Genomic DNA, 144,179 nt, shown 5'->3' on the forward strand with positions numbered 1-144,179 from the left:
TCTTCCTGTGCTTGCTTCAGCCGGTGGATTAGGGAATCTTCTATAATGAGACAAGATAGCCTACTCAACGCCTCTACATGTCGCATTTTTGAACTGTTTCTATGTTCTATCTCGTATACCTTGATCTGCTCCTTCAAATCCTGTATAGTTTTCGCCTGGTATAGGTTAGTTTTGTTCGACCTTGAGTCCGGTATGCCTTCGATGAAATATTCTATTAGGCTTGAGTCATGTAGCTCTATCGGTTTCCCCAACTCCATTAAAACGTATAAATATTCTCGAAGATCTTCCCCATGTCGCTTCCGACGACTACGTAAAGTACGGTGTACTTCAATCGATGATAATGCTATACCAAATTCCTGCCGCAGCGCTAGTTTTAGTGAACTCCAACTGCTTATTCCTCTTTGGCTTCTTATAAGAATCTTTGCCGCACCCTTCAATAGTTGTTTTGCGTAGATTAATTTCTGCAGCTCGTTCCAATGCACTGCTGATGCATTTATTCTAAAAATCTTAGTTTCAATAATAATATTTCCTTTTAGCTTGCGTTACAATATTCGCTTTTTCCGCATACAATTCTGATAACTTTTATGTTATTCAATTCGATCGCAATATCCGCGTTTACAATTTCCGTGTACAATTTTAATAACTTGTTTGTTAAACGAATTTTATTACAATATTCGTTTTAATCTTTCGTATACAGTTTTTCAAGTAAAATATTTTCTATATCTCGGATTTTATTACAAAATCCGCATATCCGCATCTAACTTGCTTATATTTTATTTATTTTATATATTTTTTTTTTAACCTTTAACTACTGAGGTGGTGGTAAACTTTACACCTTGTGGTTTGTTTTCTCTCTTACTCTCTTCAGTTGAGCGCTATCAATTTCATTCTCCTGGTATCTTCTCATTATTCTGTTATTATTATTCAATTGTGTTTGGACAGTCGTGCGTGTTATATAAGCGGACATATACCAGTGCTGGTGTCAAAATTACCACTCGTCTGAGGTTACGTATTTTTTTATTAGAAATTATTTTACCCCACATCAGACTAAGCGTAAGTATTTCTTCTTCTTCTTCTTCACTGGCGTAGACACCGCTTACGCGATTATAGCCGAGTCAACAACAGCGCGCCAATCGTTTCTTCTCTTCGCTACGTGGCGCCAATTGGATATTCCAAGCGAGGCCAGGTCCTTCTCCACTTGGTCCTTCCAACGGAGTGGAGGTCTTCCTCTTCCTCTGCTTCCCGCGGCGGGTACTGCGTCGAATACTTTCAGAGCTGGAGTGTTTTCATCCATCCGGACAACATGACCTAGCCAGCGTAGCCGCTGTCTTTTAATTCGCTGGACTATGTCAATGTCGTCGTATATCTCGTACAGCTCATCGTTCCATCGGTTGCGGTATTCGCCGTGGCCAACGCGCAAAGGACCATAAATCTTCCGCAGAACTTTTCTCTCGAAAACTCGCAACGTCGACTCATCGGTTGTTGTCATCGTCCAAGCCTCTGCACCATATAGCAGGACGGGAATTATGAGCGACTTATAGAGTTTGGTTTTTGTTCGTCGAGAGAGGACTTTACTTTTCAATTGCCTACTCAGTCCGAAGTAGCACCTGTTGGCAAGAGTAATCCTGCGTTGGATTTCTAGGCTGACATTGTTGGTTGGTCAATGCTGGTTCCTAAATAGACGAAATTATCTACAACTTCAAAGTCATGACTGTCAACAGTGACGTGAGTGCCAAGTCGCGAGTGCGACGACTGTTTGTTTGATGACAGGAGATATTTCGTCTTGCCCTCGTTCACTGCCAGACCCATTTGCGTTGCTTCCTTGTTCAGTCTGGAGAAAGCAGAACTAACGGCGCGGGTGTTGAGACCGATGATATCAATATCATCGGCATACGCCAGCAGCTGTACACTCTTATAGAAGATTGTACCTGCTCGATTAAGTTCTGCAGCTCGAACTATTTTCTTCAGCAGCAGATTGAAAAAGTCGCACGATAGGGAGTCGCCTTGTCTGAAACCTCGTTTGGTATCGAACGGCTCGGAGAGGTTCTTCCCGATCCTGACGGAGCTTTTGGTGCCGCTCAACGTCAGTTTACACAGCCGTATCAGTTTTGCGGGGATACCAAATTCAGACATCGCGGCATAAAGTCAGCTCCTTTTCGTGCTGTCGAAAGCAGCTTTGAAATCGACGAATAGGTGGTGAGTGTCGATTCTCCTTTCACGGGTCTTTTCCAAGATTTGGCGCATGGTGAATATCTGGTCGGTTGTTGATTTACCAGGTCTGAAGCCACACTGATAAGGTCCAATCAGCTTGTTGACAGTGGGCTTTAATCTTTCACACAATACGCTCGACAGAACCTTATATGCGATGTTGAGGAGGCTAATCCCACGGTAGTTGGCGCAGATTGTGGGGTCTCCTTTTTTATGGATTGGGCATAGCACACTTAAATTCCAATCGTTGGGCATGCTCTCATCCGACCATATTTTGCAAAGAAGCTGATGCATGCTCCTTATCAGTTCTTCGCCGCCGTGTTTGAATAGCTCGCTTGTTCTTCAGGCGGGCAACTGCTATTCGAACTTCGTCATGGCCGGGCAATGGAACGTCTGCTCCATCGTCATCGATTGGGGAATCGGGTTCGCCTTCTCCTGGTGCTATGTGTTCACTGCCATTCAGCAGGCTGGAGAAGTGTTCCCTCCATAATCTAAGTATGCTCTGGGCATCGGTGGCTAGATCACCTTTGGGGGTTCTACAGGAGTATGCTCCGGTCTTGAAACCTTCTGTAAGTCGCCGCATTTTTTCGTAGAATTTTCGAGCATTACCCCTGTCGGCCAGCTTATCAAACTGTTCGTACTCACGCATTTCGGCCTCTTTCTTCTTCTGTCTGCAAATGCGTCTCGCTTCCCTCTTCAACTCTCGGTATCTATCCCATCCCGCACGTGTTGTGGTCGATCGTAACGTTGCGAGGTAGGCAGCCTGTTTTCTCTCCGCTGCGACACGGCACTCCTCGTCGTACCAGCTGTTATTTTGCACTTTCCGAAAACCAATGGTTTCGGTTGCAGCTGTACGTAAGGAGTTTGAAATGCCGTCCCACAGTTCCCTTATACCGAGTTGTTGACGAGTGCTCTCAGAGAGCAGGAGTGCAAGCCGAGTAGAAAATCGTTCGGCTGTCTGTTGTGATTGCAGCTTCTCGACGTCGAACCTTCCTTGTGTTTGTTGGCGTGCGTTTTTTGCTGCACAGAGGCGGGTGCGAATCTTGGCTGCAACAAGATAGTGGTCCGAGTCGATGTTAGGACCTCGGAGCGCACGCACATCTAAAACACTGGAGACGTGTCTTCCGTCTGTCACAACATGATCGATCTGGTTGGTGGTTTTTCGATCCGGAGACAGCCAGGTAGCTTGATGTATCTTCTTATGCTGGAATCTAGTACTACAGATAACCATATTTCGGGCCCCGGCGAAGTCGATCAGCCTCAACCCATTTGGGGATGTTTCGTCGTGGAGGCTGAATTTACCGACCGTAGTGCCAAAGATACCTTCTTTACCCACCCTGGCGTTGAAGTCGCCAAGCACGATTTTGACATCGTGGCGGGGGCATCTCTCATAAGTGCGCTCCAAGCACTCATAAAAAGCATCTTTGGTCACATCGTCCTTCTCTTCCGTCGGGGCGTGGGCGCAAATAAGCGATATGTTGAAGAACCTCGCTTTGATGCGGATTGTGGCTAGACGTTCATTCTCCGGAGTGAATGATAGTACTCGGCGACGGAGTCTCTCTCCCACCACGAATCCAACACCAAACTTGCGCTCCTTTATATGGCCACTGTAGTAAATGTCACAAGGACCTACTCGTCTCTGTCTTTGTCCCGTCCATCGCATTTCTTGAACGGCGGTGATGTCAGCCTTTATCTTTACGAGGACATCTACCAGCTGAGCAGTGGCACCTTCCCAATTAAGGGACCGGACATTCCAGGTGCATGCCCTCAAATCATAGTCCTTATTTCGTTTGCCATGGTCGTCATCAAAAGGGGGGGTCTCTCATCCGAGGCTGTGCTTGCTTTTTCATTGGGGGTGTTTTTTTACGTGGCGGGTCCCAAACCCAGCGCACAACCCTAAGTAGGGGATATTTCGCCTTCTCACTTTAGCTCGCCTTCAAACGGATGTTCTCAGGCTACCCAGAGGATACTTGGTCAAAGACCGGAAGTCGTGAGCTGCTTGAGTCATATGTAGAAGAATCGTTTCTGGCCACTCCCAAGTGAATGGCGATCAGAGAACTTTCCTCACTTGCGTGAACTTCTACACATGACTCCATCCTCCAGTGTTTTAGTGTAAATAAAAATACCACTTCCCAGGCTTGGCGTTAGTTTTTCATGGAATCATTTTGACTACTCCTACAATTTATTGCAATTCATTTTATTAGGTTATGTCAAATTCAAGCAAATTAAATGACTTAGCGATAGCCAGATTGCTGGAAGACGATGACGAATTCAGTGACGTTGATGATGAAATTGCTGATCCTGATTTTTGCCTTCGAGATAGTGATACAGATGATATAATTAGCATTGACGATCATGAAGCCAGTGAATGTGATGTTTCCGTTGAATATGTTACTCAAGAAATTGACAATAGTAATGAACAAGGAAATGGAGAAGACGCAATTGAGTCAATGACAAAATATTTTTATGGAAAAAATGGGTATAAGTGGTCAGCAAAAGAACCATCACGGTGCAGTAAAACTCCACTACATAACATCGTGCGCTTGCCAAAAGCTTTGCAGCAGAATCCTGATGATGGAATAACTGGAATTTGGTCAAGATTTTTCGATAGAAATATAGAGAACCTAATTCTTGAGCACACAAATACCAAACTAAAGGCAAAATTCGATAAGTCTCAAAGAACTGGAGCGAAATGTCTGGATGTTATTGAGTTGCGAGCATTTTTCGGTATTCTTATATATTCGTCCGTTTTCAAATCAAATCACGAAGACACTAGACTTATCTTTGCAACAGATGGAACAGGCAGACCAATTTTCAGGTCCACAATGTCGGACGAACGATTCCTATGCATCCTTAGTTGCTTAAGATTCGATGACTTCACAGACAGAAAGGAACGATTATTGAGGGATCCATTGGCTACCGTTTCAGAACTGTTCAATAAGTTTATAGAAAACTGTCAAAAAAATTATACAATTGGTACCCATGGTTGCATTGACAAAATGTTAGTGCCGTTTCGCGGTAGGTGCAGATTTAAAATGTATATGCCAAAAAAGCCTGCAAAATACGGCATTAAGATAATGGCGTTAACAGATGCTCGCATACAATACCTTGCAAATGCTTATATATACCATGGCAAAAATTCAGATGGAAATGGTCTCACAACTGAAGAAAGAAGGCTATTAGCACCAACACAAGCCGTATTAAGGCTAACTAAAATTATAGAAGGAAGTAATAGAAATATTACTGCTGATAATTGGTTTTCTTCAATACAGGTTATAGAAGAATTAAAAAAAAGACAGCTTACTTACTTGGGTACATTAAAGAAAAATAAAAGGGAAGTACCCCCCGAATTTCTGCCCAATAAAAACAGACCAGCAGGATCTTGTTTGAACGGTTTTACCAAAGAAGTTACCATTTTATCATATGTGCCTCATAAAAATAAAGCTGTTCTTTTGTTATCTTCTATGCATCACAGGGAAGAAATCGATATTCAAAGTGGAAAGCCGGCAATAATAGCAGACTATAATAACACGAAAGGGGGAGTTGATGAACTTGACAAGAAGTGCTCCATATATTCAACCAATCGACGTACTCGACGGTGGCCACTCGTAATTTTTTATAGATTATTGGCCATATTAGCATCTTAGGACCAGACTCTGTAGCTTCCCCTCTAGTAGAGCCGGCCACAACTGCGAAGAAGTTATGCTACATTTGCCCTAGTAGGTTAAAGCGGAAGACCCCACATGTTTGTTTGTTTTGCACTAAGCCTATGATGCAGTAAACGCTTATGCGTGAATTGTGCAAATAAGGAATTTGATGAGTAAAAATCCCCCAAATAGATTGATCTGCAGTTTTTTTTGTTATTAAATAATTTTTGTTTGTTTTCTTTTTTGTGATTCTAATGTCATAAATTTGGCTGTGAAAAGTGCCTTTATCTGTTTTTGATTTTTTTTTTTACAATATTTTTTAGTTATGTTAGTACAGTTTTTTTAGTTTTAAGAAAAGTGGCTATGAAATAAAATCCTTGTTTTGTTAAACTAGAAGTTCGATTTCTTAAAATTTATTATTTTATTCATTTAAAAATGTGTTTAATTATTACAATGAAAAACAAATAAATTAAAAAAAAAATTTTCGTTGACAAAAAGTATTTATAGATTAAAAAGGGGTAAAATTTACCCCCACCTCAGTAACTACGCCCAAATATTTCACCTCAGTAGTTAAAGGTTAAACATATTTTCATTAAAAAAAGTTTGTTGCGATATTCGCCATAAAGTTTCACAAAATTTGCACAAAAATATTCAATAACTTATTTTACGTTATTCAAAAACTGTACATTTGTATATTAAAATACTTAGCTGTTTCTCCAATGAAATGTAACGCCACCTCCAACGATGAACTGTACTTTACCGTACGCACTGTATATACCCGCCGTTACTGCTGCTGTTACTGACGCTGATGCTGCTGCTACTGCTACTGCTACCACTGCTGCTACAATTACGACTGCTGGTGCTGTTACTGCTACTGCGTCTTCGTCGACGCTGCGCCTTGTTGCTAGCGCTCCTCTCGCCAGCTAGGCTTTGCCACTCGTCCGTTATGTGGTTTGGATACCGCAATTTTCGCACACCACGGACCACTTGTATGAACGCGTTTAGAATATCACTCATTTTCACTTTAAATCGCACTTAAATCCCTTTTCTGACACCACTTGTAGGATTTGATTTTAAAAATAGCCGTTTTCTTTAAACAATAACAATAATTATATTACTCGTATAAAATGTACTAATGCGGAATGGTCCATGGTCGCCGGTAGGGTTGTCGAAAAAATATCGATACATCGATATATCGATATAATTTTTTCAATTGCTTACCCCATTTAAGCAAGCTACTGAAGAAATTAGCGGCGATCAGTACGTGACTTCAAGTTTGGTGATTCCCATTGCAAACTTACTTCAGAGAGGCCTTGAACAAGTAAAACCTTTCACCGAAATTGGTATTGCTGTTCAGAAGAGTTTGCTAAATTTAGTTATTGCAAAACTAGAACCACTAGAGCGACATTTACATCTGGCCAAAGCAACAATTTTAGACCCACGCTTTAAGCGTATTCATTTTAGTTCAGCGCTAGCTGTTTCCACTGCAATGACCGAACTGTCAAAAGAAATACGTTTAGAACATAGGCGTAGAGGACAACTTTCGCCTGAACTAGAGATGAGCGATATTGCGATTTTTAAATCACTGTGATTTCAGTGATTGCTATTTTTAAATCACTGTGATTTTATATTGCTATTGCGATCGCAACTAAGTCGACGTTAAAACGGAGACCTTTTGTTGTTGTTGTTGTAGCGGCAGATTCTGCCGATTTGACAGTGTTTGGCCGAATACAAGTTCGGGTCCCGTCCTGTTACGTACACCCGACTGTCGTGGGAACGACTGAACCTTTTGTCGTTATTGGCGGAAAATTCTCTTTTGGTTCCTGTAACTCGAGTCAAGTTTTTACGCCTTTCTTTTCACTACATTTTCGCAAATGTTGGAGCGGTTCGGCTACCTGAAACTTAGAGCTTTTAATATTTTCAAAGAAAAACTATAAACTCCATAATCCATCAGAATGTTTTGAATACCCGCTAATAATATTTTCAAGACCAAATTAATAACGGGAGTTTCCTAATCTTTGGGAAAATATTGAAAACCCGTAATTTTTTTCTTCCATATTTTTTCTGAAATTAATTAGTTACAATTCTTGTTTTCAAAACAAAACAACTTCAAACCGCTTTGACGTAAAATAGCATATACGATATATACAATACCCTGAAGAAAGTTGTTACTTTTCTGCTATTTGCTATTGTGATCGTAATTCACAGGTTCGAACTGCGATCACAGTTTCGAACTGCGATCGCAATTCACTGGTTCGAACTGCGATCACAGTTTCGAACTGCGATCGCAATCGCAGTTCATAGAAGCGAACTGCTATTTATAAAAAGTGGTCGCAGTTGCGATTTGCGATTTTTCAATCACAGTGAAAAAATCACCGGTAGTGAAATATCGCTTATCACTAGCCTGAACTCAGATCCACTCGCACTACCATAATTCCAAATTCCGAAAAATCTTCGCCGTCGTTGTGATCCGGACATGAAAAAATTATGATAGATATTGCTGCAGCTTCAGCAAACTCTTTACTTTCAACTTCAACCAGTGATGGTATGCCTAGCGAACTAAAGCAATATCTAGATCAGCCTATAATACCCAAAAAAGAGAATCCAACAAAATTCTGGTTTGATTGTCGTCATTTTACCCCAGTCCTTTCCGACATAGCTCTAAAGTATTTTATATCGCCTGCGTCCTCGGTTTCCTCGGAGAGAGTGGCATCTGTTGTGAATCTCGCAGTACCCAATAACAGAAGTCGGCTTACAGCCGAGCATGTAAATCAAAGAGTTTTTCTTATGTCTGTATCAGATAAATATTGGTTTGATTAATAAATAATTAATGTTTTAATTGTTGTTCTTGATTTATTAAAAATTATGTCTATTGGTTAGTATTTTTCTAGTAAGTTAAGATGATTAATTAAAGTAGATTAGGCCAAATATCCTGTAAGGCTCCGAAAGGCTAGGATGGTACTTTGCTCCCCGAAAATGAATTGATAACACTTATTTAACAAATTATTTATTTAGTGAAACAGTTAATAATGAAATTGAAAGATATATTAATATTAAGTTAGAGTTATGTCGAATATCATACTGATATATCGATATATCGATATTTTTAAATAAAAATATCAATGTCGATATTGATATTGATATATTCAAAAATTACCGATACAATATATATCGATACTTTATTCCATTTCCAACATCCCTAGTCGCCGGTGGTCTTGCGTGGTCTGTCCAATTGTCTGTCCTTAATTCGTCTTCGTACCTACTGTTTCGTTGTCATTCCAGTCCGTTCGCTGCTGTCACATCTGTTCTCTACACAGTGTTGCAATTCTGTTTCAGTCGTATTGTCCGTTTACACAGTCCTACATATATGTCGTATAAATGAAGTTATTTAAAACAAGGGATAAGTTCGGGTGCAACTGAACATTTTATACTCTTGCAAATGTTCCCTTAATTTAATGAAAATTACAGTACCTCATATACAAACTCCAATCACATGGAGCAAAGTCAGTCGGATGTTCGAAAATCCTGGTAATAGTTATATGGGGCTATGTCAAGTACTTGTATCTATTTTGGGCAAAAAGATACACTGCAACGAGTAAAACATGTTCTATAATATTCATTGAGATAACTCAAATATTGACCTGGCACCAGCATAAAAACACCTGGAAGTTCGAAAATCTTTATATTAGGTATATGGCTCAGGGAAGTATTGATCCAATTCAACGCTTTTTATACCCTGAATAGGGTATATTAAGTTTGTCACGAAGTTTGTAACACCCAGAAGGAAGCGTCGGAGGCCCTATAAAATATATGTATATATAAATGATCAGTATGTTGAGCTGAGTGAATTTAGCCATGTCCGTCTGCCTGTATATATACGAACCAGTCCCTCAGTTCTCAAGATATCGTTTTGAAATTGTGCAAGCGTCATTTTCTCTTCAAGAAACTACTCATTTGTCGGAACTGCCGAAATTGGACCACTATAACACATAGCTGTCATACAAACTGAACGATTGGAATCCCGTTCTTGTACTTTCCCATTTGACGAAATTTGGTATATATTATTATCTAAGGCAACAATGTATTCTCCGAAGAAATTGTGCAGATCGGAATACTATAGCATGTAGCTGCAATACAAACTGAATGATCGGAATGAAATGCTTGCATGGAAAACATCCTGATTTGACGATATATCTTTACGAAATTTGGTATGAGTTATAGTTCATAGAAATAATGTAATATCCATACAAACTGAACATATACATAGTTACCAAAAGAGATGCGCCGAAATGCAAATGAGGGGTATATTAGCTTCGGTGCAGCCGCAGTTAACGTTTTTTCTTGCTTGAAACACAGATTTACTGTTGACAAGAAAGTTTTCTGTCTGAATTTCAAGTGTACATCTCATACATAGACCGATATTTTCGGTCAAAAGTCAACTATAGATACTGGGGTCCACATATTCGGTGCATAGGTGAGATTTCACGAAAAAGTGGGCGGTGACACCGATCGTGCAATTTTTACACCAGCTCCAATAAAGCCCTTTCATACCATCTCCCCTGTGCCAAATTACAGTTTTATATTTTAACTTTGTGTTTAGTTATAATACTTTATAAGTAGGTTTTCGGTTAATGGCGTTTTGTGAGCGTGGCAGTGGTACGATTGCGACCATTTACGAACTCGTATTTTTTTTGTACTACGAAGCCCGCACTACTAAGTTTCATCAAGATATCTCAATTTTTACTCAAGTTACAGCTTGCACGGACGGACAGATAGTCACTAGGACCAACTTCCAACTTTTCTCGAAATCCTGATCATTTATATGTATGTATATGTATATATAACTCTATAGCTATATCTGTCTCCTTTAGTTTCAGGCGATATAACCGTCAGGTGAACAAAACTATTTACTAAGCAAGAGTATAAGAAACACGTATATGAGGTCAGGAATGAATGTGTATCTGTCACAAAAAACTGCCGTGATTGAGTCAAAATAATGATAGTATATTGTTAACAATGTTTTTATTCAACATCAACAAAAATCGTTACAAAGTTCGTGTCACAAAGTTTTAACACCGATTTTGTCACATAATGTGATTATTTTATCATTATATTTTCACTAACTTATGTCGCAGGATATTCACAATGCCAGTTTTAGCGTCCAATATTCTTATGATTCATGGCACCCTGTCATATTAATTTAAAAAAATTAATAATAATAAAATATGAGAGTAATTAAAATACTGACTGTGAAATGAATATAAAATTACTGTCAATGTTAATCAATCTGAAAGATACACATATATTTTTGTTTATTTTCAGAGACATATTAAGAGGTTATGTAATAACATAAAAACAATAAAAAGTTTTACTTTCTAATAGTGCTTTGTATCCAACTAACGAAGGCATCTACACGGGTGTAAACGCCGGGAAAACCTTCTTGTCCACACGGTGTGGGACCAAACGAAACTACACCTACCAAAAAGTATGCTTCCCTTCCATTAACCGATTGAGCAAACATTAGAGGTCCGCCAGAGTCACCGCGACATGTGTCAATACTTTTCTCACCGCCCGCACACATTTGACTGTTGCCCAACTCGATTCTAGTGTAACGACGGTATTTTGCTTTACACCTTTCCAGATTTTCACCTCTTACTAACGCTTTTAATTTCTTTTGGCTACTATTGGATGTTTCTGTTGCACCCCAACCAGCAATGTCCATAGTAACGCCTTCATAATTACTTGTTGAAGAGCTTGGCAAGCAAATAGGACTAATGAAAGCATTGAAATTGACTTTTTCTTGAAGACGCAGTAAGGCTATATCATATCTTTGGGTTCTAACATCGTACAGCGGATGGCATATTTCTTCCTCAATATTTATATTGATATGTGGATTCGAACAAAGTTTATTGCCCTTGCTATCAAATTGGCAATCGAGTTGTGTTTCTAAGTCCCATTCACCCAAACGAACTCCAGTTAGCCGCCAATGTGCAGGGAGTACACGCTTGCTAACACAATGTCCTGCCGTTAAAACGTAGCGGTCGTTAATCAGACTAGCACCGCAATGAAGACCTTCGGCACCGTTTCCTGCAAAACGAAAGAAACTAAATTAATTATGACAAGAAAACATTTTACACTCTTGCAACATGCAAGAATCAAAGTCCGAGAAATTCTTTCAGGTGCTGGCAAAATTATATCTATTTTGTGGTAATAACGCATCCTATTAACATGCCACGCACCCACTAATCACCCACTATCACCAATCTACCATACGAGGTGTAAGTAGGACTTTAAAAAAGAAAACATAACAAATGATTTTTTCGGCAAAATCAATTTATTTTATTCAAAATAGTCTCCTTCTGCTTCAATACAGCTTCTTGCACGGTCCAAAAGTATGTCGAACGAGGCCCACATGTTGATCGTCATTTATGTCCTCATGACCACTTTGAAAACGTTGAAACCACTCGCTTCGGATAGGCAATCATCGCCATAAACTTGTTTCATCACTTGAAACGTTTCGGTAAAAGATTTAACAATTTTAAAACAAATTTTAATATTGGCTCTTTGTTCGAAGCTCATTTTTGCACCGATAACATAAACATACTGACACTTAAAACACAATAATTTAACCGCCATCAGTGATCGGATTTAGTTCAAATATGCGCCGTTTCGTTCGATAACCTGTTTCCATCTAGATGGCAACTTCATAATACCCCCCTCGGAGAAGCCCCCCTCCTTATTTCCGGAGAACTTGGTCAGCCACTTTTCACAAACCTCTTTTGAGTTCAACTTTACACCAACAAGGGCGTTCGCCATGGACAGGGGGTAATTACTTAGCGCTATGTCCGGTCTATATGGGGGATGCGATAAAACCTCCCATCCGTGCTCCCGTAGCTTCTGACGCGTCATCAACGAAGGGTGTGGTCTGGCGTTGTCCTGGTGGAACACTACACCCTTCCTGTTGGCCAATTCTGGACGCTTCTGGTGTGGTAAAATTAAGCGTCTGGCCATGTGGGAGCAGCTCATAGTGAACGATTCCCTTCCAATCTGGTTGGCCATTGTTTATAACGATTCACCGGCCTTTAACCGCGACCGTTTCGCTTGATATTGTAGTATGTGATCCAGTTTTTGTTGCCAGTCACCATCCGCTTCAAAAATTGGTCGAGTACGTTCCGATTCAGTAGCATATTGCAGGCGTTGATTCAGTCCAGAAGGGTTTTTTGCGTCAATTCATGCGGCACCAAAACATCAAGCTTTTTTGTGTATCCAGCCTTCTGCAGATGGTTTAAAATGGTTTGGTGATTAACTCCCATCTTCTGGGCGATATGCCACATGCCGCTCTAACTCGATGTTTTCCATGATTTGATCGGTATTCGTCGTTACAGGTCTTCCGCCGGCTGGCTTATCCATGGTGTCGTTTTCACCCGCACTGAATCGTCGAAACCATTCCTCCGCCGTCTGAAGGGATAGAGTACCATCCCCCAAAATACCATTAATCTCACGGAACGTTTCTCTAGCGGAGTTGCCTTTAACGAAGGAAACTTTAAAATAGCGCTAATTTCGGCGATAGTGAACTCCATACTTACACGTCTGTAACCATTGAACGCAATATCCAAACTAATTATGCATAGCGTCGTTTTGTAGGTTATGTCAAGACCTTTCAAAGATGTATAGTATTGGCAGATAGGAGCTCTTTAGCGCTTTATACAATTGTACATAGCCGCGAAATTCAAATATAAAAAAGGAGGAAGGGAACTTAATAAAACGTTTCTTTCATATGTACATATCTATTTACTTGGTGATTTATTGCACTGTTAGTAGCTTTCGACATAACTATTATATGGAGGGTGAACGTGGTTACCATCCAATTTCACCCATTTTAGCACTGTAATAGGAGGAGTTAGAAAAAGCGGGTTTGGTTGATTTAGCTATAGAAATTTTTAAGATACGTTCAGTAAACTTAAGGGAGTGTGGGACTTTTTTATTAAGTTTTAAACTGTAGAAGCCCTTCCATATCTCAATACTCTGTAACAATGAATTCTGCTAACAGCACAGTGACCTATTTCCGGACATCCTTCTTAGGATGCTAAAGAATACGTGAACAAAGTTGTATCAAGATATCGCAATTTTTACAGAAGTTATCGCTTGCACGGACAATCAATTGCGGTAGAACCACATTGCGTGAGAATAAAAATACCCAACAATACATAAGTGCGTTAGTCTAAACAGTCCTTGGTAAATAGTGAAATCAAGGGAGAATTCTCCGACAATCTGATTTCCATGGTCGAATAGCTCGAAGCAAAATATTTAGTTTTTATGAAGTTAAAAAGCTAAAATTCTAAAATATAAACATAAAAAATTTGATTAAATTCTATGAAAGTTGTATGCATATTTATATACATATATTAACGTGCTGCTACAGATCTATATGTTCGTGAGCCCATCTCTACAAGCGACAACTTGAGTAAAAAATATGAAATCTTGGTAAAGCTACATACCTGCTTCTTGGTACTATAAGAAGATAGGTATTGCAGAGTAACGGATTCGAGCCATTGCCACGGTCACAAAATTCCGTGGAATCAAAAATTTATAAGTGCTAACTAATATAAAACTGTATTTCGGTACAGTGTAGCGTAATAGGAAGAAGTATTGGCAGTTTAATTTTTTTAACTGACACCGGTTATCTTTAGACGAAATCCTATATATCATATACAGTTCGCAAATTAAGTCACCAATTTTGGTGCAAGGTTTTCAAACATCAAATAACGAAGTTGATCTTATACCTCACATGTATGTATATCGGTCAATATGTGAGTTATATTAATCAAATTCAGAGAGCTTTTCTTTCTATTTAATAATAGTGGATAAATTTTTTTTTAAATATTACAATTAAGCGCTGCAAATGAATTAATTTAATCTTTTGCCAAACTTTATATCCAAATGTATAGATTTCTGATCCTCTCGCTGAAGTGGTCCTCTTAAACTCAATATATTTTTACTTCATTGTCTACAAAATCCCAAAAATCTAATTTTTAATCCAAAATTTTGTAATAAAAATTCGCAAGCATAAATGCATGCAAATCATTTGGGAATCTATAATACCATCCAATAAAACACCAATTGAAATCAATTCACAGCTTCGCCGAATAATGATTTTTACATTTCAACGTAAGTTTGAATTTTTACCCTAAATTGGCAGAACTAGCAAAAATATAATGACTGTTCTAAAAAGTGTTGATTTCGGTGCATAAAGTTTGGAATCAGTGAAATTAGGGACTATATCGGAACGGAAAGCTAAAATAAATAACCTCATATTGAAACAGTTTTCCATTCTAATGAAATATTCTTTATTTATACTTGAAATAAATTATCGTAATATATTTCATACTGGATTTAAAATCTTATTTTAAATTTTCATTTAAATGTTCTTACCTTTAGCGTATATAAGTAAAGCCGTCCATGGAAATTCATCAATATCTGTCGCAGTTCCACCAAAAATTCGTCCTGTTAACGGAATTTTTCCACAGTTCGGGGGCAAAGATAATTCTCCACGATTATTGGTCGGAGGATCGGGGCAGCATACCTAAACATAGGTAAACATTCATATATACATATATGTATTTGTAATATTAAATCGCTCATTTGCTGCAAGACCGGCATAAGTCAAAAAAATCGATTCTCCAGAAAACGCGTTTAAAGTTTTCAACTGACTACAACCTTACACGGTGACTCCAACCTTACACCTTCTCAAGCGGAGCATATAAGAGGTATTCATATGAATTTTTCACTCAATATGAAGTATGATATAACGAACAATTCTGCAGCATTAACTCAAAAATCACGTTTTTTGATTTATGCCGGTCTTGCAGCAAATGAGCGAAATGGTATACAGCAATAATACGATTAATATAGCATATTTGCTTTAATTGGATTGACTTTTTCAGTATATAACCTGTAATATTAATGCAAAATATGATTTTTAGTAAACCCTTTCCTTTAAAAGAAACGTGTACATATTTGCATATTTGACAGCTATGGTCGATTAGTTTATGAGATATAGGATTTTGAGTTAAGAAACTTGTGTTAGTTCACAAAAAATGGATCACAAGAAATTTCGTGTTAAAGCCAAGATTTGGATTGATCAATATTATTTGGACTTTGCACTAGGAAAATCAACCGTTGAAAATTTGTTTGTTATCTTTGAATGTGACAAACTGACCGACGGAGGATGATGAGGACAGTAGACGCACTAAAGAGGCTGTTACCGACGAAAACATCAAAGAAGCCCCCTAAATAATGTCGGATGCTCGTAAAGTGAAGTTGTTCGAGACAGCTGAGACCCTAAAGATACCAAAGGAACGCATTGGATATATTGTGAGTGAATATTCAGGAATCCAATAAAAACAACAAAGTATTTCTGATTGTGATTAATGTTTCAAACTCTTTAATCGTAATAAAACCGAATTTTTGGTCGATATGTGACAATGGATGAAACATGATTCCATCATTTCACACCGGAGTCCAATCGAAACGTCAGCAGAGTGAACTGCACATGATGAACCAACCCAAAGCATGAAAGACGATAAAGTCGGCTGGCAAGTTTATGACATCAGTATTTTGGCATACATGTACTTGTAATATTAATCAACTAAATTCAAAAGGTGAAACACCATTAACACTCCTTAACATTACATTGTGTTATTTGAGCGTTTGAAAGGTAAAATCGCCAAAAACGCCCCCAGTTTAAGAAGAAGAAAGTGCAGTTTCATCAAGATAATACACCGTGTCATAAATCAAGGAATACGAGGTCAAAATTGGGTTTCGATATGCTTTTACATCCAACGCGATTTAGCAATACTGAAGAGGTACATATGTGAGAAACTGAAGCTTAGGGTGAATGTATTATAAAAATGGTATTGGAAAATTTTTTGATCGCTATAATCGCCTTTGAAGATAACTACCTGGAATAGTAAATCAAATTTTACCATAGAAATAAGCTCTTATTTATGTATATCTATTAATAAAAATAAATTTTGCTGCACCCCTATTTTTGGCATTGTTTTAATAATGTAGGATGGTTTTATTTATTGTAACATATAATTTAAGCTTTGAGATGAGGATAATCCTTTTACCTGTCGATTGCCTTGTCCACACACGCTTTTGGTCAAGAAGTTTCTCTCACTTGCCGATAAATCGTCTTTGACTAATGGTAATAATGAACTACATTCTAAGATAGATTTGCAACGTCCTTTTTTGCCATTTGGAGTTTCGCATTCATCTGTGAAAAATACATACATTTTATAAAAACAATAGAGCTGTTGCTTATTTTCTTCTATGTGCTGTAGTAGTTATATTTTTTGATTATTTTTGTCCAAATCATGAAGATCCTTTATATACTTTTGACTTTTTTCTGTTCTCGATAATTCGCGACTTTCTCAAATAAATGTACTTTTTCCTTCTCAAAAATAGCAGTGTTCATTTGAAATCAGCGTAGAAAGAAATATAAATAGGCGAAATTATCTACAACTTTGAAGTTACGACTGTCAACAGTGACGCGGGTGCCTAAAGGCAGCTCCTTTTCGTGCTGTCAAAGGCAGCTTTGAAATTGACGAAGAGGTGGTGTGTGTCGATTCCCTTTTCATGGCGCATGGTGAATATCTGGTCAGTTGTTGATACATACAGTCTAAGAAAATTTATTTTTATTCAAATACATAAAAGCCTTGCAGAACGGATTCTGTTTGCAAAACTAGATATTCAGTGGTCACCATTCAGAAAAATTGCACGGTACGAGTATATTGCTGTCAGATGTATTTAAAAATACATATTTTGTTTGTTGAAAAATGTTCTCGGCTCGGTTACGAGTATGTCAAAATTACGCCAAAACCATGCTGCCCTATGCTAGCGATGAAATGTATTGATTTGGTTCTTATGGCAAGATATTTATCCAAGCAAACTGGCAAAGAAATAGTTCGCTGATAAAGCCAGAAGAGTGCTTGAATAGTCCGTCCAGTCTCCCGACTGAAAATTGATGTGCAAATATGGAATAGGACGTCGCTAATAAGGCTCCCACAAATATTAGGGAGACGATAAAAGCAGCACTCTGATGCCAAAAATTTGTGTAATCATTGTTAAAGCGCAGTGCTGCGGTTTAATGCAATATAGATCGTGCCACAAAACATTAGTTTATTCTACTTAATATTATTTTTGCTCAAAATTAGTATATCTAAAAATTCGTTTTTGCTTTTTTTTGCTAGTTTTTTCTAGGGCACTCCTATTATTTTAAGAAAGCTACATATTTTTATTATTATATAATTTCAATATTATAATTTACAAGTAAGTACATATATAACATAAATTTGGGTTTTTTGTTTATATATATTCATTATTAATTATGTAAGATAGAAACAATAGATTCGAAACCATTAAGTCACATTTACAATAGCCACTCTTATTATTTTCATAACTCTATGCAAATTTTAAAGCACACCTACAAATAAAAACATGTAAATCCAGATATGTAAAAAAGAAATTTAATAACTAAGGAAGGATTAATTTCGGGTGTAACCGAACATTTTATACTCTTGCAACTTGCAAGAATCAAAGTTTGACAAATTTCTTCAGGAAAATATGGAAGTTGGGCGTAGTATTGACCCGGTTTTATCTATTTTTGTCAGTAAGAATTACTAAAAAAAAATGTCCCTTGAATTTCATTAAGGTACCTCACATACAATCACCAATCATAAAGAATAAAGTTAACCAGCTGTTCCAAAATTCCGGGTATAAAGTCATCCGGAAGTTTAAAAATTTTTATATTAGGTATATTTCTTTGAAAATAATTCAGCTTAATACCATAGGTAGATGAAATCATTCGTTCCACTAGTAGCCATATATCCATTATATTGACTTTTGCTCCTCTGAATACGATATTTTAATTTTTAAGCTAAGTTATATATTGCGCAAATGCATAATATTTTATTCCGAAGGTTCGGCGTATGTATTTTTTGTGTTTTTTTACCTGATCCTCCACCTAATGACTTATGACAGCAAACCTGAAAGTAAAAGTAAAAAAAAACAGATATACTTGTAGTAATATATAATGCATTTTTGCAATTTTCTTAAAAAAGCATAAAGCTAACTTAAACATATATACATATATGTATGTATGTACATATGTACTCGTATGTGAATATAAAGTTTTATAAATATATGTATTTATATATCATATGAAAATAAATTTATAAAGATGGCTCTAAATCGTTGGACGTTTTATTTCCAACAATTGTCTGATATGAGAACTATGCCATCACCACGTACACCATGCACAGTTTAGCAAAGTATTTTTTTCCGACACATTTCATATATAATATACATATTATGTACTCTTTAGCTTTGACACGAGTCAAAAAGTGTTTGTTGATTAAAATTTATAAATATTGAAAATGATATCAATGTTTATAAGTAGGTATATTAATATTTTGGATGGTCTCATTAAAAAAATTCCTTCGATATTCTTATATGCCAACGTTTGTTTATCGATGCAAAATTATAACTAATACAATATATGTATTAGGAATGTAAGTAGTTGATGCAATATAATTTTAATCGCCTATAATTAACATTTTTTGAATTTGTCAATAGTTTTTATACCGGTCTAAATGAATAAATATGTTAGTACTCACCAGAATATTTTTACCAAGTGAACCACATCTGCTCTGCCTTAAAAATATTATATCATTATCTTCTAAATTTGGCTTAACGGCCATGTTATATAGTTCAGTGCATTTATTTATTAGCATACATTCGCCGGATTTACCGTTTGGCGTTTGACAAGCTCCATAACCCGTTTCTGTTTAAATGATAAATCAATTTAAAAAATTCATATGTAGATGGATTTACCTTTGTAATTAATATATATATATATATATATTGTATATATGTATACTCATCAAAAATTAAATTTATGTGGACTGCTAAAAGATCTCGATCTTTTGTCTTAAATCTAGAAATATTTTTGCCAATAGTATGTCATGATGCCAAAACTAAATAAAATTGAAACAATCGTATTCCTAGCCTACATACCTAATATAATATTTTCAAACTTCCGGTTGCCTTTATAACGTACATGTACATATGTATATCGTCTAATATGTATGAATACTGGTATATAAATACATACTATAATTTAATACAGCAAATTAACGACATTTACAGTGGTCCAATTGCTTCAGGTTTTAAGTGAGAACAATTTGATACAGATGCAAATTCTTTCTCATAATCAGGTTTGAGTTAAGAAAGTCCCAATTCTTGAGAACGGCTTGGAATCGACAAATTACGGTGTTCAGAAACATTTGCCTGAATGGCAGCAACTTATCAATACTTCTAGTGGTCCTTTGTTTTATTGTCACTTGAACATTATATAAAGAAAAAACACAGGTGGACGATTATAACGACTATAAAATGGCAAAAGTGCACAAAAAATTGTAATTGGAGAATGATTATTTCGATAACAAAATTTAAAAATTTGTAAATGTTGTTCTTGCGTATACCTTTCCATGATGAAATTGTAAGCATTACTGAAACAATGAAACAAATTAAAATGTATAACATACTCGTAATAAAAATTGCCGAAATTACACTTAGGAATCATAACTTCCTTATTGTCTTTGGACAGGATATGTCAGTCAGTGTGTGAGTTATGTTTATTAAATTTCATCTAATTTCAAATCAATGTTTTGAAGACGTTCAATTCCATTTCCATGAATTGACAATGATGATTTCGGTTAGTTTTTGATGAATTCACGCACAGTTTCGATGGAATTTCCGGTTATCACGGATTTTGATCGCCATTTATGTCCTCGCGACCACTTTAAAAACGTTGAAACCACTCGTGCACTCTGCTACTGGGTAGGCAATCAATTTTAAAACAAAATTTAATGCTGGCTCTTTGTTCTAAGCTCATTTTCGCACCGATAACACAAACATATTGACACTTAAAACGCGATAACTTCACTACCAATGAATGAAATGTCATGAAATTCTCACTGGACAATCGATAAAGATAGCAGATTCTAACGCACTAGTCGACATATAGATGGCGCCACCAGGAGTCGCTAGATTCAAAAAGTTCTGTTTACTATGGAACGCAACTTGTATGTAATCCGTAAAGACCTTATCCTAAACCCAATATACCCTATATAGTGTTTTCCTATTTTTCCGACCATGTGGACATTTTTTCTAAACATAAGCAGTTAAGCGGTGAATAAATAAGTAAGTTGCTGTAGTCCTTTCTCTAAACCTCTTATCCATAATATAATGATTCCCGATCTTCTGGGTGAAGTGTTCCCCATATACCGCATATATTATTATACCCTGAACAGGGTATATTAAGTTTGTCATGAAGTTTGTAACACCCAGAAGGAAGCGTCGGAGACCCTATAAAGTATATACATAAATGATCAGTATGTTGAGCTGAGTCGATTTAGCCATGTCCGTCTGTTTGTCTGTCTGTATATATTCGAACTAGTCCCTCAGTTTTTAAGGTATCGTTTTGATTTTTGCAAACGTCATTTTCTCTTCAAGAAGCTGTTCATTTGTCGGAACTGCCGATAACATATAGCTGCCATACAAACTGAACGATCGGAATCAAATGCTGGTATGGAAAACTTTTGCATTTGACAAGATATATTCACGAAATTTGGTACAAATTGGATTACTATCTATGCCAGTGGTTCCCAAACTTATTTTGTCTACCGCCCACTTTGAGAATAAATATTTTTTAGCGCCCCCCTTTTTCCCCTATTTAAAAACCACTATAACTTCAAATTAATTAGTGTTACCTATATACATATTTATATTAACGGAGAATTCTAAACGAAACTTTTACTATAACCAGCAACTTGAAACCCGAGCGTAGTAGGTAACATCAGGGTTCTCATTTACTACTCCGTAGCAGCAAAATTTCTAGAATTATTGCTATGCTATCGCTACCGCTATCACTTTTCCGGGAGCCACAGCATAGTCGTAGCATAACAATGTAAAAGAAGTGCTCTACTCTGCTCCGAGTTTTGTTAGGTAAAAAACTATAGCTGGAGCGGGAGCAAAAAATTAAATTCTGCGCTATGCTCTGGCGTAGCGGTAGCAAAAAATTGGGAGCGGTAGCACAGCAGAGCTGATGAAAATTTTCATGTGCTACAACTCCCGCATGTGTTTGTTGTTTTTTTCTTTTTTTGCTATTTTTTGTCATAGTATTTGAATTAATTGAATAATTCAAACAAAAAAATGTTATGCAAATCATTTTGGCACTTGTTGCGTCAAGTGACTTTATAAATCTAAAATCAAATATTTTAAGAAATATATTAATAAAGTCAATTAGATAATAATTGAATAAATTATATATATATTTTTTTTATGTAAAATATTTACCATTTTTATATTACCAAAAACATCATCTATTCCTAATGTATTACAATACTCAATTCTATGAATTTTCGAAATTAATTTTAACTACATTACTTTCCCCTTTTTTATATACATTAGGGTGTTTTTTTTTAACTATTATTTTTTTCAGTTTCCTTGAAATGTTTAGCCCTAAATATTAACATTAAAAACTGGACCAAGGCATGTAAAAATTGTCCATAGAAAATACACGACAATCCTGATTTCTTATCTTTAAATTCCTACAGATCAGAGGTATTTTAAGGCATCGCTTGACTTTAGACACATGTTTCTCAGAATTGTTCACTCTACAAAAGTGCCCACAGCAACAAAGTCGAAACTCACACCGGCGAGGTATTACGGGGCTCTAAACTTGATTTTTCCAAGAAATTCGCATTCGCACGAAATGTGAAGAAGAAGAGTGATCAATTCTGAGAAACATGCGTCTAAAGTCAAGCGATGCCTTAAAATACCTTTAAAGATAAAAAATCAGGATTGTCGTGTATTTTCTATGGACAATTTTTACATTCCTTGGTCCAGTTTTTAATGTTAATATTTAGGGCTAAATATTTCAAGGAAGTTTTTGTATGGTATTTCCAAGGTAAATAAATGGTAAATATTTTACATAATAAAAAAATATATATGTATAATTTATTCAATTATTATCTAATTGACTTTATTAATATATCACTTGACGCAACAAGTGCCAAAATGATTTGCATAACATTTTTTTGTTTGAATTATTCAATTAATTCAAATATTATGACAAAAAATAGCAAAAAAAGAAAAAAAAACAACAAACACATGCGGGTGTTGTAGCACATGAAAATTTTCATTAGCTCTGCTGTGCTACCGCTCCCAATTTTTTGCTATAGCTACAGCTATAGTTTTTTACCTAACAAAACTCGGAGCAGAGTAGAGCACTTCTTTTACATTGTTATGCTAAGGCTATGCTGTGGCTCCCGACAAAGTGAGAGCGGTAGCAAGAGTAAAATTAAATGCTATGGGAGTAGCGTAGTTTTTCAAACGCTGGGTAACATACAATGGCGCTTAGGTCTCAAGTTAACTCTTACGGGCTCCACCTGCCAATAAGAATGATTATTGAAACACAACTTTATAGTATTAAAACATAGAATCTTTTATTAAAAATAAAACTAAAATAATCGATCCATATATAAAAACTAATGTGAAGGATGAAGCTGATGCTGTTTAATAAGTTTGTTAATATCAGGTTCCAATTTACTCAAGAACAGTCGCAAGTCGCCACGTTCGGTAACAAGCAAACGATTTCTATTTTTAGTAAGCAGTGTTGTCACAGCACTAAATCCACGTTCACACAAATATGACGATGGGAATGCTATCAAGAATCGTTGAACGATTGACCACAATCCAGGGTACAATTGCGAGATCGGTTTTTGTATCCAATATTCTTGGTAACCATTTTTGAACTTGAGTTTTATTTCCTCGTTTGTTGTCAATTCTATAAGTTCTTCTTCCAGCTGAGGTGACATTGCTGTGTTGACATTTCAAAACGGATCCAACACCCAGTCTAGTATTCCCAAGTTCAAAATGTCCTGGTATCGTTCGGTGAAGTCAATGTGGAGGTTTTCCAAATGTTGGCAGTAGGCAAACAATTCGTCATTACTGCATGATACTGATAAATTCGGAAAATTGTGAAACTCACGTCTGCCCAGATTTTTTTTGTGTAGAAGCAGTTTGGCTGCGAAAGCAGCAACGACGTTTTTTGTTTTAATTAAATTTAGTTTATCGCCTTGCAGTTGGGGATTCAATTTATACAGGTCTGTCATGTAAGCTATATCATTCTTTGATGTTATGAGCTTGTCTTGAAATTCTGTATCTTTAGTTTCCAAGAACTCTATAACAGAGTCAAACAGGTTGTAGAATCGAGTCAGACAATTGCCTCTTGATAGCCAACGAACTTCAATATGAAACAGCAAACGATTGAAATCCTCGTCATTAGTAACAGAAAGCTGATGAAATAATCTATCATTCAAAGAGCTGTTGCGGATTTTATTGACTGCTTTGATGACATATTGCAGTGATTGAAATAGTTTTTCACTTAAGTTTCTGGCAACTAAATGTTGTCTATGAATAACGCAATGTACACCAAGGACATCTGGAATTTTATTTTTTAAGTGCGCTATTAAGCCTTTATGGCACCCTATCATAGCCGGAGCGCCATCCGTAGCAATTGAAATAATATTTTTCAAAGGAATCTCTTTCTCATCGCAAAACGTTTCCAATATATTGAATATGGTTTCACCTTTTGTATCGGTCTCTAAATTTCTAGCAAATAATAGTTCTTCACATATTTTCTCATATTTAATAAACCTCACGTAAGACAACAACAATGCGTCATTAGTTGGTAAAGTGGACTCATCGAGCTGAATTGAGAATTGGCCTGTCCTCAGGTATTCGAAAAATGATTCTTCAATGTTTTCAGCCATTTCATCAATTCGTCTTTGCACAGAATTATTACTCAAAGGAATTTTTCGGATAATATAGTTCAAAAGCTCAAAACGTGCGCTACATCACCTACCTACCCGACGTCATTTCGCAAGCGATAAAATAAATTTTTGAAGAGCTCTAAGCATGTGCTACATCATCTCGAACCTACCTACCCTACACCTTTGCGCAAATGATTATATTATGATAGCAAATGCTCACATACAGATTTGGCAATGGCAATAGCAATACATCTGACAGTTAGTATTCTATAAATTCTATCCTGTCGAGATGCCCCGTTATGAAACAGAGCGACCGATTGACATGATTTTCATTTTTTCTATATTCAATAAAATAGGACAGATATGTATATGAAATACGCGGAGAGAAATATAGAACCGAGTTTGAGCAATCTTTTAATTCATATTAATTGATGTTCAGAAGTTGTTGTTGAGAGTGGAGAGCTCATGTAGTCGTTGTCTAAGAGGCCTCCTAGCTAAATAAAATTACAAATAACCCCCCAGGCCTCTACACAACGCTCCCATCTTCTTTTTGGGTCTCTTACCGCCCCCCTTGACACCTGCAGCGCCCACAAGGGGGCGTTTTCGCCCACTTTGGGTAACACTGATCTATACTATACTATAATCTGAGAAAAACTTGTTCAGATCGGATTACTATAGCATATGGCTTCCATACAAACTAAACACATAGTCACTAAAGGAAAGACACCTGTGAAGAGTATATTAGCTTTGGTGCAGCCGAAGTTAGTGTTTTTTCTTGTTTTTATATATTGCACATTCGTACCACATATGTACATATGTATCTCGGGCACGAAGCATGAAGATGGAAGCTTATGGGTTTATGACCTATCATAAAGACTAGTAAGATAACAAATATGATTGTAATTCACTCACAGTTTCGTAGAATAATGAATGTTGAATTCTTACGCAAATTTGTATCCTCTTGCACATAACGGTTGTTTGTATAACCTAAAACTTTTAGGCATAGACGTGATGTTGTGTATATATAAATAATCAGGATACCGAAACTAGTTGAACTTCGAGTCAGTCCGTCTGTACAAGCGATGACTTAAGTAAAAATAAATATATATTGATGAAATGGGAAACGGTTCCACCAAGACATTTCTGCTATGGAGAAACGGTAAAGGCAAGTGAGTGCCAGTTTGCTTGCCGATTACTGCTGGACATTGTTAAGGAGTACTCCAAAAACAAAATATCGCCGAACAACATCGATACTCTTTGATTAATAAAATAATTTTATATATGAGTATTATAATATAACAATAATATAACTATCGCTGTTTTTTTTAAATCCTCATAGCAAAAAAACTATAGGTGATAGAAGAAATCTGTAAGACCTCCACTCCGTTGGTTCGCCAGGTCCTTGGCTTCGCTTGGATTAACCAATTGGCGCCACGTAGCGAAAAGAAGAATCGACTGGCGCGCTGCTGTTAACTCGGCTATAATCGCATAAGCGGTGCCTACGCCAATTAAGAAAAAGAAGAAGAAGATTCTGCCTTTGTGGCAATTTTTATATAATAAATACTTTGTTCTGTTCATATCACAAAAAACAAGTTTTTTGTTTACCAGTGTAATTTCTTTAAGGGGCTATACCAGTGTAACACTTTCTAAAAAAAAAAATTTTTATAGCTTATATTTTCACAAATATTCTGTGAAATCGGGAAGGTCGTATCTGGAATAGTTTTTAGATGACAGCGTATAAACGTATATAAGTGAAACTTTAAACGCGTTTTTCTCGAAACGATATTTTCCAAAATTGCTGGCGTCATAACTCAAAGAGAAATTAACCGATCAACTTCAATACATTTGCTATGCAATGACCTACGATCTTTTTGATTGGTTGAAAATTGTCAATCTGGCGACCATTTTTTACCTAAAAAACGATGTTTTTTTTTTTAATTACGCCATTTTGTTAATTTTTGACAATTTTCAAAGATCGTAGGTCATTATATAGGAAATATCTTTAAGTTTACTAAACTTTTCAAATTTTTTTGTTTCAGCTACTCATTCGGCCAGAATCATGCCAGCAGTTGGGGCACTTTTTTTTGGCACCTCCGAAAACAGCCCATAACTCCGTTATTTTTCAACATTTTTGTAAAAAAAATCTTAAAATATAGCTGAAAATATACTTTATTACGTTCAAAAAAGTTCGAAATATTCAATCGCGTACTTTCTCTGAGATCTGGTTTCATTGGTATAGCCCCTTAATAATAAATGTACATGTTTCAACGCTCATCTCGCAGCTTTGAAATAGACAAAGAGGTGGTGTGAGTCGATCTTCTTTTCACGGGCCTTTTTAAAGATTTGGCGCCTGGTGAATAGCAACATTGATAAGGTCCATCCAGTTTGTTGATGTTGCGCTTTAATCACAATATACTCGATAGAATCTTATATGCGATCTCATCAACATCTAATCAGTTCTTCGCCGGCCGGCAATCCATCGTGCCCAGCTGTTTTGTTGTTCTTCAGACGGGTAATTGCTATTGGAACTTATTGTAAGGCATCTTTGGTCGCAACGTCCTTCTCTTCCGTCGGGGCGTGGGCACAAATCAGTGATATATTGAAGAACTTCGCTTTGGTGCAGATTGTGGCTATACGTCTATCCTGGACTCAGCGACACCGGAATACTTAAAGCGTTTGCCATGATCGTCATCAAAAGGAGGGTGTTCCATCCGAGGCTGTTGCTTCCTCTTCATTCTCACTTTACCTCGCCATCAAAACAATGTTAGTTGGCTAACTAGAGGATACTTGGTCTAATACCAGAATTCGTGAGCCATATGTAAAACAATCGTCTCTGCCCACTCCCAAGCGAATGGCGATCAGAGAACTTACCTCACTTACGTGAACTTCTACAAATGACGCCATCCTGCACAGGAATAAATCTAAAGACGTGATATCACACGATCTTGGTGGCCAATCGACCGGCACAAAACGTGAAATTATCTGCTTGAATTTTGACTAATTTCTACAATGCAATAGTACACCCACAGATTTTAAATTTCCATTTCTGGTAAATCTTAAGATGTTGAAAAAGAAAATGTACATACATATACAGTGAGTTCAAAAAGTGTTCACGTATAGTAAAAAATTGTGCATTGCAGCTGCTCATTAGAAAAATAAACATTCAAATTAAATTTTTATTTACGAGAAGTAAAGTATATTTAATTAAAAACTTTTTAACATAAACAAGCACTTCATTCAATAATCTCTGGTTTTATGACTGCTTTAATACGGTCCGGCATATAGTTAATTAGATTATCTAAAATTTCCGAAGAGAAGCTGTTCCAAACTCGTTCAACTTGAGCCCAAAATTAATCTATGGTTTTTGGTGTTTCTCTTTGAGCAATTAACCGTTTTTAACAATCGCAAATAAATTTTCAATAGGATTCATATCGGGTGACTGAGCTGGCCACTCCATCACCCGAATTCCGTTATTTTCTAACCAAGATTTTGTAATGCGGGCGGTATGTTTAGGGTCATTGTCTTGCATGTATAACAAATCACCAGGTTCACATCCAAAAATCTCAAAACTAGGGATAAGTGAATCCTCTAGAATACTAATATAGTTCGTAGCCCTCATTATTCCGTTAATTCGACGCAATTTTCCCACCTTTCCGCCACAGAAACAACCCCACACCATGAGTAAATCACCTCCGAATTTAAGTGTGCGCAGCATATTCCTATCCGTGGGACCGCATCGCTTGTCATACCATGTCCAAATGCGTCCATCTGAATTAATACGATTAATTTTCGTTTCGTCAGACTAATTTGAACTGTTCGCTTGTCCAGTTTTTGTGTTCTTTTGCAAATTTCATCCTAGCTGCTTTGTTTTTCGCTGACATGTAAGGTTTTTTAATCATTGGTCTTGCACGCAAATTGGAACTTTTCAGCGAATTTCGAATGGTATTGTTGCATACTCTAGTGCCTAAAGATGAGAATAACACTTTGTTAGCCTCCACTGCGTTTTTAGCTGCATCAGTCATGATAAAACGCCGTAAAGTCCTTTCTGTTTCAGGAGTGAGCTTTTTAGGCCTGCCTAACTTTTTGGGTGGTGTGTTAATTTGATCTTGTTTTTTTATTTTACTGATCACACCAATTGATATTTTATGTTTTTGTGCTCTAACTGAAAGCCCCTCCTGCAAGTCCGAACATACAGCTTTTCGCAAAATGAGGTTCAGTTTTTTAGTCATGTCTGAAAATTGAGCAGACTTGATAAATGACCAATTTTTCGAACTTTAATTTTTGTGACAAACCTTAGTGAATGTGAAATCCCTCGCATAATAAAGTTATTAAAAAATGCTGACAACTATTTTGTAATAACGGAACTATTTACATACCACGTCACATCAGCTCAGAAAGTGTTCACGTGCACTAATGCCTTGAACGGTATTTATTCAAATTTAAATAAACATGGAAACCAATCGTAGTGGGCTTTGAAAACTAGAATGTCGATGCAATATAACAGTAATAAATATTTCTTGAAATGTTGCCATATTTGAATGAAATTCAATGAGAGAAGCATAATGTGCATTACGTGAACACTTTTTGAACTCACTGTATATATGTATATAAGAATTTCTGTGACTCGTACTCGTATTAATATCTTATTACCCAAAATCTCACATTATGTTAATTTCCTCCGTCTTAAGTTCGGCAAATTTGTGCGAAATTTAGATATGTATGTGTTAAAATATCTTCATAACATTCGTATCGCTTACACGATACACTTCATTCTCGTTTCTAATTTTTAAAAGTGACTTTTGTAAAATTTAAGGATGTACTACTTCAGAATTGCACTTGATTGTTTTTTTATTTTCATTCGATGAATGTTGAACAAAACACTATCAGGATGGAGGAGGATGGAGTCATGTGTAGAAGTTCACGCAAGTGAGGAAAGTTCTCTGATCGCCATTCACTTGGGAGTGGCCAGAAACGATTCTTTTACATATGACTCAAGCAGCTCACGACTTCCGGTCTTTGACCAAGTATCCTCTGGGTAGCCTAAGAACATCCGTTTGAAGGCGAGCTAATGTGAGAAGGCGAAACATCCCCTGCATAGGGTTGTGCGCTGGGTTTGGGACCCGCCAAGTAAAAAAACACCCCCAATGAAAAAGCAAACACAGCCTCGGATGAGAGACCCCCCTTTTGATGACGACCATGGCAAACGAAATAAGGACTATGATTTGAGGGCATGCACCTGGAATGTCCGGTCCCTTAATTGGGAAGGTGCCGCTGCCCAGCTGGTAGATGTCCTCGTAAAGATAAAGGCTGACATCACCGCCGTCCAAGAAATGCGATGGACGGGACAAGGACAGAGACGAGTAGGTCCTTGTGACATTTACTACAGTGGCCATATAAAGGAGCGCAAGTTTGGTGTTGGATTCGTGGTGGGAGAGAGACTCCGTCGCCGAGTACTATCATTCACTCCGGAGAATGAACGTCTAGCCACAATCCGCATCAAAGCGAGGTTCTTCAACATATCGCTGATTTGCGCCCACGCCCCGACGGAAGAGAAGGACGATGTGACCAAAGATGCTTTTTATGAGTACTTGGAGCGTACTTATGAGAGATGCCCCCGCCACGATGTCAAAATCATGCGTGGCGACTTCAACGCCAGGGCGGGCAAAGAAGGTATCTTTGGCACTACGGTCGGTAAATTCAGCCTCCACGAGGAAACATCCCCAAATGGGTTGAGGCTGATCGACTTCGCCGGGGCCCGAAATATGGTTATCTGTAGTACTAGATTCCAGCATAAGAAGATACATCAAGCTACCTGGCTGTCTCCGGATCGAAAAACCACCAACCAGATCGATCATGTTGTGATAGACGGAAGACACGTCTCCAGTGTTTTAGATGTGCGTGCGCTCCGAGGTCCTAACATCGACTCGGACCACTATCTTGTTGCAGCTAAGATTCGCACCCGCCTCTGTGCAGCAAAAAACGCACGCCAACAAACACAAGGAAGGTTCGACGTCGAGAAGCTGCAATCACAACATACAGCCGAACGATTCGCTACTCGGCTTGCACTCCTGCTCTCTGAGAGCACTCGTCAACAACTCGGTATAAGGGAACTGTGGGACGGCATTTCAAACTCCTTACGTACAGCTGCAACCGAAACCATTGGTTTTCGGAAAGTGCAAAGGAACAGCTGGTACGACGAGGAGTGCCGTGTCGCAGCGGAGAGAAAACAGGCTGCCTACCTCGCAACGTTACGATCGACCACAACACGTGCGGGATGGGATAGATACCGAGAGTTGAAGAGGGAAGCGAGACGCATTTGCAGACAGAAGAAGAAAGAGGCCGAAATGCGTGAGTACGAACAGCTTGATAAGCTGGCCGACAGGGGTAATGCTCGAAAATTCTACGAAAAAATGCGGCGACTTACAGAAGGTTTCAAGACCGGAGCATACTCCTGTAGAACCCCCAAAGGTGATCTAGCCACCGATGCCCAGAACATACTTAGATTATGGAGGGAACACCACTCCAGCCTGCTGAATGGCAGTGAAATCATAGTACCAGGAGAAAGTGAACCCGCTTACCCAATCGATGATGACGGAGCGGACGTTCCATTGCCCGACCATGAAGAGGTTCGAATAGCAGTTGCCCGCCTGAAGAACAACAAAGCGGCAGGGGCAGACGGATTGCCGGCCGAGCTATTCAAACACGGCGGCGAAGAACTGATAAGGAGCATGCATCAGCTTCTTTGCAAAATATGGTCGGATGAGAGCATGCCCAACGATTGGAATTTAAGTGTGCTATGCCCAATCCATAAAAAAGGAGACCCCACAATCTGCGCCAACTACCGTGGGATTAGCCTCCTCAACATCGCGTACAAGGTTCTATCGAGCGTATTGTGTGAAAGATTAAAGCCCACCGTCAACAAACTGATTGGACCTTATCAGTGTGGCTTCAGACCTGGAAAATCAACAACCGACCAGATATTCACCATGCGCCAAATCTTGGAAAAGACCCGTGAAAGGAGAATCGACACTCACCACCTATTCGTCGATTTCAAAGCTGCTTTCGATAGCACGAAAAGGAGCTGCCTTTATGCCGCAATGTCTGAATTTGGTATCCCCGCAAAACTAATACGGCTGTGTAAACTGACGTTGAGCGGGACCAAAAGCTCCGTCAGGATCGGGAAGGACCTCTCCGAGCCGTTCGATACCAAACGAGGTTTCAGACAAGGCGACTCCCTATCGTGCGACTTTTTCAATCTGCTGCTGGAGAAAATTATTAGAGCTGCAGAACTGAACCGAGCAGGTACAATCTTTTATAAGAGTGTACAGCTGCTGGCGTATGCCGATGATATTGATATCATCGGTCTCAACACCCGCGCCGTTAGTTCTGCTTTCTCCAGACTGAACAAGGAAGCAACGCAAATGGGTCTGGCAGTGAACGAGGGCAAGACGAAATATCTCCTGTCATCAAACAAACAGTCGTCACACTCGCGACTTGGCACTCACGTCACTGTTGACAGTCATAACTTTGAAGTTGTAGATAATTTCGTCTATTTAGGAACCAGCATTAACACCACCAACAATGTCAGCCTAGAAATCCAACGCAGGATTACTCTTGCCAACAGGTGCTACTTCGGACTGAGTAGGCAATTGAAAAGTAAAGTCCTCTCTCGACGAACAAAAACCAAACTCTATAAGTCGCTCATAATTCCCGTCCTGCTATATGGTGCAGAGGCTTGGACGATGACAACAACCGATGAGTCGACGTTGCGAGTTTTCGAGAGAAAAGTTCTGCGGAAGATTTATGGTCCTTTGCGCGTTGGCCACGGCGAATACCGCATCCGATGGAACGATGAGCTGTACGAGATATACGACGACATCGACATAGTTCAGCGAATTAAAAGACAGCGGCTACGCTGGCTAGGTCATGTTGTCCGGATGGATGAAAACACTCCAGCTCTGAAAGTATTCGACGCAGTACCCGCCGCGGGAAGCAGAGGAAGAGGAAGACCTCCACTCCGGTGGAAGGACCAAGTGGAGAAGGACCTGGCCTCGCTTGGAATATCCAATTGGCGCCACGTAGTGAAGAGAAGAAACGATTGGCGCGCTGTTGTTGACTCGGCTATAATCGCGTAAGCGGTGTCTACGCCAGTAAAGAAGAAGAAGAAGGATGTACTACTTCAGAATTGCACTTGATTGTTTTTTTATTTTCATTCGATGAATGTTGAACAAAACACTATCATATGATTAGATATAGGGCGTGAGGCCATCGCTCTTCTGCTTACTCCTGCACTGTTTCACTATAACAAGAAGTACATATATACAAGTACACATATGTAGTATGTGTAACGATATAGGATGCAGACGCAGAGACTGTGAAGATGTTATTACATCATACGTAACTTTGTATGTATGTATATTCCTTAAGTGATATACGAAGTCAATAAAAATGTACATTTCAATTTAACTCTGCCATTATATTGTTTTCAGGATAAATGATATTCTTGAACGAGCAGAGTTAGAGTTGCTATGTGCATAATTTTTTTGTAAAAAATTTAAAAAATTTTGTAAATCGAAATAATTTTGAAGACTAAACTAAGTCTTTTAAATACAAAAGTACTTCATAACATCTCTGATACAAACTATTATTAATTGCTTACAGGTAAATCAGTATATTTCTTTTTAGGTTTAATGTTTTAAACTGTTTCAAAATACCATGACCATTTTGAACCAACTTTGTCACCAAACATATGATTCCAAGTTGGCGTAAGCTTGTATGTTGCAAGTGTATAAGAAAATATTACTGTGATCAAATTGAATGGCGAATTTTGTCCATTTCATCTCCTTCAAAGTAATCTCTTTCCGCTGCAATACACTTATGCCAACGAATTTTCCAGTCATCATAGCACTTGGAAAAATCCTCCGTCGTGTTGGCTATCACAGCCTTAATCGATTCAGCATTTATATCCTTAATTGAGTTAAAACGGTGTCCTCGGAGTTGGCAAATGAACTTGCTGAATACTTGTAGCTAGAAGTTACATGAAAGTAAATCAGGCGAATGCGGTGGATGCGGCACGATATTAGTTGAAAATGTGGCGAAATAATCACGAATAATCAACGCAGTATGAGATGGAGCATTATCGCACTTTTTTGTTCAATAAATTCACACATAGTAAAGATCGAATTCACTTTTAGAGCCTCACAAAATGACGCGTATCTCAAATACTCGTACTAATGAATATGTTGATGTGAAAGTTAGCATAGATGTCACTAACAGTACTACCAACTTTCAGAAAAAAATACGGCAATAAAAACCGTCAAACAGAGATGAACTAAAAATAAAATGAAAGTTGGTATTTCTTATATTCGTGAAAGAGTTAAACTTGAAAATAATCAAATATCTTCTTCTTCTTATTTAACGAAATATCAGTGAATCAAATAGTATGTATAATCCGGATGGTCTAAAAGAAGGGCAGATGTGCTTTGCAAAATCAAAATCGCTTTATTAAGTTTCTCTTCAAAAAGTAGTTATGAGGAGTCAGATCTGGTGATCTGGATGGTCATTTAATTTCACTAGTGTTCCTATCAGTTATGAAGTAAGGGAAACAATTAAGGAAGGACTTAGTTTGATTGTACAGCTGAACGTTTTATGCTTCAAGGATTAACATATTTTTTCAAGGATTAAGTGGCACACCTAGTGTAATGGCCTAAAAAAAGGTGATTTTTGGGAATTTTTATTATAAAAAATACTTTATCAATAATTTTAAAATTTTAAGAATATATTTACTTATATATGTGTCAAGAATATACAGTGAAATTTTTGAAGAAAAAAATTAAATATTTTTTAAGTTATAGTCGATCTCTTAAAGGTCCTTCACTGCTGCAGTGATTCCGGCCTTCTCCGTGGATGAAATCTAAAAAAAAATTCTCGTTAAACTAGATAATATTGTCTGTACAATGACCTACGATAAAAAAAAATCAAAAATTGACAATATGGCGGCGTTTTAAAAAAAATCGTCGAATTTTACCCAAAATTTTGGTCGTTTTTGGCCTGCCAAAATTCGATTTTTTGATCAGATCAAATATCGATAGGCCATTGTACGGAGAACTATATATAGAACATGTAAAAGAAATTCGATAGTGATCGGATCGTTTGTTTTTGAGTAATCACTGCAGCAAGTTCGAAAAATGCTGTTTCGAGAAAAACGCGTTTAAAGTTCCAATACAACTATCTAACTGCCGAGCGGCTACTCTTTTAAATGGCTGTAACTCAAAAACTGTTTCAGATATCGGTTTGAAATTTTAGAATGTTATTTTTAAAGATATAGCCTATCGAAATATGAAAAATTTTGATTTTTTGAAAATTTCACTCTAGGTGTGCCCCTTAAAACCAGGGAAATATTATTGGAACTATTCGACAAATTTATGAATGGATCACAAACAATTATATTTGGCAGAGGACTTGAGTACACAGCTATTTATAGATGTTTACGATCGTTTCATAAGTCGACGGGGTATCTGTACCACTTTATACAGTGATAATGGGACTCAACTTGTAGGCACCAGTCGTCAAATGTAGGAAGATTTAAAGGCTTGGATAGCAGCACATGCTCAACAGCATCTGGTAGCTGAAGGTACATGTTGGAAGTTCATACCACCTTCCGCTCCTCATCACGGTGGTCTATGGGAGGCAGCAGTTCGTTCAGCTAAAAAGCATCTGCTGAGGGTCATGGGCGGTGAGACGATGCATTACACTGAATTGTCTACTCTCCTGACTCGCATCGAGCCGTGTCTAAATTCGAGACCACTGATAGCTTTCTGCGATGATCCAGAAGGAGGGGTAGCTCTAACACCGGGTGATTTTCTGATCGGACGACCACTCAATAGTCGTCCAGATCTTCCATTGCCTCAAGCTCCAGAAAATCGTCTTCGATATTGGCAACGCTTCCAGAAAATGTTGGAGCATTTTTGGCGCCGCTGGCAATCCGAATAAAAGGGAACAAATGAACCAAATCGGAACCCAATGTTCAGCGTGGAGATGTACATAGTTCTTATACGTGGTGAAAATTGGCCACCATCGGTTTGGCGTATGGGATGGGCGATTGACGTTCACCCGGGCAGTGATGGCCTGATACGTACCGTGACCATAGAGTACAACACCAATCAGATGGACATCCTATTAAGCAGCGGTGTCAGCGACCGGTGCAGAAGTTATGCCGCCTAACAGGTCTTACAGAAGAATTACTGAACCGCGAGGGTTCAGCCGGGTAGGATGTTCAAGATTTAAGTTCTATAGAATGCAGTCCTGCGTATAATTAGTAAGGTCACATACCAATACCAGTCAGCTGATTGCTGAATGATTGAGGACACAAGCCTTTAGCCTTGTATTCGTAGACTAGTAGTTTCACTCTAACTTAGTGAATTTAAATATGTAAACTAAAGACATGCATATAAGTATGTACATATGTATTATCCAGACGTGCTTTTTTTAATTGACAAATTCAATACAACTTTTGTACACTATATTAGCGGGATTCTGTAACCAGTCTCTAGTCTCTATTTGAGACATTTTGAGGCAAAGTCTCAATTTGAGACTAGTTACTATTCGCTAAACAGTCTCTAGCGTTAGTCTCAAAATATTGAGACCTGGTAGTTAGCCGGTCACAAAACTAAAAAGAGCTCTTGTCTGCCATTTTGAATATACTGAATAGAGATCATCATAGATATTAATCGATTGTCGTATTTTTATAAGTTGTAAGCAGCTCAAACACGAAAAGGTTAAAAATAAATCAATTTTACATAAATTTCGTAAATATTATGAAACAAAGTCAACATATATTCTTATTTTTATTGATAACTATGTTTTTTGACGATGTTATAGAAAATTTAATATTTGTTATCGGCATATTTATTTCCATTGAAGTGTAAAAACATCTCTGAATGATGAAATGTAATAGATTTTGTGACTGTCACTTACAGAATAGCAAAATCGTCTCAAGTCTCAAAAATTGTCTCTAACTCAAAATCTCAAATTTAGAGACTTGAGACTGTCTCACATTACAGAATCGCACGGTATATTAGTGCTGTGTTAAGACCGATACCAAAGATACGAAATTGAAGAGATTGGTGATAAAAGTGAAGAGTAATTACAAAGAAAAGGTCAGTCATAAGCCCACTTATTCGCTGGCTTCAAAATGTATGGTCCGCTTTCGGCTGACTTCGAAAACGTACTACTGGAAAATATCGATGCGGTATGAATGCAGTATTTATACATCGTCGGTATGCAATGTTAAAATAAAATAATTTCATTACAATTTTTTATTTCAGCTTCACGAAAATGGAAGTACAAATATTTATTTGCAGAACGTTACACTTTGTACATACATACGTACTTATGTATGCATTGCAATTGACGTTTTCGAAGTCAGCCTTATGTCAAATTACAGAAACTAATGGAATTTCGTCGAAATTGGAAATAAATTTGATAACTGTGGTTATTACTTTACTTCGAGAATTCTAAGAAAGTTTAAATACATTATATGGAAATGCAAATCAAAGAAATGGCAAATAGCGATAATTTCCCAATACAAAGCAAACAAAATACCGAAATATACACTTGTTTGGCCTACCTAAACCTATGTACATACATATACTCGTATGTACAGTTATGGACAATAAAATAGAATCAAAAGTGTTGCTTTGAAACAATATCATAATTTTTTTGAAATTTTTCATCTATGTAGTAACTTTTCGGCATAATAACAAAGGCAATAATATGTACTTTTAAAAAAGAGGAAAAGATAGCATTGTCGAGTTTTACAGTTAACTGTAATTTAAAAAGTGTAAATAGCATGCCTCGTGCTTAGTGACAAAATAATAGAATCAATAGCGAAATAGTTTCATAAATGAAAAATGTTCAATTTAATAAGCGTAAAAAGTAGTTATATTGACTGCGCTGTATATGTACTTATATGTACATATAAATATGTATACACTAGCCACTCGAAAATTGTAGCTAAACAAGTAAGAAGAGGCTAAGTACGGGTGTAACCGAACATTTTATACTCTCTCATTTCACAAAGATCAAAGATGAGACATGGTGCCATCACAAAAATACACTCCCTGAATTTCTATACTTATCATTATTGACCGATATCTTAGGTAAGAAATCACTGTGGTCCACATGTTTGGTGTCTCGGTCCTTAAAAAGTTATTGTCCGCTTTCATAATTTTTCTAGACTAATAAATAGATTATAAACTTTTGTTTTTCTCATTTTCGTACACAATACACAATAAATAATTGAATAATTGAACATTCTTTACTAACCGTATACCACAATTTCAGACTGGGGTATGTACTATATATAATTGTAGACATAAACAAACTCACATATGTATTACTAATGTCAGTGAATGCCTTCTGGTTATTATAGGTCAAATGCATATAATTTTGTGATAAGACATTGCTAGCTGTGAGAGCTCATAGCTTATTGTTTATACAATACACAAATCTTACCTCCAGAAACTGCACCGTAAACACTAAAAGTTAAACCAAATAGAACTGCTATATTTCTTAAGGAGTCCATTTTTTAAAATCCAATAATTATTACGTAGATGTATATGGTTTTATTTTTAAAGGGGGAAAAAAATATTGGGAGCACTGTTTTTAAAAACCGACTTCTATCGGCGGTTTGTAATTGTAAACTGATTGATGTCACTTCAAGTAAATATGAATTAAATCAACTTGATCGTAATAACATGAATCTTGTATGTGGATGTAGAGAATATACATATTAGATCGGGTCGATTTTTATATTCTTGCAACATGTTGCTATAGAGTATAATAGCTTTTTTCAGTAAACGGTTGTTTGTTTCATCTAAATCGACTTGAGGTAGATATAGGGTTATACAGAAATGATCAGAATGATGAGATAATTTGAAATCTGCGTGATTGTCTGTCTGTCCGTCCATCTGTGCAAGCTGTAGCTTGAGTAAAAAATTAAAAATTTTAATGAAACTTGGTATACATGAGGAGATTGGTATTGTAAATGGACAGAATCGGACAAATCGCGCATAAACCGTCCTTAATCGAAAACATATAAAAGGTCATAACTAAGCTCCACATTAAGGTACAAAAATGTTATGTGGTTCAACGAATTGCACTAAGTTAGTAGGGACTCGTCCTCCTGGTGGAAGTCATAGCGTCCGTAAATATAATTTGAAAGAAAACGTAAAAACGAAGAAGAAATATGACAAATGCAGTAATTACAAGCTTTTAAAAAACAATGTTGGCTCCTTTTTGTTATTAAATATTTTTTGCGAAAATTGTAAAATATTTGTTGGCACCGCTCCAACAACGGCATATAACTTTCGTAATTTATCAGATTTCAACCCGAAATATTGCGAGCGTAATCGTAAAACATGTATGTATCTGAATATGCAAAAAAAAAATTAGAAACGGTTTTTTTGGTCTCACAATTTAGAAACATCCGTAAACTGTGGTATATCTAATATTATACGTTCCATTAATTTTGCTAAGTATCTTACATACATATCTGTGCCGTTTTACCATAACATCTTAAGTCTTAAAATTGAGTTTTGAGATATTGGCGATTTCCTCTAAAATCTATTGTGTTGAAATTTAATGAGTTATTTTTAATCAAGGAAAAAGTAAAACTATTTCTTAAAACATTATGTGCCGATTTTGAAAAAAATTTTAGTAAGAAGTATGTTTTATTCGTTGTTTTGTACATAAGATATTTTAAAAAACGAAAAGTTAAGAAAAATCAAATCTTAATTTGACTTAAGATATTTTGTCAAAATGAATACTTCAGTTGGATAATACTTAAGTTGACATAAGAGCTTTTGCTAAAACTGAAACAAATAACTCATTGGATATAAGACTTTTATATTTGTTTATTTTTAAAACAAAAAATTTATTCATAACAAAAATATACAGCTTCATGTATTGTTTCTTAAATCATATTAATAAGTTCAACTCATAGTATAAAAAATCTGGTTTCAAAGCAAATTAAAGCATTAATTATTCATTAGTTTCATCAGATTCTGTAAGATCTGGATGACAATCTAAGTGCTCTTCTGTTGCTAAGTTTATATAAAATGGCTTATACACTTCATCCACAATAGGTAACATATCTAAAAGATCTTGTTTCTTTTTTGTGCCAATTTTTATTGGTGCGTCGTAGCATATTTTTAAATCTGTCATTCTCACGCAGTTTATTCCTCGTTTAGATATGTTTATCAATTTAAAAGGTTCTTCTTCATTTAAGGATTTTTTAAAATAAACATTTCCAGTTTCTTTGGTATATCTTAGCCATTTAATGTCGATCAAGCTATACTTTTCACCACTGTCATCTACTTTTCTCCATGTAAATAAATTCTTTGATGCATGTGCAAAGTCATATATGTTCGACTGTGCCATTTCATTAACAACAAATTTTTTTGTTACGCCAATTGTTCTGATAAACTGGTACCAATCACGGGGATGGTGAATTTTGGTTGAAGTTAGTTTTTTCCTTTTTTCTATCAAAGCATGGTCGCTATCACACTCCATGTGAGTATGACCAGGGACCAAGAATTTATGATCTATAATGTCTACATTATTTTTAAATTGCATAAAAATTGCAAACATAGTTGCAATGAATGAATTTTTATTTTGTCCTGGACATGAATCACTGTATAAAACAACGTGCTTTGCATTCGTATTTAATGTTAATAAATAATCAAACACGCACGATGCTATTTCATTACCCCCTCTTTTTGCTATTGCTTCATGCCACATGTAGCATGAGGCCTGATTACTCGCACAATCATGCATAGTAAGATTAAAAGTCCACAAAGGCCTTTTGTAAAAAGAAAGTGAGGTTCTTAATAATGGTGTAGGAAGACACTGCTGTAGGTCAAAACACAACACTTTAAGTGTAGCATCAGCTAAAGCTCTCTGCTTATCATTTTGTTTAGCATCGTAAGCTTTTTCTGCTAAATTTACATGTTTAGATTGCTCTAGTTGTAAAGAGTCCAATTCTTCGGGCTTAGCAACTTGTATTTTGCATTGGAGCAAATCACACTTATGACAAGTGTCAATTTTAGGTTTTTTAAATTTCAAGTTGAGTGTGCTAAACAATTGCGAAAATTTTGAAATTGAAACGGAATAAGCGTATTTTTCACAATAGAGACGATGCATTTCATTCACAGATAAATCACTTGGCAAATAACGTTTTGATGTGTCCCTTCGAGTATAATGCGACTCATACGATGGGAAGCTTTTAATAAAATCTAAAATTTCATTCTCTTTTGCGATAGAAAGTTTTTTAGTGCATTTATGTTTTCCACGTCCATCGCCGATTACACGCCCATCAAGTTTTGCACTCACAACCGTTTTTATAGATTGTTCTGTCTCTGATAATGTGAATGTAAAGCATTTTTTGCATACTGCGATTTTATTACTACCAACTTCCAGGAAATAATTGTTTGTATAAGGTCTTATCTTTGGTTTTAAGTCATGTTTAGCTTTTTTTACTGTTTTTGTTTCTTCAACTTCAATTAAGCCACCAAGAAATGTTTTGCGTAAATTGTATGAGCCTAGTTCCCAGTACTGTGTGTGTATATATTGCTGTTCTTCAAAAGTGATTCTATCTGCGCATTTCTTTCTGCACGGTTCCAACCTGCGCACTGCACGTGCCTGAACAACCTTACCAGCGCTTGAGGTGTAACTGTGCCCTTTATTCCTGGAATCTTTTGCCTCTTTCTTTGAATATTTTTTTTGTTTCCACTTTATTTGCAACACTTATAGAGTTTTCCTAATATTAAGTTTTTATTAAAATCACTTTATAAATGCAATCACTATAAAACTTACATCATTATTTTCGGAACTGGAACTTGCTGCAGTACATCCACTTATATTAAAATTTGGATCAATAATGGAATCATCACTATCGAAATCTACATTGCTTATATTATTCAATAAATCACTTTCCATTTTTGAAGTTATTAGCACAACGACTTCTTTTCAACTGATCGCTTATGTGCGCAATAATGCGTTGTGAGCACGCATCCAAACAAACTTATGTTGAGTTAAAATGCCGTTATGTTCGAACCGAATTATTGCATAACATTTTAAGTAGACTTAAGATGTTTTGCAAAATGTAAAAAGTTCTCTCTTTGAATATTCGAGTTTTTTCAAAACAACTTATGTCCATTTAAGTGAAGAAATTATAAGAATATAAGTTTAACATATTAGCGTAAGAGGACATAAGATGTTTTATAGAATACATATTTTAAATTTTTTTTTAATATTAATAGAGCTTAAGTTGACATAAGTTTAAATGAAGAAACCTTTAACAACCAATAAAGCATCTCATAAAATTTAAGTTTACTTAAGATGTTTTAATGTATGTAATATTTTCAAAAATAAAGATAAGAAAAATACAAAAGGCGATAACTTTCTTTAAAATTGGAATTTTTTAAATCGGATTGGACACAAATATGAACTATGAATAGGAGAACTAGAATATGACCTTTACTCGATTTTGACTTAAGTCGACTTAAGATGTTATGGTAAAACGACACAGATATACATATGTATGTATTATTTATGCCGTATAGAGCCAACTGGACGTTTGCAAATCTCTTATTAGGTATATGGGAGACAGTGGTAGTATAGAACCGATTTTACCAATTTTACCAATCTTTTGGATTACCACATATTATTCATAGAATAAGTTGCTTGATTTTCACCGAGATATGGGCAGTGCCACGCCCATTGTCCAATTTTGATATCAGCTCCTACAAGTATAAAGCTTTTATACTAAAAAAGTGTTTATTATTAAATTCTATAAGGTCAGGTCTCAGAAATCTTAATTTTTGGGAGAGATAAATAAATATATATTTGAACCTAATAATGTTCATATAAATATATGTACATATGTATTCGTCATATATACATACATATGTATGTATGTATATGTATATTGAAACAAAATAAATAATTAAGCTTTTAGGTAGAATTGCACTTTGCGAAAGTAGAAGAACATATGCAAATATATAAATATATAAATACATAAATACAAGAACAAAAAATACAAAATTAATATTTTCATATCTCTCACACGAATTTTATCCACATTCCGGGTTTCGAATTTTTAAACGCGATTTTTGAAAAATTTAAGTTCTATGAACGTCGTTGAACATTGTTGCGTTAAATTTTTTCAGAAAATGTTAAAAAAGACCCCACTAAACGTTTAAAACTGATTTTTGATTGATTGATAATAAAGCGACCAGATAAAACTGCCAATGCGAATGACAAATCAGAATACGTAGAGAAATGGAAAAAGTTACGCCTGGCAGCCATCAGATTAACTCCATTCAGAATTCACCTCGAGTAAAATATTTTCCGTTCATGTTTATAGGCTTTAGCTTTGTAGAAACACATCTACATATATAAAAATATAATTTTAGGTTTCTCACTATATTTTCATATACTCCCAGTGTGAAAGTTTGCAAACTATAGAACCATTGGTGGAAAAATACAGGAGTCCTCCAATCATTTGTTGGTAACAGTTTGTTCATGTTATTTCGTAAAAGCAGCAGTAAAAATACTGTTTTTTATCGTTTGATTGATAATTATATTATATAAAATACTAAATGATTTAAATTATAAAATATACAGTAAATTTCGAACACATGAAGGTAAGTTCCATCAAATTTCGTTAAAAAAATATTATAGAACAGGAAAAAAAAACAAAAACGGCACGCTCCTCGCCTTCCTTTTCCTGATACAGAACGCCATACATTTTTCCCTTAATGTTTGTTGTTTTATCTTTTGTTTCTCGTTGTTTGTCCGCGAAGGACTCCTAAAGTACTGAGCCGATTTTAGCCAAATTTAGCACACTGTGTCCAGTTTGAAGTAATTTAGAAGATATGACAATCAAAATAATTCAGAAATAAGAAATACAGTGAGAGCTGCTTTAAATGGAAGCTCTATTAAATGGACGTTCTAATTAGCGGGCATATCCATTTACATATTGACCGGTCTCACAATTTGTTGATATTTATTAGTACAATCTAACACTAATTCCTGGACAGAAAGGCTGGCTCGGCAGTGTCTGTCTATGGGAGATATCACTTTATATATTTCTAAACATACGCATGTATTCACAATCCCTAAAAATATGTATATAATACAGGTGAACTTCCATTACTGAAACTTCTATAACTCGAAGTTCTCCATAATTCGAACTCTTGAATTAGCAATAGAATTCAAATTGCATACAAATTTCGTGCCATAACTCGAAGTTTTTTTGTAGTTTGTGTTAGAAAATTTCAACTGTAATTATAATTTTCAGTAAAATTACAAATCTTAGGGGCCATTTTCCCAATGTCTGTTTAGCAGCTATTTGTCAGTTAAGTTCTAGTACTCTTAAGGGGCCATCCATAAATTACGTCACACGAATTTAAGGACTTTTTAATCCCCCCCCTCCTTGTCACAAGTTGTCACATTTTAATTTCCTAAGACTAGAACGTCTTACATCGCAACATGCAATAGTTTCACATTTAACTATTTATAAAAAAATATTGTGACTCGCATACTTGATTAGCATACCCAGTAGCATTATTTTTCAACATCATAGCCTGTTCAATATCCAGTCCAGTAACAGTTGGTGCAACACATTCAGCAACTACTGGAAAATTATCAATGACTAACTTGCTCCAAATGTCAGCCAACACATTGCCCGCACTTTCGAAGTTTCGTTTTTCTAGATCTAAGTCAGTAGTTCGATTACTTGAATCAAGATGTGGCCCAAAATCATCATCGACTGAGAGGTGCCACGCGTCGTTCAACTCTGTTAAATGCACTCCTTCCTTGGGCATTTGTAGCTATATAAATTGCATATAAATGAAAATCTTTAAAATGTTGTAAAGCTGAAACTATAACGCGGGAGACAATTTTGTAACTTTGATTAAAATTATAATATAAAATAAAAAAGTACGATTCGCAGAAGAGCCCCAATGTTTACAAATTTATTGTAACGAACGGACACGTCGAGTATACCTCAGCAAGTTATACTTGTAAGAAGCAGGGGCAGTAAAAAGCTTCGTTACAACTTAAGTATTAAAAAACAAAGATTGTGTTTATAAAAGTTTAATATTTTTTGTTTACCTATAAATTTCACGTTTATACAACACAAATTTTGAAATGTGATGTCACAAAACTTTTGACCCCTCCTGCCCCGTGTCACACAATGTCACTTCTGAATGATACCCTCCCTCCCCTTCAAGGTGTGACGTAATTTATGGATGGCCCCTAACCAAGACTCCTCCTTTCGGTAAAGAACGTTTTTTTTTTAATAGAACCGACAGATGTTGTTAACCTAACTGAGAAAACAGCCTTAAATTCGTTATTTTTTCCGACGACATTTATTTGTGTGAATATACATACATATTCAAAATTAGCCTCAAGTACAGTCGCCTGTATTTTTATATACCGGCAAAATCGGTTTCGCCTTTATTCGTAAATGTAAATGAAAATTTCTCTACAAGTATATTGAATAGTTTTTTATACGAATAATAGTATAAAATTCCACAGCAACGCGTGGCCGGATCCACTAGTCTTATATGTATGTACATACATATATGTATAAAAATGAATCAAAAATGTGTTGCTAAGCGCATAACTCAACAACGCCTAGACCAATTTTGTCAATTCTTTTTTCAAAATGTTCGTTGAGGCTCTTTTTCCCATACAAACGAATGGATGTTTGTTTGTTAGTAACGCTAAGAGAACGGGTGCACCAATCTTGATGAAATTTTCACAGGTTGTTTCATGTGGATCGGGGAAGGTTTAGAAATAAAAATACCTTATACTTTTCATGAGGAAATGTCGGAAAATTGGATAATTCCAAAAAGTAACTTTTTCCATACACATTTTTTTCAATTTTTGTTTGTTTTGATTTTCAATATTTTGATTTGTAAATTATTTGAATCATTCAATTTCAGTCGCTTGCTTTTTTATTCCGTCTATTCAAAGGAAAATTATTGAAAATTATTCAGTGGAAACTTTACGTGTGTTGCACACAAAATGATCAATTGCGAAGTAGTCGCGCTAATTTAGGCCGGCGTTCTATTTGCCATCAACGTATGGCAGCCCAAGGCAAGACAATGCAAGAAGTACTCCAAGTTATGGATCGCAGTCAATCAGCAAGCGATCGTCACAATGCCACAGCAGGACTTTTCAAACAAAAGTTACGATGTTTGATGGACTTTATCTTGAAGCAATGTATATGTTGTTGAGTGGCAAAGGAGAGGTTTGTCGCACGCACACATTCCTTTTTGGATGGTGGTTACACCAGATCAAATTGATAAAATCACTTCTGCTGAAATTCCTGATGCAGAGAAAGATTCAGTATTATACGAGTACGGAGTGATGAAAATCAATATGGTTCATGGGCCTTACGGACACCACGATCCCACTTCGGTTTGTATGTCTGGCAATAAATGCACCAAACACTATCTATTTTCTTTCGGAAACACAAACTAGAAATGATGGATATCCACTCTATCGGCGTCGCTCAGCAGATGACAATGGCAAAACATTCAGCATTCAATTTAGAATAGTGAATATCGAAGTTGACAACACACGGATCATACTATATTCTCCATTATTATCTTATTCACATTTAAAACTCATATCAATGTTGAGTATTGTAGTTTAGTGTAATCGATAAAATACGTTTGTAATTACGTCACCACAGGAAGCAACATGTCGGTTATTGGTCTTGAACGGTACGGTCGATACGTGAACTGCAATAAAGCCTTTTGTAATATATTTATTTTTGCAATTCATCTGAATGTTGTGCGTCACGCAGTTAATTTGGAGAATGGCCAAAGAGTGCATTTCAACCCAGAGAATACAGTACAGCCAGTGGAAACACCGCCAGCAACAAAATTAACATTTACGAGTTATTTCTCAGCTTTCGCCAGTGATCTGTTTGCGAGAACATTGCTCTATTCGGAAATACCTTGATATTATACCTGGAATGCATCGTCAAAGAAATAGTTGCGCAGAAAGCAAGGCCAACCATTAGATGGGCATCCAGGTGAGTTATCAACTAATGCATTAGGAAGAATTTACACAATCCACCCGAAACACGAGGATTGTTTCTACCTTCGGTTGTTCTTCTTCTTAATTGGAGTAGACACTGCTTACACGATTATAGCCGACTTGACAACAGCGCCCCAGTCGTTTCTTTTTTTCGCTAGGTGGCGCCAATTAGATATTCCAAGCGTAGCCAGGTTCTTCTCCACCTGGTCCTTCCAACGGAGTGGTAGTCTTCCTCTTGCACTGCTTCCCCCTGCGGATACAGCGTCGAATACTTTCAAAGCTGGAGTGTTTTCGCCCATTCGGACAACATGACCTATCCAGCGTTACCGCTGGATTGACTATGTCAATGTCGTCATATATCTCATACAACTCATCGTTCTATCGAATGCGATATTCGCCGTGGCCAACGCGCAAAGGGCCGCAAATCTTTCGCAGAACTTTTCTCTCGAAAACTCGCAACGTCAACTCATCGGTTGTTGTCATCGTTCAAGCCTCTGCACCATATAGCAGGACGGGAATTATGAGTGACTTATAGAGTTTAGTTCTTGGAATCACTGGAATGAAAATGAAGTTCGCACACTTTTCGCGATAATCATTTCGACATATCAGTCTTCAAATCCGCGTCAATTATGGGATACGAACAAAAATGACATTGCCGAAGACATTTTACATCGTCTTCGCTAAAAATTGTAAATGGGTAAATTCCGATTGATACTTCTGGTGGTTTGATATCAATTCCATCTGCCGTTTACTAATTTATGAAAGATAAACTCACAAATGTTCGTAGTAACGGGTGATTTTTTTGAGGTTAGGATTTTCATGCATTAGTATTTGACAGATCACGTGGGATTTCAGACATGGTGTCAAAGAGAAAGATGCTCAGTATGCTTTGACATTTCATCATGAATAGACTTACTAACGAGCAACGCTTGCAAATCATTGAATTTTATTACCAAAATCAGTGTTCGGTTTTTTTTTTTTCGGACAAATTTTGTTCAGCGATGAGGCTCATTTCTGGTTGAATGGCTACGTAAATAAGCAAAATTGCCGCATTTGGGGTGAAGAGCAACCAGAAGCCGTTCAAGAACTGCCCATGCATCCCGAAAAATGCACTGTTTGGTGTGGTTTGTACGCTGGTGGAATCATTGGACCGTATTTTTTCAAAGATGCTGTTGGACGCAACGTTACGGTGAATGGCGATCGCTATCGTTCGATGCTAACAAACTTTTTGTTGCCAAAAATGGAAGAACTGAACTTGGTTGACATGTGGTTTCAACAAGATGGCGCTACATGCCACACAGCTCGCGATTCTATGGCCATTTTGAGGGAAAACTTCGGACAACAATTCATCTCAAGAAATGGACCCGTAAGTTGGCCACCAAGATCATGCGATTTAACGCCTTTAGACTATTTTTTGTGGGGCTACGTCAAGTCTAAAGTCTACAGAAATAAGCCAGCAACTATTCCAGCTTTGGAAGACAACATTTCCGAAGAAATTCGGGCTATTCCGGCCGAAATGCTCGAAAAAGTTGCCCAAAATTGGACTTTCCGAATGGACCACCTAAGACGCAGCCGCGGTCAACATTTAAATGAAATTATCTTCAAAAAGTAAATGTCATGAACCAATCTAACGTTTCAAATAAAGAACCGATGAGATTTTGCAAATTTTATGCGTTTTTATTTTAAAAAAAGTTATCAAGCTCTTAAAAAATCACCCTTTAGTTAGTATACTACGATAGCTGCCAAAAATACCGATGTTGTTGACATAAACTGGAAGATTCAAAGCCAAATTCCGGGAGACTTGCGCTCATAAAAATCGATCGATCGTTTTGACAATGAAGACGACGCCGTGAATTATCCAGTGGAATTTTCAAATTCTTTGGACAGGCTTGAATGCCACCGCATCATTTGCGTCTCAAAGTTGGATCTGTCGTTATAATATTCTGCAATCTGTTCTACCGAATACGAGGGGCAGAATGCTTGATTCTAAAGTATCCTTTGAGTTCTAACGATGTGCCATTTCAGTTCAAACGTATTCCGTTTCTAGTGAAAATTGCATTTGAGATGACAATCAACAGGACACAAGGACACGGTCAGACATACGTGGCGTGCTCATGAGTTAGAAAACAATCTTTTCTGTGCACCGGAACAAAAACCAAAAAATTTTGTTTATCAAGCTGCGTTACATTGAAAAAAAATTTAAATAAATAATAAATTCAACTTTCTTTTCATTTCAAAACACATAATTTCACGCACGACAATGGCTGCGGGGTCAGCTAGTAGTAAATAAAAATAAAACTTTATGAATGGGTATAAATTGTAAATTATTTGTATTATTTTTTAGTACATACATACACACTAATGTGATCAAATTGACTTACTTCGTGGGTTTTTCAAATTGGTAATTTTTTTTTCTGTGAGTTGAACAGTTGATCATAGGTAGTCCTGTTAGTGACATCTATGCTAAATTTCACGTCGTTTTGTGTGACTTTAAAAGTGAAGAAATGCGATAATGCTCCATCCCATACTGCATTCGTTTTTCGTGATCATTTGGCCATATTTCCAAGTAATATCGTTTCGCAACCACCGCGTTCGCCTGATTTACCTTCATTTAACTTCTAGCTATTCAGCAAATTCTTATGACCACTCCGGGGACACCGTTTTGACTCAATTGAGGATATAAAAGTTGAATCGTAGAAAGCTCTGATGGCCATCACGACGGAGGATTTTTCCAAGTGCTATGATGACTGGAAAATTCATTGGCATAAGTGTATTGCAGCGGGAGGAGTTTACTTTGAAGGAGATGAAAGGGACACAGTAGTACGTGTTTGCAGAGATACACTCGTGGCAACGCAAACCTTACCACTCAAAATTGTGCATATTTGACTACACTTTATAGCGAAATTGGATAATATAATTTAGTTTACTTATGCTTGAACATAAATATAAAAAAAAAAACAAAATTGAAGAAAATTGAAGAAAATCCCGAACGAACGAAAAAATCGGAAAAACAATTTAAGAAAGTACAAGTATAGTGGTAAGGTTTGCGTGGATAGAGTGATTGAAGAGGAAGGTTTATATGTATAATAATATCCATTAAATTGTGGAGAAATACTGTTGTGATGTCGTAAATACTTAATAAATTTTTTTCAGCTTACATTAAAAACTCAGGCTGAACCATACGAAATTTATCAAATTGATTGTACACATTGAAAAGGTCTACAGAAAACTCTGCGATGGCATATGTCTATCTCTTATGGAGATCCCCCAATAACATTTTTTGTAATTTAGTTTTTACGACAAATAAAGGCTAATTTTCGAAGCGATTTTAACCAATACAGCATTAACCCTTATCAAATTAAATACCTTAATTACGTTGTTGATTTAATATAGATCTATATGGCATATGATTTAAGTGATTATTTTCGAAGATATTACAGATTTAAAAATTGCGGGACGGGCGGGAGCATGCTTATAAATAGCGCGTCGGAGGCCGCTGTTCGCCTTATAGTAGTTTTAATTAAACAGAGATCGGATGCGTTTATTATCGGATCTCTCAAGCGAGGAATATTTAAACCGGAACAATGAAGTATATGCGTACAATTTCAAACTGATCCTTCCTCAAAAATAATACAATTGCTAAATATTTGTTATATGTAGTAGAAAAGAACCGAAACCAAGTACATAGTGTAGTAGATTATAACTGGCTCAGTAATCAGTCGATGAATATTACACCACGTGCATTCCAAAATACTGCTGCAATAACCTTGTCAGCTGACTTTCCACGTGCAGTTCACTAGAATGGCTGTCGATTGGACTCCAGTGGCTGTCGATTGGACTCCAGTGTGAAATGATGGAGCTATAATATGTTTCTATTGTCACATACCAACGCAAATATTCTGTTTTATTACCATTAAAGAGCACTCAAACACTCCTCAATTTCTTGTTTTTGTTAGATTATGAACTTGCGAGGCACCCACTTTGAACAGAGCTTTCGCCTCTTTAGGACGTCATTGTCCTAGTATATTACGTGAAATGCTTTAGGTTAAATAACACAAGTTGCTTCACAAAAATGCTGCATCTCATTAACGAATAGTTATAATTTAATTAATAGAAATCATATATGTATGTAGATGGTAGTACTAGTATTATTTATGTGTCAACCACAGTAGAGCGGTAGAGGGTCTTCTAGTTTGAGAATAAATGAAATGTACGTTGGATAGATGTTAAATGTATAATACATTTTCTACAAACGTGTCTTTAAAATTGAAAAACTATACGTTAGTAATAAAATTTATTACTTTTAAGTAGAAAATGTTTAAGTACATTTCTTTTGCATTCCTCATTTCTTACTTGGTTCTATATTTATATTTCATATTAAAGATATCCTTGTAAGTAATTACTGTTACTTATGTAGGTAAACAAAATTTCTATACTCCTACAAAGGCACTGATCAATAAAACAATATACATATGTACAGATATTTAAAGGGCATTTTGATTTATTACTAATTATCTTTTAAAATTGAAATTTTCACTCTCTTTGTGACAAATCGACTAAAAGTTGAGCAGCACAACGATAATATTAAAAGCGCCTAAAAGTATGGAATATAAAAGCATTAACTTTCATGTCGTCATAACAAACCGTGAATTGATCATATTTGCCATCTTATTTATTCGTAATAATATACATAACAAAGAACTGCAACGAGTAATACATTTTTGTTTATACTTAAGTACTGATCCGTTACACTGTCTAATTCTGTCAGTTCGGTTCATGTACACGAAGTGCACCGTTTATCTTCAAATCAGCGATAGAGAACAACTTTGAATCACTATCGATCAGCTTATACCTGATTTGTTTATGAATGTTCGCATCAGCAGAAAATACCCAAAGTGTCGTGTATGGCGTTGTGTGCGCACAAAACCTCATTTCTCTCGTGTCGCCGAAGAGTGAAGATCGCGGACGAACAATGGCAAGTGTTAAGGGGGTAGCCTGCTTTAGAGGCTTCAAAAATCGATTTTTTTGGGAGGGAAAAAAATAATTGATTCAAGCGAAATTTCTAGGCTTTACAGTTACATATGTATATATTTGAACATCTTTTACAAATTTTTTGGATACGAAATCTTTGCTATTCTGCTTTTGGGAAGCAATTGCCCGATGCATCTCGCATATGGATTTTTCGGACGGCGGGCAGGATGCAGGTCGCAATTTCTATCGAAAACAAAAAATTTAAAGAGATTCATATTTTTAAATAATTTATCTTCTAGTTAAACTAAGAAAATTTAAAAAAAAATGTAAAATTTTACAAATCTTTTAAAAATTAAAAAAAGTGGTCTTTGACAAAAAAAATTTTACTTTATGTTGTTTAAAAATATGTTAAAACTTCACTTTTCTTAATTTTATTAGTTTAAATAGAAGATAATTTTATGCCAATGATAATAAACTTTGCCTCCATACGATTAGATAATTGTTGAAGAGAAATAAGCAAAAAAAAAATCGATTCTTTGAAGCTTCTAAAGCAGACTACCCCATTAATAAAGATTTCGTATCAGAATTTATTGATCTTATAAAAAATGAATTAGCAATTTGGCAAACGAAGAGTGATAAATATAAAAATTGAGAAAAATAAAAGTTGAAATAACTTATTAACGAAATACAAAGAAATAGATAAAAGTGCTGCAATTAGAAATAAATTCCAAGAAATGTTCCGCTTGCCTGTCGCACATGTTCACTGTGTGAAGAACGAACGCAATGGATGGAATGAATGGATTTGTGTGTCGTGTATGGGCGAAACGAATTCACACAGATCGAACGCACATGTGTGTGGTGTATGGGCCCTATTAGTCGGGCACTTCTGTTCTTTTACATACATATGTTTGTATGTACATGAATGTATGTATATACATATGTTATATATAATGGAAATTCGTTCGAGTACATAGATACAAGAAATGTATGTACTTGTAAATATATACAATATGTATGTACATACGTACTCGATGGAATTTCCATTGTTTACGCATCGAAAATTTGTAACATGCGCACATTTTCAAAGCTGATACATTTTTTGCCATACAAGTTAATACCACCAGTTCATATTACATGAACATATTGTATTTCTGTTATAAATATGTAACCCATATGGTACTTTCCTAATACTGTCCGCCTTAGGTGGTCCAAAAATATAACTCATAGATTGTAAGATGAATCTTTCCACTTGTAACATATGTCCTACATATGTCCTATCTCAAGTGGATTGTAGATATACTTCCTAGAATGTAAGATTAATATTTGTATCTAGACTTAAGCAAAATATTGTATTTAAGAAAAAGATAATAAAGAAAATGGCAGTCGACCACAGGCAGTTGCCCGTAGTTGCCCGTGGTTACTCGAAAACCAAACAATTTATTAATTGGCGATCCTGCCAGGAGAATCGTAAAACTCCTGTCGGACCAAAAACAAAACGCAAACAAGTATCGCGAACTCGCGAGAAAAGAAATACAAAAATACTAGTGTGTTACTCGAAACGCACTAAGCAATTAACGGCAAAATAAAAATCGCTAAGAGACATAAGAAAAAATCTCAGCGCCACAATTAAAAAAAATAAAAAAAATTCGAGTGTTTGCCAACTGCCTATCGAACGCGCCACGTCTATACGGATTACGAGCGAAAAACAAGCTAACGTACGCGTTACAATTGAAAAAAAATAAAATTGAGAAACAAAAAACTACAAAAATACAAAGTGATTTCAAAATCTGAATTTAAAATCCAAAAACTGAAAGTGAAAATTTTTGAAAATTACAAACAAAGAAAATTAAGTGCGTGGATTTATAAACTATCCACATAGAAAAACCTTTCATAAAAACAAATAAATAAAAAAATTTCTGTAAATCAAAAATTTCACCAAAAAAAAAAAAAACTTCTTTAATCTAAACCTCGCACACGGCCGCCAACGACGACCATTGCACAACCAACCGCCAAAATTGGACTTAAAAAGCAACAGCAGCAGCAAAGTCAACAATAGCCGCAACAGTAGTAACAGCAGCAACAGCAGCAATAGCAACAGTAACAACAGCAGCAGTAGAAGCAGCAACATAAAATTAGTTGTAAGTAAGGCTTATACATATGTATTTATTAATTAAATTAAGTATAAAAATTGTTTATTGTGAGTATTAATTTGCTTCATGAAACTCACAAATACATATAGTATATAAAAAAGGGCAAACCCGAAAAATAACGATTATAAAAAAGAGGCGATAGGAATAAAGAATTTTTAAGAGATCAAGATAATTTTATAATTTTTCAAAATGGCAGTGAATAATTTTACTGTAGACGATATAGCTAGATTAATAGCTACACAAACCGCAAACTTAAGAACTGAGATAGCTCAGTTGAGTAATAGAATTAAAATTCTAACAGATGCGTCACACGTAACTGAGTATGAAACCCAAGGAATTAATGATTCCATAACATGTGACGAAAATTTATACATAATAAAGTCTTTGCCAGAATTTTCCGGTAAATCTTATGTCAGCTGGAGAGAAGCTGCAAAGAATTCGATGAGCCTATATATTGAAGGTAGCAGAAGGTATTTTGGAGCACTAACTATCCTCCGAAATAAGATTGTAGGTAATGCCAATGATATGTTAACTAATCATGGCACAGTTTTGAATTTAGAAGCAATATTTGCAAGATTAGATTTTGCTTACGCCGACAGACGACCAATTCACGTAATTGATCAAGAGATGAGCGTTATGAGACAAGGATCGACATCCTTAATTGATTATTATAATGAAGTCAATCAGAAATTGACATTACTAGTAAATAAAACTATAATGACGCACGGCACCAATTCAGATATTACAAAACATTTAAATATCAAGAATCGAAAAACCGCGTTAAGAACTTTTATAACTGGTTTAAATTACCCTCTAAACCAAATATTATTTGCATTAACACCTACCGATTTGCCAAATGCCCTTGCTAAAGCACAAGAACTTCATTCAAATCAAATACGATCGCAATTTGCTTTGCAATTTTCTAAAAACAATCATGAAATTGGTTTACGAAACCAGCCTCAAGCTAACCGAAGATATTCGAATTTTCAGAATAACTTAAGGTACCCCCAAACAAATAATAATTCATACCAAATGTATGCCAATCACCCAGAACCTATGGAAGGGGATCAATCAATCCAATTAACAAATAAACCCAATAATGTGCAAAGAAACCAACCACATGTGAGGAGTAACAGAAATAATTGGCAGACAAATTATCAGCCAACAAATATACCAAAAAGGTCATTTGAAAGTGCACAAATAAGCACACAACCTCAACAAAAAATTGAAAGAATCAATAATATTGGTGAGAACCATTTTTTAAGGGTAAATTCCGATTTGCCGTATGTTATTAAAACCGATACAAAAACTGGGCAAATCTTTAGAATTCTCATAGATACGGGAGCAACCAGCTCATATATACGGGCCGGAATTTATAATAATAAAAACCTTTTAGTAATTAAGAAGAAGGTTAGAACCATTCATGGTTCGACCATAATAAAATATTTTCATAATATCAATCTGTTTGGTATACAGGAACGTTTTTATGAAATTAACAATTTAGAGAGCGATCTTTTAATTGGAATTAATTTCCTAAATAAAATCGGAGCGACAATTGATATTCCGAATAGAAAATTGATATATGGGAATAATAAAACAGAGAAAATAAATTTTCCCAATGATTCAATTATACTAAACCCCTTGGGACAAAAAAGTCCGGAGGCACCCGTCAATGATAATATTAGCAAAAATGATACTAAGGATAGAAAAATTAATGAAGCAAATGCTCACAACACTTTAAAAATAAATAATGTGGAAATTTCTAATGAAGTTGCTGACGCATTATCAAGACAAGTATTAAATAATTTAACTAGTTCATGTGAGTCGAGTGACTCAAGTGAATCACTAAAAGAAACCCAAAATTCCGCAGAAAGTAGCGATGAGTACCAAATTCATGAAACAAAAAAACCTTTGAATCATTTTAAGCAGCAGATAGTAATCGATAATGGAGCAAGAATTACTGTCTCAGAGACTATTTCTTCTTTTAATAATAAACGTTTTTTAATTGAATATGACAGACCAGAAAATATAATTGGTATTTTAAAAGAATATATGAATCCAAAAGTAGTTACAGGAATATTTTGCATATTTCCTATATACTAAACTATTCCCTAATGATATATGCAATAAAGAAGATCAAGGATCGATAATCGAGCAAACACATAATAGAGCACATAGAAATTATAGGGAAAATTTGGCACAAATTAGGCAGCAATATTATTGGCCTTTAATGATAAAACAATTTAAACAGTACGCAAAAAATTGTAGCATATGTAATAGTAATAAATATGAAAGGCATCCGAAACTAATTCCAATAGGAGAAGCACCAATACCAAACAAAGAGGGAGAACAACTCCATATAGATATTTTTTTCGCACAAAAGCTTAAATTTCTTACATGTATAGATTCATATTCCAAATTTCTAATCGTAAAATATATAGAAGACAAATCAAATTTAGAAGAAAAAGTTTTGGAACTGTTACAAACATTTCCAAATGTTAAAAGTATAGTTATTGATAATGAACCAGGCTTAAGTACGATACAGTTCAAGTCTTTAATGGAAAGGATTAATGTGCAAATTTATTATTGTACACCACGCCACAGCACAAGTAATGGCCAAATAGAAAGAGTTCATTCAACACTGATTGAAATCTCCAGATGTTTAAAGCAAGAACACAACTTAATTAGTAATTTTGAATCAATTATGAGAGCAGTTCAACAGTATAATAAAACAATTCATTCTGTAACAGGTAAACAACCTTGCAACATTTTATTTAATAAAGAGCCTCATGATAATATGAAAAATGTGTTACAAAATGCTCAAGAGAAAATGCTAGAGCATCATAACAAGAAAGGGCTTCAGAAAAGTTATAAAAAAGGAGATATAATTTATGAAAAAATTTATGGGGAAAGAAATAAATTGAACCCCAAGTACAAAAGACAAGTAGTATTAGAAGATTTAGGAAATACAATTAAAATACAAAACAGAAACAGAATAATACATAAAGATAATATCAAATCTTAAATTAATATGCAAGAAAAAGAAAATTTTGTCTAAAAGTTGTCACATTTAAAAAGACTTCAATCAAAAAAATAATTATAAGTCAAAGATAATATAAAATGTATCTAGGAGTCAAATTTAAATAAATTGTACATATAAATTAAGATTTTAAAATGGTACTGTTTAAATTGATAAAATAGTCTATAGCCTCACGTACTATATCCCTTTGAATCGGGACGCTTCAATTTAGAGGTGGGGGAGTTAATACCACCAGTTCATATTACATGAACATATTGTATTTCTGTTATAAATATGTAACCCATATGGTACTTTCCTAATACTGTCCGCCTTAGATGGTCCAAAAATATAACTCATAGATTGTAAGATGAATCTTTCCACTTGTAACATATGTCCTACATATGTCCTATCTCAAGTGGATTGTAGATATACTTCCTAGAATGTTAGATTAATATTTGTATCTAGACTTAAGCAAAATATTGTATTTAAGAAAAAGATAATAAAGAAAATGGCAGTCGACCACAGGCAGTTGCCCGTAGTTGCCCGTGGTTACTCGAAAACCAAACAATTTATTAATTTACATGACTCAAATCAGTCCAGCAAAAAATTGTTGTTGTTTGCTGTAGTTATAGATTTATCCAAAGATTTACTTATAGTTTACCCAAAGTTTCACAACAATCCTCGCAACGCTATGAACTGACATGATACGATTGAAACCGAAGCCACCCATACCGTTTACTCGATCGTGATTGCCGAAGAACAGATTGTTCGTGTTGCATCAGATCAGTTGACGCTGGCAGCCATTCGAATTGATTAACAATGTTGTCTGTGCTGAACTGAATTGATTTGATTGTGTTTTTGGCACGACTGTTTGTTCTGATTTTATCATACTCGTTGCAGTTCTCTGATACATAATATACTCACTTATTTCATTACTATATTTTTTGCCTTTGAAAATGATAAAAAAGAAAGAAATTAATAGTTGGTTGAAAGCAATTAGAAACAAAAGATAAAACAACAAACATTAAGGATAAAATAAAAAAACGATTTTTCTCGATTTCTGGCGAAACTACGAATCCTATAGGAGAAGGTTATATGGCATTATTGTAGGTTTTGAAAAGATCTATAACTTATAACGGGTGATTTTTTTGAGGTTAGGATTTTCATGCATTAGTATTTGACAGATCACGTGGGATTTCAGACATGGTGTCAAAGAGAAAGATGCTCAGTATGCTTTGACATTTCATCATGAATAGACTTACTAACGAGCAACGCTTGCAAATCATTGAATTTTATTACCAAAATCAGTGTTCGGTTCGAAATGTGTTTCGCGCTTTACGTCCGATTTATGGTCTACATAATCGACCAAGTGAGCAAACAATTAATGCGATTGTGACCAAGTTTCGCACTCAGTTTACTTTATTGGACATTAAACCAACCACACGAATGCGTACAGTGCGTACAGAAGAGAATATTGCGTCTGTTTCTGAGAGTGTGGCTGAAGACCGTGAAATGTCGATTCGTCGCCGTTCGCAGCAATTGGGTTTGTGTTATTGACGCAGCTGCGGTCAACATTTAAATGAAATTATCTTCAAAAAGTAAATGTCATGAACCAATCTAACGTTTCAAATAAAGAACCGATGAGATTTTGCAAATTTTATGCGTTTTTTGCGTTAAAAAAAAGTTATCAAGCTCTTAAAAAATCACCCTTTACATATGTATATACAAAGTTTTTTCACATAACCTCAAAATTATACAGTGTAGGTATTTGATGACAAAAAAAATTGATATAACCACAAAAATTTGGTTTTTCGAATTTTTCACATAAAGAAGATCTTACAGGCATGGGTGGAATATCGGAAGGATCAGTGAAAACAATTTTGAAACATCATTTGGACTTAAGAAAAGTGAAATAACTATTTGTTCCAAAATCCCTCAACAGCTTCGCGTTAACGTCTTTGAAACAATGCTTTCCGACTACCAGAATGTCATGAAATGTATTATTACTGGCGAAGAGTCTTGGATCTATGCTTACGAATCGGAAACAGACGATCAGTCGGTCGGAATATCATGGCAAAGGTAAGCCGAAGCCGAAAAAACACGTCAAAGCAGGTCAAAAATCAAGGTTATGTTCACAAAAATCAAGGTTAAGGTTTCGTCTATTACCGAAGTATGATGCAAAGTGCGTGTGAGTGTTATGTGTCGTTTGCGCGAAGCTATTCGTAAAAAGAGGTTGGAATTATGAGCCCACAACTATTGGTTTTTGCACCACAATAATGCACAGTCGCATACTACATTTATTTTTCTTGAGTTTTTCGCCAAATTTCCTACAAATATTGTGACGCAACCACCGTATTCCTGATATTTAGCTTCTGGCTACTCAGCAAACTCAAACCACACTCTATTGTTGATGGTATGTGAGGACCAGAGAGCTGCAACGATTACAATTTTTTCAATCATACCCGATCATTGACTCAGATTTTTTGTGACGGAAAACTTTGCTTCAACAAAAATGAATGATCGTAAGCGAGCGTGCTCAAAGCGAACAATCAGTTTCAATCACTGTTGCTTGTTTCGGCATGATTTTTCTCGATCGAAAGCCTTGTGTGAGCAGCAAAGAATGTTCGAGAATGCTGCTTGCATTCCGATCGATCACAATCATACCGTTTGGTCATACCGGTTGGTTCCTGCCAGCAGCGCAGTCGCTGAGCGTTCTTTTTCTTTAGCTGGAAATATTATAACTTAAAAAAGAAATAGGCTCGGACCATGTTCAGTTGATAATTTATTGTTTTTAAATTCATTTTTTTAAAGCTTTAGCGATTAAGAAACCAAGTTTATTACCTTCTTTTAATTTTAAGTTTTTGTTGATCTCAATGAAGAAGTGATAAAAATTTGAAATTTGTGTTCCCTAATATTTTAAGCATTACCTTTGTTTATTAATTTTAAGCATTCATTGAATTTTAGTTTTAAGCGTTAAAAATGAAGAAATATATGCAGTAATGTTTTGGTTAATTTTATGCATCGCAACTTGTTTCCGTTAAAACACAAAAATATGTACATACAAACTATGTATATACATATTTGCAGGGCAATTCTCGATCTGATTGGTCTAATCACAATCAATTCAAACGCAACTTGATCGATGTCTGAGTTTTCGTGCATCGTTGGACTTGATCGTCTTTTTCTGTACAATCACTTCCAATCATCATACCGGAACCAACCAATCAGTTTCAATCAGTAAGCAGAGCAATCCAATCAACTGATCGAACTCCTTCGTTTTGAGCACGAAACTCGATCGAACAATTTTGTTGCGAACCGCTGTGCTGAGTTGTGACCGTTTTGAGCGTGGCTGATCAAACCGGATCGATCATACCCAATGCAGGTCTCTGGTGAGGACCGTAATTTAACTCAAAAAGCATCTGTTTCTGACAAAAATATGTATGTAAAAACGAATAAACACTACTCTATCTATGGCCAATATCATTAATTCCGATCTTCTGACGTTGTGCACATGAATTCAATATATCAAATTTGATATTCGTTTAAGTTTGTCTGAAATTTCTCATTTGAGGATCATTTCAATATAATGGTCACTGACGGGAAGTAAAATATAGTTACTAAAGTAAATGAATAATGAATGTTGCATTCCTTCTCGACATTTTTTGGTATAAAGTTGTGCCTGAAGGTATTTCCCCAGCAAGAGTATAAATTGTTCGGTTACATTCGAACTTAGTCCTTCCTTGCTTTTTGCTTACAATAATAATATACCCTGGTCAATTTGCTTTATGTCCGAGATATTTACAGTAAGGGACAAAAGTGTATATGAAATTTGAATTCGCTTGCTATTTCATAAATTTGAAACCAGTCTGGCAATATTCTTCTATTGTAAATTCCCAAGCGTTACGTTAATTACCAGCCGGTAGCACCTTTTTAAACTAATGGGACTTTTACTGTTTCTATGAGTCGAAGAAAACAGAAATAGTGTGTGAACAGTTTTGACCACAATAAGATTTTGTGCACAATTGAGTTCCAAGTTTAATTTTAATACGGAAAAGGTAAAGTTTACTTATTTATTTAATTAATTTACATTTAATGTTTAAATATTTAAATCCTAAAAAATAACTTTTTAGTTGCTTTATGATGGGAAAAGCCGTAAATCCTGTTTTGAAGAAAAATGTGCTGGAAGGCATTAAAAATTGTGTTTCTTACCGAGAAATCGCAAAAAAATATAAAATTTCTCTGGGATTTCATACTAAAGGAACATCTAAGAGCACATAAGAATGCGACTGAAAATAAAACAGAAATTCTCGAAGGAAAATATTTTCCCGGTATTTGAAATAAAATAAAACGAATAATAGCAAACTGCACCTGCAAATAAGTGCGAAAGACATCCCAACCAACCGAAATTTGCAGAAACTCCATTACCAACATATCCAGGACACACAGTTCATATCGATACATTTTTAACAGAAGAAAAAGTAGTTATGACAGCTTTAGATAAATTTACAAAGTACGCAGTAACAAAAATCATAAATAGCAGAGCATTAGAAAACATCAGACGACCCGTAAGAGATATTACGAGGGCTGCTATATATATTTCTGGACTAGGCAACACTAAGTGTTGCCAGGTGCAATCTGACATTTCCATTGGAAAGTTTGACATTTTTTAGCATAACATCACTCAGAACGTCTTGTCATTTAACCGTGAATTGTTTTATTTACAGGGAATTAAAAAAATCATCTCGGCCAAAAAATGGAATTAACTCGGGAACATTTTCGTGCGATCATTTTTCACAACTTTCGACGTAGATTATCACGACAAGAGTGCATCGATGAACTAAAATCTTTGTATGGCTATGAAGCACCATCCTATAGCTCTGTGAAAAACAACGTTACAACGAATTCAATCGTGGCCGACGCGCGCTCAAAGACGAATTCCGTGAAGGTCGTCCAAAAACAGCCGTTGTGCCAGAAAACATCGATGCCGTACGTGAACTGATAATGCAAGACCGTCATGTAACATACCTTCAGATAGAGGCATGCCTATGCATTTCTCCCACCAGCATACATTCGATATTGCATGAACACCTGGCCGTAAAAAAGGTTTGTTCTCGTTGGATCCCGCACAATTTGACAATCGCTCAAAAAAAGGCTCGTGTGGATTGGTGTAAGGAAATGCTGAAAAAATACGATCGCGGTGCTTCAAAAGGCGTTTATAAGGTCGTCACAGGTGACGAATCATGGATCTATGCGTATGAGCCCGAAACAAAACAGCAATCGACCGTGTGGGTCTTCCAAGACGAGCCAAATCCAACGAAAGTTGTTCGTGGAAGAAGCACTTCGAAGCAAATGGTCGCCGGTTTCTTCGACAAAACTGGTCATGTGGCGATTGTTCCGCTTGAGCAACGTAGGACGTTCAATTCTGAGTGGTACACCACTATTTGTTTGCCTGAAGTCTTCGGAGAAATTCGAAAAACGAATAAGAGAAGACGAATCATTGTGCACCATGACAATGCGAGCTCTCACACATCGGCTGAAACCAGCGCCTTTTTGACCGACCAAAACATCGAATTGATGGGTCATCCGCCGTACAGCCCTGACTTGGCACCCAATGACTTCTTTTTATTCCCACACATCAAGAAAATAATGCGTGGTCAACGATTTTCGTCGCCACAAGATGCTGTTAAAGCATTCAAAAACCATGTTTTGGAGGTGTCTCAATCGGAGTGGAAAAAGTGCTTCGAAAATTGGTTTGAGCGCATGCAAAAGTGCATAAATCTTGATGGCGAATATTTTGAAAAACAATAAAACCATTTTCGTTGATAAATATTCCTATTTTCATTATTAGGCCAGAAATATACATAACAGCCCTCGTATTGTATATTTTTCTTCATAGTAACAAAATTAATAGTTATTGACTATGAGCCATCTTTAAAATTTAAGATGATAGGCGAATTAGGAATAGAAGTTTACATTACTCCTCCTTACAAAAGTCAAGTTAACGGACAAGTGGAAATATTCCAAAGTAATAAAGAGAGATATCCCATATATAAATATAGTTGAAGTTCTCGAATTTTCAGAAATAAAAATTGCAACTAATGGCAAAATTATAATTTATATTGTAAATATTCCAACTGCAGGTAACCAAATTTGTAAAACAATAGACATTAGAGCTGCAAAAAATAATGGAAGAATTAATAAAATCAATTTCAATCCACTTCTAAATTGCGAAAAAATAATCTGTGGAATAAAAAACTATTGTAAAAAATATAATTCCTTACAAATATGTTTAAGTAATAATGTAGTAAACTTAAGCAATGACACATGTATAAATAATCTAAAAGTAGTTTGCCAAACTGCACGGAGGTCAGCAACCAACATTTCCCAACTATACCTGTAGAAGAAATGGGATCTGGAATAACTGTTAAACAAATTCAATAGCGAAATTTCAATAAACAACGAATCTACATCTACATTGTACTCCAACGTAACCATTAATATAAACGGTAAAAATTTCTACAACGATAAATAACTTCAAATAAACCATTACCAGCCATCATATAACCGTCATTCGCACTAATCAAAAAAAAATCCTCTCGCTGGAGATGCTGAAAACGCTAATCAACAATACAAAAGGAGAAAGGAAAAGGCTTGTTAGAAACAGCAAATAGATCAAAACATGCAATGCAGCATAACCTTAATTGCCATTCTAATAGTGATCGCCTTAATTTTCGGGAAAAAATTAAAAAAAAATACGAAGAGGATAAACCAATTAAACTATCGCAACCGCCAATAGACAGACTCAACCAAATTTTCAATACACCCAAAGATCCAAACGAGGACGTTTGAATTTCAGGGGGGGACTAGTTAGCACTCCACACATGTAAAAAGTATCATATGATTCCTAACATCCATACGATGCAATGTAAAAAGTTTTTTAATTTATGCAGTTTGTCATTTCATTAGACGTTCAGAGTTTACAGACTTTACTACTCTTTAAAGTCGTAAGGAGATGGGGTTTAGGTATATGAATGTTAACCGATTATGTTTTTCTAAACTGATTTCCTTGATATGTCTCGCAATATTATATTATTTTTAGATGAGAATTACCCCGTCTTAAAAGACTAAAAATATTTTCCGACTTTAATAAAGTACAAGTTACGAGAGTACAAAATGTTAAACTTAATCTTTCATGACTTGTTATCTCATTGTTATTGCCTTAAGCTTCTCATTTGTAAATATTGCTTCGGATACCACCAAACAACCTTCATAAAGGCATCACAATTACTTAACACCTTTCGGAGCCTTGTATATATCGGTTTTATACGTATATAAATGTGAGAACGGCGAGAAAATACTAACTTATGAAATATAAAACAAATTTATAAGATTCAAGCTAGTTGAAAATCTGATCTCCATCTAAATAAAAAATGTCAAAAAGCTAATGGTAGAACACAATTTGATATTTCAAATTAAAATTAAAAGAAACGCATTTGTATTAGGAGTACTTGTCAATAATAACAAACGGTAATACGAAAAATTCGTAAGAAGTATGTTTCAAGTTTTTTATTTTAATTTATTTATAGATTATTGGTACAATCTGTATGTTACATATGTATGAAAGTATGTAGATTATTATGTGGCTGGAAATATAAACACATATAAAAAGTTCTTGTAAAAAGTTTTCGTTTGTTTAGATACCTTTTATTGATGGATACACATTTGTAATTTTTAGCCTTCCTACAAATACTTTGCAAAGTATCTTTATTTGTATTAAAAAATGTATTTGATATCTTTCTTGCGTTAAAAAAGTATGAATGGTTGTAAATATACATATGCATAATATCCAACACATTTGCATCTGCGCGAATCGGGTTTTCTTATATTTGCTATATTACTTCATGTACATACATAAGTATATGGAAATGGTACAATCGTGAAAGTTCGCATATTTATTTATTTCGTAATTATTTTGGCATAAGCCAATCTACTTTCATATATGTTATGCTATATTGCATACATACATATGTATGTAATTTCCATTTTCCAACCAATATGGTCTTCAATTATTATTTTGTGGATTTGACAATTATTTATTTCAATTGATAGATAGTAATTTTTTACTTAATATTTTTGAATAAAATACCACCTATTGGTTTAAAAACGTAACTTGTTAACATAACAAAACATAAACTATGCAAAATTGCTCCCATTCAATAAATATTGCATCCATGTGAGTTTAATGCATATTTAGAATTACATATATAATTTACTAGTAGTCTTGCATGTCGACTAAGGTTATGGCATTCTGGTATCATAACTTACTTCATTGAGATGTCTACTCATTTATAAGTCGGAAAACAAATATAATACCTTATATGTATGCTTGCAAATAAAATTATTTTTTAGTTCATTTACTTTTAAAAAATCCCATGCATATTTCATTATAGCCATCTTCGATGCGAGATTGTAACAAACAACTGGCAGAAAAAGAAAGCTCAAGCAAAGCGAGTTGAGCAGGTAAGTGAGTTGTAAACAGAACTATAAACACAAACCAAGGAATAAAGTACTTAGTAATTTCGTACAAATGTATGCAACCGAATGTCCTTTGCCATTAATTACTCATTGCCAAAAAACAAGTTTTGTTTTTCACACAAAAACAAAATAATAAATTTACAATTGTCATAAAATAATTTAAAAATCAATACCTACATATATGTATTCAAAAGTTAAAGTTATATTTTTACTTATATGCATATGTGTGAATGTGTATACTATACTTTGAATGTTCTTAATTTTTAACATAAATTAAACTAAGTATTTATGATAATAATTACAAGTATAATGCCACTTCTGTTCAATCGCGAGCTCGTCCTTGTTCATAAAGAATTTGCAGGTTTTATCTCTAGTTAAAAATTACTTCGATATACATACATACGTTTAAGTCTGTATGTAGGCATTCATATTCACACACACAGTCCAATGTTATAAATCATTAACTAATATATCAGTATCTAAAATAATACTTTTGGCAAAATCAATGCTAACAAATATTCCGAACTAAGTATTAACACCTACATACATATATGTATAGTATATGTATATTGTATGTAGGCTGTATTAATGCATATACTCGTAAGATTGTTTGTCTATGAAGGTCCGATGTGTACGGATCACTTATTGTACAGTGCAGCTTATTCCATTTATTTATTTCCGCTACATTATGTAAATATAAAATTTGCTTAACAGTCTTTAATTGTTTTCTCAAATGAAACAGTTCTTTTTTGCGTAATCATTTGAAGTCACTTGCTATTATTTGAAGTTATGAAGCTTTGGCGAATTGTATAACTGAACTCATACGCATCACCTTTGCGCCGGATTCATGGTTAGCATTGTCTACCGCGTCGATGTTGACATGGTTTGGTTCAACACTGCCCGAGGCTAGACCAATATGGCCAAGTGTCTTTTCCATTTCAAGTGTGGGCACATTTATAGCTGTCGATTCGATTGGTGATCCTTCGTGCATGTAAAGTTTACGTTTGCGCAACGGTAGTGTCATTACATCACGATCGGCCATCATCATGGAGTCGCTCTCGGGTGATGATGAACGTTCTGGCGATTCAGTCGAGGAACGTAATGGCGCTATTGCAGCTTCCACTTGACGCACAATCTCGTTGTTGAGTAGCGAAGGCCTATCCAAAGAAAACGAAAAAGTTATTTTGAGTTTGGCAATAGAGAGATATCGCACACTAACTACAAAAGACCAATAACTGAAAAAATCACCGTTAGCTAAACTTTTGCCTTAATTGAGTCCTATGCCTCCTGAACATTTGCAAATATTTCAAGTTGTGACTCTTCTGTAGTTAGTGTGCCATTTGTGTAAGTAATCGAAAAATGTATTGCTTCTGATACGAGTACAGCTTAATACCAATGGCTTAGCGCTATCTTAGGTGGCATCGTATCTGCTACTGCGAGTTAAAAAAATTATAGCTATCTATAAAATAGACATATATATATGTACATATAATTCACCATATGAGAAGGATCTTACGAAACAAAAAACAAACAAGTCGGTTCGGGAGTAACTGAACGTTCTAAACTCTTGCAACTTGCAATAATAAAATCAGAAAAAATACCTTATGGAGTGACATAAACTTAATATTAACAAGTAAGAAAGGGCTAAGGTGGGGTGCACCCGAACATTTTATACCCTTGAAACTTGCAGGTACCAAAGCCAGAGGAATACCTTAAGGTGTAAAACGTCAACCAGAAGATCGGAATCCAAGTTATTTTATATATACTTATGCACTATATAATTCATACACTGGCCGACAAATATAAGTCTTGTTAGTATCGATCCGATTTTATCTCATGCACAAATTAAAAACATGTTCTCTGGGTTTCATCTATCTATTTCTCATGTGGAGCAAAGTCTGCCGGATGTCCAAAAATCCTAGAAATAATTATATTGGGGCGAAGTCAAGTTTTCACCCAATTATGTCTATTTTAGAAGATATATTGAGATAATTAAAATACTGGCCGATATATGCAATAAAAGTGACCTGGAAGCTCGAAAATCTTTATATTAGATATATGTAGGTGGCAATGGATTCTTATGATTCCAAGAAACATGTGTACGAAGTTTCTTCGAGCTATCTTAATTTTTACACAAGCTACAGCTTGCACGGACGGACAGACAGCCACCCGAATCCATCATCTCGTCATCCTAATCATTTATATGTATGTATATATGTACATACATACATTATCCCACATCTTTTTCGAATAGTTTTAGGTGAGGTATACACACGTTAGGTGAACAAAACTGTTATACTCTGTTGCAACATGTTGAAAGAGTGCAAAGAATGCTAAGAAGAATTTTTTTTTGTGGAAAACTATGAGCGGTCGAAATCCGCAATCATCTCCACTGGATCCAAAACATGTAGAGACACGAAAAGCTCGAGTTTTTCAAACACAATATTTCTCACTGCTATTGGTTGTAACGGGTGATTTTTTTGAGGTTAGGATTTTCATGCATTAGTATTTGACAGATCACGTGGGATTTCAGACATGGTGTCAAAGAGAAAGATGCTCAGTATGCTTTAACATTTCATCATGAATAGACTTACTAACAAGCAACGCTTGCAAATCATTGAATTTTATTACCAAAATCAGTGTTCGGTTCGAAATGTGTTTCGCGCGCGTGTTTTGTTCAGCGATGAGGCTCATTTCTGGTTGAATGGCTACGTAAATAAGCAAAATTGCCGCATTTGGGGTGAAGAGCAACCAGAAGCCGTTCAAGAACTGCCCATGCATCCCGAAAAATGCACTGTTTGGTGTGGTTTGTACGCTGGTGGAATCATTGGACCGTATTTTTTCAAAGATGCTGTTGGACGCAACGTTACGGTGAATGGCGATCGCTATCGTTCGATGCTAACAAACTTTTTGTTGCCAAAAATGGAAGAACTGAACTTGGTTGACATGTGGTTTCAACAAGATGGCGCTACATGCCACACAGCTCGCGATTCTATGGCCATTTTGAGGGAAAACTTCGGACAACAATTCATCTCAAGAAATGGACCCGTAAGTTGGCCACCAAGATCATGCGATTTAACGCCTTTAGACTATTTTTTGTGGGGCTACGTCAAGTCTAAAGTCTACAGAAATAAGCCAGCAACTATTCCAGCTTTGGAAGACAACATTTCCGAAGAAATTCGGGCTATTCCGGCCGAAATGCTCGAAAAAGTTGCCCAAAATTGGACTTTCCGAATGGACCACCTAAGACGCAGCCGCGGTCAACATTTAAATGAAATTATCTTCAAAAAGTAAATGTCATGAACCAATCTAACGTTTCAAATAAAGAACCGATGAGATTTTGCAAATTTTATGCGTTTTTTTTTTTTAAAGTTATCAAGCTCTTAAAAAATCACCCTTTACTTACTCATACTTAGGCACTGGTGCGTATCCCTTGTGCAGACCATGCCGCGCAAGCTCTCCTCGTTTGTAATGCTCAATTAACTCGTTGGCCTCTCGTGTATCATCGTATTGCGATAAATCATGACTAATGGAATGATGTGATGAGAATGATGACGTTGGCATGGGAGACGCTATTAAGTTAGAGCGCTCAATATCGTAAACGGGTTCATTCATTTGCTCTTGATATTTATGATCATGGCTTCTATGTTGTGGTTGAAATTGGTTTTGGTTTTCCGTGTGTCGTGTCTGCTTAAACGGTATTCCCCCAAACGTAACTTCGTCTTCACGTGGAGAATCTAACATATCACGTCGCCTCACAATAGATGCAGCTTCCAGTAATGCTGGATTGATAGTCGGCGGTTCGAGTTCAGACTGATCGAAATCTATGCTCTGTTGCTGTAGATGGTGATAACTGTAGTTTGGCGGAACTGTTTGCTGATGATAGTTTAATGAATTTTGTGTTGGATACAATTTCGTAGTTGTTGTTTGTTGTTCTGGTTGTGTAGGTTGTTTACTTAGATCTGTTGGTAGATCTTCAATTATATAAGTAAAGGTATGTTGTGCGTTGTTGTCAGTCGAATTAATAGCGGCTAAAGAGATGGATAATTGACGATTATTGCTGGCACTATCTACTCCACTATCGCGGCTCTGATGGTCGATTTCCAGTGTTTGTGGTGTTTGTGGCGATGTGGGCATGGATTCGAGCATACCATCTGAAAGACGAGATGTAGATGCAAGCGATGAGCTTGGCGATAATGTGGATCGTGGCGATGATTGGTTAGGCGTGTTAGAAGTAGATTTTTTTATGGATTGAACGCGACAACGCTTTGTTTTGCGCGGTTTAACAGGCGCCACATCGGACGGAGTAGCTGATGAAGGTGAAGCCGGTGTTGATGATACTTCGCCACTCGAACTGCTAGATCCTGAGTTGCTGGTGTTGTCGGCAATAATTGCACCAGCTGCAAGTCCATCCTCGTTATCTGGTAACTCTTTGGCATGACCCTTAATATGCGCTTCCATTTCTTTTTTGCTCCCAAAAGTCCTATCACAAATTGTACATTTATAGCATTTGGATCCATAGTGCTGTACGCGATGTAGTTTGAGTACATGATTGTAGCCAAAATCGCGGTAGCATATATCGCAATGATAAGGTTTTTCACCCGTGTGAGTACGTGAATGCACTTTCAGTTGTTTGGAGCAGGTAAAGCCCTTACCGCAACCCTCAACAGGGCATTTGTAGGGTTTCTCGCCGGTATGTGTACGCATATGTATAACTAGTTGCCCAGATTGTATAAATGTTTTCTCGCAGACAGAGCATTTATGCGGCCGTTCGCCGGTGTGGATGCGCTTGTGGCGATGCAATTTACCCGAGTGTTCGAAAGCTCGGTCGCAGACATCACACTTATATGGCCGTTCTTTGGTGTGTATGCGGCGATGAACTTGTAGATTCTCCTTCACACTGAATAGTTTATGGCAAAACTCACATTCGAAGGGCCGTTCGCCGGTATGCGTCCGATAATGACGGATCTAAAGTTTTGTAGAAAGGCGTACATGTATAGTATATTCGTATGTTAGCTGAAATTAAATTCAAAGTTTTTATTCAACTGAACTTACCAGCCTAGCGGGCACCGCAAATGTTTTTTGACAAACATTACATTGATATGGATCACCTGTCATATTTGGCATCTTTGGTATACCCGCTGGTGTAATAGTTTCGCTGATTTCTGCCCGTCTGGTAGACTCTGCCGCGGAAACACCAACTAAATCTTTGCTTTTCGCATGAGATTTGGTGTGTGAGGTGTGTGCAGATTTACTACCGAAGGTCATTCCACATTGTTCGCATTTAAATTTTGGCTTATTTATCGTTTGTTTGCGGTTTATGTTGCCGCTGCCATTTACTTGCAACGTCGTAGCGGGGGCATTTGTGTTTCTGCCAGGTGCGGCAGTTCCATATATGCCGATATTCGGTTCTGCTTTGATGTTGGCAGGTATACTTATATTCGCTGTAGTCATTTGTGTCACATTGATTGGTATAATACTTGTATGAGGTAATGACGTTGCCGTTAATTGCTGTTGCTGCTGCATTGTTGTAACATTGCTGTTGTTGCTATATAGAACCGGAGCGCCGTGTTGCAGTTGATGTGCTTCTAAGATTCTTTTTGTTGTAACAGAACTTAATTCTGTTCTTGTCTGTAGAGGGGTGCAGAATTGGGCTTGATTAAGCTTCTCTGTCTTAATAACCAGTGGTGAAGATTGGTGATATACCATTTTAATTGGTGTCTCTGCAAGAGAAGAGCAAACAAAATAAGTAGATGTCAGATATAATTAAAGGATAATTTTAAATATTAGCATACACATTTTTAGAGTATAACTGTTGACTGAATAAATCAGAAGGAAACCATGTCCGATTTCACAAAAGCTTCGGACTGTATATTTGGAGTTGGAAAATGGAGTCAGGTGTAGAAGTTCCCGGAAGTGAGGAAAATTCTCTGATTGGCATTCACTTGGGAGTGGCGATAAACCATTCTTTTACATATGGCTCAAGCAGCTCACGACTTCCGGTCTTTGACCAAGTATCCTTTGGGTAGCCAGAAAACATACGTTTGAAGGCGAGCTAAACTGAGAAGGCGAAACATTCCCTCCACAGGTTTGTGTGCTGGATTTGGGATCCGCCACGTAAAAACGCCCCAAATGAAAAGGAACAAACAGCCTAGGAAGAGAAACCCCCTTTTTGATGACGACCATGACATACGCATTAAGGATAACGATTTAAGGGCATGCCCTTGGAAGATCCGGTTCCTTAATTGCGAAGGTGCTGCTGCCCAGCTGGTTGATGTTCTAACGAAAATAAAGGCTGATATCACCGCCGTCTAAGAAATGCGATGGACGGGACAAGGACTGAGACGAGTAGATCCTTGTGGCATTTACTACAGTGGCCACATAAATTAGCGAAAATTCGGTGTGGGATTCGTGGTGGGAGAGAGGCTCTGTCGCCGAGTACTGTCATTCACCCCGGTGGATGAACATCTAGCCACAATCCGTAATCCGTTATCTGTAATACAGATTCCAGCATAAAAAAATTCATCAAGCTACCTGGCTCCAACCAGATCGATCATGTTGAGATAGAAGGAAGACGTCTCCAGTGTTTTAGATGTGCGTACGCTCCGAGATCCTAACATCGACTCGGACCACTATCTTGTTGCTGCCAAGATTCGTACCCTTCTCTGTGCGGCAAAAAGCGCATGTCAACAAACAAAAGGACGGTTCGGCGTTGAGAAGTTGCAAATACAATAGACAGCCGAACGTTTTCCTATTCGACTTGCACTTCTGCTCTCTGAGAAAACTCGTCAACAACTCGGTATAAGGGAACTGTGGGACAGCATTTCAAGCTCCTTACGTACTGCTGCAAACGAAATCATAGGTTTTCGGAAAAACATAAAGAACAGCTGGTGCGATGAGGTGTGCCGTGTCGCAGCCTACCCCAACACGTTACGATCGACCACAACACGTGCGAGATGGGATAGATACCGAGATTTGATGAGGGAAGCGAGACGCATTTTCTGATAGAAAAAGAGAGAGGCCGAAATGTATGAGTTTGGAGAGCTTGACAAGCTGTTCGACAGGGGAATACCTCGAAAATTCTACGAAAAAATGCGGCCACCAACAGAAGGTTTTTAGACCGGATCATACTCTTGTAGAACCCGTAGAGGTGATTATTATGAAGGCAACGCTTCTCCAGCCTGCTGAATGGCAGTGAAGGCATAACACCAGGAGAAGTCGAACCTGATTCCCCAATCGAAGACGATGGAGCAGATGTTGGCCGAGAAGTTCGAATAGCAATTGTCCATCTGAAGAACAACAAATCGGCGAGGGCCGATAGATTGCCGGTAGAGCTATTCAAACACAGCGGCGAAGAATTGATAAGGATCATGCATCAGCTTCTTTGTAAAATGTGGTCGAACGAAAGCATACCCAACTATTGGAATTTAAGTGTGCTCTGCCCAATCCCCAAAAAGGGAGACCCCACAGTCTGCGCCAACTACCGTGGAATAAGCCTCCTCAACATCGCGTATAAGGTTCTATCGAGCGTATTGTGTGAAAGATTAAAGCCCACAGTCAACAAACTGATTGGACCGTATAGTGTGGCTTTAGACCTGAAAAATCAAAAACCGACCAGATATTTACCATGCGCCAAATCTTGAAAAACCCCGTGAGAAGAGAATCGACACACACCACCTCTTCATCGATTTCAAAGCTGCTTTTGACAGCACAAAAAAGAGATGCCTTTATGCAGCGATATCTGAATTTGGTATCCTCGCAAAACTGACGTTGAGCAATACCAAAAGCCCCGTCAGAATCGGGAAGAAGCTCTTCGAGCCGTTCGACTCCCTTTCGTGCGACTCCTTCAATCCGCTCTTGGAACAAATAAAACAAGCTGCAGAACTTAATCGAGTAGGTACAATTTTCTATAAGAGTGTACAGCTGCTGGCGTATTCCGATGATATTGATATCATTGGCTTCCAAGCCCGCGCCGTTAGTTCTGCTTTCTCCAGACTGGATAAAGAAGCGAAGCAAATGGGTCTGACAGTGAACGACGGCAAGACGAAATATCTCCTCTCATCAAACAAATAGTCGTCGCACTCGCGACTTGGCTCCCACGTCACTGTTGACAGCCAGAACATCGAAGTTGTAGATTATTGCGTCCATCTTGAAATCAGCATTAACAGATTAGCCAACAGGTGCTACTTTGGACTGAGTAGGCAATTAAGAAGGTAAGTCCTCTCTCGACGAACAAAAACCAAATTCTATAAGTCACATAAGGGCATCACTTGGCTTTTCCAATTGGCGGAATTGGAAGAAGAAGTTACGACCTTCCCAAATTCCGAGCTATGGCGCGATTGGTCAAACACTCACCATTAAAACGTCTATAACTCCTTTTTCTTATATCGTAAAGTATTCTTTTGCGCAGCATTTTTCGATTAGGTAGCACAATTTAATAAAATTAATTCTCATTTAAGCATCCTGGGCCCCCTAGGCGAATATTTTGCCTAGTTTTATACATATATATAATCTGAGACATATAATTCGGCTTACTGTTGGTGGAGTAGCGGAGGCCGCAGAATATTAGCTGTAAGAAGCGATTTTGATTTAAATAGAAAATTGTATTTTGTGTAAGTATTGGTGCTTGAGGTAGAAATTGAGTTTGCGTGTTTTGACGACTTATTATCTTATTATACCAAAAAAGTTGTTTGCTATTAAACGTCTCCACGTCTGGCTCAGATATGACCAGAATGGGTACTCCATAGCCCTTGAGTTAGGACTGTGACAATAGAGGGAACTTGCGAAGGAGTGGCCGTGAATAGAGAATGGCTCCGATTCGTGGAGTAGATAATTCTTTATTCTTAATTTGAAGCTTTGTGCAGCTGATTCCCATAACCCACCCATATGAGGAGCGCTTGGATAGATGCGATAAAAGCGACCATAACTTTGTAAACGTAGGTGCGTCAATGTATCGCATTGGGAATATTATTATCCCTTAACTTCCTTTTTGATTTTATTTATTTTTGAAAGTTTAAACCTCTATCTGGCAATATAGTATAAAATGTGTCGATTTTTCGACTTTTGGAGACAATTTTGTGATATTTTATTTTTAGGTGCATATGCACTAATTTGGCCTTTAGTAGCGCGCCACATATGTAACTTCAGATTTTTTAAGCAAGATTTTTGTATCATTATTATCGAAAGCCATTCTGCGGGGTCGAAAAGTTGCATATATTTGTGTAATGTACCATAGAGCTTTAAAGTAACATCTTTCGTTTTTGAAATGGGAACACATTATTTCAGTATTTCGCAAAAATATAATGTCTTTTTAGCAACGAAACAAAGTGCATAAAACTTCAACTGCACCCGTACTTATCTTTTCCTTACCTTAAGAGAGATATTTATCTTCACTTTGATCGGTTAGTTTATATAGTACAGTTTTTTATGCTATAGTTGAATTTTTTTTTTGGATATAGTAGCAAAGCATTGAATAATAGTGTATGCCAAATTTGGTGAAGGTACTTTGCAGCAATATGCTATATTGGGCCAAACTAAACGCTTTCCTCGTAGATTGCATTATTGCCTTAGCCAATAATCCATGCAAAATTTCGAGGAGATACCTCGTCAAATGAAACAATTTTCCATGTAACCGCTTGATTCCGAACATAAATAAGACTTTTAGTTAGCCCTAACCTTTAAAAGTCGCGGGTATAAATTTTACAGCTGTCGGATCATTAGATTGTGAATTATATTATTGTAAAAAAAAAAATGGACAAAAAGGAATATCGCATGTTGATAAAATATTGTTTTTGAAGGAAAAAAATACAGTTAAAGCAAAAACTTTGTACCCACGAAAACACCAAAAAAAGAACATAGCGGGATTGGACCGTTTGAAAGGCGGAATTGCCGATTATTTCCTGTTTTCAGTTCTAACCCGACCCGACCTGACCCGTTATTTGGATTGCGGCAGCGCAATATACTGATGAAAGTAATAAACTTCTTGAGAACTAAAGGCATACGCAATGCAGTAAGCACTACCTTCGGTTTACTCACATAAATATATGTACAAACATACATATCTCAACGCATCATAAATTCAAACAACAGCTATGCACTTGAAACGCATTCACATAGAAGCACTTTTGCTTTCATACCCACCCTGGCATCGTTAATGCATACACTATGCCACAATGGCACTGCCACCATCAACAATATCCAAATGAAACCATGGCCCTCAACGCCATAGCAAAATAAACCAAAAACAAAGTGCAAATTCAATAACCTACATACATATGTATGTATGTTTGTACGCTTGCGTGTGTACGACGACAATCAACGCTGGTGAGGTTGGAAAATGTGCCGATTGAAGCAATCGGAAAAGCCACCCTTATGCACTGTGAGGAGACAAAGCACCCTCTCCCAACCTGCTGACGAGTGCCCCGGCGGCATGAGTACCTTTCACTTTCAAAAAGCTCCGTAATGTCTACATCTGCACCTACATACTTATGTATACAAGCGTTAAGTTAAAATAGACATAAGACCGTATGTACATATCGTCACCTGAAATGCAAAATAACGTAACAACATTTTCGGAAATTTACAGTGGCATGAATGAAACACGAAATAAAATGGAACATAAGTGAAACAAAGATTTAATATTGGTTAAAACTGGTTTATATCTGACCGCGGAACCTAAAATGTTGAACATATGTAATATTATGTATGTAATTTGAAGTAATGAAGCGTAATCAATAAGACACTCAATTTCGAATTTTTTTTTTCAGGTCACGACATGTTTTATTGATATGCTGAATACAATGCTAACGACACGACACGACAGCACGACAGTGAACTGAAAATGGCGTTGTGCATCTTACTACATGAACATTCGTAAGAATGCAGCAACATAACAATGGCCGGCATGTACACAAGACAACGCAGTTGTCCATTTTGCATGTACACAATTTCGTTGTGGCCATACTAATACCTTGCACTTCAATGAAATTTTAATATTTTGTTCAAAGTGAAATTTTTTATGCAAAAAATAAGTAAATAAGTAATTTATTTGTTTTAAATTATCAAGTGTTAGTACAAATGGTAAAATAGAGCTATTATAGAGCTATTTTATGCTTTTATTTGTAAAATAACGTCAAGTTTGTAAGAGCTGTGAATAATTTTACATTTTACATATTAGTGGCATCACCACTCTTCCTCATCTCTCTATCTTCTATTCTACTGTCAACTCTACTGTCGTCCTACTGTCGTTGGCAAATATAGGAGAATATTGAAGTTAGCGAGAACGACAACCGTCGGCCTACAGTCGTGTAGTCGTGCAGCTGTCAAAATAACAGTGTCCATAAGAACGTGTGTATTTTAATATTTGACAGTTTTTGATTCGTTTGTCGTCGGCATTGTATTCAGTACTTGAGTTTGGCGTTCAAATTATTTCTTTTTTCTTCTTTTCTTTGGCGACGGCAATTAATAGAAAATGATTCGTTAATGAAAAATGAAATACATATTTCTAATAGTTAATAGGTTTAGGAGTGCACGTACATACATATGGGCATATGTATCTGTGTAATGACTTAGCGAAACAACCCCGCTTAACCAGTGATGCTTTTGCTATGAGGCGTTGTGGGGGTTTTCCGATTACCGGTTGTTCATGGCAAAAGCTCAGTTAACAAATAAAGAGAGCTTTTCCATGCACACATATATAAATATATGAACACATGTACATATTGTATGTACATACATACATAAGTATGTATATGGTTTTAAATTTTTTCTCTTCAACTTAATACAGGCGCAAATATGTAAATGTGTGTGTCAGAGAGTATTCTAGCTCGCGTATACCGGTAAAAAATGTTGAAGCTTTTAACAACTTTGACGGAAGGAAAGCGAAAACAATTTACACACATACAGGTAGATTTGTATGTACATATGTTTTATGCTGTTCGTAAAAATGTATGTTGGGAAACGCACCTTTTTTAGCAACGTCGGCTGAGGATTCTCCAGTGTTCTTTTTATTCCTTACTCGTCTGCTCATGATCTTTTGGCTGACATTTGGTGTTTTCTTCATTGGCGTTGTTGTTGTCGTTATCTCCATTAACTCTGTGCCCGACTTGGAGAGCGCATCTTTAATCCAGTTTTGCTTTGAACGCCAATTGTTGCTGTTGTTGGCGCTTTTGCCATTGTTGTCGTTGCGTTGTGCCATTATGTGATTAACGCGTAGTTCGATGATCTGAACAATTTATGTTTATGTATGGATGTATAGAAAGCTGATGCTTTATTATCTAAATAATCGTTATAGTAAATGTTTATTCGCCTCGCTAGCAATTGCAGTCTTCATATCAGTCATTGGTTTCACGAATTATTTCATAAATCAGTCATTCATATTTTCCGTTTCAGTCTTAGGACAGTAGCAAGGTAGTTGGTTGGAGTTGGAATTGGGGTTTAAAATCTATCTATCTTTATAGTTTCCAAACGTGCTGATTTTCTAATATATCGCCTGTGCATTACGTACATATAGTACCATTTCTTTTTTAATAATTTTATTTGTACTTCATTTTTATAGGTTTTCGCTTAGTTAAGTTATATTTTTCTAAGCTCATAAGGTTAAGATTGATTTTTTTGGCATTTTTACCCACTATTTTGAGGCAATGTAGTTTTTACCATTTTTTATATTTGGCTCTATTTTATGCTTGAAATTTTGTACATTTGGTTTCGCTCAATTATTTGTATACGATTAATTAATTTTATTGTTGTTTCTTTTCTCTTAATTTTAATGCTATCCTATCCATTTCTATTATATATTTTACTATTCAAAATAATTTAGTTTATTATTATTATTGTGTTATGCCATCCTATTCCCTTTTACTTGCATTTTATTTACCGTCATTATTAAAAACTTTAAACCACCAACTTCATTCTCTTTCCGCTGTTTGTTTTCAACGCTTGTTTCTTGAATATTTTCAAAACTTTTTTTAAACCTTTAAAGTCACTTTTAGAATAGCTGCAAAAACTGTCATTCTGCGTATTTTTTTGCATTCTTTTAAGCACCTTTAATATATATTTCATGTGTATATTAGATTTACGATTGTTTACATCGGCCATTTTTAAAACATTTTAATAAAATTTATCCATATAACATCCGATTTAGAAGAATCATTGCTTCAGTCACGATTTATGTTTTTTCTCTATTTTTTCTTTCTGTTTCTTTTCTTATTTCAGAGTATTCACTGTAGCTTTCCACATGGCCGTTGCGTTTGCTGCGAATGCCAAGTTCAACGTTAGATAGTGCGCCGCAGACTGGTGGGTGAGCAGCCGAAAATTATGCTTTCTACCACCATGCCTCACCAAACAAGAACTTCCACCACCACCGTCTACAGAATACATTGATACAAACATGCATATATGTACGTCAAATATTTAAATGTATAGGTATGGGTGCACATAATACGCAATAAAAACAACGGGACTTACTAAAACGCAATGTACAAGAAGAATTTCCCCCGAATCATAAGCTGAGGAGAAAATCCCAACAACTTTGAAATTAGATAAAGCTACGCAGTTTTCTTTTTCCAATGAACGCATGTATAGTAAGTCTACATGTCTGATACACTCAGTTCTATGTGATGCTTACACTTTATGTGTGGTAATGGAAGGCATAGCATAACACGGCGCGTGAGTGACATTCTTACAGACTATTTTTGTGCGTGAGGTAATTTTAGTAGAAAACGCTCAAACACAAAGCTTTCTCAATTGGGACTGGCATTTTAATTCGTAAGGAAATGAATGACACGACGTTCGTAGCGTATTTACAGAGTTGTAATGTTTGATAAGCGTTTTTCTTTGGCGCATTTAGGGGGAATCACAACCGCCAGCATAATAATACGAGTGTTAGACACAAAATGTAAATACTAATATAAAAGTATACTTATATTAGCTGCATCGCTTTGCGTAAGACATTTGTTTTGACAGAAAAGTTCGATTGTAAGTTTTGTATGAGTATGTTCACATCGAAGCGAAGCGCACCAAGGTGAAGCAAGATGTTGGGCAACTATCATCTTTTTACGCTTTGCCAAGCGAAGCAAAGCGTTTATTCTGACATAACCATTGCTTTCTTTGCTTCGCCGTTGAAGTATTTTTCATATCACATTATTAGCAAATCTGTCCAATACTTAAATAAAAAATAATAATATTTTTTTAATTATAGCTGATATGAATATGTTTCTGATACGAAGAAACCTTTTTGCCAATTAGCCTTGACATGTATGGATAACGGGTGCTATTGACATAAAATTCTGGCAACATCTCAATTATTTGTGCATAAATGTGAAATACAACTTATATTTGTTAACATAAATTAAGAGCTTTTTCGTAAAGTTCACATTGGTATGAAAAACTGAAAGTTTTTGAATGTAGAGTTTTTATTTTAAAATTCGCCTTCGAAAAGATGGATCTAAATATACAAGGCTGGGTGAGCCGTTTGTACCGTTACTATGCTTCGAACTGAAAATGGTAATAAACAGGTAATCAAATTGCAAGGAAGATATCGAGATAAAACTTGATACAAAGAAAATTATCGAAATCTGTCCACAATCTTCCCAACCCCATATACGGAATATTTCATACGAAATTGAATTCTTTTAATTTTTGTATACATTATATTTACATATACACATACATATGTATGTATGTATGTATGTATATATTTATCGGTCCATATGTAATATACATACATACATACATACATATCTTAATGAAATTAAATGTATCATTTATTTGAGCATATTTTAGTTTGATCCCACAATGGGGGAAATAAGTCGTTACCTTAAATCCAATATTTTATTTCGTACACATCAGTATAAAATAGTTGTATGGTTCTTACTGGGTTGTGTCCGATCAGGACGAAGTTTTATAAACACAATTATTTCTCCACTAAAATATTATAAAAAGCTCAATAAACCCTATGCAAAGATACTATGTTTGTGCATGATTATGTTCAACTGTGAATATTGCTCGCTCTTTTTTCTTAATTTTTCAACACACATGTACATATGTACATACTTACATATGTATGCAGTACACTCATGCATACATACATACATATGTACATACAACATTATTTTTCGGTCGCTATGTACATAGTATATTTCTTTAGCTTTGTTTAATAATAAAAAAGTAGCACAAAAGTTCATTAACATTGCCGCGTACGAAAAAAAATTAAAAAGGCAGATCTAAAGCAAAGAAAACGGAAACATTGTGTGTTCATGCAGTGTTCATGAAATCGTGATTGGGGGACAACTAAAAGTTTGGTGGTCGGCCGGCATTCGTACTTCTTATTATATTTTTGTTACGAATATACACATACTTACATTTACCGTAAGCATACATACATATGTATGTACATATGTATATGTATACTGACTAATGTATACATACTTAATTATATATGTATGTATATACCATCTATACATATGTACATATGGCACATATGGATATACGAAGTTGTTGTCGATTACAAATTGGAGCTTGGCAAGTTCATTAGTCCGTTAACACGAATGTTTTTTCTTGTATGCATACATACATACATATATGTATGTATGTAAGTAAGTATATATGTACATATACATATGGAAATTTGAATGTATATATGTATGTTTAAATTATTGTTGTCTTATAGATGTGTAGTGATCGTGTTCATTTGCCGCATATAATATCTACCTGTCCACCAAGAGTAAAAGCGTTACATTGCCGTTACTTTGTTAGGATAGCACTAAAACCGGCTTCTACTTATACATACATATGTATGTAAATATGTGTACATATGTGTCTACATATTATCAACGTATAGTGTTTTTGTATTTGAATGTAGTACATATGAATGAATATGAACAGTGTAAGTACATAATAACAGGTGATGATATTTTCGATGGCTGTTGTTCCTAATTTCGATAATACGAGTAATGGATTAGCCGACAGACTGTCGGGGTAATATTAGTGAGTTCGACAAACTGGTTGCAACGAAAGTGATACATATGTATGTACTTATATAAATGATAGTATTATTGGGCCAAAGATAGAAATGGTTAGGAACGCTTAAATTTGCTGTTTGAAATGCATACAAACAAACACTCATACACGTGCATTTGCGCATGCACATGTAGCTTTATAAGTGCTTACATATGCACAGTTATATTTAAGTATGCATTGGCTATGTGGCGTCACCCTCTAACAATGGGTGTGTTGACTGGCAGACTTTTGGACGTGCATACATACATACATATACATATATTTATATGCGGAGATACAGCTAGACATTATTATCATCGCGTTCAACTTTGTTCTTCAGCAAGAGGTCAATGAACACTTGTGTAATTTGTACACGGATCCATATACTTACATAGATACATACATATGTACATGTACACATATGTATGTGTATACTTAGATGCGGATATAAAAATTAAGAAAAACGTACCTATGAATTTGGAAGCTCTTTTTCTATTTTTGGAGTTGAGTACGGTGCACCCACACTAAATATAAATTCATGCGCATACTTCAATATAAAACCCTGAAAGCTTCTTATCTAATTTACATTATTTACTTTAGTTTCTGCTTGTGACCATAGTCTATTCACACTTTATTGAATGCAGACGCATGACGTTTGCGATCATTTACCGCTACGATCGTATTTTCATTTAATTGAAGTTAAATCATTTCAAATTCACATCAAACAAACACTTTTTGGGGGTTCTGAACTCGAGCTAAACTCAGCTGAAGTTTCATTTAAGGGGCTATACCAGTGTGACACTTTCAAAAAAATTTTTTTATTTGCTTTTTCGATAGTTTATATTTCCAAAAATATCCTGTGAAATCGGCAAGGTCGTATCTTGAATAGTTTTTGGATGGCAGCGTTCTAAAGAGCGACCACTCGCAGGTACAAATATACATATATGTATATTACATATGTACTTACTTATAGGTATGTAAGTAACTGAAACTTTAAACGCGTTTTTCTTGAAACAACATTTTTCAAAATTGCTGGCATCATAACTCTACGAGAAATTAACCGATCGACTTCAAATTGAAACTGAGTATTGTTGAATACATTTACTATACAATGACCTACGATCCTTTTGATTGTTTGAAAATTGTCAATTTGGCATTAAAAAACGACTATTTTTTACCTAAAAAACAATTTTTTTTTCAAAATTGCGCCATTTTGTTAATTTTTGATATTTTTCAAAGATCATAGGTCATTGTAGAGGAAATATCCTTATGTTTAATCAACTTTTTGAATTTTTTGGTTTCAGCTACTCATTCGGCCGGAATAATGCCAGCAGTTGCGACACTTTTTTTTGGCCCCTCTGAAGGCAGCCCATAACTCCGTTATTTTTCAATATTTTTATAAAAAAAAAATCTTAAAATATAGCTGAAAATATACATTATTACGTTTAAAGAAGTTCTAAATATTCAATTGCGCACTTTCTCTTAAAAAAATTCTTGAAAATCGCATAATTTTTCATGCGTTATACTGGTATAGCCCCTCAAGTTTTCACTCTAAAAAAGTAAATGTTTCACAGATAAATAACCAGCGATTCAAATCAGTCATTGCTCACAAAACGGTGATGTGCTGATGTGCCGCTCATACGAAAAAGCTTTCGTGATCACTCAAATCCTTTGGAACTTTCTAAAACCAGTTAAGATATACTTTTATTGACAATTAAAAGGTTTTCAACCAATATTTTTTAAAGATTAATAAGTTTTCCGTTTAAATAATAAATCATTAAGTATTTTGCTAATGAGACAAAGGAACGGAGCGCCAGCAGTAGGAAAGCCATGCGCAATTTATTTCATTCCTGACATTAATTACACTGTCCAACAGCATTTTTGGAACAGAATAGCGACCCTATAATTCTGAAAGGGTATGTTGAGTAGATCATTTCTGTAGAACAAACTTATGGTCCAGCCCGTCTGAGTTTTTTTTTACAGTGGGTCAAAGTTTTCATTTTTTGGTTGAAGGGAGCATTATACTATATGAAAAAAATGTTGTAAGTTAATGTCTGAGAGAATTCTTATGGTCAGAGTTGTATTGTGGAATTGTATGAGGATTATTTTTGTGGAACTGGTTTCTTTATGGGTCAATTTGACCCTTTTTTCGAGAAAATCAAAAAATATCCTTTAAAAAAGGACATTTAAGGATTAAAATATTCTACGAAAATGTTTGGCGGAAAATTTCAGTGGGGGTCACCAAAGACACCATTTTTGTAAATAAAGCCCTTTCTTCTTCTTCTTTACTGGCGTAGACACCGCTTACGCGATGATAGCCGAGTCAACAATAGCGCGCCAGTCGTTTCTTCTCTTCGCTACGTGGCGCCAATTGGATATTCCAAGCGAAGCCAGGTCCTTTTCCACTTGGTCCTTCCAACGGAGTGGAGGTCTTCCTCTTCCTCTGCTTCCCGCGGCGGGTACTGCGTCGAATACTTTCAGAGCCGGAGTGTTTTCATCCATCCGGACAACATGACCTAGCCAGCGTAGCCGCTGTCTCTTAATTCGCTGAACTATGTCAATGTCGTCGTATATCTCGTACAGCTCATCGTTCCATCGAATGCGATATTCGCCGTGGCCAACGCGCAAAGGACCAGAACTTTTTTTTTTTCGCAGAACTTTTCTCTCGAAAACTCGCAACGTCGACTCATCGGTTGTTGTCATCGTCCAAGCCTCTGCACCATATAGCAGGACGGGAATTATGAGCGACTTATAGAGTTTGGCTTTTGTTCGTCGAGAGAGGACTTTACTTTTCAATTGCCTACTCAGTCCGAAGTAGCACCTGTTGGCAAGAGTAAATAAAGCCCTTTACGATTGATAAAAAAATTATAATTTTGTTTTAATAGTGGTTTATTATAGTATGTACATATTTATTTTTTTACTTCAGCAGTAGTAGGACAATGGATTAAAGATTAAACTTAATATGCTTTCCTGTATTTAGCTTGACGTGAATGTTCCGATGTGTCAAGGTTTCTGTACAAGCCCCATACGTATTCAGCAAGCATTACACTTTGGGATTTCCCTTTGAATCTTTCTTCCAATACCTGATGAAACCTTTCACCGTGTTCATCTGAAACCGCTCCAAGGTTTTCTTTAAAAAAATTGAGATGAGAGTGCAGAAAATGCAGCTTTAGTGACATCTTAACGCCAATATTGTTAAAACCGATTAGCATGCTTTCAATATTTTCTGCATAGTTTTGTGCTTTTGAGTTTCCAAGGAATTCTGATATAACCAGCTGCATAAAGTCAAATGCTGTCTTTTGCATATCCGACAGATGACCATAAAATTCTTCATCTTGTAATAATTTTCTTATATCGGGTCCAACGAGCATTCCTAGAAAAGGTAGTTTACATTAAATGAAATAAATTATTTCTTGAAACCGTATTTTACCTTCTTTTAATTTTGCTGCAGATAATCTGGGGAAAATTGTTTGAATGCGTTTGAAAGCATATCCTTGTGTATTTAAGCTTTTAATAAAATTTTTCACCACGCCCAACTTAATATGCAGCGGTGGAAGTATGACCTTATCTTTTGGGACAAGAGATTCATGAATTACATTTACATAAGTCACCAATAATATTTTCCTTACGTTCTTCGAAATATTTAATATGATAATGGCTGCTGGTAGCACGTGAATCCCATTTACAAAGAAAGCACATATATTTTGTGTATCCTGTTTGCATTCCAGTCAATATTGCAATCATTTTGAAGTCTGCGCATACTTCCCATTTATATTTATAGTATTCAATTTTATTTAAGAGACTTGAAATATTTGCGTATGTTTCCTCCTTTTTTGTAGAATACGCCACCGGTATTGATGGATGCTGATTTCCATTGTGCAGTAAAACTGCTTTTAAGCTGTGTTTTGAACTATCTATAAATAGTCGCCAAGCGGAAGAGTCCAGTGGAAGCTTTAGATATTTTAGAACCTCTTCAATACTGCAACAGTATACAAGTTCAACTGATTTTTTTAAATAACTTTCCAAATCGGCGTGCCTTTTTCTTGGCGATGTAACTTTTACATCGCTTTTATCAAATTCCTGTTTTTCAATCTGGAACATAATATTTCAGCTTTCTCTTTTGTTAGTCCTAAATCTCTTACGAGATCTTCAAAATAAGCTTGGTCTATCAAATTAGGACATATGTTTAAACCACCAGGAGGCAAGTAACTTATATCTGATATGTTTTCAACCGCCGCTGTTATTTCTGTATTGGCGTATGTCATATTGGCCGAAAATGTATGTGTAGTAGAGATGAGCGATATGGTGATTTTTCGATATCTGTGATTTCAGTGATTGCTATTTTTAAAGCACTGTGATTTTATATTGCTATTGCGATCGCAACTAAGTCGACGTTAAAATATCGTTGTTGTTGTTGTAGCGGCAGATTCTGCCAATTTGACACTGTTTGGCCGAATAAAAGTCCTGATCTGTTCCACTTACGTAGACCCGACTGTCGTGGGAACGACGAAAACATTTTGTCGTTATTGGCGGCAAATTCTCTTTTGGCTCCTGTAACTCGAGTGAAGTTTTTCCGCCTTTCTTTTCACTACATTTTCGCAAATGTTGGAGCGGTACGGCTACCTGACACTTAGACCGTATAGCATAGTTCATTTGTATGTTGGTATGATGGTTTCACACATTTCTTAGAAGGAATTACTATTAGTGTGGTGATAATTTGTTTGTTTAGAATACCCGCTTTTAATATTTTCAAGATCTAATAATTAACGGGAGTTTCCTAATCTTTGGGAAAATATTAGGGTTGGGTTTAGTATCGCGCCGGTTAATTTTCGCTTACTGTACCTAAACGACAGAACCAAATTGAAAATTTTAAACACGCATGTATGCGTAAATTATCGAACTTTATTTTAAATCATATTTTATAAAAATCGGTTCACAAATTTTTCCAAAAATTCACTTTAAAAAATGATATTTTTTGCAAATTTCTCAATATATGCTAGTGTATTTTCACCTAATGTGCATTGTACCAAACCAATTATGGATACATTTTCACGCACATATATTACTTATGAATTATAAAAACCACTAGTAATGTTTTTAATTACTTTTGATTGTTAATTTCTTTGTAAATCTTTAAATATAATACACCTTTTTCTGCATTGAGTTCAATAATGCGAAAAACCAAAAATTTAAAAGTTCGATCCTTCCTCTTTCCAATAAGGGGGCGTGAGGGGGGGTAGCCCTCCCCTGTTTTTCTCCATAAACGATACTAAACCGGCGCGATACTAAACATTTCCCAAATATTAAAACCCCGTAATTTTTTTATTCCATAATTTCTTCTGAAATTAATTAGTTACAATTCTTGTTTTCATCACAAACAATAAGTAAAATTAAAACTTTAATTAAAACAAATTAAAATATTCCATAATTCCATTTTGCTTACATTTCATCTACCACTTCAAACATCTGCTATACTTCACTTCTTTTCCTTGATACATTTCCTGCCATTATTAAAAATTATAAGAGCGTTACACTCAAAACTTCAAACCGCTATGACGAAAAATAGCATATACGATATATATTTATGTACAATACCCTGAAGAAAGTTGTTACTTTTCTGCTATTTGCTATTGTGATCGTAATTCACAGGTTTGAACTGCTATCGTAAATCACAGGTTTCGAACTGCGATCGCTATTCACAGGTTCGAACTGCGATCACAGTTTAGAACTGCGATCGCTGTTCACAGGTTCAAACTGCGATCACAGTTTCGAACTGCGATCGCAATCGCAGTTCACAGAAGAGAACTGCTATTTATAAATTGTGATCGCAGTTCCGATTTGCGATTTTTCAATCACAGTGAAAAAATCACCGGTAGTGAAATATCGCTCATCACTAATGTGTAGGCGGTTGAGGCACCGGAACACCTTCACAGCACACTTCTGGTAAAATGACATTATTTGTTGTTTCGTATGTCATTATCGCGTAGTGCCTTTGGCTTCTACCAAATTTGTAATTTACGCAGAAATAGCATGTATCTGATTTGTGATTTTCAGGTTCAATCCATGTAATAGGCGCAGAAAATGGCAGCGCCTTAGTGTTGCCTTTGTACCAGGTCAAAAGACCACTTTCGCAAGTAGTACATACAGTTTTTGGTATCCAAGCTTCACATAAAAATCGTATTCCAAAGAAAAGAAAATATGGTTCTTCAATTGTAGGGAATATCTTTCTTCTGCTTTGAAGGTGCGTAAAATGTCCACAAATAAAACAAAACCAATCTCTTAATTTGCAAACAGAATCCGCCATGCTTATTTAAGCTTTAATTGTTTTTTTTTTTATATTAATTTTAGTAAAAGGTCACAGTCACAGTGTTTGGCCCGGAGTCAGTCTGTTTGTTCGTCCGTCTGTTTGTATATATGTACATATGTATGTGAAATAGCCCTTTAGTTTTTGAGATATCTTCTCACCAAGAAGCTGGGCGAAATATCATACTGGAATCAAAATCGGAAATTTGGCATGTGTTAATGTCTAAAGCAATGATGTAATATTGAAATAAATTGTTCTGATCGAGTCTCTGTAGTAATGTACATATGTATAGCTGCCATACAAACTGACTGATTAAAGTTCTTGTAATGCTTTTTTTGTATTTGTATTTTCGGTACAACCGAAGTTAACTTTTTGTTATTTTTTTAATCGCATATTTGACATTCGGAATAAAATAAAATTAATTCAAAAGTAAACTAAATTATTTTTTTAATGAATAATTGCAACCATGTCTGTGATAATCTGTGACACAGATCTTATCTGAGAAGGGAATATGTACACACATATGTATGTACATATGTATGTATATCAATTTCGAAATATGTAGTCTCATTATGAACCACTCAGCGATTTCAGGCTGCTAAACTTCTGGTATTAATTTGGTCTTAAACGCGTACCCATCATCCATACTAATATAATAACAAAACCTTATTTGTTCATATTGAAACTTATCACATCTTGAATCACTAGAGATAGTAGAGATATTCTTCAGACGGCTGATTTCTAAATCCAGTTTCAAGTGTTTGAAGATGAAGATTGACCAATGCCATCTCCCCAGATTAAAAATTGTGTGTATGTATGTATGTGTCTATAGCGAGATAGGCCATTATGTGTGCTTGATGAGAAGTTGAAAAAAAATACATACATATGTTATATGGGAATTTTCGCAAAAAATGTAATACTCTGTTGTAAGTACACATACAGGCAAATTTTCATATACATACATCATACATATACATATGTACATATGCCTATGCATTTATATCTGAAATTACTCTCCGTTCTGTGCGTTCCTGCGCCGTAGTTATTCATTGTTTGCATACTTCGTTTTGCTTCGTATGCATTTGGCGTAGTTCGTCTGTTGAAAACTCGTGCAATGCCTCCCAGACAAAACTGCACGGACCTAAGCACACATGCACTTTGAGCAGTATGCAGTTGAAAACCGTTGCACTGCCTCCACGTGTAGTTCAAGTTCAAAGCTGTTATATTCGCCAACGTTGTAGTAGCCGCAGCCAAGTTTTGCACTTTTTTGCTCAACTTACATTTTATTCAACGACGCTTTGTTAAATCGGTTGACGTCGGCGTAGTCTGCGGAGAACTTTCTCAGCAGCGATGTCGTCAGCTGTAGACATAATTTTTTGTGTGTGTTTTCAATGCAAACGCAATGTAAAACGAATGTGCATAAGTTTGCAGATTTGTATAAGTATGAGTACTCACAGGCACGCATTTTCTCACAAAATCTGTTAATTTATCCTGAATAGGAATGGAAATTGTAGCGCTGCACTGGATAAAAATATATCCTAAATTTTGGGAAGGTATCTTGTCATATAGGAAATGATTCTATATAAGGATTCGATTTGTATAATTTTGCAACATGTTGCTACATAGTTTAATAGTTTCGTTCACCTAATGATTGTTTTAAAGTTCCAATTGCAATCGAAAATATCGGTCAATCTGTGCGATATATTATAAAAATTCCGAAGGAGTCGTTTATGCATCTTTGTGCCTAAAATGTATAAAATCGGGGAAAATTGCCCTAGACCCTTATAGCCCTTGCTTAGCCTTTCTAACTTGTTCAATATTAAATTTTGCCAGCGCCTGATGGAATTTCTTAAGCTTAATCTTTCGGTTACACCTGAACTTAGCCCTTTCCTACTTGTTATGGAAATTATTTTGATATATTTATGATTTCTTTAGATTATTGAAAAAAACCGTTAAATTGTTAAATATACATATGTATGTAGATATGTATATAGATATAACATTGAGAGAAATAAGCAGCACTCATGCTCAAAAGTTGAGTTTCACGTTATGCTATTTGTTTTCGCGCTGTGTGGTTGTATGCTACAGCAACGGCAGAAGAGCTACCGCAACCTCTTTTTTAGTAAGGGTCAATGAACGACAAAACGAAAATTCGGCAAATAAAGAATGGAGGAATAAAAAGATGTTAAGGTATGTATGTATACGGCGTTTGCGTAGATGTATGTATGCACTATATATAATTGAGCTATGCCCAACGTCAACATTACAATTTTGGGTACTATTGGGCCCGCCGAATCAAACTTCGGCAGAGAGTTTCTTATAAAAGTCTAATATTTTATAATTTTTATGACAGTATGTACATATGTATATACATATATGTATACGAGCCAAATGTTGTGGGATAATCACAAAGATTCAATGACTGATGATATATTGTATCGACAACGTACAAGGTGCAACGATCTAACGATATCATTCAGTGATGCAATGTGCAATGAAGCATTGATTGCTATCGAGAATCTTTGCATTGCTATTGCGAATTGAGCTCACCGAATCGAAGTGCATCTGATTTATTCAACACAGATATCAATCGTGAACTACAGTACGATACTGTAGAAATGGCAGGCATTGTTAGTCGCAATGTTCCACTACTAAATGATGAACAAAAAATTATTTACGACCGCATCATGCTGGCAGTTTCGGCAGGACAAGGAGGATTCTTTTTTTTTGGATGCACCAGGTGGAACTGGCAAAACATTCCTTATTTCGTTACTTCTGGCCGAGATACGATCAAAAAATGACATCGCATTGGCCGTTGCATCTTCTGGCATTGCAGCAACTTTATTAGATGGAGGCAGAACAGCTCATTCAGCATTTAAGCTGCCGTTGAACATTCAAAATAATCCAAATGCAGTGTGCAACATAAAAAAACCATCGCCTATGGCCATAGTGCTGAAACAATGTAAAATTATTATTTGGGATGAATGCACTATGGCACACAAACATTCGCTTGAGGCATTAGATAGGACATTAAAGGATATAAAAAACAATAATAAACTATTTGGCGGCACTTTGTTACTTCTTTCTGGTGATTTTAGACAAACTCTTCCCGTTATTCCACATTCAACGTACGCTGATGAAATTAATGCTTGCTTAAAATCATCGCGACTATGGCGTAATGTTGAAAAAGTACAGCTGACGGTGAACATGCGCGTTCAAATGCTTCAGGATCCATCCGCCGAAAATTTCTATAAACAACTGTTAGATATTGGTGATGGGAAAGTTGATGTACATGAAAATACTGGATGCATTAAATTACAGACGGACTTCTGCACAATCATCGACTCGCAAAATACTCTCATCGATCCCATATTTCCCGACGTACACACACAATATGCAAATCGTAAGTGGCTGGCAGAAAGAACGATTTTGGCAGCTAAAAATGTAGACGTGAATGGGTTAAATTTAAAGATTCAACAGTTGTTGCCTGGGGACTTGGTGTCATACAAATCTATCGATGCAGTTTGCGATACCAACCAGACTGTGAATTATCCAATTGAGTTTTTAAATTCATTGGATTTGCCAGGCATGCCACCACATTATTTACAATTGAAGGTTGGATCTCCGATTATTCTGCTTCGCAATTTAAACCCACCACGGCTGTGTAATGGCACAAAATTAATGAAAAACGTCATTGAAGCCATCATCTTGAATGACAAGTTTCAAGGCGAAAATGTGTTGCTGCCACGAATCCCTATGATTACTACAGATGTGCCAATTGAATTCAAACGCACTCAATTCCCCATTAGATTGGCATTCGCTATGACGATCAATAAGTCACAAGGCCAGACATTGTCTGTATGTGGCTTAGATTTGGAAACACCATGCTTATCCAACGGACAACTATGTATGTATATGTGGCATGTTATCGCGTGGGAAAACCCTCCAGTTTGTTTGTGTTGGCTAAAGACGGACTAACCAAGAATATTGTACACTCTATTGCACTGAGAGATAAATTTTTTTTTTCAATTGCCATAATTGATAGGATAATATGAATAATTATTTTTTTATTTAGAAAGCTATCAAAAATTGTAATTTAAAATATATGTATTCGTTACTTTAATAAGGATTAATTTATTAACTTAAATAAAGCATACTTTCATTGTTTATAATGCTTTCGATTATAAGTACATCCCCGCATACTTAGTAGTAGATAGTTATTTTTATTGAACTAAAAGAATGTTTCCTAGAAATAATATGCATGGCAAAACAACGTTTGCCGGGTCAGCTAGTATATGTACATATATTAATGTAAGTTTAGGTTTCGAATATGAAAATACAGGGTTTCGATTTTGAAAAAAAAAAAACACGGAAATAAACATAATTTTGGTGATATAATACGTTCAATTTATTTGCATGACTGACTTTTACTCTTAACAAAACATACACTTAAATTTAGTTTGTACTTTTTCACATTATACGCACATACATATGTACATATTAATTTGTAAGGGCTGGTTTAAAGAAGCGGTCGAGACTTGTTTGTTTCTTTTCTTTTGTGTAATAGCTCCTGACAATTTTCGTACGCATATTAATAAGATGTGATATCTGATTTGCATCATTATTGTTTTCATACCACTTTATCAAGGTATTGATGCAATCAACTGCTTCGGAAAAACTGACTTTCTGTTGTTGCATATCTTCCTCGACAACTGGTTCTTCATCTTCATTGTCAGACACTTCGAAATCTTCATCATCTTCCGTATTTTGGTCGTCGTTCCAATTTTCGATGTCTTCACTGCTGACGTCAACACCACCCACCTTGGACAATAACGATTGTACCTCTCGAAGTGTATCATCGTGAGACCTATTTGATCTAATCAATGTAAGCAATGGAATTTCGTCTTCGCTGTCGTATTGATCATCATCCCACTGTTTTATATTTTTCCAAGCTTTTATAAGCACAGCTCTTGGCAATTCATCCCATGTTAATTTAAGCAGCAAGATGGCATCACGAATTGAATGTCCTTTCAAAATATTCTCAACCGGAATGTTTTCTTGTGCTACAATGTTCCATAACAGTTTAGCCCGGTATTCTAACTTGACCAGTCTTATGGGATTTTGATCCATGGGCTGCAAAACAGCTGTCACGTTAGGTGGTAAAAGCATTGCCGCAATGTTTCCATCATCTGACTGTAACTTGTCAATTGGCTTATGTGCAGCACAGTTGTCAATCAGCAATAGTGCCCTTGGTGGTAAATTATTTTCAGCAGAAAATTTGCGAACCTGACAAATGTTTTAGCACACTTAAAAATTTTAAAGGATAGAAAAAATAAATTTACCTGCTTAATAAAGGAATGATGGAACCAGCGGAAGAATAGCTCTGAATTCATCCAAGACTTTTGCGAGTTATCATATTCCAATGGGTTTTCAAACCCCTTGAAGCAACGGGGGTTTGCGGATTTACCAATTATCAATGGTTTCAACTTATGCGAACCATCTGCGTTCGCACACAACATATATGTGATTCTATCCTTTGCTATTTTTCGGCCAGGTGCCGTCTTTTCGTTTGCCGCGACAAATGTTTTATCGGGCAGGAAACGATAAAATAATCCAGATTCATCTGTGTTATAAAGCTGCATGTCCGAAATTTCCATTTCATCCATTTTTGCCCGCAAATTATGAATGAGCGGTGTTATTCCTGACTTGTCGCTTGAGAGGATTTCCCCACAAATTTTTAAGTGGCGAATACCGAATCTTTTCTTGAAATTTGCAAGCCATCCATCACTTGCATGAAATTGTTTTCCTGTGTGCAATTTGGCAAATTCGAGCTTGGCTCTTGCCTTTAAAATTGGACCACTCATTGCACAATTACGCTGTCTTTGGCTTAAGAACCATTTATACAACCTTGCCTCAAGAACGGGATATTCCGATTTATGTAAAGTTTTCTTGGTTGCAACTTCATGTGTGTTTGCCACTGCCTCCAAAATTTCATGACGTTTTTTCTTTATTTTTGAGATGGCCGCCTTAGATACATTATAATCCAACGCCAATCGATTTCCATGAATACCTTCATCGAGTTTTCTTAAAATCTCAGCTTTTTGATGCAAATTTAATCTGATTTGCAATGATTTTCTCTGCTTTGTTGGCATTTTTTAACACACTAACCATAAACAACTCGCAAGTTTAAACGCTCATGACACACTATGTATGTATGTATGTACCTCGCGACACCGACTATAATTTTTTACATAGAAATTCGGGGAATACATAGCAATGAGGGGAATACCCGAGCTTGTTTTTCTTGCAAAACAAACGGTTGGGTTTGAAAAAAAAGAAAAGCTCAAAAAAGTTAACCCAAAGTTTTGCTTTCTATAGCAAATAGCAATTGCTTATCAGCCATGTATTATTATATTATTGGAACATGATGCAGTATAATACAGTATCTTCAGGATAATTGCATTTCAAAAACAGCAACATTTTTTATTCAAATAACCGTGGAGTCAATTAACTAAAACTCGTATAATTAAGCAATTCGTTATATTATAGGAATCCCGCTTAATTGGGCAAACTAATTAATTAAATATTTATTCAGTTTTTAGTAATAATATTTTTTAAATTTAAACGGAAAAAATATAAGCAACAAAAACTACACGTTTTTAGAGATTATTATTATAAAATAAACAAATAAGGAAGGGCTAAGTTCCGGTGCAACCGAACATTTTATAATCTTGCAGCTTGCAGGAATCAAAGACAAGGAAATACTCTAAGGTAATATAGAGATAAAGTCAGATATATAGGGGCAAGGCCAAGATTTCGGTCAAATTTATCTATTTTAGCCACAAAGACACACTGTTATGAGTAAAACACGCCCTCTTATTTTCATTGGGATAACTCACATATTGGCCGATACATGCGGTACAAAGTCACCCGGAAATTCGAAAATCTTTATATTAAGTACAAGTATATTGAGGCAAAGGGAATTGGTTCGGTTCAACCCATTTTTGACAAATAAATAATAATCTCTTAATTTCAGTTATATATACCACACATTTACCGACATTATCGATCAAAAGTCAACTATAGGTACCGCAGTCTAAATATTCGGTATCTACGAGCTTCAACAGTTTTTAATGGATTTAAACAAATTTTGGTCATAAGGTGAAACACACTAAAGACTTTATTCATGCTAAGTTTAATCCCGTTTTTTAATATCAATTGCTTCTTAATATGTATCTGCACTAGAAACTGAACGAATCAAGTGGAATTTAAAAATGTTTTATTTGGGAGGTAGGCGTGGTTTTTGTCCGATTTCGTCCATTTTCTTAAAGTTACATAAGAATGTAAGAAGAATGCCATGTATTGAATCTGGTCGAAATCGTTTGGTCGAGTCCCGAGATATGTGATTTCACTAAAAAGTGGGCGGTGCCACACCCATCGTCCAATTTTCATACCGGCTCCCATCAGCTCACGACTTCCGGTCCTTGACCAAGTATCCTCTGGGTAGCAAAAGAACATACGTTTAAAGGCGAGATAAATCGAAAAGGCGAAACATCCCCTCCACAAGGTTGTGCGCTGGGTTTGGGACCCGCCATGTAAAAAACACGACCAATGAAAACTAGTCGACAGCCTCGGATGAGAGCCACCCTGGAATGTCCGGTGCCTTAATTGGGAAAGTGCCAATGCCCAGCTTGGTAATGTCCCCGTTAGAGTGAAGGCTGACATCACCGCCGTCCAAGAAATGCGATGTACGGGACAAGGACTGAGGCGGTTAGTATGTATTAAGACTTGCACTCCTATTCCCAGAGAGCACTCGTCAACAACTCGGTATAAGGGAACTGTGTTCAGGCTCCTTACGTACAGCTGCGACCGAACCCATTGCTTTTCGGAAAAAGTGTTTCGAAAGCTTCGCAGCGTAGAGAAAAAAGACTGCCTACCTCGCAACGTTACGATCGACCCAAACACGTGCGAGATGGGATATATACCGAGAGTTGAAGAAGGAAGCTACATGCATTCGCAATCGACGACAATGGATCAGATGTTCCATTGACCGACCATGAAGAAGTTCGAATAGTAATTGCCCGTCCGAAAAACAAAAAAGGGGCGGGGGCTGATGGATTGCCGGCCGAGATATTCAACCACAGCGGCGAGAATCTGATAAAAAGCATGTATCAGCTTCTTTGTAAAATATGGTCGGACGAAAGCATACCCAAATATTGGAATTTAATTGTGCTCTGCCCAATCCACAAAAAAGGAGACCCCACAATCTGCGGCAAATACCGTGGGATAAATCTCCTAAACATCGCATATAAAGTTCTATCGCTCGTATTCTGTGAAAGATTAAAGCCCACCGTCAACAATCTGATTGGACCTAATCAGTGTGGCTTTGGACCTGAAAATCAACTACTGACCAGATGTTCAATACACCCCAAATTTTGGAGAAGACCCGTGAAAATAGAATCGACACACAGCACGTTTTCGACGATATCAACGCTGCTTCTGAAAGCACGAAAAGGTGCTGCTTTATGCCACGATGTCTGAATTTGGTATCCCCGCGAAACTAATACGGCTGTGTAAACAGACGTTGAGCAATACCAAAAGTTCCGTCATGATCGAGAAGAACCTCTCCAAGCCGCTCGTTAGCAAACGAGGTTTCACACAAGGCGACTCCCTATCGCATGACTTCTTCAACCTGCTCTTGGAGAAAATAATTCGAGCTGCGCCGTTAGTTTTCCTTTCTCCAGAATGGATAAAAAAGCGAAGCAGGTGGGTCAGACAGTGAACGAGGGCAATGGGAAATATCTACTGTCATCAAACAAACTGTCGTCACTGTTAACAGTCAGAACTTCGAAGTTGTAGATAATTTCGTCTATCATTAACACCACAAACAGTGTCAGCCTCGAAATCCTACGCAGAATAACTCTTGCCAACAGTCCTCTCTCGATGAACAAAAACAAAACTCTATAAATCACTCATTATTCCCATCCTGCTATATGGTGAAGAGGCATGGACGATGACAACAACTGATGACGTTATGAGTTTTCGAGAGAAAGGTTCTGCGAAAGATTTATGGTCCTTTGCGCGTTGGATACGGCGAATATCGCATTCGATGGAACGATGATCTGATCGATCTTTTGAGTGCTCAAAAATGCTGTTCTTTCAGTCGATGTGCGAGAGTTTGCATTGTTGTGGTGAAGAGTGATCCAATTTCAGTGATTGGTTTTCATAATTTCTTGAAAGAGAACTGACAATCAAGGGGTTGTTTCGCACACATGCTCTATTAGTTTGCGCACATCATCAATAGTTTCATCTTGGAATGAACTACGACCTCGATTGAATTCACCATACCATCGATAAAAACTGATCTTAATGGAGCTTCATCAACAAAAATCTAATTAAGTCCATCAATCCACTGTTGCTGACTTAATTCAAGTCGAAAGTTGTACAACATAATCGGGCGAAAATGTTCGCGTTTTAACACCATCTTTTGACTGAGATGAATATTTTAAGTAACTGTAAACAACACAAATAGCGCTCATATGTCAAAACGTTCTGATTTTTTATACCAAAATGTTATAGTTTACGATAAAGTTGTGAGTTGCCAGATTGCAGCACTAGGGTTGCCAAATCCCGAAATATAAAAGGCAACCTACATACAAAGTGAAAGAACCATAATGGAATTTAAAATTACGATATGTGGGGGCGTGGTTTTTTCGGTATCGCCATTTTTCACAAATACAAATTTATACAAATATCAAAATAATGCTAAGAACCAAATTATGTTGCAATAGGTCAAGTAGGTCTTAACAAATGGGATTACACTAAAATTTGATGTTTATTATCAGACAGTTTTCCATATTAGAGTTTTATAACTTAATTTGAAGCTTAGTTTTAAAACTTTGTAGGCTTTCGTTTAACGGCCAAAGGCCATATGCAAACAATTTTATCACGATATCTCAAATTTTAGTCAAGGCATTGCTTGCAGAGATAGACGAACAGACAGACGGTTAGATAGTCATGAGGTTCTCATCTCATCGTCCTGATCATTTATATATGCATACATAACTCTATAACGGTGTGGATTAGTTGTCGGTGATACAAACAATCGTTAGGTGAATAAAACTATTATCCTCTGTAGAAACATGTTGAGAGAGTATACGATAACAACAACGGTTATTCAAACTGATTTACAAAACAAACAAAGAAAAAAATACATATGTATATATTTTGTTTTTATATCAATATAGAAAACCTCAAATGTTAAAGGTCAGACAGATCTTCGTTGTGAAATCTATATCTAAATCTGAAATACTATTGAATATTCCGTCGATATTAATAAATCCAGCAGTATTATTTCACAATTATTCTTATCTTAAACTTATATGTGCTTGTACATACATATGTACATATATATAAATATATATATGCACAGTGTAAATGTCGTACACATTTTATTGGACTTTACCAAAGCAGCTCTTGATTGATATTCCCTACGTGCGCCGTCACACATGAGATTTATCAAATAATCTGTGGGTCACGCAAGAGATATGGTGGAATGTTATTTATAATACAAGTTAGCACAGCGTAACGAAGTACGATTAGTCTGACAGTTTTGGGCCAAAATTCCTACGAAAACTTCAGGAGCATTGTCCCCTCTGTAAACCAAAATCGGAAAGGGTGAAGTGTGTCCACAATCTCAATTTCCGATTGCGAATTATTGCAAAGCTGAAAAGTTCGGCTGAAATAGTATGTACATACATGCATACATATATAATATGTATATTTTTAAGTTAAACAATTCGAAAAGTTTGTTTCGATCGAACCATGGTGTTATCAGTTTAGGTGATAATGGCAAAAACACTTTCGAACAGGGGCAGCTCTTTGATTGGAAAAATTTAATTATTAAACTTCGCTAGTGCTACTATGACGAAATTATTATTTTTATGGGGCCTATAATACGAATAATTTGAAATTTTTGGGAGAAACTGGTTAAGTTCTTTCTTGAAGGTGACAACAATTGCTTTGTTATTAGAAAATGATAATAGAATAATTATTACGTGCACCATAATACAATTAGTAATTCTTGAAGTATAATTAGTAATTATTGAAGTGTAAGAATTTTTTTTTTCAAAGATCAATTGTTGTACACACACTTTATTCCACACAAAAAGGAGTTCTACGCGAAGAAGTAGAAATGTCATAGAGGGTATGTTAGTTAGGTTAGGTTAGTATCGTATGGTAACACTAAAACATGCTTATATGTACATAGTACATATATACATACATTAATGATTTGCAAATTCAGTAAGCTTGTGCGAACACATATTTATACACACGTACGTTTGCCTGCTACCACAAAGAAAACATACAGAATTAGTATGTACCTACTTTATGTCAAAAATATACATATGGCTTTGTATAATTTCGTTATTTCTCGTTTAAGTGGCCTTGAAGCGACAAATGCGAGCTTTTCTGATAAAAAATGTACACAAAGAACGTAAAAACCAGAACGTGAGTAAAATAGATAACCAAAAACAAAATCTGATGTGCAGCGCCTATTTTTGTCTGGAAACCATTTTAAATTATGTTGAATAGCTTTAAAAAATGTATCTATAGTACGTTCTTTGTCGATCTAGTAAATATTGTATAGCTTTTCCTTCATACCCTATTTTTCATCCGTTCCAAGAAATGTTAAAGTAAAAAAATTCTTGCATAAAAGCAAACAGCAAATATTAAATTAATATTTCGTTGGTGACCATTCCTGATTATAAGGTGTTATAGTTTGTTATGAAATTAAAAAATGTCAAATTCTGCACTTTGAGGTTCTCGAAGTTGTCGAAAAATTTCTTCACACGGTAGACTAATCTTGAAGAATATTTTTTTTCATATTGGAACACTACCGAGAAGAAGTAATTAACAACAAGTAAGAAAGGGCTAAGTTCGGGTGTCACCGAACATTTTATACTCTCGCATGATAAAGTGATAATCGAGATTTCATTATCCGTCATTTACATATTTTTTTATTTTGGTTCCTAATGTATATATTGTATTATACAGAGAAGGCATCAGATGGAAATCAAAATAGCGTTATATTGGAAGAAGGCGTGATTGTGAACCGATTTCACCGGTATTTCGTACATGTCATCAGGGTGCTAAGAAAATATTATGTACCGAATTTAATTGAAATCGGTCTAGTAGTTTCTGAGATATGGTTTTTGGTCCATAAGTGCGCGACGCCACGCCTGTTTTAGAAAACCTGTTTTAGAAAAATAATTTTAATAAAATTTAACAATGAATTTTTATGGATTTATGAACTGTACATTGTTTCGTCCACATCGAAAGGGTTAATCCTGTCCCTCAGTGATTTTCGGTGAATTTTTATATCACGCCGACTTCTCTCACGTTCTTCCTCAAGCAACATAAGTGAAAACGTTAGCGAATACATATTTTTTGTTCGTAAAATCAATTTGAATATAAACGTTTCCACTTTTATTAATCCTAAATTTTATTTTTTCTTCTACACAGCTGATTTCGAAATGTCAAAATTAAAAATTAAGTCTGGCAACAAAAGTTTCGAATTCACATGAATTCAATGATAGCAAATTGTTCGTATTCGTAGCGGACATTCGTATTCGTAGCTTTGCTACGATGGATTGCGTGATAGGGTTGATTATATGTATTTATCCTGGTTATTACCTCTACTACTGCTCAAGGATCGGTGCAATTTGTAAATTTTCTTTGCCAAATTTTTCCTTTGACTTCATTCCACAAGTTTTCAATCGGGTTTATATTTGGATCTTGCGCTGGCCAATCAACAAATGGAACTTATTCTTGCGTAAGCTAGTTTTTCCAATATGCTGGGGATCGTTATCGTGCATAAAGGTCCAATCTGCTGGCATAACATCATAGGTGTAGGCTCCGTTGTATTTCTTAGTATATTAAGATATGCACATTTATCCATATTCTCTTCTATTTTTAGTAGTGGTCCAAACCCAAGCTAGGAAAACGAGCAAAACAAACTTTTAAATTTCCTCCACCGTGCTTTGTGGTGTTTTTGGTATATTTTGGATGGACTTGTTGGATTTTCTCTTGATGTACAAATGAATAATTTTCCAAAAATTTAAATCTTTTGATCTGTAACTATAAGCGAATGCCAAACGTACTTTATTCTTTTTCGCCAGTAGTAGTATTTTTATGCTCACACGCCCAAACAAAATATTTTCATTAAAACGTGTCCGCATTTGACATGTTCAAGCCCAATTCTGCATTGACTTCGACCATAATTTCCTTTCCATTTTCTAACAATTATTTTATCCTCGCGGCACGTTGTTTTGCGAGGCGGTGCCTTACGAATTATGTTTTGAGATAACAAATTGGAGTCACATTTCACTATATTCACTATTTTTACTTGGTTTATACCGTTTTTGTAAATCTCCCAAATAATTCCTCTTTTTTTCAAATTATCAGTATTATTCTTTTGGCATTTTATTACAATTTGTAATAAAATTAACTATTAATTACAACTTCGCAATTGAGAGCGGTTATTTGTTAAATCAAACACAACTAATGACCGAAAACTATAAGTACGTTAAATCATTGTACAATGGCTTTATGACGAAATTTAACAGAAACATATTAGCAACATCTGAATAAAAGATAAGGGTTATTTTCCTACTCAATTTAAAGAGGCGCGAGAAGCGGTATTGATCTCCTAATTATAGAAATATCACTCGCTTACAAGTAACAGCAATATTTGTAATTATGAATTCAAGTGCGCTAAATATTTGTCCATAGGTATATACATACATATGTACATATTTAAAAATTAGTATACTTTCTTTTGCTTTACTTACCATAAAAGGCGTTTTTTAGTGCAATTTCGATTCTTTGTCCTGTTGAAAAGTTTGTGCTCCTTATTTAAATCACATATGCACGAAGTAAAAACTCGTCAGCTTATAGCTTTTGTAGATTGTTTACTTATTAAAATATATATTATATATGTTTGGTGGTTATAAATTTACACCAAAAGTTTTTTTTTACTTGTTTGGTTCTGAACTTTTTAGTAACAGAAACGTCAATGACACTGAAATACACAAATCGTAGATATACTTATTAGTACTAGACACGTTAAATTACATATTCTAAAATAAAATATTAACAAAAGTTGTTCGCTCGTTTCACTTCAAGTTCTGTTAGCACTAAATTGAAGTCGCGCGGGCGTTATGCACCATTTCGGATATTGCGAGCTTTCAGCGGTACAATTTAAGCGAGTGTGTGCTTGGAATTGTTTTGGAATGAGCAACGATCCGATTAGAACCTAAATTGTAGCTTATAATGTGTAAAAGGTGTACATGTGTGTGTGTACTTTTTACTGCGTATGGTTAAACTTGTCAAGGCACTCAATACGTTAAGCATTAAGTTAGCAGCATTCACGTTTTTCCAAATACATTAACAATATGTGCATACATACGTATATACGAGTATATGTGAGAGTATTTAAACAGTGCGTTGAGATATTTCCGACGCTTTTGTTTGTGTTTAACACAAATTGTTGGTAGATGTTTCATCGGCACACGCGCTGTGCCCCGCAGATCTACGAGTAAGGGGTTTTAGGGAAAAACAAAGAACGAAAGCAGCAGTTAGACTGTTTGTAGTAGTCAGACACACTAATGGTATTTTAGGAACAAGTAATTTTAGTTTATTACATTAGCGTCATTCTCAAAAATAATTAATTTTGCATTGTCAATTTACTGCTTTCGCTCTTTTTCTCGATATACATACTAGTGTAAATAAGAGTGAAAGCGTTTGAGAGCCTATAGGCTCGGCAGCTTTTTCCTTTCGTCAAACATTTTATATTATTTGTTGTACAGAGGGTATCGTGGCTCCCTTAACTCCCACCAAAAGCTCAATTATGTATGTATGTATGTAGATGAATATCTAGCTATTGCTGCAAGTTGACTGGTAATAATTTCTCTCGTCGCACTAGAAACAATATTGACCTAGGTTCCATTCGGCGCGCACGCACACCAGCAAACAGCGGCAGCTACTAAAATTCGCACTGTTTTTAGCTATGGCAGCGTTACGTGTGTACACCTACAAATATGTACATTGAGTCGATATCATGCGTAAATGTTTTTTTTAGGTACATTGTTTTATACATACATGCATATGTATAGTATACATATATGTAAGTATGTACACACTCCAGAGAGAATGTTTTTTTGCACGCTGTCTGTTTTTATTTTTACATGACATTCTGTTTTTTTGGCATTTTTTCGGATTATCAAGCATATGTATTTCATTTCAAATTTCCCCTTCGAATGATTTTTAGTTTACATAAGTATTTGTTCATGTCAACTTTGAAGTTGTATATTCTCACATACTTATTGACTTTCATGTATTCATACAATTGTTTGATTTTAATATCTGTATTTTTTCTAGGTTTTAGAATTGTTTAAATGTTCTCGTGTACATAGATATGCATGCATATGTATGCTCAAAATGCTTTTCACTGGTTGCCAAAAATGTTTCTGTTCAAATAAATTTGTTCATTCACTTCGTTTTGGATCACTTTTTAGCGTCATATTTTTATAATTTCCGTTTAAATTTAATTCAAACTACGCTTCACCTTTCTCATTCTATTATAATGCATTACGTATGTACATACATATGGATATATGTAGGTAAATATATACAATTATAAGGAAAGTTCGTGTTTAGCTTTGAGCACGTCTACTCGGCGGATACGTTGTGGACCGCTTGCAAGTTGATTCAGTAATACCAACGACGCTAGCAAAATGTTACAGTTGTTCTGTGTCTAACCGCTGCCACTGCTGTTGTCGCTGCGCTGCTTCTGTCACTGCCGCTGTCGATGTCGCTGCTTGCGGCGGCTTAGTCGGTTACCTCAGTTGTCGACGAATCCAAGTTTATTCTGATGATGGCGATGGTGGAGGCGACGGCGAATGCGCTGGTATATTGACATCCCAGTTGCAAGGGTCATGGTGTCCACGCCGATTTTGTCCATACAATTGGGGGTTCTTCACAAGCTGTTGGCGTCGCAAATGTGAAAAAAGTGTCTTTCAACCGTCTCTCACCCCTTCGTATACGACCCTGTTGCTTTTTACGAAGGTCTCTTTGGATACACACATTCATATATACATATGCACATACATACATACACATTCGTAATGCTTAGGACAAGAGTAGAAAAGCTCACATGCATTTGCTTCACTGAAACAAGCGTAGCGTACGTAAAATAAGTATTTAAATAAGCATTTATTTATTAGTATGTACCTGAATCACTCATACATAAACATATATGTACATATGTACATGTTTACACACACATATACTCGTATCTGTATTTTAATAAATGAATCTCACCTTATTCTCGTGCGTCAAAGTGGCATCTACATATATATGTATGTACATACATATGTATGTATTTAGGCGAAGTTCTTTCAGCTGAACCGGCCCCACACGCAAACAGAGTGTCCCTACGAGACCGTTCACCGACAAAATACAATACAAAAATCAACGTCATCACCAACCCTAATACACACCCAAAAGTAAAATATCGTCTGGTTGCTGAAGCTTCTGTTGTGGTCGTTGGCGCTGTTCTTCTTTACTTACTCAATAAAATTTTTATTATGATATCGCGTTATAAGTAAGCTGACGAATACGACAGCGTCGCTACACACACATGTGGTATGTACATATGGATGTATGTACATCCATACATATATACACGCATGCACAATACACTATAAATGTGTATGAAAACGGCACACACGATCTTTTTGCAAGCGAGTTTTTCGTCTTAATTTTGTTTATTTGTTATATTGGTCAACGAATATTAAATATTTAGATTCTTAGACAAAATGGAGCTATTTCAGTTTCAAATATAAATGGGAGTGATGGTTCAAACCTTGTTAAAAACACACGCTCGGGATATATTTGGTATTCTGTCATAGCTATTCTTGAGATACTTTTCAGAGATTGGTAATCCTAATAATTACCATCAATATACTAAGGTTCGCAAGGAATTGGTGTTGACTCTATGAGAGTATACATATACCCCTTACATACCTACTTTGTTATGAGAAATTGTCCCAAATTTACGTGATTTTCATAATTTTTTAGCATAAATAGCTTTCTGACTAATATTTTTATACCCTGAACAAGATATGTACATATGTACATACATAACAGAGGTCTTTTAATTTGTTTGAATTTTCTTCAGATTATAAATATAACAAAATTCTCAAATCCTTCGTTGAGTATTTAGACTCAACAATAGACAGCAAATTTAGTTTAGTCTACCGATTTTCTAAAAAAACAAGTTTGCTTCAGGAAATTATGCCAGAGGTCATATAGTAATATCTAATTGAAAAGTTTTAAAATGTGAAGCATTATCTGATTACAGAGTATTTATGTATGTATGTTTGTATCTGTAATCTCAGGGCGTTTAGTGGTACTATCACAACTCTGGTATCAGCGCCATGGTGGCTGTATTAAATTAAATGTTGCGTCGCTTGAACGCCGCTGTCTGTATAGTCGCCATTATCATTGCTGCTTGTTTGCCAAAATCTATTGTTTGTCACAGCCGAGCAAAGAACTCTGTATTACCGCCACAGTGAAAGCGAAATTAGCAAAGTGTCTTAGACAAACACACACACATAAGTGATGTAAACACTAGTTTGTACACAAGTGATATGCCAAGTGGTTGCAACAAAACAAAACAATACAACATACAGCAACTGCTTTGCGTAGAAGAAGCAGCATTTGTCGTCGTCACATGTCGGTTTTGAAAACGAACTGCACACACTCATAAGCAAACATCAACTCCACCGCCAAAGTAAATGCAACAGCAGTGGCAACAAACAACGAAAAAATACCAATGACCGGTGCGGCAGCGCTGCACCTATGCAGCTTGGCCAGCTAAGCAGCGTGGAACTCGGGCACGTGGAGGCTGTGTCGAGTTTTCAACACAATATTATGCTGAGGCAGTGTGACGGTTTTCGACAAGTGATTTCATATTCTAAAAATACTCATCCGACACCATGGTCGCATTAAACGAACTATAGGAAGAACTCACACTCGTACGCGCTCGTGGCTGGTAGAGTATCTAGATACAGACTCAACACACGTGTATGTAGATACTTATTCCTTTACATTTTAACATTACTGCAGCCAGCAAACATTTACATTTGGCGGCATAAAAGTGGACATTGAAAGAGGGTGTGATCAATGTCGGGGTTTATGAGTACTTTATAACTGCTTATACGTATATATGTATATGTATGTATGTACATATGTTTGCACATATTTTAAAAGTTGTGGGTAAGTTTCTATGTATGTACATATATAGGCTCGTAATTTAGAATTTGTTTTTTGCACGAATATTTTACTGTTTATTATGCCCTTGTAACATGTTGATACAAAGTATAATAGTTTTGTTCGCCTAAAGGGTGATCCAGATCGAAGTTCCCTACTTTCTTCAGGAGAAAACACAGAAACTTAAAATTTAATTTGGAATGTTTATTATCATTCGAAAGAACATTCTTTAGTATTTATTTTTTGAAGATTATCTCTTGTTAGCCGCGGCTATATCTTAGATGGTATATCCGTTGAGCCCAACTTTCGATGACTTGTTTGAGCATTTGGACAGGTAACTTGCAATCGAAGCGGGTTTGTCAACATGGACTTTAGGCTTTACATATCCTAACAGGAAAAAATCTAATGGTGTGATATCACACGATCTTGGTAACCAATAGATCAACATAAAATTATCTGCTCACCGAAGTGTTCTCTCTATAAATCCATTGATTGATGCGATATGTTAAAACTAAATATTGCCGAAATCACGAGCATTAATTTCAGGCATCAAATAGTAAACGTTTGTCTCTCATGATGAAATGCCAAACAATACTGAATCACGCGTGATATGTCAAGAATCTGTGAAAGTCTTTACGTGCAGCCATATTATGTTAGTACATTAAGATTATTATTGAGAAACCAGTTTTTGTCTTTCACACAGCTGGCTCGATTAACTATCAGCTGTTATACTATTCTTCATTTTCTATTTTTTCTAATGCTTAAAATTCATCAGGTAATTGCTATGTTACGACCTGGACAACAATCAGCAGAGTTAAACACAGCCAAATTTATAGTGTGGACAACAAACTGGGGCGTTGCCTTCTAGTTTTAACTCGATTTCAAATCGATCTAAATTAGCGTTTTAATAGAGAAAACGCCGGTTAATTGATCAATTAACTCCTGTGCGAAAAGGTTATAAAGGTTGTTTGTATCGCATAAAACTAATACAGGTATATACCGTGGCAGTGTTTTTGTCCGGATATAGGAACTATCCACATATAGGGGCGTAGCTAAAACGTTTGTTTAAGATATATTCTTCGAGTCAGAAGCTACAACTCAGAACTATATTTCAATTGAGCAAATATGTATGTAAATGCGAGCAAACCTCAGCTAGGAGTGAATGAGTATTGTATTTATACATTTTATGAAACCTTGTCCGGTTATCATAGATAAATTGAACGAAATGTTATTGTTTTTGTATAAAAATAATAATGAGAACGTTGTGTTCATGAAATTTGTCCGGTTATGAAAATCGTCCGGCTATCAGGACTGTTCGACTGTTTCTGTGAAAGCTGTAACTTGGGTAAGAATTGAAATATCGTAAAAAACGTAGTACATGTATTCTTCTTAGCAAATAATGTTTGAGTGAGTTCATAGATGGGCGTAATTATGCCTCTGCCACTTTCACAGAACATCATTAATCGAAAACCTGTAAAGTGCCTTCAAATGTACCAGCCTATTACGAATATAAAGGCTAAGTTCTGGTATAACCATATACTCTCGCATCTAGGATTAAAGCCGGGGTAATACCTTCAGGTATTATGTATATGTGTATATTAAAAAATAACAATCAAATTTAATATTTTATAAAGTTATATTATTAGAACTATATTTTTATTTTGGTTGATTTTTTAAAGGTTAAAAACTCTTTGTTTTGAGAAAACTACGCGTCCTATTGAAAAAAATTATATTGCCAAGTTGTGTATTATGAAAAGATCTACACCATTTACATACATACATATGTATAACCTGAAAACGTCTGTGAAAAACTCAAATAATGCAGTTTTTTGAGTTTTATTTTTATCTTTTATAAAAAAATATCCTTTTATTTCGTAGTAAGCTAACCTTTTCATGACCTAAATATGATGTAATTCTCTTGGTTTATTTTTTCGACATATTTTGCCTTAATAGTGCAAAAAACACTAATTTTCAACAAAAAATTGTCACGTCAAAACGTCTCGTTTGTTTATTGAAATATAACTATATTTTTTGTATACATTAAGTAAGTTTAGCCTGGTAGCTTTGTGAGCCACCTATAGACCAGTTTTGGTTCTTAAAAATAACGTTACGTTGTTCATGTGATGTAGCCAGCCTTTAGGATTCCAGCACTTGACGCGAATTTCAACAGACATCTTCCAGTATTTTATACCGTGGAGTACCCAAAGTTTGAAATGCAAAATAGATGCTCCTTTCTTTCCCCGGTGCCTTGTGCTAGACACTTCCTGCAATTATCTTGATATGTCAACCCGATTCTACGGGCGCGTCCTAGATTGTGACCAATGAATATTGCAATTCTGTGATTCGACAGTTGAAAGGGCCCATAAAAATTTTAATGTTTTGCACGCAACTAACATCTGTTTACACCAACCATATTTTTCTGTGTTCTTCTTTCTCAATTGAAAAGCGGGATCATGTAGTCAGTGATGCCAAACCGCCATTACCAACGAAATTATGTTCTATATGTAAATTCTCTTCCAATTTTGCCGCGCAGTTTTCAGCGACGAGGTCAAGCACGAGTTCAAGGGTCGCCATTGGAGTGCTTTTTCACCGTTTTGAGTCAATTGAAGCTATTAAAGGTGAATCGCTACGCGTATTGAAGGCTATTCCAAAAACTGACTTTAACACATGTATTGGGGCCAAGGTATTACTTCGATGAGAAAGACATAGATTTTGAAGAGTAAGCTAATAATTCTCAAATTATGAAATTATATTTGGGAGAATTTTCTTACTATTTCTTGCTCATAGAATAGGACCAAACTTCTACCTACCTTCGCTATGAAAACTACCGTAGCCTCTCTCCATGAGTACGACACATAACTGACCTTCAGGCATCCTACGAAAATCACACACGAACAAACAAAAAGCCACAACCCGAATAGACACAGCGTATTTTGTAGCTCTGCTGAAATGATGCCATCCATACCGACCCATACATATATGTAGCTCTTAAAGTTGAGGCCACTGACTTCGAATTTCGGTAATAAATATTGATAATTTGACCCGTTGTTGGATCGTATATTTTTCTATGACGAAATGGCAAACTTTACTGAAGAGAAAGGTCAAAAAAGCGGAAAAAATTTGGCGTCGTTTGCTGTCCCTATCGGTCTACTTTTGTAGTGCCCTATTGAAAACCCTTATATTTGTGAAAGTTTTCGGCATACTTACATATACATACATATGTACATACATTACTATAGTCAGTTTTTTCAGAGAATGAAAAAAGACTCTTAGTGAAGACTATTAAAATGAAAATGTCTAGATTAAACAATTTTGTAACAAAAACTATAGAAATCTTTATGATTATAATGCCGTGGATTAGATTTAAATGACTTAGAAATCTTCCTATTGTAGTTCACTTTTAAAAGAGAAAGTAAATAATTTGCTAAGTTTACTTAAAAATTATGACAATCAATACTTATGATACTGGATTATTTTTAATTATTTGTTGTCAAACACATCCACTTTTAAAATTCAAAAATGTTTTTATGTAAAAAATAAAAGCAAGTAAGGTGAGGTAGATAGAAGAAAGATATTAAAACTACTTATTATAGGGAAACATAAAAACCCACACTTATTCCAACAGCTTGTATTGAATTATTAAGGTAATAAAAACCCAAATCACCAGTGAAATCCACAAAAAGTGCCTTATGTAACTACATATTAGATTTGCTTATAAAATATCTTACTATTTATTTACATATGCCCTGAACAGGGTTTGGCAGGATGGTAATAGCACTGATTTTATTCCGTCGCGACTGGATTCCTAGCTAATAAACGGGCGGTTGGTCAGTTGTGTCCGAGCACCTGGAGAGTCAGGACAAACATTTTCGCGGGACGTGTTTCTGTGAGTGCGAAAATGCAGCGTTCGTTAAAGTAGAGGTACGCGATTAAATTCTGTGTGAAACTCGGTAAATCTGCGACAGAGACGTTTGATATTATCAAGCAGGCTTACTCAGATATCGCTGAATGAAATCTCAAGTGAAACGAAAAGGCATCGTCCACCATGAATTTGTTCCTCCTGGAAAAACCGTCAACGTCAAGTTTTACGTGGAATCCTCAAGATGGATTTTCGGACAAACCCTGTACATCCAAAACGCACCCAAACCAAATTTCAAAAAGACAGGATTGAATATGACATAGTCAATGGACAAGCACGATTTAATTTTAAACAAAAGTTTAGATTAGAAATTCAATATGTAAATAAACACTTCTTGAAAAGACGTGATAACTGAAACACGTGATAACAGAAGGAGACCTGGAAGTAGACTTTTATCACGGAGAATGTAATATTACATTAAATAGCCTCGTCAAATTGTATTTGTCTATAAAAGAATTATTTTTTAAACTCACTGTTGATATAACCGAGCTTAATTTACATCCCTATGGCGACTATATCAAGTATACGATCACAAGCAACGGAGTAGCTTTGTGAGTAAGCGTACGCATTTTTTATACTTATAAACTTTTTAAAATGAATTATCTTGAAGCTTATGTTATTCAGCAATGAGAGATTGACTTATTATTGCAAAACTAGAGGACCTGGCGAACTCTGTTTCGCCTTATAGGAATCAAATAAGCAGGTTTTGGATTTTCTGCAGCTTACGCGGCTACAGCCGAGTTAACAACAGACCGCCAGTGGATTCTACTTTTGGCAAGGTGGCGCCAATTGTAGATACCAAGCGGAGCTGGGTCTTCTCCACCTGGTCTTTCCAACGGGTATTGTGTCGAATACTTTGAGAGCTGGAGTGTTTTCGTTCATTTTGTCTTTTAATTCGCTGAACTGTGTTAATGTTGTCGTATATCTCGTAACATCGTTTCATCGAATGCGATATTCGCCAACGCGCAAAGGGCCACAAATCTTTCACACAACTTTTCTCTCGAAAACTCGTAACGTCGACTCGTCAGATGTTGTCATTGTCCATGCCTCTTCACCATATAGCAGGGCAGGAAAAATGGGTGACTTATAGAGTTTAGTTTTTGTTCGTCGAAAGAGGACTTTACTTCTCAATTTCCTACTTAGTCCAAAGTAGCATATTTTATCAAGAGTTATTCTGGGTTGGATTTCGAGGCTGAAATTGCTGTTGCTGTTAATATTGGTTCCAAGATAGAGGAAATCATCTACGACTTCGAAGTAACAGTGACGTTTGGTATCGAACGGCTCGGAGCGGTCCTTCCCGATCCTGACAGATTTTTTGGAGTTGTAAAGTCTTACTACATATTGGTCACTATTGACATGTTAATAGTATGGGGTATTGTCAAAAATAGTTAAAACGTGGCAATACATTCCTTAGGCGCCATAAATCTCGAACTTCCGTTTGGCCATATATTATATAATAAATGCCTATTATCCCCGACTCCCATGTACTTCATTTATCTAACAAATATGTTTTCAAGTATACTTGAGCAATGCCCAAATTAATGCAATCAGCCCATCCCTTTCGCTGCTCCAAATATAGGATATACATATAAAGAATTCCGACTTGAGTAACAATTTACATATCTGATGAAACTTGATAAAAAGGTAAGTTCGTAGATGGGCATAATCGGACCACTGCCGCCTAATTCACACACAACACAATTTTAAATTCTATTTGAAACTTTCACTTACCAGTATACAAATCAACAAATATGTCAGGAAGAAATTTGCACGAGTATTTATTTTGTTTAAAATGAATAAAATCCGGTAAAAAATCGCCCTAGCCCCATATAGCTAAAAAGCCTGAAGGTACTTCACTGGCTTTAATCCTTGCAAGTTACACCCAAACTTAGCCCTTCCTTACTGGTTTAAAATATTTTGCCAACACTTATACGAATACATAAGTATTTCGTCGGCTTTGTTCCTTGCAATTTGCAAAAGTAAAAGTTCGGTTACACCCGAACTTAGCTCGTTTAACCTAATCTCGGCCTCCGCAGTTTATGAATTTCGGTCACTTATCCATGTCACAATACCAAATCGATAGTATGAAAGCAAGAGCGAACAAAATTCTCAGAACTCGAAAGTAGAGGAATAAAATTAGCAAAATCTAATTAAAGAAAAAATAGATTTTTATCAAGTATAAAAACGAAATTCGGGAACTATTCTCTATACATACATATATATTTTCCTAGAAATTCAGTACTAAAAGAAGATTTAGACATATTACATCTTATTTTGTTTAAAATGGCGTTGTTTACGTTAAATTATTTTGACGAAAATTGGTTTCCAACTAACGAGGTGCGGTTTAATTTAGCATAATTACATACTCAAATCAGAAACTAAAATAGTCGGCCATAGTTTTATAAATAAATGTAAGGAACCAGCTGTGGTGAGCGAAAAATCTCGAGTTGAGCTCTTTTTGACTGGTAATCGATAACATAGTTGTTACGACTATGACAGGGCGAACAGTTTCGAGAAAATGGCAGCGTTATCAATGAGTTCGCAGCCAGTCAGCAATAAAACAGGAGCTAAGCTTAGTCTGCAAAGGTCAGCGCTAGGACTGGAACTGCAGCTGAACTTATCTCCAGGAGCACCACAATATCCACAGCAGCCGTAACCAAGTTTAGTAACCAGAGTCTGGTTACAAAGAAGAAGGAGAAAGGAGATACCAATAGTGAAGTTGCTGGTACTGCACACAAGTATCTTTAATGTCGATTGTCTAACCAAAGTAAAATACGTTGAGAAGCGCCATCTTGTCTACCTGATCAGAGAGTTAAAACTGCAACCGCCAACCAATGAGGAGACTAGCCAATTTTAAATTAGAACCACCAGTAGCGGTAGCTAAAAGACAGAGGTTAGCTGAAAAGTCTTAGTCGTCAGCTAAAAGTCTGTAAACAAGGACCCAATAAATAATTTGCTGATATGGTCCGGAATCGCAGAGCCCAATGAAATTATTCTAAGTAGGGAGGACTGGGACAGGACAGGCCAGGCAAAGAAAGCTGTTATACATGTAGTACTTTAAACTTGTAAAAGGATGGTGGGACCGAAATGGGAACTAACGCATCGTGTAACTCATGTTTTCTACACGGCAGTTGTAAGGCCGATTATAACATATAGTATAGTATATTTATATGGTGGTAAATATTGGTAAAGAAATACGCGGAGAGGCGTATGGAGCGCTCACAAAGAACAGCTAGTAAATGTGTTAGTGGGGCTCTTGAAGCAACGGCAAATCAATTACTGGACGTTATTTAATATTTAATACCCACAGCCCACAACTTTCAGCGAAGTCGGTATGAAAATGAAAAAAATTTTTAAATATGTAAATAAAAAAAAATATTAAAAAAAGTCGACCCACTTCAAGATTAGCAAGGATAGTTGCCAAATTACTTGAAGTTTTTTTTGAGGAAAAAAAATTAAAAAAAAAGTGGCGAACTTCCAAAAAAAAAATTACGATTTTACTTAAAAAAACCGATTATTTTATATAATTGATCGTGTTAAATTTTTTTCGAGTATTTTTTCGAAAAGTTCATTCAAAAATAAAAATCAAAAAAAAATGGTCCCCAAAAGTCAATTTTTACAAAAGTTATGGTTATTTGAATAAAAAAAGCCATTTTTTTAGCAAAAAATAGCAAAATTCATAACTTTTTTGAAGTTAGACAAAAAATTTTGAGAAAATTCTCAAAAATGTTTTTCAAAGGATAGAAAAGGATGGATAAGTTTCAGCAAAATCTAAAGGGGTCGGGTTCAAAAGTGGTCGATTTGGTATGGAATACCCCATATCTTCTTCTTTACTGGCGTAGACACCGCTTACGCGATTATAGCCGAGTCAACAACAGCGCGCCAGTCGTTTCTTCTCTTCGCTACGTGGCGCCAATTGGATATTCCAAGCGAAGCCAGGTCCTTCTCCACTTGGTCCTTCCAACGGAGTGAAGGTCTTCCTCTTCCTCTGCTTCCCGCGGCGGGTACTGCGTCGAATACTTTCAGAGCTGGAGTGTTTTCATCCATCCGGACAACATGACCTAGCCAGTGTAGCCGCTGTCTTTTAATTCGCTGAACTATGTCAATGTCGTCGTATATCTCGTACAGCTCATCGTTCCATCGAATGCGATATTCGCCGTGGCCAACGCGCAAAGGACCAGAACTTTTTTTTTTTCGCAGAACTTTTCTCTCGAAAACTCGCAACGTCGACTCATCGGTTGTTGTCATCGTCCAAGCCTCTGCACCATATAGCAGGACGGGAATTATGAGCGACTTATAGAGTTTGGCTTTTGTTCGTCGAGAGAGGACTTTACTTTTCAATTGCCTACTCAGTCCGAAGTAGCACCTGTTGGCAAGAGTAATCCTGCGTTGGATTTCCAGGCTGACATTGTTGGTGGTGTTAATGCTGGTTCCTAAATAGACGAAATTATCTACAACTTCAAAGTTATGACTGTCAACAGTGACGTGGGGGCCAAGTCGCGAGTGCGACGACTGTTTGTTTGATGACAGGAGATATTTCGTCTTGCCCTCGTTCCCATTTGCGTTGCTTCCTTGCTCTGGAGAAAGCAGAACTAACGGCGCGGGTGTTGAGACCGATGATATCAATATCATCGGCATACGCCAGCAGCTGTACACTCTTATAAAAGATTGTACCTGCTCGATTCAGTTCTGCAGCTCGAATAATTTTCTCCAGCAGCAGATTGAAAAAGTCGCACGATAGGGAGTCGTCTTGTCTGAAACCTCGTTTGGTATCGAACGGCTCGGAGAGGTCCTCCCCGATCCTGACGGAGCTTTTCGTGTTGCTCAACGTCAGTTTACACAGCCGTATTAGTTTTTCGGGGATACCAAATTCAGACATCGCGGCATAGAGGCAGCTCCTTTTCGTGCTGTCGAAAGCAGCTTTGAAATCGACGAATAGGTGGTGAGTGTCGATTCTCCTTTCACGGGTCTTTTCCATGATTTGGCGCATGGTGAATATCTGGTCGGTTGTTGATTTACCAGGTCTGAAGCCACACTGATAAGGTCCAATCAGTTTGTTGACGGTGGGCTTTAATCTTTCACACAATATGCTCGATAGAACCTTGTACGCGATGTTGAGGAGGCTTATTCCACGGTAGTTGGCGCAGATTGTGGGGTCTCCTTTTTTATGGATTGGGCATAGCACACTTAAATTCCAATCGTTGGGCATGCTTTCATCCGACCATATTTTACAAAGAAGCTGATGCATGCTCCTTATCAGTTCTTCGCCGCCGTGTTTGAATAGCTCGGCCGACAATTCATCGGCCCCTGCCGCTTTGTTGTTTTTCAGGCGGGTAATTGCTATTCGAACTTCTTCATGGTCGGGCAATGGAACGTCTGCTCCATCGTCATCGATTGGGGTATCGGGTTCGTCTTCTCCTGGTGTTGTGCGTTCACTGCCATTCAGCAGGTTGGAGAAGTGTTCCCTCCATAATTTAAGTATGCTCTGGGCATCGGTGGCTAGATCACCTTGAGGGGTTCTACAAGAGTATACCCCCATATATACATACTTGTATATAAGAGAAAGTCATGTGAGTAACACTATTTATAGTTAAATCAAGAACGGCTGACCCGATTTGGCTGAAAATACTTATATAAATACTTTTTATCATTTTATGTTAAAAGTTAGTACAATTCATAAATACAGAGATTATAATTCAAATCGTAAACATTTGCTCAAAATTCATGTTTGTAAAAATCATTTGAATATTTTATTAATTCAAAAAATAAAATACCAAGACATAGTGCAAATCAATTCAATTTTATGATCCCGTATGACTTGACATAATTATCATAGCAATGACGCGACTAAGATTATCGAATCTTTCCCGACAATGACGTAATGCAAGAAGGATATGAAAATTTGTAAATGAAAGAACTGTGGAATAACAAGAAATTGCACGTTAAAAGCATTGCGCTCGACCGAACAACAGAGATCAACATGTGGATGATCTACGCCGCACAAGAAGAGCTTTATCAAGTGCTCATTTCAATCGAGCAGCGTTTAGTCACTAAACAACACTAATTATCGCTCGCATCCTAGCAATGAAGCTTTCCGTAGCATCGCCGGATTAAGCTGCATTATTATTTATTATCAAAATGATATTTTAATATCAAAATGATTAATCCATTATAAGTATCAATATCATAGTTTAACATGAGTGTTTAAAGCATCCACCCACTTTACCCGGGAAAACTGGCGCACCCTAGCAGGACGTAGCTTATATATCACAGCCGATGACACCATACCAACACAACTCCCTACATCAGTAACCAACCCACTTAACAAAAAGGATGGGCAACGGGAAAGCAGAGACAATTCGTTCTAAGCAATTCGTTGGACACACTGCGCACATCAACTTTCGTTTTCGCTTGTGCACTGCGCCGCTTCAACACTCTACCGCGATTATCCAATTCGACCTCGATTCGAGGAACCTCGATCGCCAGCTCCGGCAAATCAGTATCTTTATAAAATCTTTATATAATACAAATTTAATTTATAAATAAAACTGTTAAAAACCACAGTATATAAAGTGTTTTTTTTTTTATTTTAATTGGAGCAGTGGTGTGTGCTTCATAATGTATTGGATACAATACAATGCAACATGCACACAAAATATACATACATAAATGCTAAATGACTGGCAACCGAATTAAAATCATTTATCTTTACCCCTTCTAAAATTTTAGGTACGAGATAATAAAATTTAAATTTTTTAATTTCGGGTGAAGAAACTACTAAAAAAACTAGAATTAAAATTATTACAATTATATGTTACGGTTTCGTCGATTGTTTCATCAGTATTGCGTCGGAACGGATGTTTAACTTTTATTAGGCTGAATCATGCCAAATTGCGTTCTGAGGAGTATATCCATCTACCATCTAACTCTACTAACTAGCACTGTATCGGCGTGGATCACCAGATGATAATGGTCGAACTACCACAACAAAATTGGAAAGATTGGATTTTGTTGTCGAGAACAGTTGGATTGTTTTTATTTCCAAAACATTCAAGACACATTGTGATCGGTTCTTGGCATCGAATGTTACTAAAGTGCGATCTGCCAAATGATCCGTTAGTACAAACTTTGCTTTACTCGGAGATGCAACGTTATTACATTTTGAATGCTTCATCGAAGAAGTTTCAACGACGGAAGCAAGGTGAAGCGGTTCCAGGTTATCCGGATGTGCGTTCTGCGGGTGCTCTTGGTAGTAAATATACAGTTTATCCTATTAATAATGAATGCTTCTATTTGCGGTTAGTTAGGACTGTTAGTGGTATAATATTCCCAACATATCGTATACATGTGAAGAGCTCGGTATTTTCATGTGTCGCCATTTTGAACTTCGGTATTTTCAATGCATAACAATTGATGGACATTGCAATTTTTCTTTGTTTTTATTGTGCAACTAAAGTGAAGACGCACATGATGTGTGGTGAACATGTTAACCAATCAAGCTTGTACCTTATACTTAGGTGTAGCGTTGTATAGTATATACATATGTACATACATAATGTTTATTTTATTTGCTACTTTTCTTTAACTTACAGCTGCGAACTTTAAAATGTATATACATGTATACCACTATATACTTTATAAATGCAATTGTCATAAATTGGGATTATTTTGCAGACGGCATTTGGCATTGACAATGAAAGTTTTATAAACGTGACATTTCCATTGACAGCATACTTAAACGTATAGATGTACGTAAGTATATATACATATCTACGTTGCAATAAACCATCACAGTAGTATGAAAATATACCGCTTTAGACTATACTAGTATCTTACCAGAAAATTACCAAACCAATACCGGGTATAGACCTTTTTTGTAAAAAGTTTGCTTATAAGACTTGCGGTTTTGATCCATAATGCAACTCAACTTATACATATACATATTATTACATACATATGTATGTACATATATTATACATGAAGTTCCAGTCACTCATTGCTGCGGCTATGGTTTATATAGAGCAGGAGAGAGGAGGGATGATCGGGCACAATTATTACTGAACCCGGAATTCTTATTCCATTTACTCCAGCACGTGTAGTATCAACAAAAAAATATACATATTATAAAATTAAGCAAATTTTTTCTGAAAATAAATAAAATGCCATAACAATAAATTAAGGGATCACCCTATATTCACCGAGTCCCGGTTTTACCGATTCCACACAATGTGTCTAAGAAAAACGGCCGCCTTGTAAATCGTTTCATATGAAGTATTACTTACATACATACATTGTGTGTTCCAAGGAGTGGGAATTCCAGTTTCGGGAACAAGAAAAACTCACACGGAATCAAATCTGGTGAATACGGTGATTGATCGATAGAACACATTACATTTTTGCTTTAAATTCGGTCACAATCGTGGCACGATGCGATGATGCATTGTCATTGTTCTTCCACAATTCCGGCCGTTTTCGACAGATGTTCTCACACAAACGCCTCAATATGGCCAAAAAGAACTCTTTATTGATCGTCTGAACCTCCGGAATAAATTCAGGATGCACGTAGCTACGAATATCGAAAAAACAAAGAGCATCACCTAGATTTTTGAGCGGATTTGGAGAGGTTTTTTTTCGTTTCGGCTCGTTTTTCCCCTCTATTCCGATGATTGCATTTTTCAACCTTCGAAACGAAGACAAATTTTTTGATCGATATTTTTATCCATTGTGAAAATCGCAACTCACTACTAGGTGTACCAACTTAAGCAGCTACTGAAAACAAACTGGTTGACAGATCGCGCTCATATTTGACACATTAATTAAAAACAATCCTACCAATTTAGCAAAATACATTTTTTATCAGTTATACGGGGAATTTAATAACGATTTCTGACGTTAACGATGAAAAATTTTAATTATTATTTATTTTTTTTTCCAGAGCCTTTAAGGTATTCCTTCACACATGTGAAAATTGTAATCTGACCATAACTTTTCAAGGCTTTTGTCCATTTATGATCATAATAACCGTCCTTCTGTGCTCGCTATTCGTCGAATTTCGAGCGTACATTTTCTTTATATAATGTTCCAGTGCCAATATGACATGAACCGCTCGAAATAATGAACACATTGCTGCCGTTCAGGCAAGTGTTGCTGAAGGCCGCAATTTATCGCTTCCATGACGTAGACGTTCTCAAGAATTGAGACTGTCTCAAGCCACAACCTGGCGAATTTTGAGGAAGGATTTGGCTTGTCTTCGTATAAAAGAGCTGAACTGGATCACAATAAACGTCTTGAATTTGCTGATTTTGCCTTGGAACAACTTAACAACGATAACGATTTTTTAAGAAAAGCGTCTTCTCCGATTAAGCTCACTTTCATAAATAAGCAAAGCTGTCGATTCTGGTGCGAAAAAAAATCCACAAATTATTCTTGAATAACCATTACATTCACCTAAATTGGGTGTGGTTTTGTCATTGGAAAGCGGTATAGATCGGTGGTAGTTACTTTTTATTTCCGCAATTGAAGGAAGTTGATCTTGGCAACAACTGGTTCCAACAAGACGTGCAGCACGTGCAACAATCGAATTATTGCGAAAAAAGTTTAGAGATTCGATTATTTTAACAAATTGTGACATTGAATGGCCTTAAAGAAAATGCGATTTAACAGCATTGTAATACTTCTTTTGTGGGTTATTTGAAGTCGTTGGTCTTTAGAAATGAACCAAACAGAATTAGGTTCATCGAATTCGTTCCTGCAAAAGAAATGGCGGAGGCCATTTGAATGATGTTATATTCAGAACTTAATTGTATCGACTGTACTTCACACTAAATAAAAAGCATTTCAATTTCCTTGACAATTAGGGAAGTTAATACGCTCTTATTGGAAAACCCTGAAAATATTTATGACCGAAATTGGAAATTTGGTAAAAAATACTATTCGCTTATAGTTGGATGACTAGTTTGGCTTGCGGTTGCAAAGTTGTCTATTTGCAGAGTCGATACATATATATACATACATATATATGTTTACAAAAAGCAGGAGTAAAATATAGGTATTTACCATAGTTAAGTGTATGTTAATCAACTATCAACGGTATTATCAGCCACAAATAACAATAACGGACAAAGTTCACCATCCAAAGTACCTAAGAATACACAGTTATGTATGTACCTATGTATATATAACTCATAAAAAACTACTGACTACAACGAAATGAAACGAAACCGTCAATAATTTCACAACTTGAGTTTTATCGAAATTAGGTCCGATCGGTGTATGGTATTTTGTTCTCTAAAATCCTACGAAGTGGCGAAACAATATGCATATTTTATATATATGTATGTACGTAAAGCAAACCAATAGAATTACGTAGACTTGTAGCCACTGTTCCACTGATTCCGATTAAAGTTCAACATACTTGTAGTTTTGGAACTTGATCATTATAGAATATGTATTACTAAAAACATATTTATAATCAGATTTCGGAATAGTCGATATATATATTTGCAAAGGAAAGAAACTACACTTCCATAAAAATGTATGCTTTGTCTGGTTAGAATGGTGTTATGGAGGATCGGAGTCCAAGCAATTTGAGATATACATACACATACTCAATATAACTCATACACTGTATATAGTCATGCCCCATACTACAAAAATGTTCCCTGGGTTTAATTAAGCACCTTACATACACATATGTACATAGGCATGTTTGTATTCCAATTACATGGTGTGAAATCAGGCTGATGTGATCCTGATATTAGTTATAAGGGGGTAAGTCAAATTTTTGCCCAATCTATTTTAAGCGTAAAGATAAACTGTAATAAGTAAAACACGCTCTGTAATTTTCATTGATATATCTAAATATTTTCCAGAAGTTCGAAAATCTTTATATTAGTTATATAGGGACTCAGGGAACAATTGATCCGATTGAAGCCATTTTAAATAACCAGAGTTACTATTGTCAGGAAGGGATACTCTCTGAATTTTAATTGTATATCTCACACATTGGCCGATATTTTCGGTCAAAAGTCAACTATAATTCTGGGGTTCACCTAGGGGTTTGAACGCCTTTGGCTGGATTTTAACAATTTTTGACCATAAATTATTAGTTTAAATAAATTATTAGTGCAAAATTGTATCACATTATATTAATTGTTTCTAGGTTTATGTACTGGAAAGTGAAAGAATCAAGTGGTATTTAAAGTTTTATTATTTGGGAAGTAGGCATGTTTGTATTCCGATTACGCCAATTTTTTCACTATGACAAAGAAATATTAAAAGAATGCTCCGCACCAAATTTCCTCCAAATCGGTCAGTCGGGTCACGAGATATTCGATTTCACCAAAAAGTGGACGATGGGTGTAGCACCGTTCTCACACCAGCTCCCAAAAAGCCCTTTCACACCATCTTGGTGGCAAATTTTAATGTCCTTGACGTACTCGTATTTAGTTATTGACTTATTGCTATTTTAATAGATTTTAACAGTACCGTTATATGGGGTGGGGCTATCATTCGACTTCATCCATTTTCTTAAAATATTTGCGCTGAGCGAATTTAGTTGTTGTAGCTTTAGTAGTTAAGGAGATATGTACATTGAACTTATTAGAAGTCGTGGCTACTTCCACTTTTTCAAAAAATTTTGTCTGCAGGTGCCTTGCTATTGCGATCTTCTGCGCCATATTAGAGTTTTATATCTTAACTTAGTGCCTAGTTACGGGATTTGATATGTTTTTGATTAATGGCGATTTGTGGGCGTGGCAGTGGTCCAGTCACGCCCAATTTGCATGCATTAAGCACGATCGTTTCCCTCATACGTTTGAGAAAACGTTCCTTCAATTAATACATGTATGAATCTGCAACAAATCCAGTACTACCAATCACATTGTGTCATACCGTATAGTGTTGGAAAGGTGAGATTTTAAGTTTTAATTAACCAAAAAAAATTGAATTCAAGGATGTTGAAAAAAAGTTACAGCTGTTCAAAAATGAGTGAAAATAATGAAGAAATTTGCTACATTTTAATTTTTTTTTATAAAAAAGGGAAAAATGCCACGCATGCCACCAATGAAATTTGTGAAGTTTACGGATACGATGCAGTGTCTGTTCGTATAGCACAACAATGGTTAGCTCGCTTCCGTTCTGGAAATTTTTAAATTTTGATTTACACTAATGGAATAAAATCTCTAGTGAAAAAATGGCAAAAAGTGGTTGACCAAAATGGTACATATTTGTTTATTTATGGTGTTTCAATAGATTTAAGTGACCGCAAAGGCTTTTTCTTATGCGCAGCACTTCTGTTTTGCCCAACATACTTGGAATTAATGGTAATATAAGTTAAAATTAATGTTCATTTTATTTATTTTTTTTTTTTTTATTTTATTTTAATATGACTTGCAAATAAATTTACAAACATACTAGAAAAAAAAGGAAACTGGCTGCCTAGGCCTTCGTCCCATTTTGCATAGATACATATAAATTTACTTATATGAACATTTCAATACTACATTAATTTTAACAGTATAGGAGGTAGATGTTTTCTTATATTTACATAGTCCAGTGTTGCTATAGCGGTATGCAAATCAATATTTTGCGATGTGTCATTGTAACAGTTTATTAGGTGTTGCATGGTCAGGGTATCATTACAGTTCATGCAAAGTGGTGGTGATTCTTTTGAAAGCAAATATCCATGCGTTAGTTTTGTATGGCCGAGTTTAAGTCTCATCCAAACAAGTTGCTGGTGTTTTGTCTTAAAATTCGATTTGCTGCCATGTTGTTGCGATAACTGATGCATAGTTTTATAACGAGCATTAATTTTGTTTTCATAATTAGAGACACGTTAATTTTTAATGAAGTTTCCGAGGCACCTTTTAATATCTTTTTCAGTGTAGTTGTTTATTAAAAAAGTAGGATGAGTATGTGCGTCTTTTGCTAATTGATCGGCATTTTCATTACCCGTAATATTTACATGCGCTGGCGTATATAAAACTTTTATATTTTTGCCACGTATGAGAGTCTCTTTAACCCTACGCGTGAGAATATCGCTAATTTTTGCCGATTTTAAAGCATTTATTGATGAGAGACTATCGGTACATATTATTAGTTTACAGCCTTTGGGTTTTAATTTTGCAGCTTCTTCAATTGCTGTAATTTCCGATGTGAATATAGCGGTGTAGCTAGGCAAAAGTCCATTTTTGATTAATTCCTTAGATTCTGTTGTAATAGCAAAAGTGTTTTCAACTTTTTTTGAACCATCACAGTACCAAATTAGCCAGTTCTTTTGCTTCCATTTTTGCACTTCCTCAGCATGTAGTTGCCTTAAAGTAAGTGGGTTCGTGCTATTTTTGGTAAAACCACTGGAGATGAAAATATATTCTGCAGAATCCCAGGGAGGACTGAATACCTTGTAAGTTTTTAGTTTCGAAAAATCTATATCCATCTTCTTAGCCATTTTGAAGATTTCCGTGATTGTCGAATTAATTTTTGGGTATCTTTTCGAGTGAGCTAGAGCCTTAAAGTCTGAGTACAGGATGTTATCTGAGTTTTGTATACAGTTATATATTTTATTTCCAGTTAATTTAAAAATGCAGTCTTCAATAGAAGGGAGTTTCAGTTCAAAGAGTATGTTTGCAATTGGAGTTGTTCGAAACGCGAGACTAATTATGCGCGCTGGCATGTGGTAATATTTTTTGATTTTCTGCAGACAGCGTTTGGATGTTTTGCCATATATAATAAGGCCATAGTAGATTTTCCCCAATATCAAAGCTTTCATAATATTTAATAGAGACTTTGTATGTGCACCACTTTTCATGCTGCATATGATTTTGAATAGATTTATTCGTTTTGAAAGGTCTTGACATAGGTCTTCAATTTGGTATTTCCAAGTCAGTTTTTGATCGAAGGTTATTCCAAGGATTTTAAGATAGCGCACGTGACGTGAGGAGACATGTTATTAATTGAATTCAGAGTGAGGCTTGAAGGTTTGCATGGCGATCTATTGTGCCCCCCCTTTTGACAATGACTGACATAGGCCCAGCACACTGATAAATTCCAATATACTGCTGGGTGCTATTGAAGCGATGTAATCCCTATTCTGCTAAGTGTGTGTGTAAAGTGCGACAAATAACTATAATTTATCTTTCGGGAAGTTGATTGTATTTTTAAACCTAGTAAGGTCATAATCACCCATCTTTCTTCCTTGCGGAGCACCTCTTTTGTGATACCTCCTACCATTTTTGTCGCAGTTGCGAAGCGAGAAAGTTTGTCAGTCAATTCATTTCCGGCTATTCCTTATGTTATGTGAGTAGAGGGACGCCTCAAGGGGGGGTCCTCTCTCCGCTTCTATGGGTTGTAGCGTTGAAATACTTCTCCAACTAAACGGTGGAGGAGTGAAAGCAGTAGCGTATGCAGACGATATAGTGTTGTTGGTATCAGGTTTGTTTCCTTCAACAGTCAGCGAGATTATGGAAAGAACACTTCGTAGGTTAAACCTATGGGCTAAAAGCAATGGTCTAGGAGTTAACCCGAACAAAACAGAGCTAATGCTATTCACAGGCAGAACTAAAATACCTCAGCTTCAACTTCCGGTACTAAACGGCACAACACTCACTCTATCCCCAACAGCTAAATACTTGGGGGTGGAGATTGACACCAAATTGTCCTGGAAAATAAATATAGAAAAAAGAATAAACAAAGCATACATGGCCTACTATACTTGTAAAAAATCGTCAACAAGGATTGGGGCCTCAAACCAAGTATAATCATGTGGATGTACACGGCGGTCATAAGACCCATACTTACATATGGAGCTCTGGTATGGTGGCCAGCGCTAAACAAACAATACAACATTAGAAAATTAAATGGAATACAAAGAGCAGCATGTGCGGGTGTTACGGGCGCAATCAGGTCATGTCCGACTGATGCGCTCAATGTGATCCTGCATCAACAACCAATGGACATTTTTATTCAAAAAACAGCAGCTATTGCGGCGATAAGAATAAAAGAATTGGGAGGTTGGAATCAGCATAACTACGGACATCGTGTAATCCTAAACAAGATCACTATTAATAAATCAGACTACATTCTCCCAAAGCTGGATTTTAATAGACACTTCCAGGTGAGGATACCATCTAGACGAGAATGGAGAAGGGGTTCAATAGCAGAGGAGGATACCACCTCAATCTATACCAAGTGGGCACAGGGCAGAAGTACTAGGCATAGAAAAAGTCTGCGAAGTTCTATTAGAAAACCACGGGAATATACATAAAGCAACTATATTTACTGATAGCCAGGCGGCCCTCCTGGCACTGTCTTCACCCATGACAAATTCCAGTATAGTTCACAACTGCAAGAGAGCACTAAGCTCAATAAAAGACAAGCTCCAACTAAACTTGATCTGGGTTCCCGGCCACAGGAACATTTTCGGTAACGAAAAAGCAGATGAGTTGGCAAAGGCAGGAGCTTTCCTCAACGAATCCGAGGCGGAGCTAATACCAAGCCCGCTAGGATCGATCAAAGGAGAGATCAATAGACAATTTCAACAAGTTGCAAATAACAGATGGAAAAACATTACAAAATGCGTCATAACTAAACAATTATGGCCAACATATGACAGGAAAAGAACCAACGACTTATTAAATAGGTCAAGAAAAAGTATTTACAGAATAACAGCTACCACAACGGGGCACTGGCCATTTGGGGAACATGCGTCCAAAATGGGTATGCCCTACAACGACATCTGCCGTGACTGCGGAGTAGCAGGGAACAAGGAAACAATCTTCCACTTTCTCTGCGAATGCCCAGCTCTAGCACAGATCCGACACAAAGCACTCGGAATTCACCAAGCACCAAACCTTGAATGGATTTCCACCAAAAGCATATCGGACATAAGTAGTTTCATCGAAACCTCAAAATGGTTTGAGAGAGAAGGTGAAACGTAATAGCAGACACAGGAGGTTTTTACGAATAGTGTATCAAAATGGCACATCAATGCTAATTGAGCCCGATAGGGCTGCACTCCTACCTAGCTACCTACCTGTTCCTCTTTGTAGTTACAATGGTTATAACCGGGCCAATCCTTCGATTTTGCAGTTGACTTTGAACAGTTTATTTACATTAATTTGTACAATATTTTGATAATTTTTTTTTAACACTATCTAAATGTAAATGAAATGAGATGCTTCCTTAGAGGTGTCTAGGAACCTATTTTTCAAAGTACCAAACAAAAAAAAAATTTTTTTCTTGAATCACCCTAATATATAATATATAAATGAACAGTATCACGAGACGAATTGATATCTGTCCGTCCGTGTAAGCGATAACTGGAATAAAAATTAAAATATTTTAATGAAACTTGTACACGTGTTAAGTTAGGTTAATGTGAGACCTTAGTAAAGTTGATTCGGAAACATGTTTTCAAGCAATTTTATGAGTATTAAAAAAAAATTGAAAATTTTAATCGCAAGTATACATATGTAATTCAAAATTAAAACAAGTAAGGAAAGGCTAAGTTCGGGTGTTAGCTCAACAAGCGCTGGTCAACTAGCGCCAGCCGTGCAGTCGCAAGGTCTTTCTGGCCCGGCGTAAATTGGAAGAGGTCTAGGGAGCTCTTGGCAAGGATTACCATTCAATGGTTATAGGAGTTTTAACTGCACACTGTCCCACCGGGATTCATGCGGTAAGATTGATCATCGAATTTGCCAAGACAAGGCAAAAACTCCAACAGTCTAAATGTGATTCCTCCGCCGAGTAGAGGGATCAGCCATCTAACATAACTTAAGGCAATCAGTCCAGATCTTCTCCTAACCCAAATACATCCGCTACAATAATTTTCGACTTTCTTGCTTACTTTAAACCGTTTATTTAGGTAAATTTATGTGTAATTTCAATATTTTCTGAAACATAATGTGGTATAGCACTGACTACGATGAAATCGGTCTAAACCGAGCTCCAAGTTCTACTATCTCGGATATGAAATAAAATATATTAATGAGCTTATTTGAAGGTATTTCCCCTGCAAAAATATAAAATGTTCGGTTACAGCCGACTTAGCTCTTCTTTACTTGTTTGATTTGACCTGAAAGTAATAGGTTGTCAAAAGAGTCTTGCGGTATTTTCGCTAGTTGGCGCTGAAAGCGCGTAGTTCTAGTTTTATTCGTCGCATCGGGTCATGCTATACCTTTTTGGAAGGCTCATTTCACGCGCTAACATGTGTTTGATTGATTGTCGTTTCTTATAAGTCGTTCGTGAGTTATAGCGTCGCAAACATGGAGCAAAATAAAGAGAAAATACGGCATATTTTACAGTACTACTACGATAAATGCAAAAATGCATCTCAAGCCGCCAATAAAATTTGTGCAGTTTATGGACCCGATACAGTTTCCATTTCTACCGCACAACGATGGTTTCAACGTTTTCGCTCTGGTGTAGATGTGGTCGAAGATGCGCCACGCTCCGGAAGGCCTGTCGTCGAAGATTGCGATGAAATCGCTGAATTGGTCGAAAGAGACCGGCATAGTAGCAGCCGTAGCATCGATCAAGAGCTGGGCATGAGTCATCAAAAGTTCATTTCAATTTCAATAAAAAAAATAAAAAAATTTCAATAAAAATACCGCAAGACTTTTTTGACAACCCAATATTTCCTTGCCTTTGATCTTTAAATAGAGCAAGAGTAAAAAATATTCGGTTACCTTAACTTAGTCCTTCTTTTCTTTTTCCCTTTATGTTTAATTCGAAACAACTTATTACTTAAAGAACTTACTATAAGAAGACGTTAACCGTTAGTTGAACTGTAAAAGGAAAAAAGTAATATGTATAATAGTTGAATGAAATAAAGTGGACGAATTTTCTGGACCAGAATATGATTTTGTGGTAAATGCGTTTGAATACAGTCCGATAATGAATTTCGCACATGTGGTAAACTTTATCTTATGTACTCATATATGATAGTTCGATCTATTAGTTTTTATTAATCGCATATATCGATATTAGCATAAATTAACTAAGTTAATTAATAGGGTATATTTCAGTTGCCAGTGATTTGAGTTTCTGGTTCATAAGAATATAAGGTAATTCCTCAGCTTATGATCAATATTTTAAGTTGATGAGTTACCAATAATTATTGAAACCCACTCACGTTCTCCTGACTAAGGAATAATAAGTTCATAATCAACAAACAATGTTATATAAAGTTTTGTCAAAACATACAACAAATAATTGTCCACCTTTGAAACTTGCAAATTGTGAGGGTATAAAACTTTGGATGGCACCGAACTTAGTGCTTCTATACTCTTGTTTTCACTATTTTTGTTAGTTAGAAGTTTACCTACTGGGAATTAATAAACGAGATTGTATGCGTTCAATTCTCGTTTATCAATTTATTGCACTTTGTCTGGACACAGTGTCATATTTATTATCTCAACACTTTAGGAGAATTAAGTCAGTGTCGGCGTGGAAATATACAGTATGTACGACACTTAAATGCATGCATGTACATAGTGTGCTACTTAATATGTGCACGTGAGAGTATGACAAAGTTATTGTTAGATAAAATGTAATTCATTGATAAATGCATTCATTAAACTCATTGATCATGTAGCTTTTATTGACCATATTCTCGTTGAAAATTGTGAGCTTTTTATGCAAATATTTTAATTAATTATAAATATTTCATGTTCTAAAATCGGTATCAAATAAAAATGGGAAAATTCCTACAAATTTGCAGGATACAATTTTTTGATCTATGCAATTTCCCGATCTTCCGAAGTAGTGTTCACTAGTATCAAAATAAACGGACATTTCCGAAAAATACCACTCTCATATTCATTTGAAGTCATCACTTCGGCGGCGAAAAAAAGTTCTCTCGTACGAACAATAAAACAAGAAAATGAAATATTAACTTCGAATGCACCAAAGCTAGAATACCCTACACAAATGAAAAAGTTTTTATACAAGAACTTAATTTTGATGATTTAGTTTATATTGCAGCTATTTTCTAGGATCTGCGATATTCACATCTGGGTATTACAAACTTCGTCGAAAACTTAATATAGCATGTTCAGGATATAATGCTATTTAGATCCCCTCCATTGGATTGTGCACTGGGTTTGATACCCACCACGTAAAAAGCACTACCAAGGAAAAGAAGAAAACAGCCTCGGATGAGAGACCTCAACTTTTGATGACGATCCCTGCAAATGTGTTAAGGATTACAATTTAAAGGCATTCACCTGGAATGTCTGGTCCCTTAATTGGGAAGGTGCCGCTTCTAGCTGGTTGATGTCCTCGTTAGAGTGAAGCTGACAGCACTGACGATGTGACCAAAGATGCCTGCTATGACGCCTTGAGCGTACCCATGAAAGTCTCCGATCATGTTGGGATAAACGAAGACACGTCTTCAGTGTTTTAGATGTGCGTGCGCTCAGAGGTCCTAACATCGAGTCGGACCACTATCTCGTTGCAGTTAAGATTCGTACCGGCCTCCGTGCAACAAAAAACGAACGTCAACAAACACAAGGAGGGTTCGACTCCGAGAAGCTGCTGTCACAAGAGAGCCGAACTATTTTCTCCACGACTTGCACTCTTGCAATCTGAGAGCACTCATCAACAACTCGGTAAAAGGGAACTGTGGGACGGCAATTCAAACTCCTTTGCTTTTCGGAAAATGCAAAAGAATAGCTGGTACGACGAGGAGTACCGTGTAGCAGCGTAGAGAAAACAGACCACCTACCTCTAATGTTACGATCGACCACAACACTTGCGGGATGGTATAGATACCGAGAGTTGAAGAGGGATGCGAGACGCATTTGCAGACAGAAAAAGAGAGGAGCCGAAATGCGTGAGAATGAAAAGGTTGACAAGCTGGCCGATTTGGGTAGTGCTCAAAAATTCTACGAAAAAATGCGGCGGCTTATAGAAGGTTTCTAGACCGGAGCATACTCTTGTAGAACCTCCATAGGTGTTCTGATGACTGGATAAGCATTGGATAAATCTCCTAAACATCGCATATAAGGTTCTATCGAGCGTATTGTGTGAAAGATTAAAGCTCACCGTCAATAAACTGATTGGACCTTATCAGTGTGACTTTAGGCCTGGCAAATCAACAAATGACCAGATATTCACCATGCTTCAAATTTTGGAAAAGACCCGTGAAAAGAGAATCGACACGCATCTTCTCTTTGCCTATTTCAAAGCTGCTTTTGACAGCACGATCTGAATTTGGTATCCCTGCAAAACTAATACGGCTGTGTAAACTGACGTTGAGCAACACCAAAAGCTCCGTCCGAATCGAGAAGAACCTCTTCGAGCCGTTCGATACCAAACGAGGTTTCAGACAAGGCGACTCCCTTTCGTGCGACTTCTTCAATCTGCTGCTGGAGAAACTAATTCGACCTGCAGACCTTAATCGAGCAGGTACAATCTTTTATAAGAGATGATATTGATATCATCGGCCTCAAACCCGCGCCGTTAGTTCTGCTTTCTCCTGACTGGCAAAGCAAATGGGTCTGGCAATGAAAGAGGGCAACACGAAATATCCCCGGTCATCAAACAAACAGTCGCCGCACTCGCGTCACCCCACGTCACTATTGACAGTCATAACTTCAAAGTTAATAACTTCGCTTATCTTGGAACTAGCATTAACACCAACAACAATGTTAGCCTGAAAATCCAACACAGAATAACTCTTGCTAACAAGTGCTACTTCGGACTGAGTATGCAAATGAAAAGTAAAGTCCTCTCTCGACGAACAAAAACCAAACTCTATAAGTCACTCATTATTCCGGTGCTGCTATATGGTGAAGAGGCATGGAGGATGGCAACATCTGATGAGTCGACGTTATGAGCTTTCGATAGAAAGGTTTTGCGAAAGACTTATGGTCCTTTGCGCGTTGGCCATGGCGAATATAGCATTCGATGGAACGATGAGCTGTATGAGATATATGACGACATTGACATAGTTCAGCGAATTATGAGCCAGCACTACTCTGGCTAGGTCATGTTGTCTGAGTGGACCAAAGCACTCCAGCTCTAAAAGTATTCGACGTAGTACCCGTCGATGCAGCAGAGTAAGAGTTGGAAGGATCAGGTGGAGAAGGACCTGGCTTCACTTGGAATCTCCAATTGGCGCCACGTAGCAAAAAGGAGAAACGATTGGGAACTTGTAAAGTAATGATCCGATTCAGATAATTTTTCACACCATAAAAACGTCGGGATAATGTTATGTACAATGTGATTTAAATTAGTCAAGTAGTCGATGTTATATAATTTCGCCTAAAGGTAGGCGGCACCACGCTCTTTGTTCAATTTTGTCACCAGCTTCTGTAAGGTCCTTCTTTTTCATATATAATGAAATTTATATACGTGTGTCGCTTTTAACCAGTGTGTTATCGGTCTTTTATTCTAGGTATTACAAACTTAGTTGCAAACTTAATAAATCCTGTTCAGAGTATAAATGTAGTTCTATGTATTTGATCGCATTGTCCCTCTTTATTATCGCCTTCAAAATAGGGCCCTGAGCCAATGCACTAATTCTAATTTTCCATTAAAAATTTTCAAGTAATCAGTTGGTACATATTAAGAAATTTTAAATACTTCAATATGTAAAGTAGTAGAAAATGATATCGAAGTAAAGTAGCCACATTATAAATTCACATTCTGTTCAACAAATTTCGAAAAAACCAGAAGTGTACAGTGCCAACGACAACAACAATGATATTAATGCACATTATATAAATGTTATTCGTTTAATTGACTCCTATGATAAACAAGTAAGAAAGGGATAAGTTCGGGTGCAACCGAACACTTTATACTCGTACAACTTGCAGGAATCAAATCCAGCGAAATACCTTAGGATGTAAAACGTCAACCAGAGGATGGGAATCCAAGCAATTTTGTATATGCCTAGACTACTATACATACATACATACATACATACATATATAACTCATTTACTGATCGACATATTCACCATAAGGTTTACTAGAAAACGAAAAAAATTATATTTAGTACATTGGATTTGGGGTAGTATCTATCCGTTTTTTTCATACATATATGCGGTACCCTAATTTTCATTAATTTAAGGCAACATTTTTTTAGTATGTGGCGTGATACCTTATATACAAACTCCATTCACATGAAGCAAAGTCAGTCGGATGTTCGAAAATTCTGGTAGTAGTTATATGGGACTAGGTCAAGTTTTCGCCCACTTGTATCTATTTTGGGCACAAAGATGCACTGTTATGAGTAAAATACGTTCTGAAATATTCATTGAGATAACTCAAATATTGGCCCACCCGGAAATTCTAAAATCTTTATATTAGTTATATGGGGGCTTAGGAAAGTACTCACCCATTTTGGATACACAGAATTACTACCGCAGGAAGAGGATACTGTCTGAATTTCTACTGCCTATCTCACACATTGACTAATATTTTCGATCAAAAGTCAACTATATGACCTTTAGTAGGGTCTTGAACAGTTTTGGTTGGATTTGAACAATTTTTTGTTGTAAAGTGGCATACACTAAAGCATTTTTTGCAAAGTTTAAACCCATTATATTTACCGCTTCTTGATTTGTGTACTGGAAACCGAACGAATCAAGTGGCATTTAGAATTGCGCTATACGAGAAGTAGGCGTGATTGTTTTCCGATTTCGTCCATATTCACAGCGTGATATAAGAATGTAAAAAAATACCACCTATCAAATTTTGTCGCAATCGGTTAGTCGGGTCCTGAGATATGGAATTTCACCAAAAAGTGAGCGGTGCCACGCACATTGTCCAATTTCTACCACGGTTCCTATAAAGCCTTGTTATACTATCCCAGCGGCAAATTTTTACATTTCTTGCGCATTTAGTTATTAATTTAACGCGCTTGTAGTAGTTTTGAACAGTACCATTATATGGGGAGTGAGTGGGGTTTTCATCCGGTTTCATTTGTTTTCACACTATCGGTAGTAGTTCTTGTAGCTTTAGTGGTTTAGAATGTGCTATTAGGGGACGGGGCCTAGCCCACTTTTTCAAAATTTTCTACCCACAGGTGCCCCTTGCTACTGTCATCCCCTGTGCCAAATAACAGTTGTTTATCTTAATTTATCCTTAGCTATGGCACATACATATGTTTTCAGTTTGTGGGTGGAACCTGTTTACTAAGTTTCATCAAAATATGTAAATTTTTACTCAAGTTACAGCTTGCACAGACGGACAGACAGACAGTCAACCGGATTTCAACTTTTCTCGTCATCCTGATCATTTATATGTATGTATATGTTTATGTACATATATAATCTATATCTATCTCGATTACTTTTAGGTGATCCGTCCAACCGTTAAGTGAACAAAACTAAGTATAATACTCTGTAGCAACTGGTTGCAAGAGTTTAAAAATAACACTAGCAAACGCCAGAAAAATAAATATGTCTGTATGTACTATACTTAGGCATGCCTGTGCTTAACCCTCCATTACTAACCTTAGGGTCGAATCGACCCAGACACGCAAACTTTTTAAATTAACAAAAAATAAAGAATATTTTTTAACGCAAGATATATATGTAATCTAAATTTGTACATATTTAAACGTTTATAAACAATAGGAATAAGAAACATGTAAAATATTATGCATAAAAAATTGTTTTAAAAAATAGCCTGGGCCGATAAGATTACATAATTGAAAAATTTTTGCATTAGTCATTCCAATTTTTCTTTTTAACATTTTACTTTTATATTTCAGGTTTCAAATGCACTTTATTTGAAGTCAATATCTTTAAAACTTATCATTTTATGCGGAATCTGGCTGGATAACTTTTTTTTTCACTTTATTAGCTATGTTGTAATGAATACAAACTTAATTTCAATTTAAGTATATAAACTAATTTTTTAACACATCATTTTATAAATTTAACAATAAAATACTACAATATACTAAAAGACGTATAAGTTTTAGCGATTTGTAAGTTTAAACGATTTTAATAGATAATACAAATGAGGGTCAATAAGACCCATGGTTGAAGTTAGTAATGCAGGGTTAATAATAAATGCAGCCACGTTATCTACCAAGCCACATTAACGGCAACCAATACACGCAGAAGTAAGAGCATGCATACATACATATGTATGTACTTATACATACACTTACATATATTTGTAGGTACTAGCAAAAGCAACGGTCATTGTAACAATAAAGTGCATGCGCCACCGCAATTTCAACTCCAACATCCCCACGCTCTAACCAACGGTCACTACATTGTTGATATTTTCCATGCGCCCGTCTCTCCTTTCCTGAGTATGCAATCAGTCAGCTTTTCTTTTCTTTGTTCTAAAGATGCAGTCAGCGTGGTTGAGAAATTTTTTGTTGCAGCTGTGGCTGCATTTTTAGTGTTTAGCTGTGTGTTTGTTTGCTTGTGAGGGTTCTTCTCTATAGATTGAGTTCAACGACCGTGGCCCGCGGCTGTTCGGCTAAACGTGCCGTTTCCATTTTGTTGAAAATCGTTGCACTGCCTCGCTCACAGTGCTACGAAAAAGCGGTTTCGTGCGCCAATGGAACGGGAGACAACTAGTTGAAAGTGTTGAAAACTAGAGCACTGCCTCCGAGTTTACATTGTTGGTGTATCGACTGCACATGCACATCTGAATATGTGTATGTATTACATATGTATGTATGTAAAAGGGGAAATGTGGATAAGTCTTACACACTCGCATTTCGTTTCCGTCAGAAACTGTGTTGACGGCTACAGTCTACATGTTTGTATGTACATTTTTATATCGAGTTTATGTTTGTTCCTACATACATACATATGTACATATGTGTATGTACATTCAAACAATTGCGCATGGGAAAGACTTTTCATTTTAAACTGCCTCTTTCTCAATTTGTATAAAATTGAGCTTTAAACAATAATGTGAGAGAAATGGAGAAGTAAGCTTCGATCGGTAGATACTCTTGGGATTTAAAAGTAATTACATAGTATAACTTGTTACATAAGCATTGGAACACGTTTGCGTAATAAATAAAGGCAACATGTGGCCTCAGAATATAATAGTTTTGTTCACCTAACGGTTGTATGTATCAACTAAAACTAACCGAGATATATATAGGGTTATATGTACATACATATGTACGAGATGAGTTCAAATCTGTGTTATTGTCGGTCTTAGTATATATGTATGTATGTATGTAGGTTCCTTGGAAAAAAGGTAAGGACAAGTTCCAAGATGGGCATAATCGGACTACTGCCACGCACACAAAACACCATTAAAAGAAGACATATAAAGTGATCAAAATTAATCTTATAATAACCTACCGACAGTGAGAAAATGAATGAAATCGGATCGGATCATAATCCCGATGTAACGGTATTCTTAAAAATTACTAAAAGTGCAATAAATCAATAAGTAAATACTTTTTTAGATGAAACCACTTCGGACCTGTTCTGCCAATTTCAACCAAATTCGGTACATGACACATATTTAACATTTTCACATAATGAAAATGGCAAAATCCGACTACAACAAAGTAGATATTCCCGATAATAAAATATTTAATTCTTTCACTTTCCGGTATACATTCATATAACGAGATAACGAACAGTACCTTTGAAGCATGCCACTCTATGATTGTTCAAATTGAACCGAAACTGTTCAAAGTCCTAGATATAGAATAAGCGGACCCCAGTAACCATTGTTGACTTTTTTCTGAAAATACCGTTCAATGTGTAGATACAATTTTGAAAATCAGAGAAAATCTTTCAAGTTAATAACATGTCTATGTGTCGAAAATAGGTTGAATCGAACCAATGCCCCTATATCTAATATTAAGATTTTCGAACCTAAAATTCTGAGTGACTTTATACCGCATATAACGCCCACATAAGTATGTTAATTCTCTTAATGATATTGACAGAGCATGTTTTACTCATAACAGTGTATATTTGTGCTTTAAATGAGTGAAATCGGGCGAAATCTTGACCTAACCCCCATATAACAAATTTAAAATTTGTTTGATAATAACATTTAATTAAATAAATAAATAAATCGGCTTGCTGGCAGAATAGGTAGGGATCGCAAAAGAGATGCTTGACAACTTTGTTGGAAACTCTACATTCATCAAACGTTTAGATAGTATGTGAACGTGAAATATTTTTATAAGTATGTACATGTGTAGAAGTTCACGCAAGTGAGGAAAGTTCTTTGATCGCTATTCATTTGGGAGTGGCTAGAAACGATTCTTTTACATATGTCTCAAGGTCCTCGACCAAGTATCTTTTGGATAGCCAAGGAACACCCGTTTGAAGGCGAACTAAGTGAGAAGGCGAAACATCCCTCCACAGGGTTGTCCGCTCGGTTTGCGACCCGCTACGTACAAAACGACCCCAATGAAAAAAGAAAACAGCCTAGGATGAGAGATCTCCCTTTTGATAACGACCATGTCAAACGAATTAAAGATTACGACGGAAGAGAAGGACGATGTGACCAAAGATGGCTTCTATGAGCGCTTGGAGCACACCTATCAGAGCTGTCCCCGCCACGATGTCAAAATCGTGCTTGGGGACTTTAACACCAGGGTGGGCAAAGAAGATATCTTTGGCACTACGGTCGGTAAATTCAGCCTCCACGACGAAACATCCCCAAATGGGTTGAGGCTGATCGACTTCGCCGGGACTCGAAATATGGTTATTTGTACTAGACTAGATTGAAAACCGGCGGATGGAGTCATGTGTATAAGTTCACGCAAGTGAGGAAAGTTCTCTGATCGCCATTCACCTGGGAGTGGAAACGATTCTTTTACATATGACTCAAGCAGCTCACGACTTCCGGTCTTTGACCAAATATCCTCTGGGTAGCCTAAGAACATCCGTTTGAAGGCGAGCTAAAGTGAGAAAGCGAAAAATCACCTACATATCGTTGTGCGCTGGATTTGGGACCCGGCACGTAAAAAAACACTCCCAATGAAAAGTAACAATCAGCCTTGGATGAGAGACCCCTCTTTTGATGACGACCATGGCAAACGAAATAAGGACTACGAATTGAGGGCATGCACCTGGAATGTTCCTTAATTGGGAAGGTGCCGCTGCCCAGCTGATTGATGTGCTGGGTCTTACCAATATCACTTGATATAGAAGCGGGTAAAATTAATTTCAAAGCGATGCAAATATTTGAGAAAAGTCTTCCCAATTAATGGACTTTGATGGCATTGATGTCCTCGCGAAAATAAAGGCTGACATCACCGCCGCCCAAGAAATGCGATGGACGGGACAAGGACAGAGACGAGTAGGTCCTTGTGGCATTTACTAGAGTGGCTATATAAAGGAGCGCAAGTTTGGTGTGGGATTCGTGGTGGAAGAGAGACTCCGTCGCCGGGTACTATCATTCACTCCGGTGAATGAACGTCTAGCCACAATCAGCCCCAAAGCCAGCTTCTTCAACATATCGCTGATTTGCGCCCACTCCCCGACGGAAGAGAAGGACGATGTGACCAAAGATGCCTTCTATGAGCGCTTAGAGCACACCTATGAGAGCTGCCCCCGCCACGATGTCAAAATCGATAGATACCGAGGGATTAAAAGGGAAGCGAGACGCATTTGAAGTCCAAAAAGAAAGGAGCCGAAATGCGTGAGTAAGAAGAGGTTGATAAGCCGGCCAACAGTGGAAATTCCCGAAAATTCTACGAAAAGATGCGGCGGCTAACAGAAGGATTCAAGACCGGAGCATTCTCTTGTAGAACCCCCAAAGGTGACCTAGTGATTGATGCCCAGAGTATACTAAAATTGTGGGTGAAAGTATAACGCGAGCAGAAGGTGAACCCGATTCCCCAATCGATGACAATGGGACAGACGTTCCATCGCATATAATGTTCTATCGAGCGTATTGTGTGAAAGATTAAAGCCCACCGTCAATAAACTGATTGGACCTTATCAGGGTGAACTTAAGCCTTGCAAATCATCAACTGACCAGATATTCACCATGCACCCATGAAAAGAGAATCGACACACACCGTACCAATTTTCTTTCTCAGCGATTGTACTTCGGAGCGTGCGCGCACCAACTGGATTCGGTAGAGAGCGTTCCTAGCTAACGAAAGAGCAGCTGGTCACTTGCATCTGGAGAGTCAGGACAACCATTTTCGCGCGACGTGTTTCTGTAAGTGGTGCAAGCCGAAAATGCATCGTGCGTTAGAGCAAAGGTACGCGATTAAATTCTGTGTGAAACTCGGTAAATCTGCGACAGAGACGTTTGATATGATCAAACAAGCTTACCCATATGTTGCTTTAGCAAGAAATGGTCAGTTTCGGTGTACCAAACCTTTTTGGATGGCCGGGAAGAGGTCATTGATGAAAAACGTGGGAGACCGGCGACTTCAACAAACACCGACAATGTGACTCATGTACGCAAAGTTTTGAACTCAGTTTTGATTTTGTTGCACCACGACAGTGCCCCGGCTCACACCGCCTTTCTTGTGACCAGTTACCTAACTAAGGCCGGCATCCCAAAGTTTCCGCAGCCGCCTCACAGCCCAGATGTGACACCGCCCCCCGAGACGTTTTTTTGTTTCCTTGCTTGAAAAGGTCGATGACAGGCAGGCATTTTGAGACGGCGGAGGGAATCCAAGCAGCATACACTTCGGCTCTCAAGACTATTCCGGATAATGCCTCCCGTGCTTGGAAATTGCACTGACAGCGCTGCACCGACGCAGAAGGAGCATATTTTTAAAGTTCTTAAAGAACTGTAACGATTGATTCAATAATTTTAAATCGACTCAGTCCTATTACTTTCCGGACATAGCCTGTTTGTTTATAAAACGACGTTTTTGCCACCACTACATATTATCCTAAAAAAATATTATCTCTGACTTTTATAAATACAACACAGAACGATGTCTTTATGTACATAGTTAACGAAGGTTTGCAGATCTAGGTATATGGGGAGCAAACAGACCCGCTAAGAAAAAAAACCGGGTCCAGGGGTAAAAAGGGTGGGAGTCATTAACATTCTTCCCATAGAGTACTTCAATGGTTTTGACAAATATGTCAAATACGAGCTCTCATCACATCTGAATTAAATTTGCTTTCTTGTTAATGTTGGGCAGAATAAATTTGCTATGTATGATTTTTAAAGTCAATAGCGTGGTATAAACTAGTACATAAATATACTTTCAGTCAAAAATATTTTTTCAGATTAAATCGGAATATATGAATATACGGAGAGTAAGACTTAGCCGTTAAAAGAAGCAGGAAAAACGGTTGTTTTGAAATCTGTCGATATTAAGTTTTTGAACATGCAGTTTAAAATCATGCAATCTTCAATTATTTGAAACTTAGAAGTCAGCTTTTCGAGCTTTAGCGACAGCAAAAACATCGATAGTAGTCTTACCAATATCACTTGATATAGAAGCGGGTAAAATTAATTTCAAAGCGATGCAAATATTTGAGAAAAGTCTTCCCAATTAATGGACTTTGATGGCATTCAACTAGTTGTATGGAGTAAGACTGACTTCAACATTTGCATCGTAAACCTGTCAGTGATGAATAGCTTCATTGGACAACTCATCAGATACATTGACGGAATAGTTGTTCGCAAAATTTTTTGAGTTCATCTTCTTTCATAAAATGGTACTCCATAGAAATGAGGAAGATTTATTTTGAACTCTTTATTTCAATTTTCGCACACTGCGTCTTACGTAAAGGCCGTTTCCGTGCTTTTTTGCTGATGCTTAAACTATCTACAGTAATATTCCGTTCATTATAATTTGCTTTCCACTAGTTTCGTAGAAATTACAAAAATCCACGAGAAGGCTTAAAAAAATGTTGTAATTTTGCAATATTTTGCGAACTAAATCGGCATTAGTTTTGAAGGTTTTTTCGTGACAATCTATAAGAGCGAGTAAACGTTCCTTTATCGTTAATCACGACGTTTAGATATGTAGTTGGTAAAATTAATCACCTATCAAAAACATTCTAATTTTTAATTATTCACTATTTATATGGCACAGAAAATACGGGCCCTTTGTTAGCTCCAGGCTAGGGAGATCACCCACGACCCCCAACCTCTCGTCGGGCCTGAATATTATCACTAGTCGCTTGCAGTATTCGTTCGAGCGGGCATACTTAACACGTACATACAAATTTCAAATGAGTGGTTGTTGACATTTGCAATTGAATGCACTTATTTGCACACACTATGTATATAAAATGTATTTCAGTCGTACATTGCACTTGCGGTGTAGTGGAATCTATTGAGTTATTGCACGCGCACACGCTTCTTACTGTGCTTGCCCCACGACGCTAACAGAATTATGGTGCTCGTAAGCGAGAGGGGGTTGGCGCTAGTTGCATTGCGTCCTTGGCCTTGAGAAACTAAATGCAATTCACTTGTTGAGTTCATTGGACTTGCCTTTGCGACGCCTAATGACGCCATCGACCTTGATGCATAGCGGCAAATCGAAATCATTACGTGATCATAAAATGTGCAAATGCTCGGCGCATGTTTGTTTGTGGCTTAATAATAGAAGCAACATTGTAAACTTTTCCTAAGTGATGAAGTGCAATAAATTTATTACTCAAAAATGCGCATACGGAAGTATGTCTGCTTGCAAATAAATAGTCCAGGGAAAATGGTACCGACTGAAAAGCCAGTAATATATGTAAATGAGTACGAACACATATGTAAGTATATTCAGTACAATACTTATATGACTAACTTTCACACAAGACGAAATAATTAAAGTACATTTCATGAATTCTGGATTCTATTTTGAACTAGTTGAAATTGGAAAATTCTGCCAGCATTTTATAGACTCGAAATATGTTACGTTGAGATATGTAGATATAAGGAGATTTCCATAGTAAACAGGACCTTTTGAATCTAACGCCCCCTGGTGGCGCCATCTAGTGCGTTAGAATCTGCTATCTTTATCGATTGTCCAGTGAGAATTTCATGACATTTCATAGATTGGAAGTGAAGTTATTGCGTTTTAAGTGTCTGTATGTTTGTGTTATCGGTGCGAAAATGAGCTTCGAACAAAGAAAATTAAATTTTTTTTTTTAAATTGGTAAAACTTTACCGACACGTTTCAATTGATGAAACAAGTTTATGGCGATGATTGCTTATTACGTAGAAGAGTGCACGGGTGGTTTCAACATTTTCAAAGTGGTCGTGAGGACATAAATGACGATTAACATGTGGGTCAATCAAAATCCGTGATCACCGGAAATTCCATCGAAACTGTGCGTGAATTCATCAAAAATCAGCCGAAATCATCATTGAAAGTCATGGAAATGGAATTGAATATCTCTGAAACATCGATTTATCGCATTTTGACCGAACATTTGGGCTTACGAAAAGTATGTGCACGGTTTGTTTCGCACAAATTGACTGGCGACCAAAAATTGCTCAGAATCCAACATTCGAAAGACATCATTAAAGAAGTCAAAAAGAACAAAAGCTTCCTTTACAATATTGTGACTGGTGACGAAAAGTGGTGTTGACAATATTACCCGCCCGAAACGAAACGCCAGAGTGCTGAAGGGAAGGCACCGGACGAGCCGAAACCCAAAAAATCACGCATGGAGAAGTCAAAAGTGAAGACAACGCTGATTTGTTTTTATGATGTCCATATAGAATTTGTCCCACCCGGATAAAACGTTAATGTGATATTTTACCTTGGTTTTGAAGCGTTTGGTGCGCTCGTGTTCGGCCCGAATATAGCGAAGATGAAAGTTGGCGATTATTGAACGATAATGCGCCGTCTCATCAATCGACGCTTATGACCGATTATTTGACCAAAAGTCACATTTTAACCATTAACCACTCCCCGTATTCACCTGATATGGCACCGTGCGACTTCTTCCTTTTTGGAAAAATGCATTTGCCCATGAAAGGAAAGCATTACGCAGACGTAGGGGTATTTCAAAAGGCTTGCACCGGCATACTGGCGGCCATACCGGAAAACGAGCTAAAACACTCGTTCTACATGCTTTTGTACCATGCAAAAAGTTGTATTGAAGCAGAAGGAGACTATTTTGAATAAAATAAATTCATTTTGCCGAAAAAACCATTTGTTCTATTTTTTTTAATGTCCTTTTTACTTTGGAACACACCTCGTATACACCTATGCAGAAAGAAATAGCACACTTACAGTATTTCTTTAAACATCCAATTTCCGGATTATTCGAATTTTTAATTTTTTTTTGTCCGATGTTAAACTTTACATCAGTCTAAAGGTTTTCAATCGAGTTAAGATCGCGACTTTGCGCTTGTCATTCTAATTACTCAATATTTCCGGTATACTCGTATAACCAATATTTTACTACACTATATGCAAAAATTTGTCTCACTTCCTCCAAGAGTCTTAGCGAAAGTAATCCGCTGGATATGTTTAAGCCAAATTCTCTATTAAGTACATTTATCCGCTTTAACGGCACGGGAGGACTTAAATGAATCAACCTTGCACTTCACAATTATTCGATACATTTTGAAAATGGTTTTACGTGAAAGAGCCTTCCGGTTTACTCATTATGGGCGTCTGATTGGGCGATCGGGGTATCCTCGGTACACGTTTGAACCGATCTACTTCCGTATTTAGGGTCTTCACAGTCAGATCTGCCTCTGATCCAGCGTTTTCAGCACGGCTACTTATTAAAATTTCGTATATGTTGCTTCCCTGAGGCCAGTCCTTCGCTTTGCCGGTCCCGGAAAACACGTACGGACCGACGCTCACCCGGGCCAACATAGGCTACTACTCCTATGCCCAATGCACACTTCCTGACCAAGGACCGAAGTGGCTGTTTACTGACACACGCTGCAGCCGATACCTCGGCAGAGTCAAGCTCACATCACCTTCTCCCTTTCGTCAGCGGAGAAGTAGCTGGCGAAGAGTTCAAGGGACTCCTAGTATGCTGCGTCGTGTACCGGTCAGGTACCCCCACCGGGGTGTGTCGTGTATGGCGCTGTGTGCACATAAAACCTCATTTCTCTCGTATCGCCGAACAGTAAAGATCGCGGACGAACAATGACAAAGTGTTAAGGGGGGAGCCTGCTTCAGAGGCTTCAAAAAAACTATTTTTTGAGGATTTTTTGTGAGGGAAAGAAATAATTAATTCAAGGGAAATTTCTAGGCTTTATAGTCGTATATTTGAACATCTTTCACAAATTTTTGAAAACGAAATCTTTGATATTCTACCTTTGGGAAGCAATTGCCCGATGCATCTCGCATGTGCATTTTTCGGACGGCGGGCAGGATGCAGGTCGCAATTTCTATCGAAAACAAAATAATTCATATTTTTTAATAATTTCTAGTTAAACTTAGAAAATTTCACAAAAAAGGGTAAAATTTTAGAAATTTTTTAAAAATTGAAAAAAAATGGTTTTTGACCAAAAAAATTTTACTTTATGTTGTTTAAAAATATGTTCAAACTTTACTTTTCTCAGTTTTTTTTTAGTTTAAATAGAAGATAATTTAATGCCAAGGATAATAAACTTTGCCCCAATTCTATACGTTGTTTAGTTTTATTTTCTATCCTGCCCGCCAATTAAAAAAAATCGTAAAAATGAAAAACCGAAAAATCGCGCGTCAAAGTTTTCGCTTTCTGCCCAATCGCTCATATATCTGCTTGACGCTCGGTCACTATTTCCTTTCTAGCTTTGATAATATTTCGAATTCCCATCTATAACTTTGTAGACATATTTTTAGACATTTTTTAAAGAGATTTAAGCAAAAAAATCGATTGTTTGAAACTTCTAAAGCAGGCTGGAAGTGAGAGAACAATTGCTGAACGTCAAAACCACCTAAACTTTGACAGTTGACTGGATTGGGGAGGTTTTGACGTTTTGTAATTGGAATAACTGGAACGGCCAGATTGAAATTATACCAAAAATACATGTGAACGGAGGAATTTGTTGCCGCCGTTCAAGATCGCTAATAAAATTTTAAAACAAAGAAAATCAAAGAAAATGCGAAATTTAAATATATTTCATGAAACGTTTTGTAATTTGATGCACATTAGAATTAATTTTCAATTACAAATGATTAAAAACAGGCTTAATTCACCTAATTAAGTACTGAAAGATCGAAAGTCAGTTGTGTTAATA

General features: G+C 36.3%; 7 protein-coding genes across 8 annotated transcripts in view; all 7 read right to left on the reverse strand.

The window, feature by feature from the left end:
- LOC125780373 (uncharacterized) overlaps positions 1-4,086 on the reverse strand; it is a 10,801-nt gene extending 6,715 nt beyond the window's left edge. Inside the window, exon 1 of the mRNA XM_049462669.1 lies at positions 1-4,086. This exon is cut by the window's left edge and continues 523 nt beyond it. Coding sequence (XP_049318626.1) covers positions 2,468-3,871 — 1,404 coding nt within the window. The 5' untranslated portion in view covers positions 3,872-4,086 and the 3' untranslated portion in view covers positions 1-2,467.
- Positions 4,087-11,105: 7,019 nt separating this feature from the next.
- LOC105232915 (serine protease easter) lies at positions 11,106-38,465 on the reverse strand. Its single transcript, XM_049445854.1, has 6 exons — positions 38,273-38,465; positions 19,535-19,701; positions 18,871-18,904; positions 16,988-17,133; positions 15,288-15,438; positions 11,106-11,942 (listed from the first exon to the last, which is right to left on the reverse strand). The coding sequence occupies exons 1-6, from the start codon at positions 38,340-38,342 to the stop codon at positions 11,224-11,226; spliced, it is 1,287 nt and encodes a 428-aa protein (XP_049301811.1). The 5' UTR covers positions 38,343-38,465; the 3' UTR covers positions 11,106-11,223.
- Positions 38,466-39,306: 841 nt separating this feature from the next.
- Positions 39,307-42,361, reverse strand: LOC125775381 (uncharacterized). The gene is made up of 2 exons (XM_049445914.1): positions 41,633-42,361; positions 39,307-41,576 (listed from the first exon to the last, which is right to left on the reverse strand). Exon 2 carries the CDS (start codon positions 40,958-40,960, stop codon positions 39,800-39,802), a length of 1,161 nt encoding a protein of 386 aa, XP_049301871.1. The 5' UTR covers positions 40,961-41,576; positions 41,633-42,361; the 3' UTR covers positions 39,307-39,799.
- Positions 42,362-65,731: 23,370 nt separating this feature from the next.
- On the reverse strand, positions 65,732-103,638 carry LOC105232916 (Krueppel homolog 1). 2 transcript variants are annotated; one of them, XM_049462427.1, is made up of 4 exons: positions 101,705-103,638; positions 70,607-71,274; positions 68,958-70,519; positions 65,732-66,708 (listed from the first exon to the last, which is right to left on the reverse strand). In XM_049462427.1, exons 2-4 carry the CDS (start codon positions 71,258-71,260, stop codon positions 66,339-66,341), a joined length of 2,586 nt encoding a protein of 861 aa, XP_049318384.1. In that variant the 5' UTR covers positions 71,261-71,274; positions 101,705-103,638; the 3' UTR covers positions 65,732-66,338. The 2 variants fall into 2 exon arrangements, with proteins under 2 accessions (XP_049318384.1, XP_011213115.2); XM_011214813.4 differs by lacking the exon at positions 101,705-103,638 and adding an exon at positions 77,516-77,774.
- Positions 82,942-92,187, reverse strand: LOC125775422 (uncharacterized). Its single transcript, XM_049446009.1, has 3 exons — positions 85,177-92,187; positions 84,978-85,115; positions 82,942-84,920 (listed from the first exon to the last, which is right to left on the reverse strand). The coding sequence occupies exons 1-3, from the start codon at positions 85,646-85,648 to the stop codon at positions 84,505-84,507; spliced, it is 1,026 nt and encodes a 341-aa protein (XP_049301966.1). The 5' UTR covers positions 85,649-92,187; the 3' UTR covers positions 82,942-84,504.
- On the reverse strand, positions 92,196-93,149 carry LOC125775523 (jerky protein homolog-like). Its single transcript, XM_049446180.1, has one exon. The coding sequence runs from the start codon at positions 93,018-93,020 to the stop codon at positions 92,352-92,354; it is 669 nt and encodes a 222-aa protein (XP_049302137.1). The 5' UTR covers positions 93,021-93,149; the 3' UTR covers positions 92,196-92,351.
- On the reverse strand, positions 93,086-94,210 carry LOC125775452 (jerky protein homolog-like). Its single transcript, XM_049446096.1, has one exon. It carries the CDS (start codon positions 94,001-94,003, stop codon positions 93,086-93,088), a length of 918 nt encoding a protein of 305 aa, XP_049302053.1. The 5' UTR covers positions 94,004-94,210.
- Positions 103,639-144,179: the final 40,541 nt, after the last annotated feature.

The sequence above is a fragment of the Bactrocera dorsalis genome, chromosome 1 (genome assembly GCF_023373825.1).
Source record: "Bactrocera dorsalis isolate Fly_Bdor chromosome 1, ASM2337382v1, whole genome shotgun sequence".
Taxonomy (NCBI): domain Eukaryota; kingdom Metazoa; phylum Arthropoda; class Insecta; order Diptera; family Tephritidae; genus Bactrocera; species Bactrocera dorsalis.

What these genes read in the sequence shown, in the direction of transcription:
- LOC105232915 (XM_049445854.1), bottom strand. Translation starts at nt 38,342, where the DNA reads ATGGACTCCTTAAGAAATATAGCAGTTCTATTTGGTTTAACTTTTAGT. An exon ending in CACTTGGTAAAAATATTCTG is followed by an intron (nt 18,905 to 19,534) that starts GTGAGTACTAAC and finishes TTTTACTTTCAG; the next exon opens with GTTTGCTGTCATAAGTCATT. An exon ending in GTCATTAGGTGGAGGATCAG is followed by an intron (nt 17,134 to 18,870) that starts GTAAAAAAACAC and finishes TATTTTTCACAG; the next exon opens with ATGAATGCGAAACTCCAAAT.
- LOC125775381 (XM_049445914.1), bottom strand. Translation starts at nt 40,960, where the DNA reads ATGCATCGTCTCTATTGTGAAAAATACGCTTATTCCGTTTCAATTTCA.
- LOC105232916 (XM_011214813.4), bottom strand. Translation starts at nt 77,747, where the DNA reads ATGGCACAACGCAACGACAACAATGGCAAAAGCGCCAACAACAGCAAC. An exon ending in TTGCGGTGCCCGCTAGGCTG is followed by an intron (nt 70,520 to 70,606) that starts GTAAGTTCAGTT and finishes ACAAAACTTTAG; the next exon opens with ATCCGTCATTATCGGACGCA. An exon ending in GCACCAGTGCCTAAGTATGA is followed by an intron (nt 66,709 to 68,957) that starts GTAAGTAAAGGG and finishes TTCTTTGGATAG; the next exon opens with GCCTTCGCTACTCAACAACG.
- LOC125775422 (XM_049446009.1), bottom strand. Translation starts at nt 85,648, where the DNA reads ATGTTCCAGATTGAAAAACAGGAATTTGATAAAAGCGATGTAAAAGTT. An exon ending in TATTAAATATTTCGAAGAAC is followed by an intron (nt 85,116 to 85,176) that starts GTAAGGAAAATA and finishes TTGTCCCAAAAG; the next exon opens with ATAAGGTCATACTTCCACCG. An exon ending in TGCAGCAAAATTAAAAGAAG is followed by an intron (nt 84,921 to 84,977) that starts GTAAAATACGGT and finishes TACCTTTTCTAG; the next exon opens with GAATGCTCGTTGGACCCGAT.
- LOC125775523 (XM_049446180.1), bottom strand. Translation starts at nt 93,020, where the DNA reads ATGCTTTTACCACCTAACGTGACAGCTGTTTTGCAGCCCATGGATCAA.
- LOC125775452 (XM_049446096.1), bottom strand. Translation starts at nt 94,003, where the DNA reads ATGCCAACAAAGCAGAGAAAATCATTGCAAATCAGATTAAATTTGCAT.